We start from the raw sequence: 121,896 nt of genomic DNA, 5'->3' as shown, positions 1-121,896 counted from the left end.
AATATAATATAAGTATAATAAATACAATATTACTTAATATAATATAGCATAATATAATACAGCCTAATATAATATAATATAATATAATATAATATAATATAATATAATATAATATAATATAGCCTAATTTAATATAATATCTAGTGGAGGTTCAAGAGCTCAATTCATAGTTTGATCTGATGGGATGTCCTTTTATTCTTGGTCTGTAGGAGGCGTTGAAAGGCTTGTATGTAAATAACAGCTCACGCCGCGCTGCATCCGCCCTGCATCATCATCATCATCATCGCATCTGGAGCGGAGGAGGAGGCGGGAGCGCGCGCGCGTCACCGAGCGCATCCTTGAGGAGTGCACAGGCACAGAAGAAAACATCCTACAGCTCGGCCACCCATTCAGCTGGAGGAACGGGCTGTAGTAATACATGGACATTAAATAGAAATTTTCTTTTCTTTGCTTTTTATTATTTTTTCTTTTCGGATCGCAGCCAAGTCACTGGAATTTCAGAATGGCTGAGATGACGAATGTTAAACCAACCTATGGTAAGTGAATGAGAGGCCTATTTATATATTTACCGAATGATCCTAAAAGGCTGTATGAGGTAGTGTAAATGTGTTGAAAATCACTAGGTTACTTGTTTTGTTGATGAGACATTCAGTCGTGACTGATTTGTAACTGACTAAGATTCTAGATTGACGAGCACATATTTTGTTTACACTAAATTTTCTGGGTATTTTCTTCCTGCTGTGCTTTATTTTTATGTTAGTTTATATTATAGAATAGTTAATTAGGTTACGGGGTTAAGTTATTTGGTAAAAGATGGGTTTTAATCATGTTGGGTTTACCAGTGAATTGCATAACAAATGCAGCACCGGAAATACGCATGATTCACCTGATAGATGCATGAAGTGTGTAAACCTGTTCATATAGACACACATGAGATTCTTCATTTGAATGTGTCTAAATGTTGAAGTGAATGTTACCCGTCTAGATTAACATGTTTGCCCGGGACCATCTTTTTTCGTTCAGAGGATAATCTACATTTTAACAGATTTAGTTGACGTGATCGAGTCCATAAATACGGATGTTAAGTTGTATTTGAGAACAGCACAGATGGGAGATGATCCCGCGCAGCCCTGATGATGACCATGTCTGTATGACGTCATGTCTGTTCACTGCGCGAGACATCAACTGGAGCAGCATCTCCACCAAACATAATCATATTAATCGTAAAGTTGCTTATTGCATTTCTAAATGGCTAAAACTTAAAGCCTGTTTATGAATTGCATTAAATATATTCTTAATGCGTTTTAACCATTACCTATCCTACATACTGCAATGCATTGTGATGTCTATATCTTTTCATTAATAATTGTGACTAGAGATTGGTTGTAATACATTACTTATCTATTAATGGTTATACCTTTAAAAGTAGTGGCCTATAATGCATTATAACACATGTAATTGGATGTTAATCGTGAATAGCTATTGAAATGTTGCGTTCTAGCTACTATTTATAGTATGAATAAATAGGTATTTTATTATAGCATTGTTGTTACTCTTTTTTAATAAGCCAGAACATAATTTTACCAGGATAGACTGAGGACTGCCACAAATTTTTGAATAGCAACATGATTGCAATTATTATCATCATGGTTTTTCAATGTTATATAACCTTTAATGTCAGATTTTTAGCAATCTTCTGTAGGCTTTAGGAGGATATCATATGCTGGGGCGACACACACCGCTTTGACCTCTTTCCTGGTGAATGAGTGTGATGTAGATTGGGTCATGTATTTTAAGAACACATCCGAGGCGTCTTGGACCAAAACCCACAGTGTGGGAGTTGTCTAAAGACAGAGTCAGGTGCAAGATATGCTACGTAGAAGACTATAACAGGGACCAAACTAGGCAGATAAATATAGATTTTGGATTATTAAAGACACAAAATGAATAAAGCCCAATTACTTCAGGAATTTCGACCAATTTCACTATGGGCTTGGCTGCAGACTGCAACATGACAGAAATAGAAAACAAGCTTTTATTGCTTTACCTGAGTGCTATAATATGACAACAAACCCATTTGTATAACAAAGCAGGCACAAAATGACAAATTATATCCACTCGGTCTCTATTTCTGTCATACTGCACAGTTGAAATATCCACAAAGGGGTGCCAAAAGCGAGTTGTATTTTTAGTTTAAATGATGTTATAAAGTCAACAGGAATTTATTAACCAAACACTCTAATTCAAACCCTAAACCTAACCGTCAGTGGGGAAAAAAAATACAATAATAAATAAGAGTTATTTAGCTAGAAGTTCAGTAGAATGGGGTTGAATTCAGGGCAAATGAACATTCGGAAGGAACAATTCAATTTCTCATTTGATCATGTTGGTTGTGCTGCATTTTCGATTGAAAAGTAAACAAGCAAATTACTTGTCACGTCAGGCCTGTAAAAGACATGGTGTAAGTCTTTGAAAAATGGTGAAGCATGAAACTGGATTTATCAGATTAAAGCTGTATCAATATTAATCAAATGTCAAGTCTTCTCAGATAATATACAATGTCCTCATTGATTGAGCAGAGAATCGATTGACCTTGCAGGGCATAATTTTCATCAGCAAAAAAGGATAAAAAATGTTTTCAGGAAGGAAGGTGACCAGGTCAAGTCTCAGACGTCAATATTATCCCTCTTTTGGATGGCTGATGGAGATTCACGGTCTGGTTTGGATTATTGATGTTGGCAGCATCAGAATACAGAATACAGCATTTCAGTTGCATGAACTTTTCCTTTTTTGTGTTTATGCAGACTGATCTCACTGTGAAATCGGAAACAGTAGGTTGACTTTTCTTTAGCTAAAATCGGTCTGTGCTTACTGAAGTTTGAAACACTGCCCCTAGTGGCCAAAGCCGTAAGTGTTTATTTTTGGTGTATGGGTATGTGTGAGCTCCATTTTCTGGTTGTAATATCCAAGGAGGGGCGCCAAAAGCGAGTTGTGAAGCAAGTTGTTTTCAGCTGTACAGGCTGTAATACAGTGAAGAGGAATGCATAATTTATAAACTGAACCCCCAACCCAAACCCCAAACCTGAACCGAACCATCAGTGTAGTTAAAATGTAATGTTAAAATGCAACCTCCGAATGGTGGTCATCACTGATAATGCAAACAGGTCTTCCACACGTCTGATGCAGCGCACATCAGGTCACACCACAAGGGAAGGTAAACACACTGGAGCAATGCAAAAATGGTGCTTCTTGGCGGGTCTGCGTAATGTGGCCGAGCCTAGGGTACTGGACTCTCGGAAACAACATGTCGACTGTAGAGTGCGAATTACCCCACCATAATTGGGGGGTACTGCTCCTTCACTTCTTCTATGACCATCATGGTCCACTACCATATCAATCCCCACCGTGATCGCCAAGTGCAACATGTGTTGTGCAACACACATACAAGGTCTAAACATGCGACAAACTGATAATCAGTAGGCTACAGAATATCTCATTGTTATTATATATCCAAAAGAGAACTGTTTTGATCAACTCCCAAAAGTTAGAAGTTAAGTGCACTGAAATACCATTCTAATTACTAGTAAAAGTAATACCTTTACAAGAAGCCTATTGCCTATTTCATGAAATATTGATTTGGTTTATTTTTAGATTTCATAAGACCTGGAGGTAAGACTCAACCCTCTCATATACTGTGTAAACAGAAACCAATTTTCCATTATAGTCTATGGTAGTCAGTGTCAAATCAACACAATTACTTGAAGATATGTGAAACCTGAGCCATCTTTAATGTGATTAAGGAGCATACTATGAAAAACCATACTACCACAGAAGAACTACATAGCGGTAACACACAAGAATCCGATAACCTGTTAATGTCAGAACAAGATGGGTCTCATCAACACTACAGTATCCTGCAAATGAGTCACATATACACACATGCACAAACACAGATACTTCCAGACATTGTATTTACATTATATAGCACTATATTTCTAGACCTGTCCAAATCTGACATAAGTATGTTACGTATGAGTATGTGTAAAAGGTGTATATTGTATTGTATATGTATTATGCTTGAAGTGCACTGAAAACTGAAATAGTAAATGGCTATGTAGTCCAACAAACACTGTTGTAATATATGCAGCAAATCAGGCTTGTTTTAAAATACTGACCACAGAGGTCGGGGTTTTGCCTCTTTTGCCTTCCTCCCTGGCACCCAAAATTGCGATAATCAAACACGGTTTTAATGATAATTAAATTTGAAATGATAATACTAACCGTCAGTACATTTTATAGTGGTTTATAGTGAAACCGTAGTCGTCCCATCCCTACAGGTAAGTAGCCGGTAATTCAATGTATGAAGACGTGACATGAGCTATGAAAGAACAAAACACGTTAATAAATGAAGGTTGTAAAATCAACAAGCTAGACGTCAGCTAGCAACTTACAATTATCCATGCACATCAGCAGCAAACCGTTCTCTATCTCCATTACTTCTAGCCACCACGGTGGTTAAAAATGGTACGGTCCACAATAGGGGTGTCTGAAATCGCTTTACATTAAAATGTTCCTACAGTGAAAATAGGAGTTGACTTGTATTGGGGGGTATAGTACTATACCCCCCCTCTTCATTGGGGGGTATAGTACCCCCCAGTACCCCCTGTAATTCGAACTATGGTCGACTGCCTGTATGATCATGTTGGCTTATGTGTGTGTGATGGAAAGCTTTGTTAGGGGCTATCGTGATTGGATTTGTGGAATACAGTTAGTTCAAATTTCCTCGTTAAATTAAGGATGTTAAGTTTTCTGTTTTATAGGTCATAGAAAGCCTCAGTAATGCCCTGGAAGCATTTGAGTCCTTTGTGCACATTTAATTTTATTGTGGAATTAACGCAGTTAAATGAAATAACACTTTTTACATATGTATTGTGATGTTTTTCCAAGTGAAACATAATATCTAATGAGAAGAAATGTTGGATGGGACTTGATTTTTCCATTGGGAATTGATTGGATCATGAAAAAAGAGGTTTCTGAGTGATGACATGCTAGCCTTTATCATTTTGATCTCAGCATACATTATAACACACAACTATCTGCAAAGTACACTTGTTCTCTTTGTGTGTGTGTGTGTGTGTGTGTGTGTGTGTGTGTGTGTGTGTGTGTGGAGACAGAGCATGTTAAGCTGCAGTGAATTGAACAATGGGTTGATTTACAGTATGTGTGCGTCTGCTGTCAGAGTGACAGTCCTCCCTCTGTTCCTGCAGTGAAATCCAAAGCACAGTGACACTCTACAACACGACCACTGCTGGTAAAGCTCATTCCCACTCTACTTGCTCTGAAAATAGAGAGGGAACCACCCTAACATGACAACAAAATAAATCTTTTTAAATGGAGATGCATTTTAAGTAAAAAGCCTTGTACTAAAGTACAGAGAGAAAACAAAGACTGTAGCAGCGCTAAGCATCATTATTCACATCTGTCCACTCTTTTACCAGCACATCATCCATCCTATTTTCTTCACCTCATCATATTCCTCAATGCTTTCTCTTAATTTCTCCTCATCATGAACTCCACCCTGTTCTACAGCTCTTCAGACAAAGGCATCATTTCTCATTCGTAGGCAGCAGTGTGTATTTGTGCAATTGGGGCACATTATGGAGTGTGTCACAACCAGAGGTGTGTGTTTGCTACAGATCATGTATAGTTTTTCTGAAGAATGAGCTGAGTTGTCGTTCATAAATTACAGTTTAGATGACTTGTATGGTTTTCTGAAACATTTAAAAAATAAATCATGCGACTGTGGTTTTAAATGGTTTTATTGTCTGCCAGGGTGAAAATCGAAATGCCACACAATTCGAGGTATCATTCGTGGCCAGTTTTGGGTGGAATCTGATTACAGAGTAATTCGTTTTTGTAACCTAATTACTTTTAGTAGTAAAGTAGTGAATTGAGTGCATACATTATTGATGTATGACACATTTAAAATATTAATTATTACATTCATATGTACGTCTGTCTGTGTTTCTGTGACAACTGAAGTGTGTACAAAAATGAACAAGGAAGAACTATTGACATTATATTAAATTCGTAAAGCGGTTTTAGAAAGTAACTTAAAAGTAATTAGTAATGTGATTATTTTCAATGAAGTTATCAGTAATCAGATTAACTTTTCAAAAACGTAATTAGTATTTTAGTAGAACACTGTTCTTGGTGCAGGAAAAGTTATGTGCCGAAGTTAAATATTCTGTTCAAATCCTTAACGCCAAGGTCAGAAACATACTTTAAGCAAGTGTGTTTAATTTTACATGGAGTGGGTCACCCCCTCATGGATGCTGCCACAATGACAGCACACGCCAACCTGTGCATTGCAATTTCCTACAACTAAGTATGACAATAATAATAACATGTTTACTTTATATAGCGCTTTCAGCCAAAGCTCAAACATAAAAGTACATGTAAACAAAACAAGCAAACCAAACAATAAAACAGCTAACCTAATATACTTAAGATAACAACGTAGCCCAAGCCAACAGTAAAACAGTATAGTCCAGAATGATGATATTGATCAGCAGGAGTGTGATCCACCAGACAGTCCGAACAGAATGAGTGCAAGTAAAAAGATAAAATGTCCAAACAAGAGGGAGTTATGAAACAAACTGCTACTACCTGTCGCGGCGCAGATAACAGATAAATGGCGCAATATCAGCCGGGGCAGAGAGCTCACGCGCCACTGCCCGTTCACAGTCTAGCACGCAACAATGCGCAAAAATACATCTGGATTGGATACAAGAATGTTTATTATAGGGATGTGTGTATCATATGACTTAAAGAAACAAAACAGAAGATAAACAAACATATTCGGTGTAAAGTAGTAGCACTCAGTAAACAAACTTCCAGTATTCAGGACAAAGAGTGTCAGTAGAGAGTCCAAAATCACAGGTACTGCTGGAACAGATGGGATGAGCCAGATAAAATCTTACTTAGTGCACTTTTAAGGGAGCGACAGAGTTGGGTTTAATAGTGTGTCATTAAACTGTTATTATTCTGGTAAGCTGCGATAAATATAGTGACAAAAACAAAAAAACTGTTGCTCCATGACTGTTGCTGTAGACAGCCTTAAAAGAAAAAACTCACCATAGAAGCAGACAGTTTACACTAATATCCGCAGTAGTGCCCCTTGTGGCAACATTTATAATGCAAAGCGTACTTGCTTTGTGATATGAATTGTGGTCAGACACATTTGGGAACACAACAACACACAAAATCAAGCTTGTGTAGGTAGAAACATCTGCATTCACATACTTGCTTATGTTACGACTTTAAATATGTGCAATAATACTTCATATTTCAAAAGTAATTTAGACTCTTCTGTCCCAGTAACTACCACGGAAGATTTCAACTAGAATGACTAGTGACACTAATTTATCATTTACAAAGCAATTACCAGTGTGAGAGCTCAGGGCATCAGCTGGCAACAGTATTTTTTCCTTGCCTTCGTCTCTCAGAGGGGTCGTTTCTAAGCAACGGAAGCAGCTGGCTTTTAACCATGCAGCTAAAAGTGACATAATCGGATTCTGAGTTCCTCGGGGTGTCGTAGTGTCCAGTGGAATCAGGGAGGGGTCCAGTCTTTGTGCTGCATAGAAACAGGGTGGGGTTGAAGGAGGCTGCGGGGTGGTCGATGGCGACAAAGACAGTGAGAGAGTAATTTAGCTAAGAAAAGACAGAAAATATAATGCCAAAAAGTCAAAATCAGGGTCAAATTTTTTTTAAACTGCTGTACATTCCAGACCAACTGCCAGATTCGTATTGAGAGTACAAAGATGCTCAATCAGAAATCGTATGTGCCCCTTTTCTCTATAAGTCTTGCTCCTCTGTCTGTCACACAATATCTTTATATAATCTTTTCTTACGCCTTTGTTCATTCCTCCTTTCACATCTCTTTGTCTCAAATGACTATGTGCTGTTCATTCCTCACAATGTCTGGATGATGTACTGTGGATCTTCACCCATTATGCACAATGAGATTAGGTTATGCCAATGACAGTAATTTTTTATGGTTTAGTTGAAACTGAAATCAACCTGATCTCACAGAATGACATTACTATATCAAATTTTATTTTGGTTTATTTTATTACAAGGCTCGTTGTATTTATCATGGCAGTTTCCTGATGAAATGAACAGTAAAGGCACTACAAAAACTGACTGACTATCAGTTCATAAACACTTATTTTCACCCTATTTCTAACACAGTGCTATCTTATGACATCTATGCATTTTTACTAAAGCACATGAGTTGTAAAGCGAATTTCCATTACATTGCCAACTACAAAAAGCTTGTTTATTTGCAATCAAACTGTTAAGTAGCTCAACTGATAGACCATTACACTTGCGATAGAAAAGACTGGGGTACGAGCCCAGACACATGAGACAAAAGTGTCATTGAAGCACCACAAAATTGAAATTTTTTCTTCAGCAATTCTGTTTTTTAATCTCACATTTGCTTTTATGACACAATTGGTTAGGTTTAAGATTTAGTGAGGATGGTTTTGTTGATATTCAACTCGATGGGACATTAATCATAAAAACCTCATCTGTCAGAGAGTGAGAGAATGACAAAGAGACCCAAGAGCAGAGGAACAGTTCAAAGATTTATTAACAATAAATATTCTATTTAACTGTGCTAGTGAAGACTGAGGATCCCGGCACAGGTTACAGTAGAGGGGAGAAGTTGGTAGATGCATGCACGCCATGGCCGCTCAATGGGAAATCCGCGAATAGGGTGTTCTTGGGCGAGTGTGTGCATTGTGGAAGTCAGGAGCAGATTCGTAGGAGTCCTCCGTTGAAGTGTAGTGAGGTGCAGAAGACAGCACACAGCAGACTGGAAGGCAATCACTCTACCGACATATGGGCAGAGATGAGGAATCCTCCGACAAACAGTAAGGATCCAAGCAACCGAGGGTGTGGGCGGAGATAGGTTCATCCAATTGAACCATAGGAAGCCGCCATTTGGAAGCCAAGTTGATGCCCATGAAGTTCCCTTCGGTTCTCCACCAGGGCTGAGACCGTGTGTACGAAGTGTACGAAGTGTACGATGTCCCAGGGGTTTGTCCAAAGGAGTTGCACTCGAAAAAACTATGATTTTTAAAAAAATCCCAAATGGAACACTTCACATTCTGCATTTAACAGCTGAGAGAAGTGACATTTCAAACCCACACGATGTGTTGCAACTAGCTTAATAGCAATCCTCAGTTCAACTCTTAATCAATGTACATATTCACAGAGTGTGGGAGATGGTAAAGCAATAAACTTACATTTGAAAGGTGTTGTCTTCCCTGAAGTTTCACTAGTTGCTACATTTACCATTAATTCCAATAGTTTTTGTCAGACCTGCATCACTCACTGACAGTTAACTCCGCCCCTTCCACTACGTACAGCAAGCCACGAGCGATGGGTGCATGAAGTGTTCAAATTTTTGTTGTATTTTCAGTGTAAACATACTACTCGCACTATACTCTCACTACAAAATGGCATAGAATAGTGAAGTAGTGTGCAATTTGGGACGCTCCTCTTTTTTCTTAATACTGTGGGACTTCACCCATCTAATGGAGGTTCATAGGTTTACGGTTCCTGAGATGAACTTTAATAATTGGCTTCTTTTATCTCATTATTTCTCAAGAGGTCAAAAGCGTTCATCCTTTAGTCTGATATTATCAGACATTTTCCTCAAGGCTCTGGTATGAGTCACAATTGAGTGATCAATGAGCTGCAGTAATGGGCGAGATCTCTGGTAACGAACCGCACATCTATCACTCAGATAGAGGCCAGCAGTTCATTAGTGATGTTTGACATTAATAGCACTCAAATTTGTTGTCGGTAATTCGGTGTAAAATGCTCTTTGTGTGTGTGTGTGTGTGTGTGTGTGTGTGTGTTTGTACATGTTTGCTTTGGTTGATAACTGAGACTATTCAGACATAATAGGTTTTAAGACGATGAACAAAATTGTAATAGTTTTAATGAAAAAATACATTATTTTGCAGACACTGTGATAAGTACAGGTCTAATATACAATATTGTTCGTTATATGAGGCCACATTATCATCCTAGGCTCAGTTGGCAGCCAGTTTGTTTTCATATACTATCTTTTAAAACTTCTACAATCAAATCTATATGTACAGTACTTATCCTTCTTGAATATAAGGAAAGTGTAATATAAGGATATAAGGAACCAGAATATAAAGAAAGTTGACACATGGTGTAACTGAACACTGCAGTCATTTTGTGAGTTAATATCACATGCCGACAAGTATTTTCAAGAAAAAGGTACTTCAAACATTAAAAACAATGATATTACCATGCTACCATGTCCAAAATGCCATGGTAATATGGTCCTCCAAAGTACTTTAGAGAAAAACATGACAATAGTGTAGTACTGTACAGGACTACAAGTCTATGTAGTTTATTGTAATGGCATGTTTAACAAAACGTGTTATTTCTTGACATATTATTTCATTAAAGTTTCATTTTCAATAGGAAGTGTTTTTGGAGGCTTGGCTGCAAGTCTCGCATCTTCATTGTCACATTTTGTTGCTCAGTGGCTTGTGGTTTGTATCTATGCTCCCATTGGCTGGCATTTTCCTTAAGGAGGCCGTTTTGTTAGACTTCTAGAGTACATCCTGTTCTCATTAGCTCATTGAACCCGGGCCGAACTCTGAATTACAATCAGCTCTGACTGGCATGACGACAGAAAGGGACCTGTTGTTGCCACGGCGACCTGGACACTTCACCACCCCAGGGCCTTGAAGTGCAGACCTAGGCTAGAGGGAAGAAAGAGATGAGAGAAGAGAAGGGCAGGAGAGAGAGGGAAAGAAAGAAGGGTAGACAGGCACAAAACTAAAATATAGAATAACAATTCTACTTTTCAAGTTAAAAGTTTGGACTCGACTCAATTTATGTTCGGTCGTTGATCTGAAGGCTTACGCCGTTAGATAATTATAATTATTTTCATAGACAAATGTAAATTGTGCTGCATATGAATTTTTATACTAAACAATTTATTTTATTATTAACACAGCCTGGTCTCATGAACGTTACGTGACTGGGGCAACAGTTTTGCCAGACGAAATTACGTGCTTTATTACACATTTGAATGCAGTTTCCCAGTGAAATGTCCAGCAGGGGTGCCAAAATCGAGTGAAATACTATCGTATTCAGACGAGGTTTTTAAGGTAAATATTATATGGAGGTTTTAATCTAAAACTTGAACCTAAACCTAACCAATAGTGATCAAAAATCAAATGAGGGGTAGACACAAAACAGACACCCTTACCCTTAACCAACAACTATACCCATAGTGTCCAAAAACAAAAATGAAAAGCAGATTTTCTGAAGCAACCACATCATTTTGTGTAAGTTCAATGACACTTCTGTCTCACGTGTTTGGCTGGTTTCGAACCACGGACTTCAGAGTCAAAAGTCTCAATCTATCAGTTGAGCTAACCTGTGAGCTAATCTTGTTGGAATAAGAGTGTAAATGTAGGTGGATCTTTAATACAAGAATTCAAATGTATAGTTTGTGAAAGGAGTTTGCCCAGAGCGCCATACAAGCTAGAACCACTACTGCATATGTGTGATGTTTCCAAATTGAATGTCCAGTAGCATGTGGCAAAAGTAGCACCTGCCAGCTCCAGTTAAGTGCGTTTCGATCTTTTGTTGACATTTGAAAGTTTCAGTTTTTTTTTTTTAATGGGCCAGATATGTCAGCAATATTAATTACCAGAGTGTATTGAATGGAGCAGAAGTTTGTACATTATGATTTTGCCTGTGGGTCTAACAGTAAATGCTCCACCCACATGAATATTACCAGTGGATTCTCTGATGGCCTGTAATAAAGAATCTATGATTATACATATAACCGCTGTGCTCAGCATCAACCCATTAGGCAGCAAACAGCTGTGAAACATGCAAGCGAAATGGTTGTGGTTAATAATTTATTTTTATTTTTTATTTTTTTAAATATGCATTCTCTTTTGGACATTGTTTGTTTATAAAAAAATCAAATGGTGAGATTGTGCAAAGTGTGATTATTTTCTACTCTACTTTTTTTATAGTTTTATATGCATTCCCCTGGACTGACCTGCAGCACTGCTGCTGTTTATTCTCTGTTTTCTGCCCTGTTTCTCTCAATTCTACATCTATCAGTGTCAGTCTCATTCCTCAGTCACAGGCCACTAGTGACCATGTTTGCTGTTCTGTTTAAACTAAGTTAGAGACCAGATGTTCTTCTCTGGAAACATCATCCACACACTACTCAATACGAATGTGGGTCAGAATGCCTCCACTATGCAGTAATGAGATTATATTAAGTTATGAAGTAATGACTTTGCACACATGCAGCTGATAAAATTACAGTCCTGCAGCAGAAATTATGCTTTTATGGCCTGCATTTTAAAACTATATTTTCTGAAGAAAATGTGAGTGGTATTTGCCCATGCAAAAGTCAATGATTGGGTGTTGTGTGAGTGGTTGCCAGGGCATTGCAATGTGTTTTTTTTTTGTGTGCGTTTTGAGTGTTGTGCATGTTTATGCAGTTGCTAAGGTGTTCTGGGTTGTTCCAAGGTGGTTGCTAGGGTGTTCTAGGGGTGGTTGCTTACTGGTCCAAGTCAAAAGACCCCATTCCTGTTTTATCATCTTCCAAGCAAAAATCATAAGCACTGTGGTGGGTTGGTAATGTTATTCAAGTTTATTAAGATTGAGATTCATGAAATGCAATTCTTCCTACTAGTTCTGAAACAAGGCTCTAGTTGTGTCAATGAAAAAAAGGTGTGAAAAAATTACGCACATTAAAGAGACATTACTAAAAGATTAGCATATTATCTAGCAGAAACATTTCCTGAAGCAATAATTAAAAATACAAATAAAATCAGTCAGGCTCATTTTTTTTATTATTACACAGAATTTCACATTATGAACATATATTAATGAGTCAGAGCAGTACCTTTCCAACAATAGGCCTGTTTTCTAAATAATACAGAATAAGTAAGAAAGAAAATAAATATATTACTTCAGCTGAAATAGACTCACGCAATTATGTATAATAATATGTCATATTTTAATGCAAAATAGCCTGTACTTTCTTTATTTAAAGTGGCTCTTGTTTCCTGTATGCATACGTATGTGATCTGAGATGGCCTTAATAACACAATGAGTACCTGGGTTTTATTAAATGTTTTTTATTTTGGTTCGTTCTGAGCAGAAACTTAATTTTTTCATTCCGCTCCAGCTTTTTGCGGCCTTCTATTACATTTTTATTTACAACGAAATAAAGAACGGTGTGGCAGGACGGAGGGCGGGGCCAGGTCTGCGCTAAGAGTGGGCGTTATAACAGTTGTTGTGTTGCCAGATCTCACAGGAGAATCAAGCGACCTGGTCTGGAAAAACAAGTCAAAAATAAGCAACAAACCTCATCAAAATAAGTGAAAAAAAAATGGCAACCCAATTTTTTCAGTGTGTGCGATTGATTAGCATAGAAATCATAACAAACATAGTATACAATATCCTATCTAAAATAATGTATTTTCAATAAATGTATTATTAATATTAAACATATATCCAAAAAATAAGTTACTTCCAATACTCAAATACTTATTGGCCATCTAAAATCAATCTATAAATTTAGTCACCTTATGCAGGCGGAATTATTTTCATTTTTTTTTTTTTGAACCTTGGTGTACCCACAGATGGACATGCACAGTAAGGTGCACAGTAACACTATTTGGATAGTTTAATTTAAATACAGGTCTGCTTCTTAGTCAAAATACTGCAGCATCAAATCTGTATTAATGCATCATATCTAACAATAATTAAATAAAGACTGATTAAATTAGAAATTGCGAAAATTAGAAATGAACTTTTTACCTCTAATATTTTCCCTTGTATATTTGGTTTAATGAAAAATGTTATCGGAACAAAATAGTAATGTTATTAACTGGTTACAAAAGGGAATTCGTTCCCATTTTTGGTTACGTTCTGGCTTTATTTTCGTTACTTGTACCACTTCTAGTCCCTGTTTTATAGTCATAATACTGTACAGTATTCTATTTTTTAATTCTGCCATTTCAGCCATTTTTATTATCAGATCGATGCAATTTTCTTTCCTATATAATAAGCATCAAAAAGTAATTTCAATATGGCGTGCAAGCTAATGTTTTGGGTGACATTTGCACACACAGGCACACCCAAATCAAAAGCTTTGTTGCCTTGAATATTTTGAATTTATAAGCATGATATATTCTAATTCTCATTTCTTTCTTCTTTTTGTTCTTTCTCATTCAGAGGTGTCCCCAGTCCTTGCCGGGTTTCTTGGCGCAGGGGTCTTGGTCGTGTCTGTGACAGTGGCTGTTTTCCTGTGGACTTGCTGCCAGCGACGCTACCGTCAAATGGCAGGCGCCTACAAGCTGACCAGCGGTCCCTACGACCCACCTGTTGACCCCCCCTACAAGTTCATACACATGCTTAAAGGCATCAGCATTTACCCCGAAACCCTCAACAACAGCAAAAAGATTGTACGGGTGGGCAGTCGCTCAGGATCAGGGTCCTTTATGAGAGAATGGGGTCATGGGTCCAGAAATGGTGATGTTCTCCTTGTAGATCCAGATACCGATGGTGGACTGCTGAAAGGTACTCCGCACCTACAGATGAACCACCTGGTACCTCCTGTAGGACCTCCCAGACTGGAGAGAGCGCTGCCCATCCGGGCGGACTACTGCTGTCTGGAGAGCAGTTCGGCAAGCAGTAGCGAAGCACCTAGTAAAACAGCAACGCCCTACAGTCTCAATTCGCCCTCTCTGGGCACGCTCAGTCTGGCCATTGACTACAACTTCCCCAAGAAAGCACTTGTTGTCACTATTGTTGGAGTGCAGGGGCTCCATGCAGTGGATGAACAGGCGGGCAGCTCTGACCCGTACGTGAAGATGACCATCCTGCCTGAGAAGAAGCACCGGGTGAAGACACGTGTGTTGAGGAAGACCCTGGAGCCTGTTTTTGATGAGACGTTCACTTTCTATGGGATTCCATACAGCTCGCTGCCCGAGCTCACACTGCACTTCCTGGTGCTCAGCTTCGATCGGTTCGCACGGGATGATGTCATCGGGGAGGCGGTCGTGCCGCTGGTGGGCGTGGACCCCAGCACGGGCAAAGCGCACATCACCCAGCAGATCAGCAAGAGGAGCACACAGGTGAGACTGAGTTAAGGACCTCAAGTTCTTGGCTGTGTCTGAAACCAAAAGCCATGCTGCCTTCCTGCCCAATCAGTCAATAACTTCACACACAGTGTTTTAGTATGAAGGAACCTCTTAAGGAAACTGGTATCAGACCAACTTCCAAAACATGTGAAGACTTCCAGACCAAAATGGTGAATTAATTCTAATCTTTATGAAACCACACTTATACAGTAGTGTAGATGGCAATATTATCCTGCTGGAATATGGAAAATATATAATATGTTGCAGAGTGGGGTTCCTCTGATTCTGTAATATTATTGTAAAAATAGTGTCATATTCCTTGGCTGCAATTTGATCATGGGCAGCAATCATTTGACTCAATGATTCTCATGAGATGGCAGCTCATATGGACCTCTCAATATGTTTTATGGTTAGCATTCTTTGGCCAGAACCTGGTAAACCTGATATAAGAAACAAGGTAAATTAAGGAAAAGTATTTGAGCTCTTTTCCCCAGGTTAAGCGTGCTGTGATTGATACAAGTGGTTTTCAAATGGAAGCAATGCCATCAATACCTGTTCAGTGAAGCTCACAACAAACAGCTTGGGGTAATTTTATTTTTGAGGCTTTATAAGTGGCATTTAGGAACAGTGTTGTCCATTTATTCCTGTTATCCAATGAGCTTTGAATTAAGACGATTGAGACAGACCTTTGCAGCTGCATTCAGAGGAAATTGATTAATGGTGCAAGACAAACATCAGTATTTCTATTGTTCTTCATTTTTTATAAGTATCAAACTTCCCTCACAGATATTAAACTAGTCCTGCACTGTTTGTGCTACTGACATGAATGATGCCTCAAATCATGTGAGAGGTGTGCTATTAAATGTTCAGTCTTACAAATTGGGCTTGGTGTACGATAAAACAAGCAAAACAATCGGAAGGACCACTCACCCAATCTATTAGATTTTTTAATATATATATATATATATATATATATATATATATATATATATATATATATATATATTGAATATCGGAGTATAGATATGTTTAGTAGCTGTATACTACCATATTGTTCTACAAACATACTCCCATGGATAGGCTAGTGAAGGCATCTATTGATTCAGGGCCCATTAAGCCATTATTATAGCAGACAAAGAGTGGAGCCATAAAGGCCACTGACTGCATGGGAACACCCAACAGCACAACCATCTGCAAACATTAATAATGATACACACAAACTATAAACATCAGTTCTTTGCTGCATGAAAATTCAGCATTTTTCATGAACTGACACTTCTTTTGTCATATTTGCTTCTTTTAAAGCCTTCCATAGCACTGTTCCACCACTGTTAAGGATGATTGTTTATTGTTAGTTCATGAGACCTAGTGGCCTAATAACCACTTGTGATCTGATTTTGAGGGGAGGGTGTAGTCGGATCCAATATCACTACGCTATAGTGTTAGGGATGTTGATAAAGTGCAAAGAAGTGAAAATAAAGCAGCACACTGTTGCCTACAAAGATACTTCCACATTTTAATTTCCCAGCAAATGTTGTTTCAAGTGGAAAGCGCCATGATATTTTAGTGGGGTTCGTATATTAACTGAGCTTTAGATGTGATTCACACAATCTGTTGATTTCAGTATTTTCCTTTAAAGTAATGCATAACCTGCAAACGATGATTGACAAGTGACTAGGCAGTTCTTTGATGTTGTTCGGGACGCATCAGGACCAATTAGCGCTTACTCTACAAATGCAATGTGGATTAAGTGATACAATCATAAAACGTTTTGGACCCCCGTTTACACCTGTATTTAGTGCTGAGTCTGACCACTTGTGATAGTCTGAAATGGATGTTAATACCACCAGTTGAAAATTGGGCTTTAGTAAACACACGTGGAAATAGAGAAATCAAGGTTCAGTTGTGATGATTGCTTTACAAACATGCCCTGTTCTCAAACACAAGTTGTGCACTGTTAAAAGTTGTTTCATAACTATAGCCTAATCATTCCATCATAGCGCTGATTAATTTGTTTCCATCAAAACAGGAACAATAGCATTATAATCCATATTCATAATCTCATTCTCGCAAACCTTCAGCAACGGCAGCACTTGGAGGCAAATAAGCATTGTTCTTCTTTTTCCGCTTGTGATAAACCCCATGAAAAGGTATACAGTATACCACAAGCGTCCATCATACCTCTCAAGTTCATGCAAGTGTAAACTTAATGCATGTGCTAAAATCAGAAAACTTCCGGTCTTCCTTACTCTTCTATAGAGAGAGTATCTTAAATTGAATCAGCTGGGATTGCTCTGCAAGATAGGAGCATTAGGGTGTTGGCTCGGGTGGTGGACAATCGATTCTGACGAGACAAAGAGAGAGAGAGAGAGAGAGAGGAGGAGGGGGGTTGAGTGTGGCTGATGGAGAAAGAGAGGATTATGGGAGAGATGGAGAGAAGGAAGAAGTAAAGCTCAGGAAACAGATGGAGTGTAGCGAGAGAGAGAGGAGTGATTATGAAGAGTGCGAAACATATTGTGGCAGAGCCATGTTCGTTACGCTCGGAAGGTTACGCGTCTTAAATAATTTTTCTAAGGAAGGAAAAGAACAGGGATGAGCATGGGAGAAGAGTAGACTCGTTAATGATAATGAGGTTTAGCTGAGGCAAATGTGTGAGATAGAGAAAGCAGATATGAGGGATGGTGCTAAGCTGCAGAAGATAAGGGTTATGAAAGAGGGAGGCAGAAAGAAAGAGAGGATGATGTCAGAGTCTGAAATGAGACCAAACTCATTTGTAAATAGACCATTTTTAGATCTGACAACTAATATTCATAGCACACACTTGTCTTTCACTATGGTGTTTTTAATGCAGTTTTCTTTACAGATTTTTTAAAAACAATAGCCACTAGCCTTTAGATTCCTCACAGTATAGCAAAACCACACCTAAGTATTTAGTAATCTAGTTTTTTAGCATTATCGCTTTTAGTGTAGACACAGAGTAGTCTTTTCCTCAGGCAATGCAATTTAAAAGAAAAAATCAACAGACAGAGACAATAAGATTTGTTTGTGCAGTTGCCCAGATACGCAGACACCATTGCCTTGTTGTAATCACAAACACTACTACACATTAGACAGAAGGCTGTTTTATGTTCAAGCTGAGCTCCAAAATGCTTCCTAATACAAGTTGCCATGGTGATAACCAGTGGTGAGACTAGAATCCTTTTTCTCAAAAAGACAGAACAGAAACAAAAACAGCAAGAGAGAGAAAGAAAGACAGAGAGGCAAAGAGTAATGGAGAACAAGGTTGATAGCATATAGCCCTTGAAGAAAGTCAAATCTTTGCATTTGATGTTGAATAAATGCTTAGCAGACTAATTTATCCAAAGTGACTAGTAACAAATGAACAAAAATACAAGTGCCATCATAAAGGTACCCACACTTTTAGCAGATCATCGGTACAAAATTTAAGGAGCAAACCAGAATAGCACAAAACTATAGCAGAAGTAGAAGGTAAAACAGTACAGACAATGAGATCATAAGGAAAAAGAGTGAGAGCAAATGTGAGATGAAAAATGCAATTGCTAAAGCAAAATGTGGCAGGTCGGAGGGCAGGGCTGGGTCGTGATTCTACACACCCGATCCCTTATCAGGCTAATCAAGCCTCCGAGAGGGATAAAGGCTGACTGCGGAGGATGGTGCGGGAGAGAGAGACCGGGTGTGTAGAATCACGACCCGGCCCCACCCTCCGCCCTGCCACACAAACATATCATTTTGTGGCACTTCTATATTGGCTATGCGTTTAGTAAGTGTTTATGAACAGATAATCTGCTGTTTTACTCATGGTGTATGTGAAAGGGAATAAATGTCATTGTTTCAGCACCTCTAGTGTTCATTTCACCAGGAAATTATGTGAAGTTTGATATGGTATCTATGATAACTATGATATGGACAGTGAGGCACATGGAATTAATTTTGCTAAAATGTAGGTATAGTAACAAGATTTTACGAGACCAGGTTGTCCTATTAATGATCTTTAAAGTGCCTTAATTTATGGTAATGAATTAGTTCATATGGAAGAAGTGTGTTTTTAGCCATTTTTTGAAAATTGTGATCTTTGAAATCGTGGAGAGCCTGGAAATGTTAGGAAGCCACTTTGAATGTCATTAGCAGCAAGTGCTGCTCACCTTCTGACCACAGAGGATGGGACGGAACAGTGACTTGTAGTAGTGTTGAGGTAGGAGCATCCTGATCCGAAAACAGTTCTGTACACAAGCATTCAATTTGAAAGCCTTGAATTTGATCTGAGCAGCTACAGGTGGCAAGTGGATAAGGTGGTGAATTTATGGTGGTTCAGTTCCCACAGACAGGCATTTACTTTAGTGTAAGAAGTGTGAAAGGATAGGTGCAGTCTGTTATGAGTTTCCAGTGTAACTGTTTTTCCTAGGTAGTTGTTGCTGAAGAATTCAGTGCTCTCAACGTGTCCGGTTGCGAGGCCAGTAAAGACAGACAAAGGGTGCTTCTTATTTCATAAAATGTGCGTCCTTCCATCCTTTCCTCATTTTCTAAGAGGGTGGAGCAAGGAAACAACGAAAGGAAGCAAGGAATGGAAACGAGGATGCACATTTTAAGAATTGAGACACTCTAATTTCTTCTCTCCCAATCTGAAACCTCTGGTTTTCCAGGCATCCCAAATTACTATTTTTTGGGGGGGTTTGAAGATCTCTCCACATCTCTACTGCTTCTCTCGCACCTTTTGGAGATGCTGCAGGATGCTCCAGATGGATGATAGCATCATCCTCTTATGCCATAGATTTGTGCAGACAGTCATGGAATTATGCCCATAATTTTCTGAGATGTGGCAGGTGGTCCATGCAGGACGAAAGGGAGGCCACAGTGGCCTGCCAATAACCCCTTGGGGAGTAGAAGGACATTTTTAATTTGCTAAGTAACAGAGGGGTACCTGCCAATACTTCTTAATTAAGTCGAACTTGTTAACAAACCTTATCTTACCCAGAAAATTCCTGATGCGAGAATTGCAACAGTGTCCTTACATCCTAGCTATCTGAAACATTTTCGGTTGCCGCATTACATTTGAGATTGTTGTTGACTATGAAGTGAGTAGATAGAAGCTGACTGGCATACTGAGGTTGTCCCTTCACTCTGAAATTTTTTGGCAAATGTTTTACTTTTAGGGGTACAACAGCTTGTCACTGTAAACCCACTTTACCCTCTTCACACCTTAAGGTACTAATGCACACTTTAGGGACAGATAAGACACTTCAAGTACTAATATGGATACTTTAGGGACAGAGGTACAAATATATTCCAAATGACACTGTCCCAATGACACGCTGTTGTACCCCCTAAAGGTAAAATATTTGCAATTTCTTTCTGATAGTCTTGTGGATTTGTCAAAGGCAGTGCTTGTTACCTTTGGCCAAAGTTAACCCCAAAGGCATTTTGCAGAAACAGGTATTCTACACACTTTATTCTGGCTATTTCCCAGGGGTCAGGCACACAAGGAAAGCACAGGATTCCAGTACTTCCTCAGGACAAAATCTTGCAGACTTTCAAACCCTGTCTTGTCCCATGATCAGGGGTCTCTCAATACTCTGACATAGAGTTTCCATTCTCCTGGATTGGCTGTAACATTCATGGGCATTGTGGGCAGTTGGCCTTTGCCACCATGGACACAGGTGATGGCTGATTTTTCCTAATTGGTACTAAACTGGGAAGTTATGGCAAGTTGTGCCAAGATTGCCAAAAGGACTAAGTAGCATTAACGTTCAGGCCATCCTCCTGTATCAGAAGCTTAGAATGCTCAATGGTGTAATCGCTGACAGCATGCATGGCTAATCAGCACCCTGATCTTTAGCCATTCATCTATTTATGACAGTTTTTGGTTGTGTATGCTTATAAACATATGTCCAATTTATTGTGTTTAATCTCCATTTCGTTCCTTTTTTAGTGTGAAAGTCATGGGGAGTTGCTGGTCTCTCTGTCCTACCAGCCCGTTACTCACAGGCTTAATGTGGTGGTTCTTAAGGCCAAACACCTGCCAACTATGGACATCACTGGCTTGTCAGGCAGTAAGTATACAGTACACACAAATAAAAAGATACACCCATCTCTGATCTCACAGTCATTTTCTATCTGCTCAAAACTTCACACAGAACAATGTCAGCATCTTACCACTCAAACTTATGTTTTTATTTATTTTATCCACTTACAGACCCATATGTTAAAGTCAACGTCTTCTACGGCCGCAAGCGCATTGCCAAGAAGAAGACCCATGTGAAGAAATGCACACTTAACCCTGTTTTCAATGAATCATTTATCTACGATGTTCCCGCTGAGCTAATGCCGGACATCTCCGTGGAGTTTCTGGTCATCGATTTTGACCACACCACGAAGAATGAGGTGGTGGGTCGTCTGGTTCTGGGTGGTCAAAGCCCCATTCCATCAGGCGTGACTCACTGGAGGGAAGTTTGTGACAACCCACGGAGGCAGATTGCCAAGTGGCATAACCTTTCAGAGTACTAGCATCTGGTTAACACAAGGGGAAAGCAAAGTGTATCATACCACTTTCTTCCTTTCACCCCCTCTAAAGAAAGAAGCCCATTTAACAATTTCCTTTCCCTATGAGACAAGTGTGTGTGTGGGTGAGTATGCGTGTCAACATTTCAAAGGACCATGGGTCCTACTAAAAATAGGAAAAATGAATATTTGGAAAGTACTCTGATGAACCAATAGCAAGAAAAGACTATGATTGATCATAGCAAAAATAGCAAAAAATAACCACATAAATGGTTTATGGCTCTGATTAGATTCTATGGGAATTGTACCTGTATGAAAGTCATACCAAAGTATCCACAGAGCCTTTTCACCAGTATACCGGCATATGAGAATATACATACAATAGGCTACTTAGCCACATGCTGGAGATAATGAGGCACTTTTATATTTTAGAAAATAGGAGGGATGTATGGCAATGTTTAGATAGAATCTGATGAATAGTCTGATGTAAAGCAGACATCATCAAGGATTTCCTTGAGCATGTTAGCTAATATGCTAATATTTGCCCCCAGAAGACAAAGTTAAAATAAAATATGGCTATTTTCCATATCCAGCTAAAAAGATTTACATTTTGTTTTTGTAGCGATAGCTTAATGAATCTGAAAATAATAATAAAATAAAATTCTGAGATGTTAAATCTCTAGAGGAATTCAAACTTTAAATGTAGGCGAATGCTGCCTTCAAGTCTTCCTGGGAAGTTCGTACTTACAGTACATGGTCAAAAGTAGTAAATATGACGTGATGCACATTCAAGTGATCTAAGTCAGAAAGAATGTACTTGTTTTGCAATTTTTAATATTTCTTTCTCTCATTTTCACTTGACAAAGACAAGAAGTTTTTTAGCACCAATGCAACAAAACAAAAAGAAAAGCCGCACATTGATAAATAAATTATGCTTTATCTATCTACAGTATTTTATCATTCTCGTGTCATCATCACATATAATGATGGAAAATGTAGTTTTGTTTTACACGCCTGTCACATCGTAAACCAGATAATTGAGCCTTATTTTCAGTCAAATTGTTGTTGCTATTCTTCATTAAAGGGTTAGTTTGCCCAACATTTTTAATTCTCTCATCATTTCACATTCACCCTCATACCATCCCAGATGTGTATGACTTTCTTTGTTCTTTAGAACACAAATTAAGATGTTTAGAAGAATATTTCAGCTCTGTAGGTCCATAAAATGAATGGGTGCCATATTTTGAAGCTCCAAAAAGCACATATGGCCATCATAAAAGTAATCTGCCCGACTCAACTGAATTAATTTATGTCTTCTGAAGCAAAACACTAGATGTGTGTGAGAAATAGGTCATGCTTGTGAATGTTTTTTTTGTCAAGATGTACACAATGTATCATAGGACGTAACATTCGTACTCTTCAATTTCTTTTTCCATTCTGAAATTAATTAGTGCCAAATATTTATTTGAAATTTGACATGCAAATAGTATCATGGAAATACAAGAACAAAATGTTGAGCTTTTTAGCCACTCCAACATTTAACTTTGAAATGTTAGCTGCTTCAATACCAAGTTTAGCAGAAAGCCTATCCATTCTGATCCTAGAAATCATCCTGATTTATTATTATTAAATTATATTGCTGACAAAATATGCAGATTCTGACCAATTTGTGCACTTTTGTAGAGTACTGTATTTATTTTTATGATTTGTGTTCAACTGAAAGAATATATTTAAATGTATATCAAAAAACGTCAAATCAATAATAGGACTAATTACTATATCAAATCAGGACTTTGGCATTCGCCATTAACCATTAGTCAAAACTAACCAAAGTAGAGATAATAGACCAACGGTTTTGTGGTGTGTTAATCTCACCTCCTGAGTAGGTACAGTGTTGTGACCATGATGAAGCAGCTCACACTTAGACGAGCCTAGAGTCTGTGTTCACAGACAGTCAGTGTGTATCGATGTGTTCCCAATTACATCATCCTGTGCCCACAATGCCCCTGAGGCAGATTTACATGCCATATTCCCAGTGTGAATGAGTACTTAGCTGGTAAGGCAGAAAGTGGGAGATGAGGAAAAAGGTATTGACTGGCTCATTAGAGGTAATTCATATTTAAAATGTGAAATTAATATAGCAGTAAATTAAGCCCCAGCTTTTCCCCAGTGAAATCTGCAATCAAGCTCATTGTGAATTATGAATACCTCATAATGAGATAAAGCATTGTAATTTCCCTCACTTTATTCCATACACAACAAAATGAAGACATCATTCCAAGTCAAGGCTTGCAGAATTACAGTTAAGATAAAAAAGGGAACTCTTACACGCTACTTACACACATATATTTTAAGCCCTGCATGCATATCGTATCAAACTTCTGCTTCAAAACTGGTGTATTTATTACAGTTTTTAGTGGGGTTTTTTGACAGCAAAAGCCCCTATTGTAAAAAAAACAAAAAACAAAACAAAAAGGCAACCCAAATGAATGCAACCTAAGTGAAATGATACGTGCCTGTTTTTCTTTGTTCACCCACAGCTCGTTGTGTTACTTGGATCTTTTTGGATCTTTTGGGCATAAATCGTTTGTTTTATATCAATACTGTAGACTTAAAAATAAAAGAATATAACCAATTGTAAATGAGTGTTTGTTCCAATGCAATGGTGGGCAGTAGCACTTTCTGCTCTTCTCGTATCTGTTTTATCTGGAATGGAAATGGATTCTTTTTGTGTAAACCTCCTATTTTGGAGAGCTCTATCATTCTTTTTCTCTCTGCCACTGGTCCATAAAGAGAAAGTTCACCCAAAAGTTAAAACGATGTCACCATTTATTCACCCTCATTTCAAACCTGAGCGACTTTCATTCCTTCTTATGTGGAACGCAGATTCCTGCCTAACATCTCCTTTCATGTTCCATGTAAGTCATACGGGTTTGGAACGACATGAGGGTAATGCAATTATGACATCATTTTAATTTTGGGGTGAAATATCCCTTTAACAGTCCCTTTAAGTTGTTTGTTGTTGTGTGTTGTACAAATAAATTAAAAGAAGTCAAAATGAAAGGATAAGACTGATTATAATAAATATAGTCGATATGGTTAAGATGGAGTCAAAATAGTGATTTGGCTTAAATTTAGTTGTCCCTAAAACCACTATACCTAAATGATGAACAAAGCACCACAATTGTAGCGTGATTTCATGTTGCTACCTTGCTTTTCAATATTTGGAAGTACAAGCAAGTTGTCTATGTAATGGAAGTACAGTGTAATAACATGTACTAATATAATAGACATCTTTCCATTATTACTGCTGATTTCACTACATGATATTCAGGGGCATCTAATATAAAGTGTGAGCTGTAATGCTTTTGAGGCCAAGTTATCTGCATACGGCTACCGTGTTTATGCTAAATACAGTATGTTACACTAATGCTGACTTATGTTCAATTTGTTAACACAATGGACGTGCAAATAAAATAAAAAATGTTACACTAGATCAGATGTTCCCCTCTTTTTCTGCTCTGATGTTAAATTGTAAGAAAACCATTGCAAGTTGTAATCTGAGTTCATTATTTTGTGTCGTTCACTCCCTCCTTATTTTTGGCGAATTAATATATGCAAATGATCAGTTGTGGGGGGAATGGATTCAGCAAATACACTGTAAAAGTGGTAACCTCCAGTTGTTATACTTTGTAGTAATTTCTTGCCAGGGCGTTGCAAGGGTTGACAAAGAGATAAGGGGCTTAGCCCCTATAGGGAACCCCCCATTATTTGGAAATGTATTCAAATTTGAATCATGTCATGGATCATGTCATACATCTTGAGCAAGGCACTTAACTCCAGGTTGCTCTGGGGGGATTGTCCCTGTAATAAGTGCACTGTAAGTTACTTTGGATAAAAGCGTCTGCCAAATGCATAAATGTAAATGTAAATCTTGAGCACTCTATCTCCTGTTTTCTGAAAAATGTAGTTATTTTCTGCATGTCTTCACATCTGAAAATATGATTTATAACATAGTTTAAGACGTTAGCCTACACGTAGCATACTCCAAGCAATGTACTACAAGGCTACAAGCATGTTAACTTGGGCAACTTAACTTAATGTGGTTTATTATCTAGGTGCAACAAGATTGCCAACTAATCTCTGATTTATAGCTCAAGATGGAAGAGGTACATATTCTTATAGTAACTGATGTTATCAGAGAGCTGCCTGCTGGCTATATCAAATAATAATCAAGCATAGAAATTAGACATAAGATCTCAATACTGCAGAGCAATGGATACTACCTGGTTTTCATGCGCATTATCTCATCAGTTCTTCAGTGAAACGATGGTTTGTTGAAATTCCTGAAGTTCCTATTTTTTTTATAAAAACTGATAATTGCAAGGATTCAAACCTGTGAATGGAAACAAGCCTCAGCAGTCTCTATAAAAGTATTTTTGAAATCCTCATCCAATAATATTAAATGACTGTGATTGGCCTATCCTAGCCAGCGCTCAAAATAGTAACGAGACGGCTGTCTACGTGCTGTTACGCAGACAATAATTTACACTTGATTAATTACACTGACAAACATTAATAACCTCTGAAATAAAAACGGACCTTTCTGCCACCATTTACTCACCCACATCGTTCAAAAGCAGTATGACTTTTTTCAAGATTGAGGGATATGAGGATAATGTTTGTGGCTGTCCAAGCTCCGAAGTCACACATAAAGGCACCTTAAAGTCGTCCAAAACACTCATGCCATGTGGCACTTTTCTACTGCACGTTACGGTTCGACTCGCCTCAACTCTACTCACTTTATTTTTCTGAGCTTGCATTTCCATTGCCATTAGTGCCACCTCAACGTGGCTGATCGTCATAGTTGCGCCGCCTCTACTGCCGTGACATCATCTTAAACACGACACAAAACAATAAACAATAACAGGACCGCTAGCTGTTAGCTACTAGCTCATTGCCCTGCTGAAAAATCCAGCTAAAACCAGCCTAATCTGGTTGGCTGGTCTTAGCTGAGTAGTTTTAGTTGGTCTCCCAGCCTGGCTTAGCTGGTTTTAGCTGGTCTCCCAGCCTGGCTTAGCTGGTCAAGCTGGTCTCCCAGCCTGGACAAGTTGGTGGTCAGCTGGTCTCCCAGCCTGGCTTAGCTGGTCTCCAAGCCTGGCTTAGCTGGTTTTAGCTGGTCTCCCAGCCTGGCTTAGCTGGTCTCCCAGCCTGGTTTAGCTGGTTTTAGATGGTCTCCCAGCCTGGCTTAGCTGATCTCCCAGCCTGGACAAGTTGGTGGTCAGCTGGTTTTAGCTGGTCTCCCAGCCTGGACAAGTTGGTGGTCAGCTGGTTTTAGCTGGTCTCCCAGCCTGGCTTAGTTGATCAAGCTGGTTTCGCAGCCTGGACAATTTGGTGGTCAGTTGGTTTTAGCTGGTCTCTCAGCCTGGCCAAGCTGATGAACATCTTACTTAATTACGAATTAATTAGATTCCACGTTCCATATACAGATAAGGTTAAATAGCAGGGTAGTTTAGCAGCATAGTTAGGCTGGCTAGATGGTACAGCCTAAATTATTATAGTTGTTAATAAAATAATATATCGGAACAGTATTAAACAAAATTATTCAAGAAGTAACTCAAATAAATTATAGCATAAATCTGTAGCATGCCAGGACTTGATTTAGATTCAAATATCGTTTGAACATAACATTCATCATAGTTGTCTGACCAAATATAGTCAGCTTTTTTATTTTTAATAAGTGTTTCAGTTGTGAATAGATTTGTTCACAAATTACAAGATAAACAATGTCTCTATACAATGACCAATTTAATGTCATATGTAATAACAAAAATAGATAAACTGTACAATATCAAGACACAAAACACATGATACACATAATCTGATACAGGCTTATTTTACTTTAAGTCCCATTCAGAAATTACACAAACATAAAACTGATTGTGTCATTGAAGACTGTTTGAGGACATTTAGTATGTACAGTATACCATTTTGTTTGTCTTCTTTTTTTAGAAAACTTTGTTCTATTAGGTTACATAAACTCAAAAAAAAACAAGAACAACTGACAGTTCTACACCACAGCACTACACCAAAACATCTGCATTGTGGCACACCTACATTTACATTCCCCCCACACCCTAGACACCCCCTGACCCAAACCTTCCACAACCATACACCCACCTGCCCACAAACCCATTCATGTCACCACACTTTCCTCACACCCCCACAACCATCCACACCCCTCCCATCAACTACCCCTCAACCCAACCCATTCTTTCCACACTTGTATTCCACATCTTGTATACCCATACAGCCTCCATACCCCCATACCGGTGGGGTACAGATGGGTATAAGTGTGGAAAGAATGGGTTGGGGGGTAGTTGATGGGAGGGGTGTGTAGGGGTGTGGATGGTTGTGGGGGTGTGAGGAAGTGAGGAAAGTGTGGTGACATGAATGGGTTTGTGGGCGGGTGAGTGTATGATTGTCACCTCACACCCTCACTTTCTACACCGTTTTAATCTCGCTCAATTGAGTTTGGAAAGTTACAAATAAAGATATTGTCTGAAGATGCTATATCGAAACATTTTTGCTTGATGCTGCTTACTGAAACCAAATGGAGAGGGAACTGACTGTCTGTAATTAGTTTAATATGTGGCACAAAACCAGAGGTTTGAGTAAGTGAAAAGTGGGGCTTTGAATGAAATCTCTTGAAAAACAGAGCAATCTCTGTTCCCTCTTCCACTGAAAATGAGATGATGCTCTGTATTTCGCCCTGACATCCATTTGTCAATCTAATGTAACACTCCCTTCTTGTCTTAGCACGGCTATAGCCCCTGCTGGTGTAAATCAGACCTTTATGTACCCTCCTATTGTGCATCAGTACAGTTTCCGGCACTTGTCTCTCTGCTGAGATGAAGGCATTTATCTCCTCGCCTGTGAGATGTTTAGTTGTACCACTATCCAAGACTGTGGTTTCCTGCCACCTCAGACATTTCTGCACTCTTGAATACTCGCTACATTCTCGACAGAAGTTTAAAACACGATCACTGATTGAATGTTTTGTTGCGAAACATGCCATGGCTTTATGCAACAGAAACTTGTTAACGATCTGAATCGCAACACTTTTGGTTCCATGGACCAACTTCAACAGGCTGCCATTTGAGCTTTCAAACACAAAAGCAGAGTGTGCCCACAGTTTCACTGACTTTGCAAGGTGGCTGAGGAGATGTACATTGAAAGTCATGACTGTCTCTCCATAAAGTAACTGAAATTTAACAACAAATTCAAGAAGCAGGATGTCTGCTTTGTTGACTTCATAGGTGATGGACTCTTGTAAAAGGAAAAAGACAGCTGAGACCAGCAGACTGAGATGCTTCAAGTACCGAGAATCAAGCATGCCCTCAAGACACGGTAAACAATAAAAAAGCAACCAAGCTCTCCATTCTGATGCCTTCCAGTATCTGAACTCCTCAATTGGCCTAGGCAAACGGGTAATGACATGTCGAGGCTGGATGTTTTTGATGCAATTTTCTATTACCCGTAAAGTGTCTGGTCTACCAATGTAATAGGGCTGGTCACTACTCTGAAGCAAAAGCTCTGTGATCTGTCTGGTTACACATGGAGGACAGCATGCATATAATCAGGTACGAAGCCCCATACAATGTCAAAGTATGGCATGTTTATAAGTTGTGAAGGACCTTTAACACCTCTGACAGGCCTACCTTCAACTAAAGGTACTTCCATATCTTTTAGCTTAGACTTTGAATCTCTATCATGTCCTGAGGCTATCACCGTGTACTTAACCTGTCTTTCAATTAAAACGCCGGGATGAAGACAGAAGCCACACCCATAATAACCATTAAACTGAGTAGTGTTCTGCATTGTAGGTCTTGCTTTGGAGTCTACACAGCAGCAGATGCCAACAACTTTGCTATTCACTTGAACACTGTTTTTTCTCCACAACACACCTTTAGAACTGAGCGACTTTGCCTGTTCTGTAAATGGTTTAAGGAAGACTTGAATAGATGGCTCATGAGTTCCAAACCACAGACCAGCCAGGATTACATGCTTAAATCTCATTTTGGGGGGCAGTTCATTCAAGTGTAGCTGTATAGGCCATATAGAGAATTTTGAAGATTTGTATACAGGGGACCCATCAGAATTAAAATTGTAAGGATCTGAAAGAATTCCACCAGGCTGTGACAATTTTTCATACATGACTCCATCATAGATATCTGAGATGGCATTCTCAATCCTGTTTGGCCTGTCAAATCGATAGCTGAGATGCTCCTGAATTTCTGGATTTTCCAGAAGGTTCTGAATCTGTGGTGCAACTGGTACATCGATAAAGAAGCTACCATTATTTAAAGAAGAGATCTCAACTGCTTCATTACAGGATGGACACTGTGTAATGTTCTGGTCAGTAACTAGTTTTTGTGTTCCAATGTGAGATTTGCAGCCTCTACAGTAAAGATGAAACTCAACTATCTCTGAGTTGTTCTTGAATACCTTATTAAACATATGCTTGGACCTTGGGACTACATCATTACCAAAAAGGAAATTAATGAGTTTCAGCAAGTCGTCCAGTTGACAGCCAGTAATATTATGTACAGCAGCATGACTCATTATCAGCAGAAGAGCCTCTGCCTTTGTGATGGAGCCTGTTGATTTGAGAACTGTGTCCATCCCTGTGCCTGTGCCAATTTTGTGAAGTGGATCATCTGTTGGAGTTTCAGCCTCACTTTCACGATCCGTCCCATCTGTATCTTCAGAAGATGTGCAAAAATTGTTCTCATCCAATTCATCCCAAGCAAACAAATCTGATACAGCATCACCCTAGAGAATTTCAAAAATATATTTTAGTAAGATACAGGACAAAGAACAGTGTTTTAATATTTAATGATTGTTAAAACTGCACTATGGAAGATTTTTTGGTTGAAAAAAAAAAAAAAATAGTTGAGCAAGCTCATGAAAAATAAACTATTTTCTTGCCTTACTACTGAGGTGAGAAACTTCACTTGCATCACTATTTGATTAGATTACAATTCTGAGGTAAGCGATTATCGATGCATCATTATACATCTTTTCCTCCAATTCTTTTATTACTAATTATTAATATATTAATGACAATATGGTTATTTTTGTTATTTTATCTGTTATTAAAAATAAAAAACCTGCCTCCTCCTTCCTACAATGTCTAACCTTGTTACAGTTATGTAATATTTCTGATCAGTGTTCTATCGGACTGATGTTATATGCTCATTGTCTCCAAATTATGACCAGAGACGGAAATTAAGAAAAAAAAAAGGATTTAAAAAAAAAAAAGAACCAATGTAGAAGAATGGATATTATGCGCAAACAGCGGGAAACTCTGTATATTTGTGCAGTGTGCGCATGTCAAAAAATGTATTCCGATTTGAAGCTTGTGACATATAAACGCACAACAACCCAATCACGTGTCTAGCGTTCATGTAAACACTAGATTCAGATTCATCAAGCGGAATGAATTCAGTCTGATTGAAACACAAGTTGTACATGTAAACGTAGCCAATGTCATGTACAAAATGCACATTAGTAAGAGCAAAATCCTAAATATTTTTGGAAGAATATTTCACTCAAAATGTAGGATGACTACTATTTGGTTTAAATAGTTGCATTATGCTTAACCTCAGGTTATAGTTATTCTAAACCCAGACTTATAGGTGAAAACCCTCCACAGAAGTGTTTATGTGGGCTCCCACTGGTGGGAAAAAATACCTCTGAGTCTGAAGTAGACCTGTGAGAGGGGGCCTCTCCTGTGTCCACTGAGGTCTGGTCAACAGTGGAGCTGTTTACCCTTAAAGGTTCTCTCACCTGTGAAACCACACAAAATACATTCATATTCTGGAATAAATTCTAGACTAGTTCCAACTGAATCAACATGTGCATTACATAAAGGTATAATCCATGACCAGGTAAGGATTAATCTATTAGACTTAAGTTTTTGTGACATATTATGGTGACATATTATGCCCCCTTTCAAAAGATATAATATGCAGATTAAGGGCCGGTAATAAAAAAAAGTCAGCTCAAATAACATGCCGACATGACATTTCTTTGGTAGACTTCTGTTTGCAATAGCCCTACTGTGCTGAAAATAGCCATACAAAAACAAAACAAATATGCTGTATATTACATTTTTATTAATTATTGGGGTTGTTACTCTATATAGCATATACCACTGAACCTGAAGAGAATTTACTTACCTCCAATGAGGACTCGTCTGAACAGGTCTGATCTGCAAGCAAAACGGCATTGTTTCTGCCTGTAATGCCTTCTACCTAAATAAAAAGTAATGGACAATATGCAAAATCTACATTCATAATGTTCAATGTTTCTTTCAATGTTTTGATGGCTGATCATTTGGCTAAATGTATATGGCTAACTGTATAACAGCTTGCTGTCAGCATACTAATAAAAGGACCACTTTTTTCCCTACTGAAGCTATCTCTGAATGTAAAGTCAACTCATCTAGGAGCAAAGAAGCTTCAGAAGGGTACCACACCATGTCAGAATGGTAGGTGATATAAGGTGATAATTAATAGCAACATATAGCTACCTCTAAAGCAGCCTTCTTCTCAAGCCTTTGACTGGTTGTGACTGGTTTTGAGGTTTAAAAAAAAAAAAAAAACTTTTACAAATTTTTTGTAATTTTATTTAATAGCAATTCGATTGTAATAAAGATGAACTAATCCTCCCTCTCTCTCTCTGGACAATAAGCGTTGTGCCTATGTTTTTAGGTTTGGTAGTTTCTCGATTGAGGGTGGAGTATGCATACTACAAGTCGGTGGAATCTCTACAAAAGTTTATAGAATTATGGGGAATAAATGAAGTATTATGTACATTGTATGACAATTAATTGGTTTTGAGGTTTAAAAAAAAAAAAAAAAAAACTTTTACAAATTTTTTGTAATTTTATTTAATAGCAATTCGATTGTAATAAAGATGAACTAATCCTCCCTCTCCTCTCTCTCTCTCTCCTCTCTCTCTCTGCATGTTGGGAGGTTGTGGGTGAGAGTGGTGCTGAGCGAGTGAAGCTGTGAAAGTTTTCTTTTCCTCCCTTTTTTTCTTCTCTATTTTTGGATGGTTCGGTATTAGTTTATTTTGTGGGAAAAGTGGGAGTCGGTTAAGAGGAGGATGGCGTTCCACGTGTCTTGGTAGTTGAACAGGACAGTGAATGTGACTAGTGCTGATCAGTGTGTGTGTGATGCGGAGGAGAGTCGAACAGTAGAGGAGGATCTGTCAGATGAGTCTGCTTCTGTGCAGGACATGGACTCCTGTTCACAGAATGGGTTTGAGGAGAACTCTCAAGATCCCCATAAGGATCTCTCTTTATATACCTTAGAGGAAATTGATCAGTTTCTAGATAATACTTTTGGAAAGCAGGTTGATGTTAAAGAATTCTTTCCTGATGTAGAGAAGTTTGTTAAGTCAGTTACTTTTCTTCAGAAGACTGTGGGGGTTGATCTCCTTAGTGAAAAGAAGCGGTTCCGTCTAAAGAAGCACTTGACTACAGTTAGAAAGTATAGAAAAATAGAGAAAAAGAGAACGTCAAAAGTAATGTTGTAATTTTTCTTTTTTCATGCATCACATGGTGTCTTTTTCTTTCTTTTTTTTTTGCTTGTCTTCCAGTATTTTCTATGGAGGTATTGAGGGTTGGCTCACTTACCATTAATGGTGGAAGGGATGAACGTAAGCGTGCTCTGGTTTCTGAAACAATAGAGCAAAAAAAAATTAAATGTTGTTTTCCTTCAAGAAAAGCATAGCAATATTGCTAATGAAGTTGAGTGGGGTTTATGGTGGAAAGGGCAATACGTACTTAGTCATAAAACAAATGTGAGTGCTGGGGTGGCAATCTTATTCTCTCCAGCTTTAAGAGTTAATGTTTTAAAAACAGAGGAACCTGTAAATGGAAGACAAGTAGTAGTAAAGGCAGATGTTGATGGAGTTATTTTTTATTTTATAAATGCATATGCACCTAATCTGGGACATGAACGAGTAATTTTTTTCAGTCTGTTAAGAAATGCTTTAATGTTGTGTGATGATGGTAATATAATCATGGGAGGTGATTGGAATTGCACTGAGAATTTTACTATTGATCGTACAAATGAAGAACCTCATCTTCAGTCTTCATCTCAATTATCAAAAATAATTCGAGAAATAGATCTTTTAGATATGTGGCGGATTAAACACCCTCAAGTGAGACAATATACTTGGATTAAAATGACAGATAACCGAGTCAGTGCTGCTCGAGTGGATAGGCTTTATATGTCTAATCACCTTAGTAGTAGGAGTATTGATTGTTTTATCATTCCAGTAGGGTTCACAGATCATCATTTAGTTTCTCTTACTATAAGTATGTCAAAGTGTATAAAAAAGTCTTCTTATTGGCATTTTAATATTAAATTGCTTCAAGATCTTAATTTTTGTAAACATTTTGAGACTTTTTGGCAACAGTGGAAATTGTGTAAAGGCACTTTTGAAAATTTAAAACAGTGGTGGGAAATAGGGAAAACCAACATTAAAATGTTTTGTTTACAACACACTGCTAATTCCACTATTAAATTAAGAGAAATTATTCAGTCAATTGAAAAGGACATATCAAAGATGGAGGTGGATTTAATTAATAGATATGATCCTAATCTGTTTAACAACCTGCAAGAGAAAAAAAGGGAACTGGGGTTGTATATGAATGAGAGGGTGAAGGGAGCTCTTGTAAGGTCTCGGTTTGTCTCTGTTAATGACATGGATGCTCCTAGTGTTTATTTTTTTAATTTGGAGCACAAAGTGGCACAACAGAAACAGATGTCATGTCTTCGCCTTCCTGATGGGAGGGTGACCAGTAATATTACGGAGATGAGGAATCATGCAGTGACTTTTTATTCCAGTCTGTATACTACTGAACAATGTGATATTGATTGTGCCGAACAGCTAATTCAAGACTTGCCTCAAATAGACACAGACTCTAAGACTGCCATGGACACTGAACTATCTCTTCAAGAACTCACTACTGCAGTTGGTCAGCTTGGTATTAGAAGATCTCCCGGTATTGATGGGTTGCCGTCTGAATTTTATAAGCGTTTTTGGAATTGTATTGGGAAGATTTATATGAGGTTTTCTGTGAATGTAACAAAGATGGTTGTTTGCCTATATCTTGTCAATGTGCTGTGTTATCTTTATTACCAAAAAAAGGGAGATTTATCGCTTTTAAAAAATTGGAGACCTGTTGCATTATTAACCACGGATTATAACATTTTGTCTAAGTGTCTTGCTAATAGACTTAAAAAATACATCAACTTAATTGTAAAAAAAGATCAAACTTATTGTATCCCAGAGAGAACAATAATGGATAATTTGTTTTTAATTCGGGATATTTTAGATATTTGTAAAGGTTTTGAAATGAAAGTTGGTTTATTGTCTTTAGATCAAGAGAAAGCCTTTGATCGGGTTGATCATGGTTATCTTTTTAATGTTTTAAAAGCTTTTGGTATTGGTGAATATTTTTTGAATTTGGTAAAATTGATGTATTCTGGTGCCGCTTGCATTGTTAAGGTGGGAGGTGGGCTAAGCCGGCCAATCCCAGTTTCAAGGGGTATCAGACAAGGTTGTCCTTTATCAGGGCAACTATATAGCATTGCTATTGAGCCTCTTTTTAATTTACGTAAAACTTTGTCTGGTTTTATTGTTCCTGGTTTATCTCAGAGTTCAAGTATTACTGTAAGTGCTTATGCTGATGATGTGACAGTGTTTGTGAATCATGAAAAAGACATTAAGGCCCTGGTTTACGCACTCAATGTGTATGAAAAGGCTTCATCGGCGAAAGTGAACTGGGACAAAAGTGAGGCTTTTTGGGCAGGGCAGTTTTCTGTTGAAAATCTTCCACAGTTACCAGGAGGTCTTACGTGGAAAAGAGAGGGGTTAAAGATTTTAGGTATTTATTTTGGGAGAGATGAGTCTCAAAAGTTAAATTGGGAGGGTTTAGAGGAGAGAGTGTGTACCCGATTGTCTCGCTGGAAATGGTTGCTACCCCAGTTGTCCTACAGGGGAAGAGTTTTGGTCGTTAATAATTTAGTGGCTTCTACTCTTTGGCATAAACTGTGTGTACTGCAGCCGCCTATAGGATTAATTCAGAGTATTCAGAGGAGGTTGGTGACCTTTTTCTGGTCAGGACAACACTGGATCCGATCAGCTGTTTTGTATCTTCCAGTATCAGAAGGCGGACAGGGATTGGTGGATATAAAGTCCAGGATAATGACTTTTCGGCTACAAACAGCCCAAAAACTCTTGTACAATGAAAACTCTGCCTGGATGGACACTGCAACAGCTCTTTTGAGGAGGGCAGGAGGAATGATCTTTGACAAACATTTGTTTTTAATGCAACTAAAAGAGAAAGAAATGGTGGATCTCCCCCCCTTTTATAGGTCTGTGCTGGAGGCCTGGAAGGTCTTTATTGTATCAAGATCACCTAATACACCTGCTGGTCATTGGTTGTTAAAGGAACCATTGTTTTTCAACTCCTTTTTAACTTCAAGACTGTTGTCATCTGAAAATGTGGGAGCACGACTGTTAGTGGCTGGGTGCAATAAGCTGGGACATATCATGAGAAGTAATTTGCAAGACTTGAGCCAAAGAAGTTGTGTGAAATCGATCCGGTTTTTACAACAGTGCATTGCAGAGATTTTTAAGGAACTGAGTACAGATTACCAAGTTTTTTTGAAAGATCCAGATGTCCTAAATGAATGGGTTGAAGGGTATGGTCAATGTTTTCCCTCAATCACTGTAAGCGCAGCTGTGGAAGACTGGGTAGAAGATGAAAGCCGTTTACTGACTCTGAAAACACCAGTTCTGGACAGTTTTGATTCGGCTGGAAAGAAATCTCTGTATTTGATATGTATGAAAGTCTCTAACTTGCAATTTTTGAATGGAGTTGCTTCAACAAGATGGACACAGTTTTTTGGATCTGTTTTTTCTCCTAAAGGCAGCTGGCGTACCCTGTCCAAATGTCCGATTGACAAGCGGACCGGTAACCTCCAGTGGAGGATTGTACATGGGGCAATAGCTACAAACAGACATGTGGTACACCTCAATCCTAGTGTTGGGAGTTTTGTCCTTTTTGTTCCGAGACAGAGTCAATTTTTCATCACTTTGTGCAGTGTTCACGATTGGGTAATCTTTTTGATTTTTTAAGCAATTGTTTTTTGTCCCTGGGGAAGTTTTTTCTTTTCAATTGTTCATTTTCGGGCCAAAATATTCTGTTCAAAAAAAGAATGTGTCGGTTTTAATTAATTTTTTATCTGGCACTGCAAAATTGGCTATTTGGAAGACAAGGAAAAACAGAATGTTGGGGCAAAGGACAATAAGCGTTGTGCCTATGTTTTTAGGTTTGGTAGTTTCTCGATTGAGGGTGGAGTATGCATACTACAAGTCGGTGGAATCTCTACAAAAGTTTATAGAATTATGGGGAATAAATGAAGTATTATGTACATTGTATGACAATTAATTGGTTTTGAGGTTTTAAAAAAAAATAAAATAATTGTTTACAAATTTTTTGTAATTTTATTTAATAGCAATTCGATTGTAATAAAGATGAACTAATCCTCCCTCTCTCTCTCTCTCTCTGTGTGTGTACTGTACATGTTTTTCTATCCCGGTGGGGACTTGAATGCACACAGACTCACGGGGACTCGTGTCACTGTGGGGACCTACATTGTCGTACACAAGCTTATAAGTCATACAGAATTTTCATACAAAAAAATACAAGAGTTTTTTTTGAAAATGTACAAATGCAGAAAGTTGTGTGATATTGGTAAGTTTAGGGGTCGGGTTAGTGTGTGTGTGTTGTTGGGTAGGTTTAGGGGTCGGGTTAGTGCAGTGGTTCTCAATCCTGGTCCTGGGGACCCACAGCTCTGCACATTTTATATGTCTCCTTTATCTGACACACCCAGTTCAGTTCATAGAGGTCTTCCTTAACGAGATGATGATCTGAATCATGTGTGTTATATGAGGGAGACATACAAACTGTGCAGAGCTGTGGTCCCTCACGTCTATGGAGAGTCCCTACAAATAGCGAACCAGACTGAATGTGTGTGATATATATATATATATATATATATATATTGCGATTCTGAAACGGGATTGGCTGATTTTTAACCGTGCGCGAGCTAACTTAACGTTACCTGAGGGCATATAAGATGACTGCGGTCAAGTGGGCCGCGCGTTGAAAATACACGGTCAAGCCAGCCGCAAATTTTTTAGTATGCGCGTCTAATCGTGTACTTACGGTATGGGTGCTGGAAGCGGTCCACATTGTTTTTAAGACTCTATTTTCTGCTATTTTACATTTTATTAGGACACAAATAATACATTTTCATAATTTTTTTTAAAAGCATGACTGTTTTATTATTATTTTAAAGTGTGTAGGCCTATGAGTTACATTCATTATTACATAATATATTCATGTTCATAGTAATGTCAATTAACATTAATAATTTTTACATTTTTATTGTTAATTTTAATGTTTTTTAGAAACTATTTTCTGCTATTTTCCATCTCATTAGGACACAAATAATACAGTTTTATGATTTTTTAAAAAAAAAAACATTACTTTTTTTTATTATTATTTTAATATTTGTAGGCCTATATGTGACACAATTTATTCATGTTCATATTAATGTTAATTATCATACATCATAATTTTTTTTACGTTTTTATTGTTAATTTGAATGTTTATATATATATATATATATATATATATATATATATATATATATATATATACATTATTGTACTTTATTTATTAACTTTAATGAAATGTAATATTAATGTTAATTATCATACATTTACATTGCATTTTTATTGTTGATTTTAATGTTTTTATATATAAAGTATACATTAATTATTATACATAATGTATTAATGTTTATTTATTTATTTTCTTACATTTTTTATGTTAATGTAAATGGCAAATATTTGGCAAATAAATACAACAGGCTTTTGGTGGCTTTTAATCTGTCAATTATAATTGAATTGCATATATATAAGCTATATTCCAACACTCATAAAAAGTGTTCCTTCATAGGTTTGCCCATTCTTTCAATTGATTCCTGTTCAGAGTGACCCTGACTATTACTGTAATTAGTTTCAAGTCATTTTACTGTATAGTTTTGGAGAAAAGTAAAGGCAAACTCAACCCCATCCATCAAAGTGCATTATAGCACTTACACCATGTCCTATATTCCAACACTCATAAAAAGTGTTCCTTCATAGGTTTGCCCATTCTTTCATTTGATTACTGTTCATAGTGACTCTGACTATTACTGTAATTAGTTTCAAGTAATTTTACTGTATAGTATTGGAGAAAAGTAAAGGCAAACACCCCAAACACTTTCTAGCATTTACACCATGTCCCATTTTCAAACACTCATAAAAAGTGTTCCTTGATAGGTTTGCTCATTCTTTCAATATATTCCTGTTCAGAGTGACTCTTAATATTACTGTAATTATTTTCAAGTTATTTTACTGTATAGTTTTGGAGAAAAGAAAAGACCAATTCACCCCCAACATCAAAGTGATTCTTTCAATGGATTCCTGTTCAGAGTGACCCTGACTATTACTGTATCAATTTTCATTTCATTTTACCATTGTTAAACACTAAATTATTTTCATTTTTGAAGGCATTGTTGTGCAAACATACCATGCTTATTTTGTATTTCATAATTAACTTACAGTATTTAATGTACAGTAGTGGACAAAATTACATGGAAATACATCATATATACGTCTTCTAGCATTTTACGTATTATTGTCATTTTAATTTAGTGAAAACCTTGTTTTTAACTATAAGAAATGATTATGTTCATCCGTTTGAGAAGTAATTTTTTTTTGTCAATGGTTACTACCTCACCTTTAGTTTCTTATGTCTATGTTTTATATCCTTATGTCTATGTTTCTTTTGTTGTTGTTTTTTTTCTTTGTTTATGATGATTAAGTCTGCAAAACTGTTTTTTTTTTTTTTGACCTTAATCTGCAGTCTATTGAATCTGCTCAACTGGAATTTGTCATTTCCCCTCCTCCTTGACAGAATCATTACAAACATATGGTATTGAGATGAATTTAAAATGATCTTTCTAAATGAAAATCCATATACAGCAAGTGTCACATCATAGAGATAAGGAGAAAGAGTTGATAACACAAAGAAAAATGTAACTTATGCAGTGTCATGTCCTTATGATCACATTGATCACAATATGATCACATTTTTATTAATTATTTGCTTTTCTTATTTCAGAAAACAACTATGTCCATCTTGCAACACCACTTTCGGCATGCTGTTGTACTCATGTACAACCCATCAGACTTCAAGTGTTTACTGTGGCTTTGGCACCTGCGGGCATTGACTGGCTGCTGCACACTAATGCACACACCTAAAATAATCTTCTCATATCAGGTTTTTGTTTTATTACTTAAAATTACATTTTTACATTTGTATCTATTGTGAAATGTCATAGCACAGGATACATAATACCTATCACACCATATTTCTGTAATTCTGTTTATAAAACTCTTGTTTAAATTTCATTAGGTTGTAGCCTACTGCAGTCTTCTGATAACCATTCGATACTGTGCTTGTTAGGTGTCATTGAGTATTAAAGGTGCCTATAAATAAAATGTATGATTATTATCATTAATATATTACAGGATAAGCTGCAGGAGAGGCTGTGGCAGGCTGACTTTTATGAGTGTTTGAACATGGTGTAAGTGCTAGAATGCACTTTGATGATTGGGGTGAGTTTGCCTTTACTTTTCTCCAAAACTATACAGTAAAATGACTTGAAAATAATTACAGTAATAGCCAAGGTCACTCTGAACAGGAATCAATTAAAAGAATGAGCAAACCTATGAAGGAACACTTTTTATGAGTGTTTGAAAATGGGACATGGTGTAAATGCTAGAAAGCACTTTGATGATTGGGGTGTTTGTCTTTACTTTTCTCCAAAACTATACAGTAAAATGACTAGACAATAATTACAGTAATATTCAGAGTCGCTCTGAACAGGAAAATATTGAAAGAATGAGCAAACCTATGAAGGAACACTTTTTATGAGTGTTTGAAAATGGGACATGGTGTAAATGCTAGAAAGTGTTTGGGGTGTTTGCCTTTACTTTTCTCTAAAACTATACAGTAAAATGACTTGAAAATAATTACAGTAATAGTCAGGGTCACTCTGAACAGGAATCAATAAAAAGAATGAGCAAACCTATGAAGGAACACTTTTTATGAGTGTTTGAAAATGGGACATGGTGTAAGTGATAGAATGCACTTTGATGATTGGGGTGAGTTTGCCTTTACTTTTCTCCAAAACTGCACAGTAAAATTACCTGAAAATAATTACAGAAATAGTCAGTGTCACTCTGAACAGGAATCAAATGAAAGAATGGGCAAACCTATGAAGGAACACTTTTTATGAGTGTTTGAAAATGGGATATGGTGTTAAGTGATAGAATGCACTTTGATGATTGGGGTGAGTTTGCCTTTACTTTTCTCCAAAACTGCACAGTAAAATTACCTGAAAATAATTACAGTAATAGTCAGGGTCACTCTGAACAGGAATCAAAAGAAAGAATGGGCAAACCTATGAAGGAACACTTTTTATGAGTGTTGGAATATAGGACATGGTGTAAGTGCTATAATGCACTTTGATGGATGGGGTTGAGTTTGCCTTTACTTTGCTCCAAAACTATACAGTAAAATGACTTGAAAATAAATACAGTAATAGTCAGGGTCACTCTGAACAGGAATCACATAAAAGAATGAGCAAACCTATGAAGGAACACTTTTTATGAGTGTTTGAATAAGGGACATGATGTAAGTGCTAGAAGTTGAAGTAAAATGGCAAAACTCCCATTATATAAAATGTATATGTGTGTGTTTGTGTGTGTGTGTGTGTTTTGAGTAGCCTATCATATTTCATACTTGTATACATACATATATATGAATGTATATTTCATAGATTGTATAAAGGTGTTTATAGCTTATATATATGCAATTCAATTATAATTGACAGATTAAAAGCCACCAAAAGCCTGTTGTATTTATTTGCCATTTATTTGCCAAATATTTGCCATTTACATTAACATAAAAAATGTAAGAAAATAAATAAATAAACATTAATACATTATGTATAATAATTAATGTATACTTTATATATAAAAACATTAAAATCAACAATAAAAATGCAATATAAATGTATGATAATTAACATTAATATTACATTTCATTAAAGTTAATAAATAAAGTACAATAATGTATAATACATACATTCATTATATATATATATATATATATATATATATATATATATATATATATATATATATATATATATATATAAAAACATTCAAATTAACAATAAAAACGTAAAAAAATTTATGATGTATGATAATTAACATTAATATGAACATGAATAAATTGTGTAATTAATGAATCACATATAGGCCTACAAACATTAAAATAATAATAAAAAAAGTAATGTTTTTTTTAAAAAAATCATAAAACTGTATTATTTGTGTCCTAATGAGATGGAAAATAGCAGAAAATAGTTTCTAAAAAACATTAAAATTAACAATAAAAATGTAAAAATTATTAATGTTAATTGACATTACTATGAACATGAATATATTATGTAATAATGAATGTAACTCATAGGCCTACACACTTTAAAATAATAATAAAACAGTCATGCTTTTAAAAAAAATTATGAAAATGTATTATTTGTGTCCTAATAAAATGTAAAATAGCGGAAAATAGAGTCTTAAAAACAATGTCGACCGCTTCCAGCACCCATACCGTAAGTACACGAGTAGACGCGCATACTAAAAAAATGTGCGGCTGGCTTGACCGTGCATTTTCAACGCGCGGCCCACTTGACCGCAGTTATAAGATGTGCTCTTACACCAACGGTTTTTTCAAAACATCGACATTTTACCTCAGACATGTTTGCCTATGTGCGGTATTCGGATGGACACAAACATATCGTTCCCATAGAGGACATAAAAAAATTTGACCCTAAAAATTATAAACAGGATATTTTATATCTTGTTCGCTGGGAAAATACATTTTATCAAGCCCAGGTACTTCTCATAAAAGGTAAGGTTAACGTTTAGATAAAGTAAATTTAGCTTAATTATGTCAATTGAAATGTCTGTTTGAGCTAATGCTGACTAAGATAAAAAATGTAAATGTTACTTACATTAATTGTGGTTCAATTAACCACCTCCAGACACCCGTAAATAGATGGAGGCGGAATTGGCCAAACCATCCAAACGGATCAGAACCGCAAAAATCCTAACCTTAAACCAGGTTGACGAAGAGGACGAGACGGCAACTACAAAAGAAAAAGGAGAACTGAAGAAGAAAAACGTATGTTTTAAAAGCTAACTTTGATTTCTAAACCTGAGAACATGACTTAGGCCTACCTGATGGATGGACGAACTTGTCCTCCCGTTCATTGTTTAGTAACGTTACCTTCCGGTTCGCAAAAAAAAAATGAACTCGAAATGATTCATGAAGAGTCATGTCGCAAATCGGTTCTTTCGAACGCTTCAATTAATCGGGATCATATAGTACGCACATCAGTTTGTTTTTAATTAATATATTTTTAATGCTAATTGTATTTATAAATTATTTGTAATATTCTAAATAATTTTAATACATTCATCATAATTTTTTATATTATAATTGTAACACGCATTCTAAATCTTCCTCGCATTTGCTAAAGTTATAAGTTATTAAAGTATTAAAACCCATTATAATCCAATATCTTCACCCAATTTGATGTCTTATGTTTTTAACCCTATAATGCTCTAGTAGCTACTATACCATGCATAGCATGGGGCATAAAGCATTATGGTAAAAAGTATTTAATGACTATATATAATCCACTGTGTATTATAAGACATTATCTTTTTTAAATGAACTGAAAGCAAATGGTGGCTAAGTCCATCTGTCCGTTACATCCAAATATAATATAGCAGTATTTTGGCTGAACCTTTAAATATTTGACAGTGTAACCTTTTGCAGAATGCTGGTGATTTATTACCAATTTTGTACATGCAACATCATTGTTACATTTTTATTGATAATAATAATAATAATGATGATGCCTTGCAGAAAACGCTAAAGACAGTTGAGGCTTCTGAAAAAAGAAAAAACCTTTTGAAAATTCTTGAAGAAAGAAAGGCAAAGAAGAGAGAGGCCCCCCTTTTTGAGACAGACCCAAAGAAAAAGAGAGAGGAGAGTTCTGACAGTGAAGATGGAGGAGTTGTACCTCAAAAAATATATGAGGATTTGCAAAGAAAATACCACTACATAAAGAAACAAAAACATGGCTTGGAAGAAGATCTTGAAGAATGCAAACAAAAGTAAGAGTTTATGAATAATAAATGTTTTATATTTATTTACAAACATAGCCTATAATAAGAGATTCTTAATAATGAAAGTTTAGTGATCAATTTCAGAATCTTAGAATATGAGAATCTGATGAGAAAAACTTAAATTTCTTCTGTTTCTTGTTCTAACATTAAAGATGTGCTGAATTAGGAAAAGAGAAGGATGATCTTGTTGCAGAGCTGGCTACATACAGAAGCCTCAACATTACACTGCAGCACAACATAAACCAAGTGCTACAAAGAGCCTTCTCGGAAACAAGTATTTTTCTAAATCATCTAAAGCACATTCAGAATATTTAGACATGTATTCAGAGATTAATTTGTTCACATTTTCTGTTGCAATTTATGCTAAAATGCTTTAAAATCATATATATATATCTATCTATCTAATGTAAAGTTACAAAAACTTCATATAAATAAATAAGATGATTTAACAAAAATAAGGTCATACCACTTACTCAATAGTACCTCATGTTGAAAACATGACTGCTGCCTCAATTTTTAGGTTGAAAGGATGAATAATTTTTAAAGTGTATTATATTTAACTAGAATATGACTTCACCTTTTATTTGAAGGCCTTAATACATTTGCCCCTACAGGTCCATCTTTTCTTAATGGAACATCCACACCTGTTGAGAGCACACCTGACAGAAGACCAGATGAGCTGCCAGAGTTCAGAGAGCAACAACCCAACTCTGAATCACCTCTGAGTCTTTATGAAATAAAGGATGGAAAGGTACATTAGTGTCAAGCCTTTTTACACAGCTTTGGTTTTCAATACATGCACACATCAAAAAGTTGAATGAAAATTGAAGCAATTTCTAATCAGACACACCTGCGACACACCACTGCACATTGCAGTACGCTAAATCATTATTAGAATATCATAATAAAAAAGCTGGATGACTAAATGCTAAATAGCATGCAAATAAATTTAAAGCATGTGGAAAAAATGCTGTATTACTGTTACTACAAATAAAGCTCTTTCTGATTACGCGATGTTAGCCACTTAGTGTCAGTTGTCTCAGAGGCATGGTAAAAACATGATACTCGTTGTAATTCAAGAAAACAAGAGTTTCAAACAATAGCCTAAGACTAATCATGATATGACATCACTGACATGCGACGCAATGACAAGGGACGTTACACTTAAAAGTGCTGATTTCTCTGGATTTAAAAATTGCTGGAAACATTTGGGATAAAGTCAACAAAATATATAACAATCATTTTTTTACATTATTAGCTAACTGTGATTTGTATATGTACATTTCTGAAATACAGTACATAACTTGGACACAGTTATGATAACAGATCACTCTAAATTGAAATGTGGACTCATGCATTTTCTGTAAAGCAGATTTGAAACTATGTGTATTGTGAAAAGCGCTATACAAATAAATGTCAATTGAATTGAATTACACTGGTTTAGTTTTTTTTTTGGATATTTTCATGTAAAATCTTAAAATCTTATTGTGCCTTTAATTTGAAATCAAAGCTATAGCTAACACTGTCTGTAAAAGACAGACTTCCAATCTGTCAAACTGTTATGTTGATGAAATATATATTTAAAAAAATAGATTTAAGAAAACATGGGTGGTGATGATGAAAAAAGATCCAGCACATTTAGATGGTACAACCTTTTGAACTATCCCACACAGCCTAATTTTTGATTCACTTGCAATTAAATATGGCATCTATCCAAGGCTACGGTTGCTTTCAGATCCTACAGATGCTGAAAGGTTCCTCACAACTTATGAAGATCTCACTGAAATGACTAGAGACCTTTGTAGGAAAAAATTAAAGCTTCTTATTTTTAATATTGAGATCTTTAAAAAAAATGCAGCTCTTATGTGGTAGCCAAAGTACTTAAAGGAATGGCCCAACATTTATAGCTACCTACTGGAATATATTCTGTATAAGTTTCTTTCTTCTGTGGTATAGATAAGATATTGTTGAATGTTGTTGTTTTTTTTTTTTGTTTTTTTCATACAATTCAAGCTCATTTATGTTTTGTCTTAAAGATCCACATAGGAAACCATGTTTGGATCAGAGAAGAGGTGTGGAAGAAGATTAATTTATCATCAAAAGATTCTCTCTCTGTCAAAGAGATGGCTGTGGCACTGTGGGGACAAACACTTTAAAAAGCAGAAGTGTGTCAGGAAAGGAGTGTCCCACGAATAAACACTCTGCAAAGCCTCCCCTGACACCCTCCAAGCTGCAAGTTTTGAGAGGTAATCCATTCATTCATTCATTCATTCATTCATGTACTTTATGTAACTATAGCCAATTTTGTTAAAATGTTAAAATATGTGACACTATAGTTTGCCTATCTAAGTTTTTACTAGTAAGTGACAAAATTAATAATCTAAATTATTTCTCTTTCAAGTCTGCTTCAGTGACTGGCTCAAACAAAAAGAACCTGAGAAAAGCGGGAGAAGCAAGTGGGGTATTACATATCCCAAAAAATTCAAGATATCATAAAAAAAGAAAGGAAAAATGAAAATGTGTAATATGTCTATAATTCTGTTATTGTTCACCTTTACGGTTACATCTGTATATAATTTTTAGCAATTTAATTTCTATTAATACATTTTTATACATAACTGTTAGAATATCAATAGGTGGTTTTAACGGGTTGCAATATCAAATAAAATCAATTTGTTTGAATGGTTGCTTGTGTTCCTGAAGATTATTTAAAGTTTAAAGTGTACTTGGAATTGTTTACATTATTTGTCACAACACCCAGTGGCAGGAAAACAAAATTGTAGAAGACAGAGTCAGCCAGCTAAGACCAGCACTGACCAGCTAAAACCAGCTAAGACCAGCCTGGCCAGCTAAAGCCAACACTGACCAGCTAAGACCAGCCTGGCCAGCTAAGACCAGCTAAAGCCAACACTGACCAGCTAAAACCAGCCTGACCAGCTAAGACCAGCTAAAGCCAACACTGACCAGCTAAGACCAACACTGACCAGCTAAGACCAGCCTGACCAGCTAAAGCCAACACTGACCAGCTAAAACCAGCCTGGCCAGCTAAGACCAGCCTGACCAGCTAAGACCAGCTAAAGCCAACACTGACCAGCTAAAACCAGCCTGGCCAGCTAAGACCAGCCTGACCAGCTAAGACCAGCTAAAGCCAACACTGACCAGCTAAAACCAGCCTGGCCAGCTAAGACCAGCTAAAGCCAACACTGACCAGCTAAAACCAGCCTGACCAGCTAAGACCAGCCTGACCAACTAAGACCAGCTAAGACCAGCTAAAACCAACACTGACCAGCTAAGCCCAGCCTGACCAGCTAAAAAAAAAGTGTTCAAAACCCCTCTAAAACCAGCCTGATAAACCAGCTATGACCAGGCTGGGAGACCAGCCAAAACCAGCCTGACCATCTTAGGCTGGATTTTTCAGCAATTGTGCTGCATAAAGCAGTTGTTGCATGGTGATTTTACACAAGTGTAACAGTTAAATTGGTCTGGTTGTTTTAGAAGCTTCCAATAGCTGCTCAGCTAAATAAAGTGAAGCTTTCAAGCAGAGTTAACGTAACAAAACATACCATCCTCCATCGTGGATCAACGCCAGTCCATGGCACTCTCTCTCCCATTGCTTGCTGGTTTAGATAGCGTCCATTTGGTCGAACCACTTCCACTTTTCCTAGATGGCTCTGTAGTCACTTTTAAGTTTTTTTTTTTTTTTACTTTTCCCTACACTGTTGGTAGGTCCGGTGGTAGCAGTGTGCGGCAAACAGCTGATACACTTCCAGAGAGACTTTTTCGTTTTGCTCATCACTAACGAGTAGACCGTCTGCACCTCGTTTATTGACCACGCTGTGGTTTTGCGCACAATCGTTTATTTTTTCACAATTTGAAAGTCGTGTGAACAAATGACACTGTTATCGCTGTTGCTAACTTTAAAACTAGCGAGTTGATGTCGCTTGTCGGAAATCCAGTGACGATTTGCGGGATTTTGACATCACATTTAGTATCAGCTCTGCTCGCTTGGAACCTCCACCGAGGTGGCACTAAAAAAACGATCAGGTACAAGGTACTATCCACAGTGGAAATCTCCAAAAAAGTGAGCAGAGTCGAGTCAAATTGAGTCGTACCGTGCAGTGGAAAAGCCCCATTAGATTTGTATTATTCGGAAGCCATATGTTAGTGTTGTGTGAGGAACAGACCGAAATTGAAGTGATAATTTAGCTCTTCACCCATTTGAAACTGGCAAGTGCACACCTGACATCATGCTTTGTTGGGGCTGTGGAGAGCTGCGTGCGCAGGTGGAAGTTTAAAGGGTAACTAAACCCCTGCTCAGAGTCTGTCTCCACCCACTAGCAATATTTGAAAAATGCTCGAAAAGTGGGCAGACCCCAGCGGGGATAGAGGGGACGAACCGAGGGCGGGCGTGCACCTGAGACCCGTAGTGACAGATTAATTGACAGCTGCTGTCAGACTCTAAAATGGAGTGACACAAGTAGCTTTGCCACGGAGCGGTCTTTTGAAGTCGAGGACCTTTCTCCCCCACCTTCACCTGAAGTGGAGGAGGGTGAATTGTCTGTGGACACAGGGCCGGAGCCATATCAATTCGAGCCGCTGGCTCAAACTGCGGTTTTAACTCCCTGTTGAGCATCCGAGTGCGCATTCACCTTCACTCGCGTGCAGGAAAAACAAATGAAACGCTGTTCAGTGATGTTTATCCTTTTAGCAGGATTTTTATTTAGCAAGCTTCACTTGAACATAACATCAGTTAGCTGTTCTCTCAACTTAGAAGTATGTGACGTAAAGCGTAACGTCATCATGTACAAAACCGTATACCTCCAAATAAAACTATACAGGTAGTCAATACCGTAATACAATGTATAAGGGTGCAATACATTTAACACTCCCGCATCGTGAACGCGCGTTTGTCGGCCCCAGAGGATTAACTTTAGCCTAACCATAAATTGTTATTCAAATATATATCACTCACCTCAAGACGCCGCTGCGGTGGTGGAGTCCATGCAGGAGGAGCAGCGTTTGGCACTGCGTCGCTTTTCAGCGCGAGCAGTTTGGAGAAGCCCATTTCCACCTCCATTGCGTTGGAGAAGCAATCCCGCGTAAAATGCAGTTTGCACACTCCTACAGCTCTAGGCGGGAACTCGCGGTTTTCCAGAACAAGGACGTGCAACCCCTGGCGCCTAATTTCCAAGTCTATATGGAAAGCAATACAGTCCAGCAGTGCTGTTGCAACCAGCAACATTACACCTACGTACCATCCTGACCACTGTACTAAATACAGATAATCTACGCTAACTTGAAGCTATCCTAACTGGCGCTAATACTATGCTACTAACTAACTATGCTTCTAACAATACTACACTAACAAATATGCTAATTAACTACCTAGGCTACACGAAATAATCTAAATAACTATATAAATGCTATGCTAAATAGATGCTAAAATACTCTATCCTGATCGTTTTCAATAGTCGCAATTCCAGCTCCTGACTCGCTACAGTGGTTTTGACGAAACGAGATGGTTTTTATACTGCCATGGGCGTGGTAGCTCGTACCAAGGGCGTGGTGAGCTGGAACCTGCTTATGTCAGCTGTCACCGCTTACTTCGCGAAGTACCGCAAACAGCCAATAGGAAAATTCAACTGCAGTAGCCACTGTTCAACCTGAAGAGGGCAGCACTCAGACGTTTTTACACCATATATTGTAGAATTAAAACACTTTATACACAAATGTCAAAACAATTACTTGAATCAATGACCAGTACTAATAAAGCCCCATTCTTACAGATCATTAACTAAAAAAAGTTGGTTTAGGGTTTAGTTACCATTTAAACAAGGCAGGCTTAAAGACAGAGGATAGGAAAATGTGCATATTGCTTCTTGTGTTTGTTGTCACTATTTTTGTGTGAACGAGAGGGGTCAGTCTTACAATACTTGATCGGTATGAACCTTGAAACCATAAGGTTAAATAGTTCTGAGAAAATATTTTAAATATTTAAACTTAGTCCTACTTTAAACTTAGGCCTACTTTATTTGATATATATTCCCTGCACAGTGAAATGCATACTAGTGTATTTAGAAATGCTTTTGTACATGTACATGATCACTCACTGTCGGTGAATGTGATCCTGCGGAGTTTAGGACCCGTTTGAGCGCTTCTCCAGTCGTCCATGACGAGCTCCGTGTGTTTACAGTGAGAAGTGCAAGGCAGGAATTTTCTAACATCAAATATTCAAACATTATTTGCATCTATACAAAAGTTCCAATGGAGTCAGAGATCCTGTGACACAGGTAAGACACCAAACAACTCGATCAGCTCCATAGATTTATTCACACTGTGTACAGCAAAACTATTGTTACATTGACGGCTGCTATGTTTCAAGAGTTGTTTCTGTTCTTTTTAAGTCTCTGGTCTTCGTTTATAATGAAACATTTTTGAATCACGGAACAACGCTCGTAAACATTGTAAAGCGCGTTAGAAACTTGTGCAGGGTATTTCTTGATCCCTAAAAGTGTAAAAATGAACTTTATAAACATGACAAATGTTTTATTGAACAATCCTCATTGCGAGTCTGTTAAATATCACAAATAATAAACTATGGTTTCTTAGCATTACAGTCGATCTTTTCATCCTAAATTCGTCATTGAGCTATTCGTTTTAAAATACGTTTCTCGTGATCAAACAAAGTTATTAACTGCGGCAACATTTTAACACGGCTGAAGGGGCATTTGTGGCACTCAATATTTTAAGGAGTTTTAATGATCGACCATGCTAGCTATAGTTTTTGCCAACAAACCACAGCTAGCCTACTATAATTTGCTAACTTAAGTAAAACTGTGGTAACTTGGCATTAACCTGCACTGTCATTAAAAATAAACTATTTAAAATCACAGATTCTGAAAGCATCTTTTTAAAGCTCCCATGTTAATGTAGTGCAGTTTTACAGTTGTAGCCATGACAGTGGTAACTATGGTATTTTTGTCCTGGTCAAGAAAACTGCATGAATAAACTATCTGTCCTTACTGAAGTCATTGTTTTGTCAGAACATGTTAATGTAGCACAAACAGGGCCTGAACCGAGTTGGGCTAGTAATAGTTGCCTAGGTGTTACTGGATTACAATTACTAAGCAACTGATTTTGATATAATTTATACCCTTATTTCATATTCCTACAAAAATTGTTTTGGGAATTACTTGGGCCGAACTATGACAGTTTCACACAAGAAATTGTTGACCTGGGATTATTTTGAACTCTGGGTTATGTAATCCTGGGTTGTGAAATGTTGATTGACCCAGGGTTAAAAGTGGCCTTAACACGGGTTAAGGAAGATATTGGTTGCATTTTAAAGGAACATTCAATGCAAGCTAAGCACATTCGACAGCATTTGTGGCATAATGTTGATAACCACAAAAATGTATTTGGACTTGTCCCTCCTTTTCTTAAAAAAATTCATACAAATCTGGGTTACATTAAAGCACTTACAATGGAAGTGAAACGTTAAAACACACACTGTTTCAAAAGTATTGCTACAAGATGTAAACATATGTGTGTAAACATAATTTTTGTGTCAATACAATCACTTACCTATTCTGTGTAGATTTACATACAGTTTAACTACTTCATTACCATGATGACATAACTACGTAAACCCTACACAACCAGGAAAACATGTTTTGACAGAAGAATTAATGTAAGTGCTTTTATAAATTCTGAGTTTCACATTTCTGCATTTTAAACCTTAAAAAAATTGACCACATTCACTAACATTTTAAGTGCATTGCTGCGACTTCGATTTTTTATTTTTTAAAGAAAAGAAGGAATGAGTGTAAATATTTTTTTGGTTGTAATCAACATTATGCCACAAATGAGGTCGATTGAGCTTAACTTTTATTGAACCCAGAATATTCCTTTAATTATGGCAAATTAAGACATACATAAAATTGCTTAAACTACATAAGCACTTATTTTATACAATTTCTACTTTTTGAAAACAGAACATTTTTATATCCTTTGTCAAGGCTGTAGTTAGGATTTGGAAGGGTACTTAAAGGAATAGTTCACCCAAAAATAAAAATTCTCTTATCATTTACTCACTCTCATGCCATCCCAGATGTGTATAACTTTCTTCTGAACACAAATTAAGATTTTTAGAAGAATATCTCAACTCTGTAGGTCCTCACAATGCAAGTGAATGGGTGCCAAAAATTTGAAGCTCCAAAATCCACATAAGGGCAACATAAAACCACTCCAGTGGTTTATTCCATGTCTTCTGAAGCGATATGATATCTGTGGGTGACGAACAGATCAATATTTAAGTCCTTTTCCTTCACTTTCTCTTTCTCCTATTTTTGGTGATTCACATTCTTTGTGCATATCACCCTCTTATGGGCATGGAGGAGAATTTATAACCTAAAATGACTTAAATATTGATCTGTTTCTCACCCACACATATCATATAGTGTCTGAACACATGGATTTAACCACTGGAGTCGTATTGATTACTTTCATGCCTACTTTATGTGGATTTTGGTGCTTTAAAAGTTTGGCACCCATTCACTTGCATTGTATGGACCTACAGATCTGAAATATTTTACTAAAAATCTTCTTCAGGAGAAAGTCATAAACAGCTGGGATGACATGAGGGTGATTAAATGATGAGAGAATTTTCATTTTTGTGGAACTGCCCCTTTAATACTTCTGTTAATCAGAAAACTGGGGTTTGTTATTAGGCAATACTGCTAGACTCAATATGGCCAAATATCACCGATTTATCGGCCTGGCCAATAAACAAGAAGTATATACAGTACCTACAGGCAGAGCTCCAAACCTTACTCCAAAAAGTAAAGACAGACTAAAACCTAACCCTAACCTTGTGTGGAAGTGTTCCACATTTTGAAGTTAACCCAGCCCCCTTCTGGAGTAGCCCCACCCTCTTTTGAAGATCCCACCCCCATTTAGAAATCTCCAGCCTGCAGCTATACCTACAGTACATGTGATTAACCAGTCCATTACTAAAAGATGTTATAACCCAGGGTTAAAGGTGAAAGTTCACCCCAAAATGAAAATTGTCTCATTATTTAATCACCCTCATGATTCCAGGTGTGTATGACTTTCTTTCTTCACCAGAACACATTTGAAGAAAATATAGAAAATAACTTGGTTATTAGGTCCTTAAAATGCAAGTGAATGGAGATTTCTCTTTTGAAGCTCCAAAAATCACTGACAGTCAGTATAAACATCATCCATACAACACCAGCGGTTATATTAATGTCTCCTAAAGTGACATGATCACTTTCAGTGCGAAAAAGATAAACATTTAAGTACTTTTTAATTCTAAATCATCGCTTCCGTTAATCTTCACAAGAGGATGGAGTTCAAGCGGTCTTTCGTGTGACGTATTTGTGTTGCCAAGATACAGACGTAATCTCACATTCTCCACTCGGTTGAGACATCCAGGATAAGCACACAAACGCACCATTGCAAGTAAAGAAACATATAAATACAGATCTAAATCAAAACCAACCAAGCTACTGTACAGCGTTCCTCTTTCTCACTTGAAAACAGCGGTGCTCTTCTGGCTGTGACGCATGTGCGTCAGTTCACACGTGTCTCACATGCCAATGCGATTACTTCACACCCACGTACCGCTGCTCACCGAAAGCATGATTTAGAGTTAAAGAAGTACTTACACTGGCGGCCAAAAGTTTGGAATAATGTACAGATTATGGTCTTATGCAAAGAAATTGGTACTTTTATTCACCAAAATGGCATTCAACTGATCACAATGTATAGTCAGGACATTAATAATGTGAAAAATTACTATTACAATTTGAAAAAAATGATCAGAAATTCTTAAACTACTTCAAAGTGTTCTCGTCAAAAAATCCTCCACCTGCAGCAATGACAGCTTTACAGATCCTTGACATTCTAGCTGTCAGTTTGTCCAGATACTCCGGTGACATTTCACCCCACACTTCCTGTAGCACTTGCCATAGATGTGACTGTCTTGTTGAGCACTTCTCACACAAGCATCTAGCTGATCCCACAAAAGCTCAATGGGATTAAGATCCATAACACTCTTTTCCAATTATCTGTTCTCCAATATCTGTGTTTCTTTGCCCCCTCTAAACTTTTGTTTTCTGTTTCAAAAGTGTCTTTTTCTTTGCAATTCTTCTCATAAGTCCTGAGTCTTCTCTTTATTGTTGTACATGGAACTGGTGTTGAGCGTGTAGAATTCAATGAAGCTGTCAGCTGAGGACATGTGAGGTGTCTATTTCTCAAACTAGAGACTCTGATGTACTTATCCTCTTGTTTAGTTGTACATCTGAACTTCCACATCTCTTTCTGCCCTTGTTAGAGCCAGTTGTTCTTTGTCTTTGAAGAATGTAGTGCACACCTTTGCATGAACTCTTCCAATTTCAAGTTTTCTTTTTTTTTGGCATTTTATAGCCTTCATTCCTCAAAACAATGATCGACTGATGAGTTTCTAGAGAAAGCAGCTTTAATTTTCTTGACCTAATATTGACCTTAAGACATGCCAGTCTATTGCTTACTGACAACTCAAAAACAAACACAAAGACAATGTTAAGCTTTTAATGAACTAAATAGCTTTCAACTGTGTTTGATATAATGGCAAGTGATTTTCTAGCACCAAATGATCAATTTATCATGATTACTCAAGGATAAGGTGTTGGAGTGATAGCTGCTGGCAGAGTGTGAATTACCCCACCATAATTGGAGGGTACTGCTCCTTCACTTCTTCTATGACCATCATGGTCCACTACCATATCAATCCCCACCGTGATCGCCAAGTGCAACATGTGTTGTGCAACACACATACAAGGTCTAAACATGCGACAAACTGATAATCAGTAGGCTACAGAATATCTCATTGTTATTATATATCCAAAAGAGAACTGTTTTGATCAACTCCCAAAAGTTAGAAGTTAAGTGCACTGAAATACCATTCTAATTACTAGTAACAGTAATACCTTTACAAGAAGCCTATTGCCTATTTCATGAAATATTGATTTGGTTTATTTTTAGATTTCATAAGACCTGGAGGTAAGACTCAACCCTCTCATATACTGTGTAAACAGAAACCAATTTTCCATTATAGTCTATGGTAGTCAGTGTCAAATCAACACAATTACTTGAAGATATGTGAAACCTGAGCCATCTTTAATGTGATTAAGGAGCATACTATGAAAAACCATACTACCACAGAAGAACTACATAGCGGTAACACACAAGAATCCGATAACCTGTTAATGTCAGAACAAGATGGGTATCATCAACACTACAGTATCCTACAAATGAGTCACATATACACACATGCACAAACACAGATACTTCCAGACATTGTATTTACATTATATAGCACTATATTTCTAGACCTGTCCAAATCTGACATAAGTATGTTACGTATGAGTATGTGTAAAAGGTGTATATTGTATTGTATATGTATTATGCTTGAAGTGCACTGAAAACTGAAATAGTAAATGGCTATGTAGTCCAACAAACACTGTTGTAATATGTGCAGCAAATCAGGCTTGTTTTAAAATACTGACCACAGAGGTCGGGGTTTTGCTTCTTTTGCCTTCCTCCCTGTATAGAAAATATCCTCCCAAAATTGCAATAATCAAACACGGTTTTAATGATAATTAAATTTGAAAGGATAATACTAACCGTCAGTACATTTTATAGTGGTTTATAGTGAAACCGGTAATCGTCCCATCCCTACAGGTAAGTAGCCGGTAATTCAATGTATGAAGACGTGACATGAGCTATGAAAGAACAAAACACGTTAATAAATGAAGGTTGTAAAATCAACAAGCTAGACGTCAGCTAGCAACTTACAATTATCCATGCACGTCAGCAGCAAACCGTTCTCTATCTCCATTACTTCTAGCCACCACGGTGGTTAAAAATGGTACGGTCCACAATAGGGGTGTCTTAAATCGCTTAACATTAAAATGTTCCTACAGTGAAAATAGGAGTTGACTTGTATTGTAACCATAAATATATTTTTTCACAATATCAGAAAAATTATCTGACCCCCCCAAAACTGATATTTCTGTCCCTTTGAGGGTACTATACCCCCCAATGAAGACCCAGTACCCCCTGTAATTCGAACTATGGCTGCTGGAAATGGGAGTCAAATGTCTAGATCTGATCGAAAATTACTTTTTTCAAATAGTGATGAAGCTGTTTTTTTAACATCAGTAATGTCCTGACTATACTTTGTGATCAGTTGAATGCCACTTTGGTGAAATAAAGTACCAATTTGCATCCGAAACAGCAAAATCTGAACATTATTCCAAATTTTGGCCTCCAGTGTAAATACTTGTCTTTTTCTACACCAAAAGCAATCTTATCACTTTAGAAGACATTAAGATAACCGCTGGTTTCATATGGATGAAGTTTATGCCGACTGTCAGTGAATTTTGGAGCTTCAAGAGAGAAATCTCTTAAGGACCAACAGAGGTAAAATATTTTTCTATTTTTCTTCTAATGTGTTCTGCAGAAGACAAAGTCATACAAATCTGGGAGTAAATAATGAGAGAATTTTTATTTTTGGGTGAACTATCCCTGTAACTAGGATACAAGCCTAATAAAGTGATGTCACGCTGTCAGGATGTATGACTAAAATATTGATTTATAGGCCTTTTGATATTTTATATGACAATAAATATCTGAACTATTATCTTACAAATAATTAGCAGTTGATTCAGTATGCACTGTGGCACAATTTCAGTTTAAGCTGCTCGATACTGAAAAAAGCTACTCAGCACAGCAGTGCTGTTTCAGGGACTAGAATTATTTCCATTGTTGCAAAATGTTTAGAAAATCACATTGATGGGCTGCACAGAAGTAACTAACATAGCATCCGTGACACTGACAATGGAAAGTCAATTAGACAGTTGTACACAGGCAGATAATCTGTTATTGACCGTGGTTAATGTTACACCCAGTGGATGCCTCACTTTGTCACATGAATAGCTTGACAAAATGACACTTCCTCTTCTCCATCAGATTGAAGCTCTGGTGTCAAATGCAGTCTCGACAAGTGCTCTTTATGGGTGTAGTCGCATGTTGCAATGTGACAGCAAAAAGCATGTGCAGTAATGAGTCTGCACGCATGCAACTGCTTAACTTTGGAATCTGATGCTGCATCTCTTTCATTGTTTATTGCAGTCTGACATCTTTGTATGTTGCATTTCAGTTATTTGGATGGAGTCCTCGTGGGGCACTGGCGGTCATTCCCGCGAGTACAAATTGGTGATGTTAGGAGAGGGGGGTGTGGGCAAAAGCGGTGAGTAATATACTCATGTATTCTCTCTCTGTCTCTCTCTCTCTCTCTCTGCCCCTTGTTTGTAATTCCCTCTTTCAGTTTTTCTCTTTCTTTCAACCTTTGTTCCATTGCACTCCCTTAATTAATAAGAACATGTCTGAGATATGTTTCATCCCAAAATCTCCTATTCCAGCTTAATATTCAGAGACAACTATGAGTTAAGACTGTGACTTTGTGGTGTTATCAAAGCAGTTCTCAAAGAATAATATTACTGAGCAACATTGAGCATGCTTAAATACACAGTCATACACTGATCATGCTTATTAAGCCAAAAAATTTAATGTAGCAGTCAGCTGAGGACATGTGAGGCGTCTATTTCTGAAACTAGAGACTCTGATGTACTTATCCTCTTGTTTAGTTGCACATCTGAACTTCCACATCTCCTTCTGTCCTTGTTAGAGCCAGTTGTCCTTTGTCTTTGAAGACTGTAGTGCACACCTTTGCATGAACTCTTCCAATTTCAAGCATTTTATAGCCTTCATTCCTCAAAACAATGATTGACAGACGAGTTTATAGAGAAAGCTGTTTCTTTTGAACCATTTATATTTACCTAATATTTACCTTAAGGCCTGCTAGTCTATTGCATGTTACTGTTTTTTTACATCCGTAATGTCCTGACTATACATTGTGATCAGTTGAATGACACTTTTGTGAATTAAAGTACAAATTTCCTTCGGAAACAGCAAAATCTGTACATTATTCCAAACTTTTGGCCGCCATTTTGTGTGTGTGTGTGTGTGTGTGTGTGTGTATATATACTAGGGATGCCCCCTGATTGTCGACCAAATGTTAGTCGATGAGAGGAGTTTTGGTCGACCAAGTTTTGATTAGTCGGTTGGTCGCAGGAAAAAATAGAATCAGCAGGAAACCGACGAGCTCTGTTGGATGCTAGGTGGTACTATGGGATAATTTTACTTATGCAGGGTTAGGGTTAAGCCTACAAAGCAAGGCACCTTGATTTCAAACTTTGAACTTTTTATTTTTTATTTATTTGAACAAAACATTCAAATGAAACTGGAACAAAATAAGTGCATTTAAAATGTGTGTTGTTGAACTATTTGAAAGATGGCTTTACAACAGTTGACAGCTTCTCTCTGGCAGAGAAGTTACTTTATCTGTGCAGGGCTGAGGGATTAGTGAATATTCTTGCTTTAGTGATTTGGCATTGAAAAATTATAAATGTATTTAAAAAAACTTATATCAAATACATTTCTAAATTAAAATTGCACTCCAAAAAAGCAAATAAATAAACAACAAAGTGATAAAAGAAAGAACAATAAAACTGATGTGTGTATATATATATATAAGTAAAAATAATAATTATTATGATTATAATAATCACTGAAATGTAAATCATGGTTCGAGGTGAATGTGTTTTTGTATTATTTTATATATTTTGTATAATTTAACAGGCTGCAGAGTTGCGTTCACAGTGAAATGCTCCGTGGAAATAAAACTCGAAGAACCTCCTGAGCTGAGACGTCTGAGGACATTTACAGCACTCATAGACGATACTGTTTTTGCCAAATAAATACAAATCAGAAGGCAGAAACAAAGAGTAAGAGCCTTTCACATGTGCGTGTTCCACGAGACTGCACGCCTTTGTATCAGCGTCATACACGCATATAGACGGCTTTATTGTCATTTGTTCTTAATAATATAATAAAGTGTTTCATCAAGCACGTATCTTTGTGTCTACAAGCAAATTATTGTAATATTAATTTGATAATAATAGTCTAATAATAATGATAATTTAATAGATTCATGGGAAAATTAGCCAAATATCATCATGACATGGACAAAGGCATCAGCTGTTGGTGATCACTCTGACCATCATTGATCTGAGATCATCATCTGTTTGCTCAACCCAAATCTATAAATTAACACAATGTTCAGAAAGTCTCTTGCTGGTTTTTCTGACACATTCAGAATTATTACTGTGTTGCTGCGGCTCGCTTTGTGTGCACGCTTGTAAAATTTGAATTTTAAAGGCTCATTATTACGGTTTAGTATTTCTCTTTAATGTAGAACAGTGTTAGCAATATTACTGACAACATTCCTTCTCAGCCCTGGAACTCAAACCATTTTCTGATGCCCCCCAAAAATATATAAGTAATTAAATTAATATCATAAATGTGGGACTAGTCGACTAATGGTTTAAATTAATGACTACTAGTTGACTAGGAAAATATTTGGTCGGGGGAAGCCCTAATATATACAGTGTTGTGAAAAAGTATTTGCCCCCCATCCTGATTTCTTCTTTTTTGTGTATATCTCATACTAACTTGTTTCAAAAATTCTAATAAAATCTAACATAAAACAAAAGCAATCTGAGTAAACACAATACAGTTTTTAAATGCTAATGTTATTTATCGAAGCAAAAAAGTTATCCAATACCAACTGGGCCTTTTGTGAAAAAACATTTGCCCCTTACTAAATCCCCAAATCTGTAAAACTGCATTCATAATGGGGTTCTGCTGGACTAGACACACCCAGGTCTGATTACTGCCAAACTTGTTCAATCAAATCAACACCTAAATATAACTTTCAGCATCATGAAGTTGGCTAAAAGGTCTCACCCAGTAGCACACTATGCCAAGGTCGAAAGAAATTCCAGAAGTGATGAAGAAAAAGGTATTTGAAATGCATCTGTCTGGGAAGTGTTGCAAAGCTATTTCAAAGGCTCTGTGACTCCAAAGAACCACAGTCAAAGCCATTATCGCCAAATGGCACAGTAGAAAACCTTCCCAGACCTTCCAAAATTCATTCAAGAGCACAGCAATGACTCATCCAGGAAGTCACAAAAAAGCCAAGGACAACATCCAAGGAACTGCAGGCCTCTCTCGCATCAATAAAGATCACTGACTCCATTATCAGAAAGACACTGGCCAAAAATGCCATCTAGTGGCGAGGCAAAAACCACTGCTAACCAAGATGAAAATTATGGCTCATCAGAATTTTGCCAAAACACACCTTGGTGATCCTCAAAGCTTTTGGGAGAATGTTCTGAGGACTGATGAGTCAAAAGCGGAACTGTTTGGAAGACAGAGGTCCCATTAAATCTGGCATAAATCACACACAGAATTCCACAAAAAGAACATGATACCTACGGTCAAGCATGGTGATGGTAGTGTGATGGTGTGGGGATGCTTTGCTGTTTCAGGACCAGTTATCGGAAGCATTTGGTTGCAGTAGTTTTGCTAAATGTGGCAAAACCAGCTATTAAGTTTAAGAGGGCAGTTAGTTTTTCACATGGGTGATATAGGTGTTTGATAACTTTTTTGGTTCAATAAAAAAATATATATTTGAAAACTGTATTTTGTGTTTACTCAGGTTGCCTTTGTTTTATGTTATATCTCATTTGAAGATCTAAAACAATTTAGTATGAAAATTACACACAGAAGAAATCAGGGAGGCAAATAATTTTTCCCAGAGCTGTGATATATATATATATATATATATATATATATATATATATATATATATATATATATATATATATATATATATATATATATATATATCAAATGACAATTTGTAAATAAACAGTGTTGGGTGTATCTGTAATCTATTTGCTTTTAAATAAAAAAGTAGTGTAACATTGGAATTTAAATTCTTGTAATCAGATTACAGTTACTAAGTTAATTACTTTAATTTTTAGTATATTTCTTTGGTTATACACACTTATAAAATGTAAGTTCTTTGTTTAAAATTACATTTAAAACAAAATACATTCATGTCTATATTTCCCGGAATTTCAGTTTCATCATACCACGGTGGTGGAATGACCTTCCCAACTCAATCCAGGAAGCTAACTCACTCTCTATCTTCGAAAAAAGGCTAAAAACACATCTTTTCCAAAAGCACTTAACTGGTCACTAAAAAAAAATATATTTTTTAAATTTACATTTCTTGTTGCATTTAAATCTGTTTTGTATACTATTTTGATGATAGTGAAACTTTGTAGTATGGCACTTTTTGTACCACTGTCTCCTTAAGATGATTCGCTGATGTTTTCCTCTTTTGTAAGTCGCTTTGGATAAAAGCGTCTGCCAAATGAATAAATGTAAATGTATATTTTTGTGACAACTGAAGGGACACAAATGGTGAAGAACGAGGATATATAAACACTATTTTGACAATAACCTTTCATGGGGGGCCTGGGTAGCTCAGCGAGTATTGACGCTACCCCTGGAGTCTTGAGGTCAAATCCAGGGTGTGCTTAATGACTCCATTCAGGTCTCCTAAGCAACCAAATTGGCACGGCTGCTAGGTAAGAAAGTCACATGGGGTGACCTCCTTGTGGTCGCGATTAGTGGTCTTCGCTCTCAATAAGGCACGTGGTAAGTTGGCGTGGATCGCGGAGAGTAGTATGAGCTTCCACATGCTGTGAGTCTCCGTGGTGTCATGCACAACGGTCTCAGAAGCAACTGAGATTTGTCCTCTGCCACCTGGATTGAGGTGAGTAACCTCGCCACCATGAGGACCTACTAAGTAGTGGAAATTGGGCATTCCAAATTGGGAGAAAAGGGGGATAAAATGTCAAATAAAATAACTTTTCACTGAAAATTGTCATAGAAAGTAATTTTTAAGAAATTAGTAATGTGATTACTCTTCCATTTTTTAAGCATTAAAATAATCTGATTAAATTTGTACATAACTAAATAGCATGTTAAGTGGATTACTTAAAGAAACATACCCAACATTGCAAATAAACTATTTGCATATCATGTTAGTATTTATTTAATTCATGCTGATTTAAATCTGAAGTATGTAATATCTATGACATTGAATGGAATTGCAAAAATAAAGTTTTCAAGACAGTTTTCTGTATACTCCCCTCATCTGCTGTTGGTCAAACAAACAGATTGTCCTGCCCCCAACTCATGCCATTGGTTTAGTAACGTTGTTGGGGCTGGTCTAAGCAGGTCGCTCAAAACAAACAGAGGAATTTTTTAGCAGACACAGACTCTAAAATGTATCTATGAATAGCTTAATTATAGCTGTCTCTACATATTAAACTGGGATAAGAGAAAAATTCACATACTTCAGCTATAAATAAAAAAAAATTACAGTAATGCAATAATATTGTATGATGAGTAATAAAAAAGTGTTTTAAAAATTAATAATCAATTAATTAATCCTGAAAATTATGTCTCAATGCATCTTAATGGTCTTAATAAAGATTTCATGTTCTTTTATGGAAAATAACCTGGACCTGGTCATGAGATTCTCCCAGTCATTTTTCCCCCGCTCCCTCTCATTTCATCAGGTAGATTTTGTCCATTCGCTTTCACTCCAGCTCATTATTGTGGTCAGACAGTGGGCTGGATTCATAGTCTTACATGTACAGTCACAAGCAGGCAGACAATAAAAATGTGGGTGTTGGCTTAGTGCTTCAGTCTCGTTGTTATGAAGGAGCAGGAGCCTAGCAACTTCCTTTCCCCTCCTGGAGTCTGTTGCCAAGGAGATGAGCAGAGGTCACCTGGTGAGGATGTCTCACTGTATGAGAGTGCACCGCAGAAGGTTCTTTAGGGTGACTGATATTCTTTCTTTATTGCTGTCTCCATGGTAACAGAGCAGAGAAGACATACAGAGCAAATACATGCAGACAGCAGGGTGTGTTTGCTCAACTTGAAAGGCTTGCTGCTGGGAGAATGCCAGGGAATTATATAGTGGGGAGATGTTTACACTCCTCTGTTTGAATTTCATAATGCCAGATTTATGTAAGAACTCTGCTGGTTTTTATCTTTCTCTCATAGCCATCATCATGCAGTTTATAAGTCACAGATTCCCAGAAGATCATGACCCTACTATTGGTAAGGAAACAAGTAACATTAAGAACATGCATTTTTACCCCATAAGTATTCTAGTTTACCAATGTATTATGATGTTTTTGGCCCCACTAGATTACATGACCGTTGTATTTTAGAAAAAGAGAGATGTGTCATATGGGCCAGTGACGTGAGGTTTATTTTGTCCAGAACTATTAAGTTATTCAACAATACATTAAAAACATAATCCACACACAACAATTACTTGAGTACATGTACTATGATGAACATGTTTTAAATTTCAGTTTTTTTTTCTTGGGCGTAAAGTCAAAAAGTGGTGTGACTATCCAGAGACAGTAAAAATAATAATAATAAAACTCTCAAATGAAGCTAAAAGACATGTTGGCATTAGTAGTTTGGAAAAATCTTTTATTATTTTTTCTAAAATATTTTTCATATTTGAAAAGCTTTTGTCCACCATATGAAAGTCAGTTGGTGTAACCAACATGTAGGTTGCCTACAAGAAATGACCCCTTTCTACCACTGTAACTTTTTTTGAAAATATCAGGTATTTTAAAATATTTATGAAAAGGTACATTTTGTTATGGTCAAATGCAGTAAACCTAAGAAAACATAATATTTGTGACTCAAAATTTAATGATATTTGTAAAATGACATTATTTACTCACCCTCATGAAATCCCAGGTGTGTATGACTTTCTTTCTTCACCAGAACACATTTAAAGAAAAATATCTCCTTAAAATGCAAGTGAATGGTGACCTGATTTTGAAGCTCCAAAAATCACAGACAGTCAGCACAAACGTCATCCATACGCCTCCTGCGGTTAAATTAATGTCTTGTAAAGTGATACAATCACTTTTGTTGTGAAAAAAGAGAAATGTTGATGTACTATTATGTATTTTTTTTACTTTTTAACTATAATCCAACGTGAAACATGAGTAAATGAAATGAGAATTTTTGGGTGAACACATTTTTTAACAATTATTTCTCATTTTAATCATTTCGGACAACCTTATTTATGTCCCATAACTTTACATTATTTAATGTATTTTCATTGCAGTATTTGCAGTACAGCTCTAGTGCTAGATTGACATTTCTTAAGTATTCTGGTTTAGGGTTTTTTAAGTTTATAAACTTCGTTAATTAATGCAGCCTAAAAAGCTTAAAGTACAGACTCCTTTCAAAACTGTTTTAGAGTAAAAAGTGCTTGTAAACTATGTACCTTTTAAGTTATTTAGATTAATTAAGTGGCAAGTTCTTTTTGAGTTACATTGTTAGAGTTTCTAACTGATTTGCATTCTGAATTGTAATTGTCCTCTTTCATGCATTTATTGGCATAGTGAGCTCTAATTGATTTTTTTCTTTCTTGCATCTACAATATTTAAATATCTATAACTGATGTTACACTCAAAGACAGCATTGTGTTATGTGTTGAATCTTCCACAGAGCCGACAGAAAACAAAACTTGTGCTGAGTGTCATGGCATCGAGACAGTGGCTCTGATGCAGCATTTCATTTGTGCATAACCAAAGCTTCTAACCTAGATGTACCTAAAACACTATTCTGTTGCTTCCTTGTTATTTCTTAAAGAAATATTTAGTTTTTAGCCTCTCAGCAGTGTTGTGCTCTGCTTTTTTGCCTCACATGCTCTCAATGTTTTGAGCATTTGTCAAACCACCCAGTCTTTACTACATATAGCCCCTAGAGCTGCCACTTCCCATATTAGTTCTTTTTTCTGTTGTCTTCTGCATTTAAGTTGTCTAATGTTACTGTGATAATCTCATCGACCTCTGTGTAGGCTGTTTGTTCATGCATGTTTCTACTGTTCTTAGAGGATGCCTATAAAACGCAGATCCGCATAGACGATGAGCCAGCAAACTTGGACATCTTGGACACAGCAGGACAGGTAGGCGGGAGATGAGGAATGATAAACACAACTCGAGGAAAATAAAGCAAACGTCAGAGCAGTGCTTTTAGACAGTGAAGTGCAAAAATCCATCTGCGTGCAAAAAACGACAAAAAAAACGTTTATTTAGCAGAATGTTAGATGGACCACTGAGACCCACTGTAGCAGAATAGCAACACAAGTTTAAAGCAATTAAATAAAACCCTTTTCACTTAATATGGTTAAAAAATATAACAAGTTTGGCCAGAAAATATTTTCAATTTGAATCTCCCAGCATGAAATTCACACAACAGTGCCCACTGACACCATTGCTGATGGATTATGATCAAAATTAGCGATCTTTTATTCATTTATTTTTTATACCCAATGGCTGCCTTAAAAAGTGTTTAAGGGGAAAGATTAACACATCAATATCAATGCTTGGGTCTCTGAGGGCTAACCCCTTGACCTCTCTGGGCCAAATATGCATGATAATTTTAAGGAAACATACATGTGACTGCGTGTTTATTTTGTTGTCCAGATACAGTGGTTTGAATGATTATCAAATCACAAAGTGAAATATAGACAAACATCTCATGTTTTCAGTTACTGATTCTGTAAGCCTCAAATAGCCACAAACTCTATATAAACTCTTACCTTAGGCTGTTTTTCTTCAAAATGATTCATGTTTTACATGTCTGTGAGCTTGCTTTTATAAGTAATCCAATGTTATATCTCAGATTTCCAGAAGAAAATGCAGGCCAGCAGAAAAAGCATGATAAACGATGAACTATTGATAATCAAATATTATAAAGATATACAGTGCATTCATAAAGTATTCAGACCCCTTCATATTTTTCCACATTTTGTTGTTGCAACCTTATGCTAAAATACTTTAAATGATTGTTTTTACACCGATCTACACTCCTTACCTCATAATGACAAGGCAAAAAACTTTGAAAAAACTTAAATATCACATTGACAAGTATTCAGACCCTTTCTATACTTTGATTGGAGTCCACCTGTGGTAAATTCAGTTGATTGAACATGATTTGGAAAGGCACACACCTGTCTATATAAGGTCTCACAGCTGAAAATGCATATCAGAGCAAAAACCAAGCCATGAGGTCAAAGAACTGCCTGCAGAGCTCAGAGACAGCATTGTGCCGAGGCACAGATCTGGGAAAGGTTACAAATTCGGCTATCGGGAGAAGGGCCTTTGTAAGAATGGTGACCAAGAACCCAATTGTTGAGCTCCAGAGATCATGTGTGAAGATGGTAGAAACTTGCATAAGGACAACCATTACTGCAGCACTCCTCTGATCTGGGAGTTGTGGCAGAGTGGCCAGAGGGAAGCCTCTCCTCAGTGCAAGGCACATAAAAAAAGCACCTAAAGCACTCTCAGACTGTGAGAAACAAGATTCTCTGGTTTTGCCTCAATTCCAAGTGTCATATCTGGAGGAAACCAGGCACCGCTCATCACCTGAGCAATAACATCCCAGTGGTGAAGCATGGTGGTGGTAGCATCATGCTGTGGGGGTGTTTTTTCAGCTGCTGAAACTGACGGTCTGGTCAAGGTTGAAGGAAAGTTGAATGCAGCAAAATACAGAGATATCCTCAATGAAAACCTGGTCCAGAGTGCCCAGGACCTCAGACTGGGTCGAAGGTTCACCTTCCAAAAGGACAATGACACTAAGCACACTGCCAAGACAACTCAAGAGGGGCTTAGGGACAACTCTGTGAATGTCCTTGAGTGGCCCAGCTAGAGTCCAGACTTCAACCCAATCAAACATCTCTGGAAAGACCTGAAAATGGCTGTCCACTTACGGTTTCAATCCAACCTAATAAAGTGTGAGAGGATCTGCAGAGAAGATTGACAGAAAATCCCCAAATCCAGGTGTGCAAAGCTTGTCGCATAATACCCAAAAAGACTTAAGGCTGTAACAGCTGCCAAACATGCTTCAACAAAGTACTGAATTAAGGGTCTGAATAATTGTCAATATGATATTTCATTTTTTTCTTTTTAATACATTTGCAAAGTTATGAAAAATCTGGGTTTTGCTTTGCCATTATGAGGTATGGAGTGTAGATTGATGTGGACGTAACAAAATATGAAAATAATGAAGGGGTCTGAATACTTTATGAATGCACTGTATACACTCCAAAGCTATTCTATGTTTACTAGACGCTAAAGGCAGAGAAAATCCCTCTGAAAAATTTCTCTATCAGCTATTAAGAGAATTGGTCAACGCTTTGAAACAACAAGTAATGTTGCCAGAAAGAAAGGATCTGGAAGACCCAAATCCTCTTCATACAGGGAGGAACTCTTTTGAGAAGAACAATAACCAGGAGGTTATGTTATGCAGGTTTTGTGTCTAGATGATGTTAAAAAGCAATTGCTGTCTCAGATAAAGTTCAAGGACAGAATGAAGTTTTTGGCAGAATATGGAAAGTGTGATTCAGAGTGGTTCAGCAGAGTTGTGTGGATGCTCCAGAGAGGATCATCCACACAACTTTGAAGAGAGGTCTTCAAAGATCTGGCGAGGAATAACAGTACAGGAGAATATTGCAGAAAAGCTTGCTTCCCACAATTGAACAGTTGTTTTCTAAAGAGTAACAAGACAATGCTCCTGCCCACACTGTCCATCAGGCTTGTGTTTTGGCCTGGTCAGAGTCTAGATTTGAACCCTATAGAAAATATTTGGTCTCACATTAAACTCAGACTAACCAGGACACATTTTCAATTACTCATCAATTCTAGTCATCATCGATTCTTCTTTCTGTTAAAAGCTGTCCGCAAGTTTACCCACAAGGGTTAAACATTTAAAGAAATCAAAGGTTCTCTGCTTTACACTGGTTCAATCCCGGATTTCGGCACCAGTGTAAAGCGGTTCAATGGAAAGGAGGATGCGAGAACCAGCATGGCGATATAAACAATATTTTAATGATTAACTTAAACAAAAGACAAACACACACACATATGACGGACATCTCTCTCTCGTCGCACCACCGTCTGCAGTCGGCCTTTATCCCTCTCTGAGGCTTAATTAGCCTGATAAGGGACTGGGTGTGTATAATCACGACCTGGCCCCGCCCTCCGCCCTGTCACACCATCCCATATTAATTAACTTCATCTATTTGTTCAATTCTTGCTAATTTCCTGACCAATGATTTGTGGTTAAGATCACACTCATGGGCAAAATAAATAAATAATTCCTGAAAATTATGTCAAGCCTTTAGACATTTAGCCAATTAGCTTCTAATAGGATGTGTACTGAATTGGAGGTGTACCTGTGGATGCATTTTAAGGCCTACCTTTAAGCTCTGGTTCATCCTTGGGAGTAATTTCCAAACACCTGAAGATACCATATTCATCTGTACAAACAATAGCATGCAAGTATAAACACCATGGGACCACGCAGCCATCATACCACTCAGGAAGGTGACGCATTCTGTCTCCTAGAGATGAACATATTTTGGTGCGAGTAGTGCAAATCAATCCTAGAACAACAGCAGAGGACCTTGTGAATTTGCTGGATGAAACATGAAGTATCTATATCCACAGTAAAACAAGTCCTATATCAACATAACCTGAAAGGATGCTCAGCAAGGAAGAAACCAATCCTCCAAATCCGATATAAAATTTGTGGTTAGAACTGAAAAAGCGTGTGCGAGCAAGGAGGCCTACAAACCTGACTCTGTTACATCAGTTCTGTCTGAAGGAATGGGACAAATATTCCAGCAACTTATTGTGAGAAGCTTCTGGAAGGCTCCCCAAAACATTTGACCCAAGTTAAATGATATAAAGGCAATGCTTCAAAATACTAACAAAGTGTATGTAAACTTCTGACCCACTGGGAATGTGATGAAAGAAATAAAAGCTGAAATAAATAATTCTCTCTACTATTATTCTGACATTTCACATTCTTAAAATAAAGTAGTGATACTAACTGACCTAAGACAGGGAATGTTTTCTACGATTAAATGTCAAGAATTGTGAAAAACTGAGTTTAAATGTATTTGGCTTAGGTGTATGTAAACTTCTGACAACAACTGTATGTTCATCATAAGATTGTAAGCATATACAATATTGATTGAATTGTTTAAATCTTTCTTTGAAATCCGGTGGGGGTTTCTGTAAAATCAGACCAGTTTATTGCAGTCAGTCCTCTGTATGTTTGTAAGGTGAGCTTTTATGTTTAGAAGGCACCAGACCATGGTAGGAATCAAAGCAAAACCCTAGCAACCACCATCATAACTTTAGTTATTCATGCATGAGTTTGTTTGATTTATTAAATAGGTCTGCTGTATTTGTTGTGATCCAGGCGGAGTTCACAGCGATGCGTGATCAGTACATGCGGGCAGGCGAAGGTTTCATCATCTCATACTCCATCACAGACCGCCGCAGTTTCCAGGAGGCACGGCATTTTAAGCAGCTGATCTACCATGTGCGACATACTGTGGACACGCCTGTCGTACTGGTGGGAAACAAGTCTGACCTGGCCCATCTCAGACAGGTGACACACGTTACCATCCATCTATTGAGTGCCTTTCACAGCATTCATTGTATTACTTTATTAATCCATGATGCATTCATCAACACAAAATAAATATTATAGGCAAGATTTTGACAGATGTGCCATGAAAAGTTATCCTTTACAGTTAAAGGATTTATTAAACAATTAAAGACCACTGTAAAATCACTGTAACTCAAGGCCTCAAGTGGCTTATTGCTTTATTTCATCCGTCATATTTACGTCTACAACAGCAATTTGATGAACGACACCAATGTTAAAAAAATAGTTACTGGCAAATTTATTAATATAAAAAAAAGACTAAACAATTTTAAGCAATTTGCTGCATTCATTTCAATGGTTTACAACGTGGCTTTTCCAATCTGAATTTAGAGTCGGATCTATCATTTTATAAATAGACATTTACATTACAGAAATAAAAAAGCAAATAATGAATGCATTATTTTCCACAAAGTTTATGCTTTGAAGAAAAGAAACATCAGTGTTTTTAATGAGCGTTCATACAAATTTTCCTACATTTAACCCTGAACCCGAACCTATACCAAACCATGCTTTTAATTTGGTACGAGATGTGGGAAGCGTATTACAGATTATTGACATATATATCGGTCATTTGTATTGCATAAATAAATATAGAATGTGTAACCAAGATCCACTTGAAACATTTCTCTCTTTTTTTTTTTCTTCAATTAACTTTATTTATATTGATTCATAAATAACTCGAAACAGTTCTTGATTTTCAAAGTGTAGTATTCTCACCAGAACTAACTTTTGAGAGGATTTAAGTGTGAAATGTCAATTACGCATGGTATTGGGTTCCACTTATTTCCGTTTGTAAAGGGGTTCAATAGGAAGGAGGAGGCGAGAACCGGTTTGACAATATAAATCATATTTTAATGAATAACTTAAACCAAAAGACAAACACACACATGACGGACATGTCCGTAAACTATCTCTCTCTCATCGCACCACCGTCTGTCATCGGCCTTTATCCCTCTCGGAGGCTTAATTAGACTGATAAGGGAACGGGTGTGTATAATCACAACCCTGCCCTCCGCCCTGCCACATTCCTCCCTCGTTCTCTCAGGCTGGGGAGCCCCCGACCTGACGTACACCCCCCCCCCCCCCCTTTCCGTGGGGGAGGGCGTGCTCCTCCGCAGTCGGCCTTTATCCCTCTTGGAGGCTTAATTTGCCTGATAAGGGACCGGGTGTGTATAATCACAACCCGGCCCCGCCCTCCACCCTGCCACACCGTTCATATGCATACAAACATAGGAAATAAATTACACAAGCAAATGCATTTTTTTTCTCTCTTTGATGTGTACCAAATTTCAAGAGTTTCTTTTTAACCTTAAAAATATTTCTCACTTTCAGGTGTCTGTGGAGGAGGGCAAACAGTTGGCGAGAGAGTTCCAGTGCCCTTTTTTTGAGACCTCCGCTGCGTTCCGTTACTATATTGATGAGGTGTTTGCCGCACTGGTGCGTCAGATTCGTCAGCGCGAGGCCGAGTTGGTGCGGGGGAGTGAGAGGAAAACTCGACGGAGCCATTCTTTCTGGAGTCGCCTGAAAGCTCCCTTCCACAGGAAACAGCAGTCTGAGCACTGAGAGAGCCACAGAGAAAATCATGAAGGGGCAACATGGCTCTCTTGCCTGCAGCTGTATTAGTTCCACCCCTCTTAGGTGGAGTGAGGACTCTTTTCATAGTTTATATTTGACTGGTTGCAATGAAGCACTCCTAATCATTTCAGATGGAAATTAGACTACAAACCTCGACGTGCAGGGCACACATATGAGATGTCGGCTGATTTACTGATTTTAGTGCTTAGAAAAGAAATATTAAACTTGTCAGTAGTCTTTTTAAATTTTTTGGGAAGCATTATATATGTGAAGGTGAAATTCAGGGGAATTATTGTCACCTCGCATTTGAACTGGTGCAATGAGGCGCAGAAGGATAGATATTGTAAATGGAAAACTGTAATGGAAAGTCTGAAGTGAAAAGAAAGGTAAGGTCATGTCTGATACCAGGTCAAAGATGTGCTGAGAAGAAATGATAGGTGGAATGAGCTTGAATAGAGAGCATGTTGGCCGAGTAAAGAGAGAGAACAAAGTGTGTGCAAAGGTGAATTGTGGGTAAATGGGCTAAAGGGTCAAGGTTCATTAACTTAATTTGTCAGTATAAGTACTGTAAACCATTCCTTTAACCTGACTGTATTTAAAAAAAAAATGTTTTATCTAGTAGCATTTGAAATACCATGGCTATAGTTGAAAGTATGGCACAAATTCTATTTGAGTTGAACTCGATAGCTTCTTTTGAAAACTGAGTGAATCTCAGATTATATGTCTGGTCATATTTCACCCCAAATTTCAAAGAATTTAAAAGAACAAAAAATGAATTCAATATATATATATATATATATATATATAAGAAAATGAGAAGGAGAGTGAGATTTATTTACATTATGATAATGAGAACAGAGGGTAAATATAATCTAATATAATTTCTTGTTTATTATCTTTCTTTTGATTTTGGGGTGAAATATGACCTGGAAATATTCTTGACAGGTTTCTTTAGAAGAGGTTGCAAAGTACTTTGCATGAATGACTTTGTGTAAACTTTTACCACACAATCAGATTGAGCGACTTGAGTGGGAAACAGAATTGTATCTGTTTCACACCATGCGTGTGAAACACCATTTTCTTTAGGAAATATTAGACAGATCTCTTCAATGTGGTTTTATGAAGGTGTCTCCATATGTAGATTTCCTCTTACACATGCTGTGCACTTACTATACGTCAAATTTGAATGTTTATATTGGCATTTTGTCCAAAATCATGTTATTAGTTTTCTTTTGATTATTAGATTTTATTTTTTACTTTTAACCAGAATGAAGTTACTATATTTTCCTTTATTTATTGTCATCAAAGATACTCAAATAAAATTAATTTGACCAATCTGTCTCATGGTTGGATGGTGATGATGATGATGATGATTATTATTATTATTAATGTAGTTATTAAACATCAGTGCTATTTAGTCTTCTTCATTTGGAGTTCCTGGCGACCCCTTATGGCTGTAATATTTGTGTCAGCTACTGAGCATTTAATCCAGTACAGTTTTATTTTTATTACGTTTGGAAAACAAATTATGTTACAAAATAAATAGACATTTAACATGTTTTGTGAGTGTGTGTGTGTGTGTATCTAAGGCACACAAACCTTATTTCACTGTTATTCAGCGACAAAAAGCTTGACGCGATCGCAGTTTAACCAACGCGAACCATTTGTCCCTCTTCAGCTGCCGTTGACGGACGGAAGTGTCAGAACGACAAAAACACAACTACAACATAACGGAACAAGAATGCGAAATAACTAGAGCGCGCGTCTGCAGATAGGTGCATATATTCACTGAAAACTCAAAGGATCTTCACTGTCAGCCTGTCTTATCTCCACCTGAAGGTGTAAATATCAGTAAAAACTCATCTGAAGGACTCGCAGGCCCAATTTATGCTGTATTATGGAGTCGTGGGTGAGATTCAGCGCGCAGAGTCAAGCCAAAGAGCGCGTGTTCAGGTACAGCACAAACACGAAATACTGCTTTATTGCAAGCGTGGGGCATTTCTAATGTTGCTTTTACAACTTCTAAACAACAATTACCGACAATATTAAGTGTTTTGGTAATTACCATTTTTTTGGGACAAGGTACAATAGTGTTTATATGCTGGTGGTGACATACATTACATTCTTTGAAGCACATTTGCCGTGTTTGATACATGTTACCATCAAATCAGTAAGTATCATGATATATCAAAGTATTACTATCTCTTACTAGTAATGTACCATTGTACTGCCTCCAGTGTTGCTTGTAACCTGATTGCAAAGTAAATGGGTAAAATAATTGCTTGTTTAGTTTAAAAGTAGTGTATTAAAGTATTATGTAAAGAAGTGAGTGTATGAGTTCTGTGCAACAATTAAATATAGGAAATATAAACATTATTTGACATTTGTCGAGCCATCTGTAAAAAGTGTTTTAGAAAATAACCAAGTAATTAGTTAGTGTGATTACTTTTTTAATGATGTAATCAGTAAGATAATTTAATAACTTTTTAGTGAATTAATGGTGGATTAACATTTGATTAATTTACCTAAAGTTGACTGCAACATTACTTTCTGTAAGGCATCTTTATTGTTGATAATTTTATTTAAAACAGAATTGGCATTAACAGAGTTTCACAAGTTCACGGGAATGGGAAATAGATTTTTCTTCATTCATTTGTAGATGCTTTTATCCAAAGTTGTTAACAATTGACAACAATACTGTTAATATTGTGCTGACAAGCTGAATTTTTATGCATTCACGGGTAATAAGGGTTCTAACCATAAAATCAAAAGTGTTAATTTTCAGTGGATTATGGTGATTGTGTTTGAACAGGGCTGCCCAGTACGCCTGCACACTGCTGGGATACACGCTGCAGAAAGGAGGCGCAAGAGCAGAACTGCTGCACACGTTCAAACAGCTGGAAGCTCACATGAGCCTGACCAGAAAATGTATGTTTAAATATTAATTTTAGAAATGTGTTATATGTCTTGTATAATGGAAAAGTCATCTTTCTTGCAGCTATTTACTGCATACTGATGAGATCTTGTAGTAGTCATTTGATACAGTCATATCTGTTGTAAATCCCACTTTTTCAGTTCTCCTATTCTGTCTCCAATGAACTGTTTATCTATGTATGCCTCAATAGTAGCAATATCCCTCACTGTTTTATTGACCGTATTTACATGCACATTAAAATGTAGAATAATATTCTCATATTCTGATTATGTATGCCTCAAATCCTATTACTATAACTTGATTAAGACAATATTCCAATTTCTAGAAGTCTTAATATGACAGCTGGCATATTCCTGTGTTAATCTGAATTCTGTGTCATGTAAACATATTATTTGGAATATAAGTTGTCATAAATGACAACAGGAAGCATCTCAAGTTCTTCCACAAGAGATATACTGATTACATGTATACAGGAATATTCCAAGTAAAGGTCTTTTTCTGAATAAAACCAGGATATTAATTGTGTATGGAATATGTGCATGTGCAATTGTGTTCACTGATACAATGTCTCCATCTGTTTTGTCTCAGTGATGCGTTTAGGGAACTCTGCAGAGGCACTGGAGGCAGCTAAACGCACTGTACATCTGTCAGACTGTGTGCTACGTCTTTGCATCACAGTGGCCCATTTAAACAGAGCAATGTATTTTGCATGTGACAATGTACTATGCGCTGGCAAAACGGGATTGCTCCCTGAACTTGACCAAAACAAATGGAGCCAGAGGTCATTTAGGTAAGTTGCAGCTTAAATTTCTTTATTCAAAAGTGACTGGTTATTGAGTGTGTTTTACAAGCATGTAAAACGCACAACGCATTTGACCTCTATAATGTCAATATGTTATTTTGATAAGTTATGAAGTTTTTTTTTTTTTTTTTTTTACTTTCTTTGGAATAACTGATGAATCATGCACCATCAAAACCAGGACTGTATATTAAAGGAATAGTTTACAAAAAATTAAAAATGTCTCATTTACTCACCCTCATGCCATCCCAGATGCGTATGACTTTCTTTCTTTTTCCGAACACATACAAATATTTTTAGAAGAATATTTCGGCTCTGTTGGTCCTCACAATGCAAGTGAATGGTGACCAGAAATTTGAAGGTCCAAAAGGCAGTATAAAATTAATCCATAAGACGCCAGTGGTTAAATTCATATCTTCTATAGCAATATGATTTTTGATTGGGTAAGTAACAGATATATATTTAAGTCCCTTTTAACTTTACATCTCCAGTTTCACTATTCTAGTGTGGAAGTGATTTTCACTTTCACATTCAGCCATCTACTGAATGGGGCTGGTAAAAGGTGGATATTGATAGTCAACATAAGTACAAAAAATTGCTTTGTTTCTCGCCCACCTATCATATTGCTTCAGAAGACATGGATTTAACCTCTGGAGTCTTATGGATTACTTTTATGCCTCCTTTGTCATTTTTGGACCTTCAAATTTCTGGTTATCATTTACTTTGTGAGGTCCTACAGTGCAGAAATATTCTTCTAAAAATCTTAATTTGTGTTCTGCAGAAGAGAGAAAGTCATACACATCTGGAATGACATTAGGGTGAGTATATGATGTGAATTTTCATTTTTTGGTGAACTATCCCTTTCAGAAAGGAAACCATTTTGATTTCACCTTGAATTCAATATTTTGAGAAACTTGTGAAACTTTAAAAGTATATATAAAACTACAAAACATGTGAAATTTTATATCTAATGTGAATTTTTAGTTTGTTCGATCTACGGCTGTCAGGGGAATGTTTAGGAAATTTGTATTTTATAAAACGTTACTTTTGTAATTCTGTTTTCTTTCTATACTCTTATCACTGTAAACCTTTTGTTCTGTTTGGTCATTTTATTTCCAATTTGCATTTTTTGGTTTGAATAAAAATGGTATTCTTTATTAGAGAGGTATAGAACTTTGTGACTTTTCCTCTTTGTACAATCTAAACACAAAAAAATCCAGAATAGATTCAATTAAGTTTAGGTAGTTTAAAAGAAAAAAAGAATAATGAAGCTCTTTTTATTCCAAATCTTCTTTTTGTAACACCATGGTCAGGTTTGGCTGTACATTAAGCACTACATGTGGTGTTTTTTCAAAAAACTGACAATTCAGACAAAAATAATAGCTGAAATTTGACAAATAATTGTTTTTATAATGTCTAAAATAGTGCTGTCAGTCAACTTAAATTGTTTAATTGTGATTAATCCCATACATTTTCGTAGTTAATCACAATTAATAGCAGGTTATGAAAATGCTGAAATTTGACAATACATTTATATCTTTCTCTGTCAAAAGGCATTTATTTCCTTGGGGAAAAAAATAGAAAATATTACTTATTATTAATATTATTATAGCTTTATTAACATTTTCCAAACAAAACCTTTCACTGTATGAAGATAGATATGCTCTAAAATTGCATTGTACTTTGTAGCAAAAAAAGCAATTCAAGGAACTCTAAACATTTCCCAAAATTTAAGTGGAAGGTTTAATAATTGAAAGAACTAGTCCCAATATGTTTCCTAATGTGTTCAATGCAATGGGTATAAAATCTCTTAAACCCTCATCCTCCACAGTATTAATCAGCAGACAGGCTATCCACTTTGGATATGGAATTCACGTCAGGGCATCAAGTGCCACTTTGAACTCCACATGAAAAGCACTACAGGCAGTGGCCGTGTCCAGAATGGAATACTACTCTTAATGCTGCTTTCATATCTAAAGGTAGACTGCTATTGCGAAAAGACCAATGTCTTGTTCTGCTTTTAGCACTGGCACTGCCAATGTAGTAATGCTTCATTCAAATTGTCCAGTAAACATTAGCTGACGCTTAGAAAGCTCAGTGGCAACGGGTCCAAAGTTGAAATTATATGAACTTTGAGCAGAGCGTAGATGGACCCTTCACGGGAGATCTCAACAAGCTGCGCATCGGTCCCTCATCAGTGCCATACAGTAGCCTATATTGTGTGTTTGGCTAGTAGATGATAGTTGATTTCATGTGCTCCTGTGGTAATATTCCAACTTACAAAATTTTTGAAGTACTTTATTTTTGTCTCAATCCCATTTGGGTTTGTTTTGTAAGAGGTCCATTCTCCATCACTTGATCATTGGCACAGTGTGTTTTTGGTGTGTACATCAGTGCAATGTCCGCACCGGACACATCGCAAATGATGCTCCTGTTTCCAACCAGTGTTTAGAACTCTAAGTGGAGCTGAATATAATGCCAGAATATAATGTGAAAATTGGTAAATGTGTATGTTTACGAAAATATAATGCGTTAAACATTTTAGGTTAATCGCGTGCATTAACATTAATTTTGATGGCTCTAGTCTAAATGTATGACATCTTATGATAATATCTACAAATTAAGTTAAAACATGACAGCAAAAAGAGCAATACTGTGGCCACCTATAGGTCATTCATGTCATTGCTATGAAATTGTACATTTTTTTGTTTGTTTGTTTTTTTTCCAGTTCAATTTAGCTTTTTACTGAGGAGAAAGTCACAAAAATGTACTTTTTTTTTATTTAAAAATGAATGGTGTCATTTGAGATAATTGAGGTCTAAAGACAATAAAGTCCTCCCATAAATGCTAAAAAACTAAATAATAACTATGTAAGTTAGTTAAGTGGTATAAGACGCAAGGTTAATAACCTAATTTCCTCTTCAAATGAACAGATACTACTTGTTTGCACTCATCCTCAACCTAACCCGAGACGTGTATGAAATCCATCTGCAAATGGAGAGAGAGTCCCGCAGTACTTCATCTAAAAGCTTTATATCCAGTCCGTCCCCTCTCACTCCGACTACAGAGAACGGAGAGTTCCCCCTGACCCCCTCTCCATCTTCAGCCCTGTCTCCACTGCCACCCCTACCTCTGCTATCAGCCAGGCTCAAAAAGCACTTCCACCTCCTGGTCACTGTGCTGCGCAACAACCCTCCGCTGCTCTTGGATGTCCTGAAGAATATGTGCGATGTTTTCATTCCGCTGGACAGATTGGGACTGTACCCAACAGGGCCGGGCTTTGTAGGGGCCTGTGGTCTCGCCTCCTCCATCCTGTCCATTCTCACTATAGTTCACCCCTGGCTCAAACTCAAGCCATGAATGACATGATTAAAACTACACATCCTCTCTGTGTATATCTAACAAGAGCCTCTCTGAGGGTGTGTAGATAGTGTAAAGGAGAATATTTGCTGCTACATTCCAGTTTAATTGCACATTCAGCAAAACCTTCTCTTAATGGGTGGAATAAACTTTATGACATTAAAAAAAAACTAAGTCAGTTATACTTTAACCCTAGTGTTTGTTGTGAAATCCAACACAGAGTAAAAGTTTTGCTGACCTGAAATCATGATTTTCTCACCCTCACATTGTTTTACACCTGTATGAACACTAAAAGAGATGTTCGCAGAATGCTAGGAACTGGGAAAGAGAAATAGTTCCTCTTGCATTACTGCATATAATGGTTTAGTTTTCAGTATGATTGATATATATGGGTTCTCTTGAGTCTTTTAGTATCAGTCATCTCCGGAGGCTGAATAGCTTAGAGGGATAGTTCACATAAAAATTTAAAGGGCAAATCTTAAAAATTGTCCCGATCAAATATCAGCCCACAATCGAGTAGAAGAAATTATATATTGTATAATGAAAATGAAGCCTGTTTTAGGACCATCATGGTTATAATTATTGTATTACTTTATACATTGTGTATGTATTTATATATATATATATATATATATATATATATATATATATTACACACACACTGGCTGCCAAACGTTTGGAATAATGTACAGATTTTGCCGTTTCGGAAGGGAATTGGTAATTTTATTCACCAAGTGGCATTCAACTGATCACAAAGTATAGCCAGAACATTACTGATGTAAAAAAAACAGCTTCATCACTATTTGAAAAAAGTAATTTTTTTTTTATCAAATCTAGACACCCCATTTTCAGCAGCCTTCAACATCTTATCCTTGAGTAATCATGCTAAATTGGTCATTTGGTTCTAGAAAATCACTTGCCATTATATCAAACACTGCAGAAATCTATTTGGTTTGTTAAATTAAGTTTAACGTTGTCTTTGTGTTTGTGCCAGATAGGCTGGTTTGACTGTTTCTGTAACTGTTGATCTCCTGGGATTTTCACACACAACAGTCTCTAGAATTTACTCAGAATGGTGCCAAAAACAAAAAATGTCCAGTGAGTGACAGGTCTGTGGATAGAAATGTCTTGTTGATGAGAGAGATCAACAGAGAATGGCCAGACTGGTTTGAACTGACAATTCTATGGTAATTTAGATAACCACTCTGTACAATTTTGGTGAGAAGAATAATATGTCTGAATGCTATTCTGAGATGCGGGCTTTGGGGGCACGAGGGGGACATTCACAATATTAGGCAGGTGGTTTTAATGTTGTGGCTGATCGGTGTATATGAATTACAGAAACATAACCCAGATATTTCTTGACAGATTTCATGTTATTCACTTTAAAGTGTTGCATTTTATTGAGCTTAAAATGTAATTGACAAATTCTGAGTGTCATAAACTTTGCTAAGCAGATGCTATTGTGTAAGTGCACTGATCAATTCAGTAACAGTTGCCATTTAATGTTCAAGGATCTTTTTAAATCTCTGTGTTGAAAGCTGTTTCTTATATTGCTGAATTTGATTGTCTTAATGAATTTTCAAAACTAATTTCAACACAGGTACTTCACTTGTGCGGTGACTTAAATTATCCTTAAATAAAAGGCCTTTAGCTTAATGATTTAATGAGTTATCAACTGAAAGCGTTTTGAAATGCCATTGAAGAGGGGTTTCTCTTCCTGAATGGTAATGCTATGCATCACATTGTGAAAAGCTGAAGAAGCTACTTTGATGCAACAATAAATACAAATTAATTGCATGAATTGTTTAACATTTTTGGTCACTGCATTAGCAAATTCAGGCAACCATACAACTAAACTTAGCATACTTCCAGTTGTGTTATTTCATAGATCTGATGATGCCATTACTTTTTTGAAAAGGGAAATTTTGACCGGAATACAGGCTTAATTGCATATTAAATATATGCTGTTACATTGCCAAGTACTAAGTACGTAAGTTATTACACGGACTGTAACATGGACACAGTTAAATAGTGTTACCTACTTTTGCAAGTAGCTACTCCTCAACTAACCATTCTTCACTGAGTATCTAGTATAAAACTGCCTTGTATCTGCTCATGTTCTTTGACTCATGTTGTCTTTAATGAAATCAATTAAATTTAAATGGAATTCCTCAAAAAAAAAAAAAAAAATATTCTGTAAATCTTTTTATATATATGTTTACGTATGGACCTAACATGACATTCCTTTATGACACATTTGGGTCTTAAAATGGAATTTAGAACAAAACAACTTTTTTTTCTGTTACTCTCAGTATACATCCTAAGAATTAAATCATCCAGAGCTGACTCCTATTCCATGAATATTCAGAATGAAAGAGACGTTATAGATTTTGAGTTCAATGTATAATTGAAAGAAAGGAAGAAAAACAAACCTCTCACTTCATGATACTTTCACAAAGATTTATTTGTTTTAAAACTTACTTCAGAGCACATGAAGTGGCCCTATACATGCAACTGCTCACATCTGTGATGTATAAAAGTCATTACATCCATTTGAGCTACATCAAACATCAGATTTCATCACATTCAAAAGCATAAAACAAAATCTGTTTGTGATGGTGACGTTTGGATAGACCACATCATTTACTTTCTGGTGTTTAACCATGTTATTTCTTTAATTAAATGGTTTTTCTCTGTTAAATTTCAATATCCAATTTATAGAGACAATGGTAACGATAATAAACACCAACAAAAATGCTATGCCAACACCAACACTGATATGGTTAAGGATGCGTGCCATTCTGGAGTTTTTCTCTGCCATTTTTTGCTGTCCCAACATGTTTGCATCTCGAGTCTGTGAGAATAGACAGAAACAAATAAAAATGGAAGCAACATATTCATCACCTCTGTTTCAAGGACTTCTCATTTTTAAGTCATAGAAGCCAATAGACAATGTTTGCCAGGACACCGTGGTTACACCCCTATTCTTTTTGAGAAAACCACAGAGTCAGACCAACTGTTTCAGTGGAAATCCAAATGAAAAGCTCAACAATCTGCACATTTTAAATGGCTGTTAAATATTTGATATGCTTCATATGATAATCTGCACATTCTCTTATATGAATGAGGCAAGAAAGCTGCATAAACATATACTTACAGAGATTGAGTAAATGAGAGCAGCAAGATTCAGAGGAGAACAGCAGCACATCATGCTAAAGAGAGTGTAGCACAGGTAATCTGGCAGTGGTTCGGCCAGTGGTGTGATGGTCACAGATACAGTTGGCTGCTCATTGACCGCAGTCTGGTCAGAGGATTGCCCTAGGGCTCCGTTTAGTAGCTGCCCCATCTCCACTTTCTCAGATAAATTGCAGCCCGCTGAAGGACCATTCAGAGATTTGCCAAAAGCCATTCTTCAGTTTAATTCAATGAATTCAGTTGTTCTTCCTCCCCTGAAAGAGTGACAATTGACCTTGATAGATTTTCCTCTTTTGCGTTTGCTCTACAGGGATGATGATGCTCCTTGGACTCTGGGTACTGTAGGAGGAATCTGTTGTATTTAAGCTTTTCTCTCATTAGCATTTTTATTGTAAGAGTTGATTGGTTGGAATCAAATGGGTGGTGGGCTGTAAGCTTTATGGGAGGAGTGAAATAAAGTAAATAGTTACTTCATTAATAATTGTATAAATTATTCTTTTGCTTTAACCTTCCTCATCCTCTTTCCACAGGCTTAAAATACATGCCCCACATCGAATGGATAAAAGGTTTTCTTGTGGTTTGGGATAATGTCCAATTCAACCATGCAGTACTGATGCGTGTGCTTTTAAAATCATCCACGTTTAGTGGTGGTATCCAAAGTTTTCCAGACCAACCGCTGAGCACTGAGATAATGACACTTCACTGTGTTCTGGTCCTGGTCTCCATAAGAAGCAATGCAAAAACTATTGAATGAGCGATGTAGATGGAGAATAATAAAAATTTTAAGTGCTAGTTGGAGTAAAAATGAGTTCAGGTTCCAATTGTGCAGGTTTTTGCTGTAATAACAACTCAAATTAGTTAATGATATCAACATAACTAACCTCATGCCATCACTTCATGTCATCAAACTTTCAGCAATCAAGTCGTGCTCTTGGCATGGTCTATGGGGGCTAGAATTTCCCTGAAACTTCTGACGCCCCCTAGACCAATGGTGTAACACGAGCATGGGGAAATGATCAAAGATGAGATAAAAATACCCCCCAAAGATCACATCCTAGTTCCACCCCTGGCCCTCAGTATTTTCAGGGATCTCTTCTTCTCCAAGAAATAGAGGCCTGCAGAGACTGAGACCAGTGGTGTTGTTGGGGCCATATATGCACATACAGCATATGCCATATGCTTACTTTTTCCCAGGGCTTTTTGCATGTAGCGACTTGTAAGGATCAATATTTGTGTATACCCTTAGAAATCCTCACTTGTTTTGGTGCTTCAGAGGTCCATAATCTACTGTGGTGTGAGCTTCCCCTTTAACTGTATCCCAAAAATGTTTGTAAAACTGGCGATTCTTTGTATAATTGGTGCATTACAACTTGAATTCTACCAATTCCTGACAGCTAATAACTGCACAAGTTAAGCCTGAAATTAATTTTTACTCCAAATAACACTTAAATGGTTATTGGTCTCCTATGTATCGCTCGTTTTGCGGTTTTTACTTGGCGTCTGGATATCAGAAATAGGAAAAGAGGCAGTTAGAATCAACGTGGCGCCGTCCAGTGGTTGCTCAGGAAAACTATGGATAACGGAATATTTCCTAAGTGCATTTTTTTATCTTAACTACAGTTCTGTAATATGAATTTGTGAAAAATCCTAATGTGGCAGGGCGGAGGGCAGGGCCGGGTTGTGATTATACACACCCGGTCCCTTATCAGGCTAATTAAGCCTCCGAGAGGGATAAAGGCTGATGGCAGACGGTGGTGCGACGAGAGAGAGATAGTTTACGGACATGTCCGTCATGTGTGTGTTTGTCTTTTGTTTAAGTTTATAATTAAAATATAATTTATATTGCCAAGCTGGTTCTCACCTCCTCCGTTCCATTGAACTATGATACACCTAACTTAACTGATCAGATCTTACATTAAGACTTAAGATAGGAAGTTTTCTGTAATACGCCCCCTGAAACACAAACACATTTTTCGTGAGTAGTGTGAGATATCAGCTGTTGCTTTACAAGGACGCCATACTTGACAGAAGCGGCTGGGGCTGTTCACGCTGAACCTGTTTTTGTGTCCATCCATGCTGTTTTTCAGTGTAAACAAGCTCTAAATGGACCTCTATTATTCTGTTGTTGTGATGACTTTACTTTTATTCTAAAATGTGAAAAAAATAAAAATAAAGAATGATTGAGTGACCTTAAACTTTTGAACGGTAGTGTATATCAACAGTAAATCGAGTCCTATATCAACATATCCTGAAAGGCTGTTCAGCAAGCAAGAAGCCGATCCTCCAAAACCACCATAAAGCCAGACTACAGTTTGCAAGTGCTCATGGGAACAAAGATCTTACTTTTTGGAGAAACGTCCTCTGATATGATGAAACAAAAATTGAACTGTTTGGCCATAATGACCATCATTATGTTTGGAGGAAAAAGAGTGAGGCTTGCAAGCTGAAGAACAACATCCCAACCGTGAATCATGGGGGTGGCAGCATCATGTTGTGGGGGTGCTTTGCTGCAGGAGGGACTGGTGCACTTCACAAAATAGATGCCATCATGAGGAAAGAATATTATGTGGATATATTGAAGCAACATCTCAAGACATCAGCCAGGAAGATAAAGCTCAGTCGTAAATGGGTCTTCCAAATGGACAATGACCCCAAGTATACCTCTAAAGGTGTGTCAAAATGGCTTAAGGACAACAAAATCAAGATATTGGAGTGGCCAGCACAAAGCCCTGACTTCAATCCGATAGTACATTTGTGGGCAGAACTGAAAAAGTGTGTGCGAGCAAGGAGGCCTACAAACCTGACTCTGTTACATCAGTTCTGTCTGGAGGAACGGGCCAAAAAAAATTCCACTGACTGGCTGCTTTTCCTTCCATGTTATATATTTTATTTAAGGGTTGATAGTAATCTTTGATGTGGATTATAATGCATATATTTTGCTAAATTAAAGTAGGAGTAATTTTGAATAGCTGTGCTAATTGTATTGCGAGCACTGACATTATTTTAGAGAAATGTGTACGATCGGTATAGCAAAGCTGTAAACCCCAAAAGATCATAATTTTTCTCAGCAGTTTCAGGCCTGCAGGTTTTTAGTAAAGACTGGATTTAATGGAAGTTTTAATGACCTCCCAAAAGCTGTACTATTTCCACAATTTTCCACCACAGAGTGTTTTTGCAGTGTCCTTTGAGTATAACAGCAGTTTCCTCATGGAGTGAGGCTTTGGTATTTGCAATTATGAACAATTTGTTCTCTTTAATTGAAAGTAATTTCTCTTTTAAAAAGTGCAAGTGCTGTTTTTTTCATCAGCAAAATAAAGTATTGACAAGCCTTTAACCAAAGTATGATGTTGTGGTTGTGTATATCCTATAATTTCTCATCAGCATTAGATTATTATTTTGCATGTCATTGTATTATTGATTTTGTGGTTTTTGGTCCACACACACTTGTACTATATAATGCATGTAATTTGCCCTTTGTTTTTATTGCAGGGCACTCTATACAGTATGTATTGGTGAGTAACCTGCTATTGGCAATGTATTGCTGCAAACTCACCAATAATCTATAATGTACTGGGTGTGTGTTGCACATGTAGAATCACATATGTGGGTGAAATTGGACCTACCATTAGTCTTTTTGGTCATACCCTCTTTTCATTTGCACTGCTTGTGTCTTGTGTATGTTACTTGGTCAGCCTCACTGCTCTCCATTCTGCACAACAACATGTTTTTGCACAACTGCTCTTTCCCTAATTGAAGTGTGTCATTATAAAGCTTGTAACCATGAGATTAAATTGTGGTTTAACATTTTCTCTGACTTCCCTTCATTATTTATTCATTGTCCATTTCCATGCCTAATGATCTTAACTGCTTGTTCATGTCCATTTGCAAATGTAACATGAGACTTTTATAATGGACATCACATCGGACATCACATCAACATTTGTGGCTGGCTCTGGATTTCCTTTACAGTCGTTTGTGTTCTGTTGAGTTCTGCTCTCATAGCCTTTTCTCGGAAGAGAAGTTGGTGGTTCGATTCCAGGCCCACACGACTCCAGGCCTATATGTCGAAGTGTCCTTGGGCAAGACACTGAACCCCAAGTTGTGGGAGCGGTAGTGTATGGAGTGGTGGTGGTGTAGTGGTCTAAGCACATAACTGGTAATCTGGTCATCAGAAGTACACTGGTTCGAACCCCACAGCCACCACCATTGTGTCCTTGAGCAAGGCACTTAACTCCAGGTTGCTCCGGGGGGATTGTCCCTGTAATAAGTGCACTGTAAGTCGCTTTGGATAAAAGCATCTTACATTTACAAATGCATAAATGTAAATGTAGCGGTTAAATCGATTCCCGCTCATGGCCAACACCAGTGACGATTATCTGAACCGGTCCCGGGCCTCCCCTAGGTCGACTCAGCCTAAAAAATTAGTACCTGGTGTGGTAAAAACATTGCCACTGGGAAGACAAAGGCGGTCGCGCGTGGTGCTGGCCACCCACCCCCTCGTGTACCGTTCCGGCCTTCATAGGTCGGAACGGTACATACTTGCCCCTACACTCTAAATAAGTGCAGACCATTTACGATCTAACTTGTGAAGATGATACAGTACAGAAAAGCATAGCAACAGCAAGAAACAATGTGAAATGAAAAGTAAAAATTAATATATAAAATTCATACTAATAAAATAATATGATAGAAATTTAGAACCAGTATAGTTGCAGAACAACACAGATGTTTGTTTGCTCTCTTAAAGTAGCAAACACACTCAACACAAATTACATCCTCGGATCCTTCAACCTGATTACGATTACGTTTTCTTAAATGGTAGTCAAGTTATGCACAAAGATAAGCTTCATCATATGGTGCCCACATTCACATTCTGAGCACTATTTAAAGATAAGCTTGAGATGAAGTATAATTTGTCAGTAGTAGTACTACCCTCATGTCATCCTAAACCCATATTGCTGTGTTTGAAACCCACTGCTTCCAATTTACTGCACAAATTAACAGGTTGTTTTTTGAATGAGGCACAGGCAGATACCAGAGTCAAAACTGTGAGAACTTATGCGACATGGAGACAATACAAAACACTCTCTTTGAGTTGTGCTATGCAACAATCTTCAGTGTAAAACATTGTAGACACAAACTGTCATTCAAGTAAATACAACAGATTGCAACATTTTGAGCTATATAGTTCATGAAAAAGAGAGGGAGCAGGCAACACAGCTGAATATAGTGATTTTTTCAGTTGTTAAAATTCCCAATTTTCCCATGCTGGCTAATAAACAAAAGAAGAGTCAAACTTTCACTCATTGGTATATCTATTCACTAATAATGGTAGAAATGGCAAATCGTTACTTTTTTAAATTAAACTTACTCTTTACTATCTTTTTAGATACAGTGGCAAGAAAAAGTATGTGAACCCTTTGAATTACATGTAGCTGTATTTCTGCATTAATTGGTCATCAAATGTGATCTCATCAAAGTCAAACACAATGTGCTTAAGCTAAAAACACACAAACAATTATAACCTTGTCTTTACTGAACACATCCCATTAATCATTCAAAGTGCTGTGGAAGAAGTAAGTGAATCCTTGGATTTAATAACTGATCAACCCTCATTTGGTAGCAGTAACATCAATTAAGGTTGTCCGGAAGGTGTGCAGTAGACCTACACAACATTCAGAAGGAATTTTGAAGCATTCTTCCTTACATAACTGATTCAGCTAAGCCGTATTCTTAGGATGTCTGGTGTGAACGGCTCTCTTGAGGTCACTACACAGCATCTCTTTTGGGTTCAGGTCTGGGCTCTAACTGGGACACTCCAAAAGGTGGATTTTCATTTTTTGAAGCCATTCTGTAGTGGATTTACTTTGATGTTTATGGTCATTGTCCTGCTGCATCACCCAACTTTTACTGAGCTTCAGCTGGTGAACATCCACCCTGACATATTCCTGTAGGATATCTTGATACATTTGGGAATTAATTTTCCCTTAATGATTGCAAGCGGTCCAGGCCCTGAAGCAGCAAAGCAGCCCCAAATCGTGATGCTCCCTCCACCGTACTTCACCATTGAGATGATTTCATGCTGGTATGCGGTGCCCTTTTTTCGCCATACGTAGTGCTGAATGTTTTTCCCAAGCAAGTGAAGCATAGTTTCATGAGTCCACAAAACATTTTCCCATGTGCATGGTCCATGTAGCAGATGCTTCTTGTAAATATCAAAATCAAAATGTTTGAGTGCTTTTCAAAAGTCAAAGTAGCTTTAACCCACACCTCAAATCGCATTGCATTAGATGCCAGGTTTACCAACTCCTGTCTCTAATTAGCTTTTGTTGACATCGAACCTATGGGGTTCACATACTTTTTCTTTCCACTGTATAGTATACATATCCAGACTGACAAAGACAAAATAATGCCTTCAGGCTTTTGTCAGTTAGATAAAGCTCTTGACTTGGTTTGGAATGAAGGTCTGGCAAACACAATTTTAAACAAAGTTGTTCGGAGGGGGGTGGGCCGGTGCCGGGCTAGAATGTCGCACCCCCGGTCCCCAATCAGCCTGATGGGGCGCGTGAGGGATAAAGGCGGCTGGTGACGATGGTTCGAGAGAGAGAGAGAGAATTACGGGCATGTCCGTCATGTGTGTTTATGTTTGTGTGTTTTGGTTTAAGTTTTCATTAAATTATTATTTATATTGACCCCCGTTACAAACATTTACAGATAATATAACATTGGTGTAATGTGCGGTCTGGTCATGCACTGATGCACATATGTGTGTGTGGTAAGAACTGTATGTGCCCGCCACCCATGCTCATTTGTACAACACTTATACAAAATACAATTGTTTATAGTTAGTTCATGTTAGTTCATAATGCATTAATGTTAACATATACATGTTTTTTAATGAAAACATTTTTGTATTGTATGTTGAAATTAACATTAACCTAAATTAATTAATGGTGTAAAGGTATTGTTCATTGTTAGTTCATTAACTTATAGTAAAGTGTTACCATTTAATAGTGCTGGGTATTGATACTTCACGATTTTATTCTATTCCGATTTACAAGCTCTGAATTCGATTCCACAATTCGAATTCCCTCCACTAAAACACTTATTTTGAGTAAAAAGACCAAAAGACACCAGACATGAAATATGTACCCAAAATAGACCTACAAAATATAGGCTATATAATTGAATGTATCTGCAGATGTTAGCCAGCTACAGTCCCAGTATTAGATCAAAATCACTGAGGGTTTCTCTGAAAATATTGGGGGTGCTCTGTAGAAAGTGGAGATGTATCGTAATTACACACTTTTAATATGCTACTAAAACAACGTATAGAACAGTTTTTTATGTACAAAACATCTATTGCTTCATTTTTTTTATTTTTTACATGCTCTGTAGATTAGGACATACATTGATGCAAGGATTTTGTGTGTTTGCTGGTATTCAAGGAAATCTGCTTGCCAATTTACTGTATTAGTCTTACATATTCAAATGAGCAGGGGTGTGCAATTGTTTTGGTGCAGGGGACACATCAGCAGTTAGAACATGGAAAAGAGAAGATTAAAGTTTCTTCATAGTTGTATCTTTTAAGCCCAGACATGCACTCAATGAGTGATGCACAATTTTCTGAAGTCTATACTGATGGGACCATTCTGCGATTGCTTGAAGTTTTGTTGCTATACTTTCTATCATGTGTTAGTAAAATTGAATAAAGCTGAATACAATTATTCATTGATTATTTTACACTACTTCAATGCAATGTTAATTTAGTATTCAATTTAACAGTCTTCAGGTTTAATGGTAAAATACAATTTTTGGGAAAGAGATTCTAAAAGCTTATTTTAATGTTGGCCACAAAGTGGACCCATTTACTTTATATACTAAGAACATTATTAATGATTACATGCTCATGGGTCTTGTCAATGTTTGGCATCCAATTCAGCACACCACTGAATAAAACAGGCTGCATGACACTGATAAATGAGTACTGCCAGTGTAACATTCACATACAGGTGTACGGGACTTCAGCATTTTACAAATAACGCAAAGAACAAACAAATTTCTCTCTCACTTGGTTTTGCTCGTGTGTCCCCTCCATGTGCGAATGATGTGAAAATCTATTGGAATATTGTTAAAGTTCATCACTGAAAATGTTTACTCCTAGACTTTGCTCTAAATGGCACATGCATTGGACCTACCATTAGTCTTTTTGGTCATACCCTCTTTTCATTTGCACTGCTTGTGTCTTGTGTATGTTACTTGGTCAGCCTCACTGCTCTCCATTCTGCACAACAACATGTTTTTGCACAACTGCTCTTTCCCTAATTGAAGTGTGTCATTATAAAGCTTGTAACCATGAGATTAAATTGTGGTTTAACATTTTCTTTGACTTCCCTTCATTATTTATTCATTGTCCATTTCCATGCCTAATGATCTTAACTGCTTGTTCATGTCCATTTGCAAATGTAACATGGGACTTTTATAATGGACATCACATCGGACATCACATCAACATTTGTGGCTGGCTCTGGATTTCCTTTACAGTCGTTTGTGTTCTGTTGAGTTCTGCTCTCATAGCCTTTTCTCGGAAGAGAAGTTGGCGGTTCGATTCCAGGCCCACACGACTCCAGGCCTATATGTCGAAGTGTCCTTGGGCAAGACACTGAACCCCAAGTTGTGGGAGCGGTAGTGTATGGAGTGGTGGTGGTGTAGTGGTCTAAGCACATAACTGGTAATCTGGTCATCAGAAGTACACTGGTTCGAACCCCACAGCCACCACCATTGTGTCCTTGAGCAAGGCACTTAACTCCAGGTTGCTCCGGGGGGATTGTCCCTGTAATAAATGCACTGTAAGTCGCTTTGGATAAAACTGGTAATCATTTACAGATTTACACAAACACATTTTACAAACACAGATTTACACAAACATTTACAGATAATATAACATTGGTGTAATGTGCGGTCTGGTCATGCACTGATGCACATATGTGTGTGGTAAGAACTGTATGTGCCCGCCACCCATGCTCATTTGTACAACACTTATACAAAATACAATTGTTTATAGTTAGTTCATGTTAGTTCATAATGCATTAATGTTAACATATACATGTTTTTTAATGAAAACATTTTTGTATTGTATGTTGAAATTAACATTAACCTAAATTAATTAATGGTGTAAAGGTATTGTTCATTGTTAGTTCATTAACTTATAGTAAAGTGTTACCATTTAATAGTGCTGGGTATTGATACTTCACGATTTTATTCTATTCCGATTTACAAGCTCTGAATTCGATTCCACAATTCGAATTCCCTCCACGAAAACACTTATTTTGAGTAAAAAGACCAAAAGACACCAGACATGAAATATGTACCCAAAATAGACCTACAAAATATAGGCTATATAATTGAATGTATCTGCAGATGTTAGCCAGCTACAGTCCCAGTATTAGATCAAAATCACTGAGGGTTTCTCTGAAAATATTGGGGGTGCTCTGTAGAAAGTGGAGATGTATCGTAATTACACACTTTTAATATGCTACTAAAACAACGTATAGAACAGTTTTTTATGTACAAAACATCTATTGCTTCATTTTTTTTTTACATGCTCTGTAGATTAGGACATACATTGATGCAAGGATTTTGTGTGTTTGCTGGTATTCAAGGAAATCTGCTTGCCAATTTACTGTATTAATCTTACATATTCAAATGAGCAGGGGTGTGCAATTGTTTTGGTGCAGGGGACACATCAGCAGTTAGAACATGGAAAAGAGAAGATTAAAGTTTCTTCATAGCTGTATCTTTTAAGCCCAGACATGCACTCAATGAGTGATGCACAATTTTCTGAAGTCTATACTGATGGGACCATTCTGCGATTGCTTGAAGTTTTGTTGCTATACTTTCTATCATGTGTTAGTAAAATTGAATAAAGCTGAATACAATTATTCATTGATTATTTTACACTACTTCAATGCAATGTTAATTTAGTATTCAATTTAACAGTCTTCAGGTTTAATGGTAAAATACAATTTTTGGGAAAGAGATTCTAAAAGCTTATTTTAATGTTGGCCACAAAGTGGACCCATTTACTTTATATACTAAGAACATTATTAATGATTACATGCTCATGGGTCTTGTCAATGTTTGGCATCCCATTCAGCACACCACTGAATAAAACAGGCTGCATGACACTGATAAATGAGTACTGCCAGAGTAACATTCACATACAGGTGTACGGGACTTCAGCATTTTACAAATAACGCAAAGAACAAACAAATTTCTCTCTCACTTGGTTTTGCTCGTGTGTCCCCTCCATGTGCGAATGATGTGAAAATCTATTGGAATATTGTTAAAGTTCATCACTGAAAATGTTTACTCCTAGACTTTGCTCTAAATGGCACATGCAGCCTCACAAATGGACACAGAGTGACTGCACCACATCTTTTCTTTGAGCAGAAGTATTTATTTAAATTTTTCTGAAGAGGAGAAAGCACACACTTGCATGCATGGTTGCCAGATTGCATAAATTATGCATGGGTGAAATATTTCCAATTTGAGTCTCCGATTGGTGTGTTGCATCTGTTATCTGGCAACCCTGAGCATACTAAAAGCTTGTGGATGTGGGATAGGTGCAGCTCTCATTTGAATGGGGAAAGATCGAAATCTCAAAAACAGTTGGTCAAGATTACGATCAAAGAATATATTTCAAATCAGCAACAAAGCTGGACAATAATGAAATCATAAATTGTGATTCTTTACCTCACTATGCTAAAAAACTAAATTTTCACGGCTTGTGTAGCTAATGCGCATACGTGTCCTCGAGCTGATTGAAAGGTGATGTCTGTATCTAATAGGTAATTGGCTCTTTTACCTGTAAGGCGGCACTTCCTTTCTACATCCTTGACTGCTGGGCATTCCAATTTTTTCCATTAATTTAAAAAAAGTTGCCAATCTCTGCTAATCTCTGACAACACTCAAAGCGATTTTCTAAAAAAATCTGTATTTTGTCTTTATTGCCATCATGGCTGTGGTTGGGAAAGGCAATAACATTATTATGGCCTATTATGGCAACCCCCTTTTACTCCTTTTCAAACATGGGCCAAAATTCAGCTGGGGTCTTCTGATTAAATCTCATCCTGAGTATGATCACTGGATAATTCAAAAGTTCATCCTCACAAATATTAATACAAATACACAGCATTGGACATTACACACTTTCAAAAAGTAGCTAACATGTCACACTCACACAAGAATGGGAGTTAATCCCATAGTTGAAGGGGTGGCTGAAGCCAAATGTGGGCAATGACACAAAGGGTTACTATCTTTACTGCAAGACTGTATCAAACTTCTGTGTCAAGTTGTTTGACATTAAAAAGCATGTGTCAACTCAGAAGGACACTGAAATGTCCAAGCCAAATAATGATCTAAGCAATCTACATTGCCATTTTCTTCAAAAAACACTGACTCTTTCAAACAGGCAGAGGCAACAATGGCAATGGCTATCGCAGAGCATTGAATCATTCTTTCATGTGACCACATTGGTCAGGCATGCAAGGCTGCTGTTCCAGATTCCAGTGCAACCCAGCATTTTCATATGCACCATACCAAGTGTACTGAAATGATCAATTGGTGTGTTAGCACCATATTTTCTAAAAAGACTGGTGGCTGACATTGGTGACAGCACCGATGTAAGTGTCTGAATGTACCTTGGGATCGTAATTCGGTATTTTAGTGAGGACAAGGGAAATGGGGTGGCCACTTACCTTGAACTTGTTGAGCTGAAGGGAGGAGATGCTAGAACAATAGCCAGAGCAGTTTTATCTTTTCTTGGGAATTGTGGCCTCAAGAGGGAGAATCTGCTTGGCATTGGCACAGATAATGTAATGACAGGAGTGTACAATGGTGTGTACAAAATTCTGAGGGAGGAGGGTGACTTAAAACACCTGGTCCTCATCCGCTGTGTGTGTCACTCACTACTGTTAGCTCTTCCTCCAAAAACACACTTCCACGTAGTGTGGCATTCCTTGTTAGAGAAACCTATAATTGGTTCTCTATTTCACCAAAGCGAGGAGAAGCATACAAGGCTGACTTTGAGACAATAAACTGTGGGGAGAGGCATTTACTGATAACTAAGGTCTGTGCCACACACTGGCTTTCCATAAAGCTTGTTGTCCAGAATCTTAGATCAGTGGGAGGAGCTAAAATTGCATTTCAGCCTCACCATAGCAAGTGAGCACTGCTACATAGCAGATGTTCTACATTCCATGTACAGTGACCCACAGAACCTCCTGTACCTCAATTTTCTAAAATCTATAATTAGTGAGGTGCAGTCTGCTGTTAAGGCTTTTGAGGGGGAACAGTAAGATTCACTCAAGCTGCTTGACTGTTTAATGAGGCTTATAAAGTCTGTCTGCAGCAGGGTCATTAACCCAATGGCAAAAATCTATGTGCTCAAAGAGCCAATAGATGGACACATCTCTCCCAAGCCATACCTTGGCTATACATTTGAGTCCAAGGCAGCACAGCTGGACCTCTATCCTGAGGAGGAGGATTGCAGTTTATTCGAAGGAGATGTTTGCGCTACACCATCTCCTTAGCTAATGAACTCCCAGATAATGTAGAGATATTGCAGCACTTGTCTTTGTTCAGTGTGGGAGAGACACTAAAGCACAGCAAGAGCCCGCTAGACATGACAAAACTTGCGAACCTTTTAGGATATTGCCCAGACACGATAGATACAATTATTAATCAGTAGATGTCTATCCATCTACAGAAATGGGAGGAAACAACAAACACCATTGCATTCTGGGCTGAGTTGAAGAAACACCGGGATTCAGCAGGTTTAAGCCCATATGAAGACTTGGCTTCTGGCATTATGAGGACTTTCCATAGACATAATGATTGTTATATTGTACAAACTATAGATTCTATCCCCTAAACCTAACACAACCCCTAAAACTAACCCTCAAAGAAAACTTTCTGCATTTTTACATTTTCAATAAAACATTTAATATGTTTTTTAAGCTATTTAAATTATGGGGACACTAGAAATGTCCTCATAAACCACATTTATAGCATAATACCCTTGTAATTACCAGTTTGTAACCTAAAAAATTGTCCTTTTAAACCACATAAACATGTCCACACACACACACACAAACACACACACACACACACACACACACACACACACACACACACACACACACTCCTGTGTAAGTCTCTCTCTCTCTCTCTCACAAACTGGTGTCCCTGGCTACTCTTTATCCATCTCCGGGCTGATTGGGCTGATTCAGTGCCGTCCATCGTTATGGCCCGGCCACGCCCTCCTCCTCGTCACACACTGGCTGTGTCTCATTTGGAAGGCTGTGTCCTCCGGAGGTCGCATTTGTCGGCCACATACGTCATCAAGGCTGTCTCATTTCAGAAAAGCGAGTAGGACACTTCGAATGTAGCCTTCGAATGCGACCTTCTTTCATTGGAATTTGGAGGATGCATGAGGTGTAGAGCCCTGCATTTCAGCCCGAGCCCGACGGGCCCCGACTTATTTATGCCCATAGGGCCGGGCTTCGGGACAATTTTCACATCATAGTTCACACACACGGGCCGGGCATCGGGCCTGTTTTATGAACCTCAATTTTTATATTTTAGACATTTATTTATTAAAAGAATCTATGAGAAGTTGATGGTAAAACAAACATAGAAAGACATTTTATAATCACACTGACACAGTCTGCGCGCGCACACACACACACACACACACACACACACACACACACACGTACACAGGTTTCCCACAGACCCACGATTCACCTCACGTGCAATGGAGAACATAAAGAGAAAAATCGCCAATGGCGAACTTAAAACTGCTGTGCCTGCACCTGTTGCTGCGGGCCATGCAGCAAAGAGAGCGCTGGCCGAATTTGAGGAAGAGTGGGAAAACATTGTGGAGCACGAAGAGGATAACAATGAAGTACAACATTACCTGCACCTCAATCCCAACATGGAAGGTGATGGAAGAGATGTGCTGCGCTGGTGGAAACAACACGAGACCATGCTACCGCGACTGTCGAGACTGGCTCGCACTGTGTTTAGTGTCCCCGCCAGCAGTAGTAGCAGCGAGCGTGCCTTCAGCGCAGCTGGAATAGTTGTGGAAGAAAGGAGGACTGGATTGAAATCTTCCACTGTGGATGCTGTGCTTTTTCTCCACGATGCTCTGTAAGAGACTGTTGTTCTGGCTGTAGCCATGTTAAGACTTGTTTTCCGTTTGATTGGACTTCATTTTCATTAGTCAAACTATTGGAAATAAGAATGACCATGTTCTGTGGTGAAGCCTTGATTTTTGAGGTAAGGTAAGATAACCTACATATTTTTTATTTGTTTATATTGTATAGCCCGTTCTTTCGTTTTTCCGCACACTGTTGCGAGCAGCAGAGCAGCCTGCCTCAGCTTGTCAAAATGCATTTTAAGAGTGGTGGTGATAATAAATATTTAAAATACATTGTGTGATATACTTGAAGTGTTTTATATCTATGGATTTTATTGTTGTTTGCAAGTCAAGTAGTGATTTGAGAGGCTAAATTGATCAAACGTGATCAACTCACTGTCGGCAGCTGGTCGCTTGGTTGTTACTTTAAAAAACAAAAACTTTAATTTAACAAACAAAAAAATACTCCAATTTTTTTTCTAAATGAACTTAGTAAAGAAACGAAAACTACTTTGGCATTAAAAACAAAACTGAACAATTTTAATGGCTGCAACAGTAGTATAGGTTGTGTAATGAGAAAAAAAAAAAACGGGCTCCAGTCGGACTCGGGCCGAGAATTCTGATAAGCTGCCGGACAAGGGTCGGGCTAGGGCCTGAGCATCTCGGGCCGGGGCTGGGCTAGGGCCAAGATTTGAGGCCCGTGCAGGGCTCTAATGAGGTGTATTCTTTGTGAGAACTCACAACCCACAATTCTTTGCTTCTTTGCTTCTCTTTTCAAAAACAATAACGCCAATTTGCCCATAAATATGATGTTCAAACGCAAGGAGTGTTAATTCCCAAGTTGAAGTACCTCCGTAGATGGGTGCAGAGTATATAATATGTATAATTATATTAATATTTAATTAAAATAAAGTATTAGACTAAAAGTACACCTGTAAAATCTATTTTCTTTTCTCTTTACATCATTATAACTCTCCTAAAATGTACCTCATACATTCCCTTCCAGAGGGACTTTGTTACCGTCTCACTTAAAGCGCTCCTTGTGAAAGAGTGACTGTCATAGCAATCATGTTACGTTATGTTTCCGTCTCGTACGTAGTGCCTTCGAAACGTGACACAGCTACAGTCTCGTGACAACTCACAATAATTTGTACGAAGTGCCAAAATCATTAAATCGTACTACTAGGCTTGTACGAAAAGGTACGATTTTTATTCCCATTTTCCTAATATTTTATTACTCATTCCATACTTATGTCAATATCCTGCATTACGCCTCCCTCATCTTGTTTCAAACCTCCATGTTCATTTCTTCCGTTGTACACAAAATACATTTTCCTATTAAAATCATGTTTATGTTCTAGGGTTTGTGTAAGAGGTTAAGGTCTACTCAAACCAAGTCCATCTTTTCGGGTTGCTGCAGCTGCTCAATCCAGCGCATTGGTGGCGCTAGTCAACTGATAAACTTGTACAATTATTACAACTTCTCATGAGACCAGGTTGTATTGATTTCTTTTAAGAGTTTTCAAGAGTAAAACCACCAGGTTAGGAAGGGGACAATGATGGTGATCAACATCATAAGCAACTGGATTTGCCTCATCATTTCTGTTGTTTCCTTTTACACCACCCACAGTCACACACAGAACACACTTTCTCTACCTCTTCACATTCTCTCTCTTACTCTTTCTCAAACTTCCTATTTTACAGTCTATCTCATTTTCTCTTTTGATCAAATCATTATGTGGATAAGGGAATCAGATTTGACTCTCAAATGTATATCTATTTTACCACAACAAAAACGATTCTTTTGTTGGGCTCCTAAAATGTCTTGTAGCTATAGTTTTTACTTAAATGTCTTTGTTGACATTTTAAGGTCAATAAAAATCTGCTGAAGACTGACATCAACAAAGATCTGGACACACACAGTGCTGCAGACAGTAATATTACTGTAAGCCCACACCGCTTTAGAAAGAGATAGAGAGGATGAGTAATGTTTGGCTGACCCCAGCCGTGCATGTCTCTTATATAGCTGTGTTTAATGAAACAGTGCCATGCTGTTAGTTATACAGTTTTAATAGATAACCGATTGTCTATAAACTTCTTACATAACAAGCTCAATTTGAGCAAAAATAGTCTATAATACTATAGTCAATTTATGTTTTTCTAATTATGCTCTAAAATATTCAATCAGCTGCTCTTTGTTTGTTCATGTCCATTTGCAAATGTAACTTGGGACTTTTAAAATGGACCTCACATCAACATTTGTGGCTGGCTCTGGATTTCCTTTACAGTCGTTTGTGTTCTGTTGAGTTCTGCTCTCATAGCCTTTTCTCGGAAGAGAAGTTGGCGGTTCGATTCCAGGCCCACAGGACTCCAGGCCCATATGTCAAAGTATCCTTGGGCAAGACACTGAACCCCAAGTTGCTCCCAATGGCAGGCTAGTGCCTTGCATGGTAGCTCTGCCATCATTGGTGTATGAGTGTGTGTGTGTGTGTGTGTGTGTGTGTGTGGCGTGTATTTATCACTTTGTGGGGACCAAATGTCCCCATAAGGATAGTAAAACCCGAAATTTTTGACCTTGTGGGGACATTTTGTCGGTCCCCATGAGGAAAACAGCTTATAAATCATACTAAATTATGTTTTTTGAAAATGTAAAAATGCAGAAGGTTTTCTGTGAGGGTTAGGTTTAGGGGTAGGGTTAGGTTTAGGGGATAGAATATAAAGTTTGTACAGTATAAAAACCATTATGTCTATGGAAAGTCCCCATAAAACATGGAAACACAACATGTGTGTGTGTGTGTGTGTGTGTGTGTGTGTGTGTGTGTGTGTGTGTGTGTGAATGGGTGATTGGGACACAGTGTAAAGCGCTTTGGTAACCTCTAAGGTTAAAAAAAGTGCTAAATAAGTGCAGACCATTTACGATCTAACTTGTGAAGATGATACAGTACAGAAAAGCATAGCAACTGCAAGAAACAATGTGAAATGAAAAGTAAAAATTTATATATAAAATTCATACTAATAAAATAATATGATAGAAATTTGGAACCAGCATAGTTGCAGAACAACACAGATGTTTGTTTGCTCTCTTGAAGTAGCAAACACACTCAACACAAATTACATCCTCGGATCCTTCAACCTGATTACGAAGAGCCTTTTCACTAAAGTAAAGGTTTTCTTAAATGGTAGTCAAGTTATGCACAAAGATAAGCCGTCGAAACTGTCGAAATGGGCCCAGAGCAATGTACAGTCAGGGGGCCCAGATTACCTTGCTACAGCCCTGTTTATGCACACAATACTATCTGATCTACATGGTGATTAGGATCAACCCTCATATCCTGTGCCTGCAAATGAGCCGGATACATGCTGCAGGGGAGGACATGAGTCCTGGATGACATTCTGTCATCTCCTTACAGAAGGTAAAAGCAGAATGCTGTCGCATTATCACGATGGTGCATTGTGCAAAGCCACATAAAGGGGAAATGAGGTGAAGTGGGATTACTTGTAAACAACTCGGTCATAATCTTTCAGAGAGCATGCTTTTAAAAAAGTGTCTAAAAAGAATAAAAATGAAAATGAAAAGGTCCCTGCCCAAACTTTACATTTACAAAGTCTCTGAAATGATGGCAAAAAGTTTTTTTCTTGTGCTTTCCACTAATTCCCTTATAGTAAGATGCTTGCATGAGCTATGATTATTTTTCTTAATGTTGTGCAACCCCACGTCCACATGTGTAAAATTTTAATGAATTAAAACCGACTGCATATTGTTCACAAGACTGTTTCATTTAAGGTTTAAACTTATGCCGCATCGCATCACATGACACAACAGTGTGACGTCGATTTCCATGAAGCACTTCTATGGGTGCAGCGCCAACAAAAGTGCCTTTTGTAAGAAAGCTCTTTACTTTTTTTTATTAAAACCTGTTTGTTTGTGCTGATGAATATGAAGTCCACATAGTTGGAAAATGGGACCTTATTTCCTCAAAAGTTTAAAAACCTTTAAGTTATTTTGAATAATTTTGCTTCAGTTAAATATATATTTTGTCGTATTTTTGTGGCAGCGGGGGTGGGGTTGAGCATCAGCCCGAGAGAGAGAGAAAGCGGTAAGGGTGCATACACCTGAGCCAGATTATGATTAACACCTGTTTCTAGTTGCAGTGAGTTGGGGAGAGCGGTATAAAAGGACCACACCACCGACATGAATGGGGAGAGAGATCCAGAGTAGTCCTGCTGAGTAGTTGATGTCTTATTGTGATGCTAAAGAGTTATTGTGAAGCTGTAGGCTACACAGACCTGAGACTGAAGTTCCCTGTGTCCTCTTATTGTTACACTGGTGCCGAAACAAGGAAGTACGCTCCATGGAGTCCTCGCCGGCCTGCACCACTCCCACCAACAGGCCCTGCTTGAGCTCCATCAGGACCAGGATCGCCACTTCTATGAGATCCTCAGGGCTCTAGCAGAGGACTGGCAGGCAATCCGAAGACTCCTCAGCCAGGTCTGATAGCGCTCTATAAGTGCAGGTCTGCACTTATAGAGCGCTTTTTTATTAACCTTAGAGGTTACCAAAGCGCTTTACACTGTGTCCCAATCACCCATCCACACTCACATTCACACACCAATGGCGGCAGAGCTGCCATGCAAGGCTAGCCTGCCGTTGGGAGCAACTCGGGGTTCAGTGTCTTGCCCAAGGACACTTCGGCATGTGGAGCAGTGTGGGCCGGGATTCGAACCACCAACCCTGCAATTGAATGATGGTAGCCGACCCGTTCTACCATCTGAGCCACAGCTGCCCCACTCCGGACAACACTAGTCCCTTCACTAGTGAAGATGGGCACAGAAGATGACTCTAAAGCCTTCCTCGACCTGTTCGAGCAGACCGCCGAAGTCTGCCATTGGCCGCTTGCTCAGTGGTCGGCCCGACTTATCCCTTTGTTGTCCGGGGAGGCCCAGCTCAAAGTTCAACAACTGCTGGCAGCTAGTCTCTTGGCCTACTACGTCTTGAAGAAAACCATCCTGCAGTGGGTTGGCCGGAGCCCAGAACAACACGTGACGTCGAGGGAATTATTGACCCAGTGGTGCTGGAAAAGCTGATACTCCGGCTTCCAGAAAAGGCAGCGGAATGGGTCCAGTGCCATCGCCCGGCGTCGCTGGAGGAAGTGGTCCAGCTGGCGGAGGACCATATGGCAGCATGCCCGAGGGCGAAAGAGCCCTATCCCTCTCTATCCTCCCCATGCGCTTCCTCCCATCTCTTCCCACTCCCCCTCCCCTCTCACTCTGTCCTCTTTCCAGGCCCTGGTCCTGCACCACCGCTGAAGCCGGTTCCTACCTTACTCCGGTTTATCCCTTTCCCAGCGACTTCAGTGCCTTCCCGCTCTGCCCCTCAGGCGGATGCACCCATCCCCTCAAGTGCGGGCATAGTGGCTGAGCCGGCCAGCTGGTATTGCGGGTTTTAAAATCAATTCTAAATTTAACAGGAAGCCAGTGCAATGAAATCAAGACCGATGTGATGTGCTCAAATTTATGTTTCCCCTTAAGGAGTCTAACCGCAGTGTTTTGAACAAGCTGAAGGCGTTATATAGATGAATGAGTGGCACCAATGTAAAGTGAGTTACAGCAATCCAGGCGAGAAGTAACAAAAGCATGGATCACTGTTTCAAACTTGCTTGAAGACAAGAATGGCTTAACCTTAGATAACAAACAAAGATGATAAAACATGATTTTACCACAGCGCTTATCTGCTTATCAAATTTAAGTTTGTTGTCAAACAGAACACCCAAGTTCCTAGCACACACAGTCCTATAAGTTGAGAGAGAGTCCAGGTCAAAATTACATGCACTGTGGTTATTCGAGCCAAACAGGATGATTTCAGTTTTACTCTCATTCAGCTTTAAAAAGTTATTTGTAAGACATAATTTGAGTTCATCTAAACAGTCTAATATGGGCTGTAAGGCATGTTTGTTGTCATGCTTTAAAGGGAGATACATTTGGATGTCGTCAGCATAGAGATGAAAGGCCAATCCGTATCTGTTAAAAATGGAGCCCAGAGGAAGCATATACAGAGAAAACAATACAGGGCCAAGAATTGAGCCCTGTGAAACACCACAACTTTGATGAAAATCAGAAGTAGAATGATGTCCAAGACAGACAACAAACCTCCTATTAGTAAGGTATGAACGAAACCACTGCAACACTGAGCCCAGAAGGCCCAAACATGACTCCAGTTGAGACAGAAGGATATTGTGATCGACCAAATCAAAGGCGGTCCTAAGATCTAACAGGACCAGAGCCATAGATTTCCCAGAATCAGTGGTTAGGAAGATGTCATTTGAAACTCGTAAGAGAGCAGATTCGGTACTGTGATGAACTTTAAAACCTGATTGGAATATTTCATGAGTTATCAGAGATAAAAGACTGTAGTTGAATTAATACCACTTTCTCCAAGATTTTGAAACAAAAGGCCAGTTGAAGATAAGGCAAAAGTTGATCAGGGAAGTGGGGTCCGGATTTGGTTTTGTAAAATAAGGCGACACCGTAGCATGTTTAAAGCAATCGGGTACACTTCTGGTGTGGAGATATTTGTTGATGACTCACAAAAGTCCAGGGCTGACAACATCAATGATTTGTTTAAGGAAGCGTGGGGGAATAACATCCTGAGGGCGCATTTAAATATTCAACAATTTCATTAAGAGAATGCAGATTAATGTGCTCAAAAGCAGACCATGTAGTGGAGCATAGAGGAACATCAGACAAGGTGTACACAGAAGGAAACATCTGAGATCTTATACCAGTGATCTTATCAAAATACCTTGCAAAGACAGATGTCTCAGGGAAGAGATTTATAGTGGGGTTGAGAACAGAGTCTATTGTGGAAAAAAGAATTTTAGGTCTGCAACTATTTTTTGGAATTAGCTCTGAAAGATATTTGCACTTACAGTAGCACCCTCTGAAAATAAAAAGAGAATCTCTCAGGATTTCATATGAGACCTGTAATCTGTCCTTTTTCCATTTACGTTCTGCTCTTCTACAAGACTGTCTGAGGGAACGAGTAGTATCATTATGCCAAGGTACTGGATTAGGCTTATGTTTTTTGCCTTTAATGGGACAATAGAGTTCAAAATATTGGTGCAAATAGAGTTGAAAAAGCTTAGATGATCATCTGCATCTAAGTGGTGCAATGAAGATTCCATGTCTTGTGAAGTGCATACTTCTAAATAAGCTGTAGAAAACTCTTCACTTGAACGGGAAGAGAAGGTGCGGGTCCAATGAGCCAGGGGTGGATTTCTGTAGGTATTTCCAGAGAGAGGTATAGAAAACAACATAGGCATATGATCCGAAAAACTTGTTTTGCTAATTTCAATGTCCGAGACCGATAGATCATGAGATAAAATCAGATCCAGAGTGTGGCCCTGAGAATGCGTTGGGCCAGATACCCACTGAACAAAGTCAATCAGGTTTAAAAACTCTTTTGATAGTGGCTTAGAGTCACAGCATATATGAATGTTAAAAACCCACAAAATTAAAATCCTATCATGAATGGTGACAATTTTCCTGACAAACTTCTTATTTAGAAAATTCTTATTTTGTTGAGGTGGACGATACACCACTACAAACACAATAGGATTAACCAACACAATTAAAACAGTTGCACTTCGAAGCTCAAGTAGGCACAAGCAGGTAACAAGTTGTGAAATGTGCGACGCTCTGTCAGGGGAGGCCGAGCTGGGGCCATCTTCGTCAGCTCCACGTCAGGATGATGTGGGGGCTGCAGTTCCTCCCATCCTCCCTTTGGGTGAAACCCTCACGTACGCCTTCGACCAAGTGAGAGTGATCGATGGTCAACAACTCCGGCTGAATATCGTACTTTCATATCCTTATTTCGCAATTATAAACGAGCGGTTGTATAGAGTGATGAAGGATGCTCAAACAAAGGCAGCTACAACCCAGCTCTTAATACAGCGGAGCCGATGGGAAATGGTGTTCCAGGCGGCTCATTATAATCCGAAGGCGGGTCACTTGGGGGAAAGAAAAACACTGAACCGACTAATAGCCCATTTGGGAGGAGGGACCTTCAAACAGTAAGAATGAAATCCAATACATTCTTGATCTTAGAGCAAAACTCCACACCTTGGGTCAACTAACACAGGACAAAGCCGAATGTATAACAGGCGAACTCGGCTGCGGGAATTTCCACGGGGAGATAAGGTATTCGTATTACTCCCCACATCGTGCTCCAAATGACTCGCCAAGTGACAAGGACCTTTGAGGTCACACGATGAGTGGGAGATCTCGATTATGAGGTAAAGCGAACTGATAAGAGTTCTTAAATATATTTGCAGATGTGTTTTCCCCTCTACCAGGTCGGACAAACCTCATCCAGCACCACATCGAGACTGAGCCGGGGATGGTGGTACGTAGCCATCCCTACCTATTGCCTGAGCACAAAAAGAAAATTGTCCTGGAAGTTTTGGATGCAAAGCTCGATATGGGGGTAATAGAGGAATCACATAGTGATTGGTCCAGCCCAGTTGTTCTAGTTCCTAAGAGCGTCGAGTCTGTAGGGTTCTGTGTGGATTATAGAAAAGTCAATGCTGTGTCTAAATTTGATGCCTCACATTGATGAGTTGCTCAATCGGTTAAGTACTGCTCATTTTTATTCGACATTGGATTTGACAAAGGACTATTGGCAGATCCCCTTGACACCAATTTCCTGTGAAAAAACACTATACATACAGTATAGTATTCAGTATACATAGCCATTTTCGTGCCCAATGTTGCAACAAATTTTAATCAAATGGTTCCAAGGTGATTTTAGTGCATATATAAATCAGTTTATAGGTTGACTTCCATGAAAAGTATAAACACCTGTGAATCTGTGGTGCATTTAGAACATTGCTCAGTATGATTAAGCATCCTGCATCAGCCTGACATAGGAAGATTGGCTCAAATAATGGTGTGAGTTTGCAGTGGGACTATCTGTTTATTTGACCATTGCAAGACAGGGAGGAGTGCTTGGGGAAACCTGTTTGAGAACAATTATAAATTGAGCAATTCCTTTTGCCGATAATGGTGCTGATATCACACACTTCAGTTCTATGTGTCAAAGTACTTTTTGTGGCAACTACATTTGAGTTCAGTGCCCCCTTGAAAATGAGATGGTAAATCTCAAGGGGTTATTCCTAATAAAATAATTTCCAACAGTGCAGGATGATGTGTTTACAGTCAAATTAGATCAATCTTTTAGGATGTTTTCCTTACCAATGCTTTTATTACAATAACATTTATTTCACTGTAGTCCCTAGACTACATCACAATCACTATGCAAAATATTTTCTTTCTTTCATTTCCCACAATGTAAAATGAGCTGTGACTGAAACATTAAAATACTAACAATACTGTTCTTGGCAGTGGGTATAAGAGAGCAGCATTGCGGTATGAGCCTTCCAAATGGCCTCTTGTCCCTGTCTGGGCCTTTGTCTGCAACAGAGATCCCTCAGGGACTGTGGAGAGGAGTGATGACCAATGATATGCCCAATCCTGTTTGTCCTCCTGTCACTGGAGAGTAAAAATACTGCAGCTACGTGCTGCAAACCAAGCCTGCTTCTCCAGTGCAACATGTCCCAGGATCCTCTGGGAGGGTCAGTGTATGCCATGTGTATGCACTTCACAGGGGCAGGGCAGAAAATTGGACACGAACATCATGGATACAGAGAAAGCTAAATAAATCTGCAAGACAATAAATCAATATAGTGTTTAACATGTTCAAGAAAATGTTTGAGTAAAGTTTAGCAAATAATCAATAAAGGTACAACATACAAATAAACATTAAATGCAATATTAAATTAATACAATCAAAAGTGAAATATTAAAGTTGCATTACCCGCACAAAATTCAAATAAATAATCAAACAGTACTGCATGTAAACACACTTAGTGCAAACAAATCTATCTGTAAACCAAAAGAAATTGGCAGACTTCACAACAGCATAAAATGAATCAAAACCATTTGTTTAGAACAGCCAATGTCAATGCTAACGTTTTTAATGACTTAACATATTACCATGTAGTTCATTCATTCAGATTACTCACCAGTTCCTCTATACAAACATACCCTGATGGCAGCGACAGCTTCCCTACAGCCATTAAGTTGTTCTAAAAAGTTACAATGATATGCTTAACCAAAAAGCATGAATCGAGCATAAGAGTGAATAGTTTGTAAAACACAAACCTATCCACAGCTGTCGATCGGCTTCCCCACACTTCTGAATGAGGAAGACGCCGCGCTCCGATTAAACACTCGTGCTCCAAAGCGCGATTGGCTAAGCACAGTCACATGACTGGAGTTACGTAAGGTCGCAGGGCACGTACTCATGCGCAGGTATATTAAAAGGAACAGGGACAGCCAAACCAATATACAAACATTGAATATATATATGGACAAATTTTAACCTGGGTTACACAAGAATAGCACCTATTGCATTTTCATAACACATTTTACATAAACTCTTGTGGTCAGTGGAGTGTTCTGGGTGTCCGGCTGGCATCTGTAGCTCTGTCCATAATGTTGAGTGTTCGTCCAGGTCTGTGTGGGGTGAAGAGTGATCTGCTGTTGGATATGAAAGCTCACTTTGCCTACTTGAGGTCTGAGGCTCACTGCTATAGAGTAGAGACTTAGAGATAAAGCAGGAGAGGAGAGATGTGGAGATAACACAGAGAGTGTCAATGATACGCTGACTGCTGTTTCCACTGAGCTGTAACCCAGACACTGTGTAGCTGCTTAATGGCTGCTAATTTAACCCAAACTGTCAGCTAAGAGACATTTTTCTTGTTCACCGAATATCAGAACTCATAGCTCACTTCATGATACTAACAAAGTGCTAATTTTATTTATGCACATTGTGTTTAGAGCAAGGATAAAGATTCAATGCATTATGGATAGAAAAAAAATTATTTGAAATCAGACATGGGGATTTGTGACTTGGTGACTTGACTTGACAAAAAATAAAATACTTGAGACTTGACTGGGACTTGGAAGTTAAAGACTCGGGACTTGACTTGACTTGAGACACGAAGACTTGAATGACTTGAGTGTTAATCACATCATGTTTCAGTTTGAATATAAATTATTTAAAAAAATAAAGTTGATCCAGCTGGAGCGCAGGCTGAGAATAGTTTTGTCATGACTGGATCACGACACTATAGGCTATCATCAGCCATGCCCTCTCGTACCTTACGCACACCACGCCCACTTAGATCAGATAACACATCAACATGTCAGCCGGAGGGGTAACGTTACCGAGGGTCATCGCTTTCGGCTTCAAAAATTATTATCAAGATGGCAAAAGACGAACAGCGCTTTGCAAGACATGCAACGTTAAGATCGCGGACAGCCAGACGACAACCTCCAATTTCATCTGCCATTTGAAGAGCCATTCTGCCCAGTAAGTGCTTGTCAATTTGTTAATTTTATCTGGTTAGTTGGTAGTTAGCTAATGTAATAATAGCAGGGTTCCCACGGGTCCTTGAAATCCTTGAAAGTTTGTGAATCTGAAAAATAAAATTCAAGGCCCTGGAAAGTTCTTGAAAATAAACATACATAGATACAGGTCCTTGAAAGTGCTTGAATTTATTTTGTACAAGAAGTTTTCTGGGAAAAAAAAAATCTGTCCATTAATTTTTTATTTCGCCAACACTTCGTGGCTTATGCTGCATACTAGCCTGCTTGATTTACGTTAGTTATGCGCATTTACGTTAAGTGTTTCCCACGCAAGGTACTTTGTTTTGTACGTTGCCATGACGTTCACGCGCGCTGGTACCTCAACGTTTCCCACTCACAGACATTGCAAAAATAGGCTTATGGATATACTCTGTGTGAGTGAGTGAGTTTGGGTGTGGGAGTGTGAGAGCGCAAGAGTGAGTGTGTGTGTGTGAGCGCGAGAGTGAGTGAGTGAGTGTGGGTGTGGGAGTGTGGGAGAGAGAGTGTGTGGGAGTGTGGGTGTGGGTGTGGGTGTGTGTGTGAGAGAGAGTGTGTGAGAGAGAGAGTGTGTGTGTGAGAGAGAGAGTGTGAGAGAGAGAGAGAGGAGAAATGTAACAAAGTTTAATGTATGTAACTGTGTTTGAGAGAGAGAGAGGGAGGTGTTCAGAGAGGAGTCTGTTGGATGTTAAGCTGTTATTTGTTTTATGGACTCAAGGTTGAAAATTTAAAACATTTCAAACACTGTTGGCAGAAGTGAAAAATAAATAATTTTATGAAGTTACAATTTTGTTTGATTCCATGATGTATTTTACTGAACATGAGTATTGTAATTTACTGACAGTTACTTATATCTTGTCTTTTCACTTTATTATGATCAGATTCTGCAGGTAAAATTACAATAATAAGGTGACTTGACTTGGACTTGACTTGACATAGCCTGTGACTTGACTTGACTTGACTTGCCCAAGAAAAAAATACTTGGGACTTACTTGAGACTTGAAGGTTAAGACTTGAGACTTACTTGAGACTTGCACATGTGTGACTTGGTCCCATCTCTGTTTGAAATATTTCTTATATATATCTCTATTTTGGGGCCTTTATTTTCAACCAAAGTAATCAACCAAATTAGGATGATTTCCAAAGTGTTTGGGGAAACTTGTGGAAAGCAGTCAATATAATAGCAAAAATGAAGCACCATCAAAAATGCTAAATCAAAATAACCAACAGATGTAAAATCCAGGTATGTATACATTTATGCGATATAAAAATATTGGTTTAATTTGGCCACTGATTAAGGCAGAGCTGCATGAGGCAACGGACTCCAACACAGAAACTCACAATAAATCTCATTCTCTTTGCCTCGTTCCTTGTTCCAAACCCATTTCTTTCTAATACGCTTAAGTCAGCTCCACACTGTTCTCCCTCACTACCCCTGACTGCACAGATACTTTGGTATGGCCGGGCGGAGAGCCCTAAAATGGACCAACAGCGAAGAGGTTTGAGCTGGGCCATTTGGATCTGGGCTATACACACACCCAGTTCTGCACAAATGAAAGATCTCATGCAATCTGAGAATGTGCTGTTGTCTGCTGTTCTCTATGTTACACAGGGACACTGAAAAAGCCATTATTGTCTCATTTTCCAGAGCTCAGCTCATAGAAAACAAGGACGGCAGCCACTGGACACCCGGGAGCAGTAATGAAAACTATGAAAAGCCGAGATGCAGGTCAAGAGGCTGGTGGCTCTAATGAGTATATGTAATTACATTGTAAAGATCTGCTCAGCTGAGGGTGGTCCAGCTATGTTGGCCATTTAGAGGCTCCCCACAGAAGACAATGTATGGCTAATTAAATTAAACAACATGAGAAAACTATCTTGAAAGCCTGAGCTCCTGACATATTAGCATATTACGAATATTCAGAATTATTAGCTACTTTTCAAAGTTACTTTGAAGGAATACCACACACTTAGACAGTTTAGGATATTGTGTTGCATGAAGCATGCTTTTAAGAAAATGGCATTTTCACAATGCAAGTTAAACATTCTGACAAGTACATAATTTAGTTCAGTTAAGTTCACCTGTCCTTTCTCTTCATTGTTTGTACAGATGCAAGTTGTAATATTACATTAATGTTATGGATGTACAGTTGCAGTGTGTTTTAAGTAAAACAGTTTGATTATCGTCATGATATGTCTTTTGCATCTTGTCTTTGTTAACATTGTCAAAATCAAAAAACCCTCTGTCGGTGAACATTTACATCAGTAATATTATTGATGACGCTGGGCAAGTTATATTTTTACAAAGATTGCAAAGTTTCTATAAATATTTTTTCCAATGGACTAACATGCACTGATGAATTATGCACAATAGACCAGGAAAGTGTATTACACAGCCAGATGTGGCAGATAGGCAGATGTTTGTAGTGTCAATAATAACAGTCCAACATTCTTTCCTAAAACTGCTCATTTCCTCTGCCACCACAGTGCCAGCATGCATGCACGCACAATACAGTGCACTAACATCATGCACCAATATATTTAGCAAGGGCGTATGTTTGATTTTGACATTGGTGGGGACGTTAAAGCAGTCCGCACAGCCCCCATGGAAGCTGAGGATTTTTGCATTTATGATGACTTTTGACTGCAATTTCATGTCATACTTAAAGCCTTTATTTATAGATATGGTAGCCAACAGACTCAAACTCAAAAACTCAAGGGAGGTTTTTTTTTTATGTCAGTATGTTCCTGAGACAATAATTACACAATTTTGATTATGTAAACCAACAACATTACAATTTAGCTTTCTGTGCTTCATGATAGAATATCTAAACAAGCATACAATCATAACTGAAAAAACGTTGTTCAGGGATTGACATTAAGGTTTTTAGTCGATACTGACTACAAGAATATGTTAATGAATTAATTTGGTAATGTTACAAGTTAAAGGTGACTAATGATGACAAGGAGGCAGTTTAACAGAGACTTAACTTTTACTTTACTCTGTCCATAGTGCAATTGTCAACATCAGCATCAGAGTACATATACATAATGTATGGAGAGCACTTACAGGCATAACCTGGTATTGTAGACCACGTAACCAATAATCAAGTACCTTAATCGCAGAACACTAGGAAGTTCTTTACTCAAATGTGACAGCTGAATTGAACCTTGAAGGCACATTTAAAGTACTCCAACCTTTTGAAACCAGTGATCTGTAAATATGTATTTACATCTAAACATATAAAATACTGTTAACTATATCCACACCCTCAATACACACAGCTCAGAGTCCATTGTCTTGTCCCTTGCCATTTGAAGAAGTCAAACACATACCTGTGCCAGTCTTTATACTTATGGTTCATTGACAAATAAGGTAGTCCAATGAATTAAAATAAGAAATCTTTTAAAAATCTAGAGAAGTACACATGTGTCAAGTTGTCGGAAATATAATCTTTGTGTCTAATTTGGTTTCATGCATTTCTCAAAAATGTACTTATTGACTTTTTTTACAAATATATTTGTAACTTTCAAATTGTCATATGGTGCAACCATTTAGTAAAAAATATAATAATAATTTCTTTGGACCATGAATACATGAGAGTATAAACAAATTCATCATTCATTTCCCAAAGGTTTTCAAATATCAGTATGAAGTTAAACTCAGAAATTGAAAATATGTTCATCATGGAATAGGTGTATTAAAGTAAATGGTTTGTGTGCATTGCATTTTTCAATGTATATTTAATGTAATATATCTGGACGAAAATTAGCATCACTTCATCATTGACACCCATGACCCATGGCCATAATATGCACCTATTACCCTCTGTTATTGTATTTTATGTTATGATCATGAAATTGTTTTTTTTTTTTTCTAGATTACTCGCCCACTGTAACAGACACACATATTTTCTACTCCAATAACTAGTAAAGGAAGTTTGGGCTGTTTCTATGAAGGATATATATATATATATATATATATATATATATATATATATATATATATATATATATATATATATATATATATAATAAAATATAGTATAGTATATAATATAAATATAATATTAATAAATATAAAAACTCTTCTCTTTTGAAAACATGCATTACCCTTAGTGGCACAAGTTTCTTGTGAACACAAGGAAGGACAAGTCAAACTCCGACATACCTTTTTGCCAGTGACCTGTGACCCTGCCTCTCCACCTGCCTCTCTTTCTGCTCTGTCTGAGCTACTACCTGGCAGGACTGCTTCTGCCACCTGACAACAACATGTGCCTATTCAAAGCTCTCATTTCAAACACATTGAAGAACCATACAGTACATCATCAGCTTAACAGTTTTCATAATACTGAATCTCACTACTAACATATCACCACGTCATTGTTCGACCTCACCTGTGACCCTGCCTCATTTCCTGCTCTGTCTGAGCTACTACCTGGCAGGACTGCTTCTGTCACCTAACCTGACAAAATAACAAATTGATCCATGCCATATGAACAGTGAGAAAAAACATTTATGGCTTGTGAAGCATTATTATTACCATTATTGTTGACTCTACACATTCGCAACTGAGAAAATATTTTAAGTGACTTTGACGTGTTGTAAAGTAACTCCTAATGTCCACCTTTCTTTTTTTGGCTTTCATCCTGACTCAGCATATCACCAAATTAGACTTAATTGACACACACACACACACACACACACACACACACACACACACACACACACACACACACACACACACACACACACACAAACTAACTCATTCCGTGATTTGCCCTGCCTATGACGTGATTTGTCCCATATTTTTGTGCACAGACCTGATGGTATTAATGATGATGCACATCTAGCTCACACGTTAGCAATAAATGGTAAAGCCAATCCTACTAGGGATGTGGGTTAGGGAGGCGGGACTCATAGTAGAGAACGACATCTGTTAACCTTTTGTTTACCACAAATTGTGACACTGCCTTTCTGGCCAGGGCACTCTTGTAAAAGTTATTTTTCATCTCAATGAGAATTGTCCTGGTTAAATAAAGGTTAAATAAAATAAATAAATACATAAAAACCACAAGACACTGACAGACAACAGTGGTTATATATTTTAATTGTTTGATCAAAATTATTGCTAGGGACAATTCAGTAGTTGCTGAATATTGGTAGGGACATGTCCCTAGCGTCCCTACTAAATTCTACGCCCTTGCATTAGCTGATCAACTTACAGTGTAAGGCTCGTCGCATGCCATTGTCAGTTTATGTTGCGTCTCCTCAACCTGGCAACCCACATGAGCTTTGAGTCTGTCCAATATTTTGAATTTGGACTTCAGTACCCATTTTCAACTTTTTTCAATTTTGGATCAAATGTTAAATGAATGATACAGTAAAATAAGTAGTGATTGCTGTTTTAAAGAAGTGTGTTTTCAAAATAAGGAAAACGGTTGTTTTAGTGACTTATGAATTTCAATAAACAAAAAGAAATGAAATTGTGTATGTACTCACCTGTACTGAGTGAAATGTAGAAGACTTTTAAAACATTAAAGAGGATTAAATGGCTTACTATGGCTGTTTATATTAGTTGTAATTGTGTATTCAAATAAAAAGTCACTAAATTCTCTCTTTGTTTGTATCTCTCTCTCTCTCTCTCTCTTTCCGTCAATAACACATCTTTTAGAGGTTTGTAACTCTTTAATTTGAGTCACTACTTTGCAGGACATCCTCATCCCACTTCACACATAACCAGTGTTTTACAAAGTGTTTAAAGCACATACACTTCATACAAGTAGGCTACTAACTTGTAGCCCCCCCCCCCCAGGGATGTGTGCTCTCCCCACTACTCTTCTCCCTGTATACAAATGACTGCACCGCCAAGGACCCCTCTGTCAAACTCCTGAAATTTGCAGACGACACTATTGTCATCGCCCTCATCCAACGATGAGTCTGTATACAGAAGGGAATTTGAACGGCTGGCTCACCGGTGTAGTCAAAACAACCTGGAGCTGAACACACTCAAAACAGTGTAGATGATTGAGGACTTGGGAACACCCCAATATTGACCCCGTTCACCATTCTAAACAGCACTGTGGCAGCAATGGAGTCATTCAGGTTCCTGGGCACTACCATCTCACAGGACCTGAAGTGAGAGACCCACATAGAGGTTGTACTTCCTTCGCCAGCTGAGGATTTTCAACCTGCCACCAGTGCTGCTGAAACAGTTGTACTCAGCAGTCATTAAGTCTGTCCTCTGCACTTCAATAACTGTCTGGTTTGGTGCAGCTACGAAATCAGATATCAGAAGACTACAAAGGACAGTTCGGACTACTGAGAGGATTATTGGTTGCCCTCTGCCCTCCCTTCAAGAACTGTGAGGAAAAAGGGCTGCAAAAGTCACTCTTGACCCCACTCACCCTGCCCACTACCTTTTTGAACTGTTGCCTTCTGGCCGGCGCTACAGAGCACTGAGCACCAGAACCGTCAGGCACAAGAACAGATTTTTTTCCATCAGGCTATTCATCTCATGAGCAGTTAAAACTGCCCCATTGAGCAATAATTATGTGTAATACACAGTTTAGTCTATTTATATTTATCCAACATATCCTACCTCTTCTGCCATTACATTACCTTTCTTCTGTATATAACAGATTTGTATTTAGATTTGCACTACGTATGTTTATGCGTGTGTCTGTGTGTATATATGTATACATATATGTGTATATGTGTGTATATATATATATTGTCTTATTGTGTATTCTATATATACTTTATTTTCTATTCATATTTTTTATTTTATTAAATGTTATTATTTTTGATTATTATCTCTGTCTTGTTATAAGGTTATTTTTCTCCATTAATCAACATCTTATGGAGTTTTGTGTTCCTTGCCACAGTCGCTTTCAGTTTGCTCACTGAGGTTATTAATAAAATTATTATTTAATTAGTTATTTTTAAACACGATTAACAATCATATTTTATCTAATTACACAATGATGATTCAACGACATTATAGACATTACAGTTTTATCATCTGTTAATACCTGATCTTCTGTAAAGCTGCTTTGTAATGATGTGTGTTGTGAAAGGCGCTATACAAATACAATTGACTTGACTTGTTGTATTGTTGTATACTGGAAGCTTCTGCCACCAAGACAAATTCCTTGTGTGTAATCATACTTGGCAATAAAGCTGATTCTGATGAACCTTATACTGGAGAAATATTTATTTAAAACATGTAGAAAAGACCAACTGATGTATAATTCTATTCTAACAGGGTAATGAAATAAGAAAGTACATTTTTCATCTTCTTTGTCCGTTTTTGGTCTTTGTAATTTTCACCTACTGTTGCAAACAAGACATAGACTTTAATTTTAAAATTGTTATACATGTACAACTTCATTAGAATGAAAAGTTACCATACAACAATACAATGAAATATCTCAAATTAATGACAGCTATTTCTTAATCTCACTCTTTAAAATCTTCAATTTAGACATTGAAACAACAATAAACACAGAAAATGTGATTTTAGCACACCCGTGAAAACTTTGAATTAGTGACTAATCACTATTCTATTCATATTATTTCAAATGGTAGAGACATTAGCTTTTTAAATTGGGTAGAAAATTTCATTTTAGCGTAGAAGCAACAAACATAAGCCTATCGAGTATGTATTCCCTAGTTTGTGACGAAAACAGTAAAATAATAATAGTTCCAATAATGTTATAACTAATAGTATTTTAAGGTAGGCAATGGTTCTTTTACCACTGCAACTGTAATGGTCACACTTAATAAAATAGCACATGTAGATGTAGAACTCAACCAAAGACATGAAATATTTATTTATTTATCACTTTATTTATAACATAATTGTTTAATCTAACATAACATCCCACTGAACCATTTTCTTAGCCTTCTGATACAGTCATTATACCAGAGGGGTTTATGAAAACAGAGAATAGTAGCTAGGAGACTTCCCTCTGTAACACAGAACAGCTACGAAATAAATAACAGAAATGTGAACTTTTGTAAAAAAGTATAGTTTTCCTTAATTCAAAACTCATCTGTAAATATCACAAATAGGCTTCTAACTTAACTAAAATGTATTTACAAGATTATATGTGAATTTGTCACTGGTTAGTGTGCTGTATTTGGTATTGACCTTTACAGTCCTAAGGATTTAGAGTTTAATCATTGACTCCAACTGAGTCCATTACACTCTCTGGAGGGCAAGATTTATAGTTAAATCAACATTAACACAATGATCTACAGTGATTTACAATGGATTTTAGTTTTCTAACGAGGTGAAATTGTAGGACTTTGAATAACTTTCTCTTTCCTCATTGGTCCAATGTTTTAAATGGTTTTTGCTAAGTTATTGCTAAATGATCTGCAGAACTTAGTAAGGTCTTGAACAGGAACATGCAGCCACTGTAATAGTTCTATCACAGTATTTGAGGAATCATTAATGAGTGCTTAACATATAAGCAAAACTTTTCCTTTTCAAGTGTCATTATTTTGATACAAAAAGTGTCTTCCACTTTTGTGGAAGTTGAAGTAAAAATCTTGGTGAGTGTGTGTCAGAATTCCTGTAACAGTCCCATGAGCCAATGTAAGTAGTAGACTGGACCACCAACTGAGCAAAGATGACATATACCTCCAACCTGGGAGGTATATGCCTAACCCTAACCCTGGATGAAATGTAGAATAGAAAAATAACACTGATAGGAAACAGTGGCAGTGCTCGGCTGGCTTAGAACCCCCTGGAACTACACATTTTGAAGTCTGCATGGGCACTCAGTTCCAGGATCGCCTTGTCGATGGCAACAGAAAAAGAAAAATATAAGTCAGTTTCATGCTTAATAACCCTGTAAAAGCAATTAATTTCTGGTAAAACATCTACTGGCCATCTGGTCAGGGCTTTGTGTCCCAATTTGATTTGATATGGGACGCATCATTTAATCTTTAAAAACTGATCCCATGTTTTACAGGACAGGTGATAACCCTATCAGAGAGGTATGTCATGAAGTTCATGGCCAACCAGCACAAAAACAGAGTGCAACAATCTGGCTTGGTAAATGAAAATCCCATTTATTTTCTCCATAAGAAATTCCTAATTGATTATGACAACAGCTTATGAACCCTTTAAAACAGACCTACTGTGAGCTCCAAGGTTGTTAATAAATGGTATGTGCTTCTGATGAAGCTATCAGTCTGTGTTATTTCAAATTCATTTAAAAAATGTGTTCATTAGCAGAATTTCTGGTGAATAACTAAACTAGGCCCTATCTGTGATCCAGCAGAGAAAAATCCACCAATCAGAGAATCACAGCCAACAAAGAGCACCAAACAAGCTCCACAGTGACCATGCACTTCCATGATGCACTGTGAATGATGCAATTGAGTCTGCCTCCATACACTATCAATCTACATACTGTATATTTGAATATATCTGAATACTTTGCAATACAATTTTAATATACTGTTTCCATACTAATAATCATCAACTTTAAATCATTAGTTAAAATGATTTGTTGATGAAATTAACATGAAAGGTCTTGTACCTTTGTCTTTTGGTCATATTGTTAAATATACATATTTGCTTCTTCAAATCAATGTTTGTAATTTTGTAATTTCACATCAGTGCTGGTTGGTTCATGGCTCAGAATTGTTTTATGAAGTACTTAATGAAATCCCTATGGAAACAAAATATGGAAAAGATAATGGAAATAATGGAAAATGGGCAGGCACTGTTGTGCTCTATCACACAAAGCACTTAAAAAACACACCCAGAAATGGTTAAAACAAAACTGTGGACCGTTCTGAAGTGCCCAGCAATGAATCCATTAGTTGGAAGAAGGACACCCAAATTAAAATCTAAGAGAATTGAAGTAGATTACAACAGAAAATTGAGCCAAACTGACAGCAGGAAGTGCTTAGTTACAGTTATTTTGTCCAAAGGTCTTAAATATAAGGTGCCAAAAAAAATGTCCTTGTCTATTTTAGGGTTTCTGTGTGTAATAAGATTGAGTTTAGCTTCTTTTTGGTTTGGTCCATCACTAACCACATACATATATGTGCATACCAAAAGATGTTCTGTATGATTTTTTTTTTGTAGTTTGAGTGAATTAAAGGATATTTGATCATTTCAGCATAAGACAGACACATAAGCACTCGCATCCACATGTCCCAAAGCCTTTGCAAGCTGCCACAGTCTCTTTTAGCTGGTACAAAATCTTATCAAGGTAAATTTTCATTCTTGCCAAGTAAGGTTGTATATGACAGTGATATAAGGAGGTGCATTGGTGTTTTGAGGGAGAAATCTGTACAATTGTTCTTGACTAACAACAAAATATATGCCACCTCCTTATCTCTCCTCGCAGCAAGTTGACATTTACTGCACATTCTCATTTGTTTATTCACTTGGAAGGAATAATGCACACATCCTTTCTAGATCTGGATCAGACTAGATTTTTCTGTCCTCACCATTACGTAAGACATGTATTGTATAGTGAAGCACAATATCTGGAAATAAAGCCTCATTCTAATGCAGTGGCTGGTCAAGAGCCATCACCCAAATTACTTTCCCATTACAACCCTCTAATTAAATTAGCTGCTTAAATCAATTATCATCCAACTGCACATCTTTTCTGCATCCTGTCTTTGTGGTTATATGAGCATGACCCTGTTTCTTTAGCCCATCTTCCTTGAAATCACTGACTACAATCTTAACTTATTGTGTAATGGCTACAAGGACCATTCTGAAGTGCATTTGCACTTCCCTCTGAAGTTCATGCAATCTTGTTTTATTCACTTTGTAACATCTGTATGATAAACATCAGTGTGAATCTTCCACAATAAATGGTGACGAAATTGTAACTTTACATAAGCACTAGCTTTTAAGGCCCAGCAGATGTTGTACTTCCTTCGCCAGCTGAGGGAGTTCAACCTGCCATAGAAGCTGCTGATTCAGTTCTATCAGGAAGACTCGCAGACTTGAGTGAAATTTAAGATGAAATGTATTTGATTAATATAAAACAGAAATGTAATGTCTCTCGTTGGCATAAGCCCCGTCTGGCGGTCGGAAGGCGTTGTACTGTGTCATATCCTGCCGGAGATAGGAGGCAGGAGTGAGAAGCCTACCCCCGTATAGGATGGGATTCAACCAGTGGTGGTGGGGTGGTGGAGGTTGCCGTGTTAGCACACTGAAACAGCAATGGGATAGATTGTGAGCAGACTTATGAAGCAATGGCTTACATGTGATCAGCTAGGAGTTGCCTAGCTAATGGTGTGCTGATGTACAGTTTCTAGTCTTCCCACTAGAACTACTCTGCGCTTACATTTCTGTTCAGCGGTCATTAAGTCAGTCCTCTGCAATTCAATAACTGTCTGGTTTGGTTCAACTACAAAATTGGATACTAGAAGACTACAAAGGACAGTTCGAACTGCTGAGAGGATTATTGGTTGCCCCCTGTGCTCCCTTCAAGAACTGTACACTTCCAGAATGAGGAAAAAGGCTGGAAACTCTGGACCCCACTCACCCAGCCCACTACCTTTTTGAACGGTTGCTTTCTAGGCGACGCTACAGAGCACTGAGCACCAGAACCATCAGAAACAAGAACAGTTTTTTCCCCCCATCCATTTCATGAACAGTTAAAATTGCACCATTGAGCAATAATTATGTGCAATACACTGTCTAGTCTTTTTATATTTATCCAACATATCCTACCTCTTGTGCCATTACATTCTCTTGCTTCTATGTGTAACAGATTTGTATTTGTACATAAGTGTATGTATATATATATATATATATATATATATATATATATATATATATATATATATATATATATATATATATATATATATATATATATATATATATAATTTATTTAGTCTTATTGTGTATTTCTATATATACTTCTATTCTCTATTCCCTTTTTATTATTATTCTATATTTTTAGTATTATCTCTGTCTTGTTGTTGTATGGGTTTTGCACTGGAAGCTTCTGTCACCAAGACAAATTCCTTGTATGTGTAATCATACTTGGTAATAAAGCTGATTCTGTTTCTTTTGGTCTTGATTGGTGCTCTCTTCACACTTGAGGAGTCTTTGAGATGTGGCGACTCAGTGTATCACAACCATACGTGCAGGATCTCGAACACAGCGTTCAGAGTCTGTCTGTTTCAACAATCCCTCTTGTCCCTGACTCACCTCACACAGCTCCACTTACCAGACCAAAAAGGCTTGAAGGCACTCTTTATCTTTGAAAATGAAACCAGGAAAAGTAGCAAAAGGACATAGAGCAAGAGAGTGATAGAGAACAAGAGGCACAGACATGATCTCTGACATGTTCAGGCCCGGATTGGCTAATAGGGCGCACCGGGGTGGGCCGGTCTGTTTTTTTTGGCCGTGAGGGCCGGTGTTGTCATGGCACTGGGTTGAAATATGGATACTGTCCCTAGGCTGCCTGCACTCACAACAGCCCACTCTTTTTTATTTTTTATTTTACCTCAGCCCCACTCTTTTTATTTATTATTTTTTTCGCAGCCCACTCACAGATTGCAGCCTGCAGGTTAATGACACTGGAGGGAGAGGAGAAGATGGCACATAAGGAGGGAGACATGTCCTTCCTTGTTATATGGGTTTTGCCATCACAAACAGAAGGGATATTTAATTTTATGAATTTAAAGGCCAAATCTGAACACAGGCTGAGCTTCATCTCAGGACCAATCATTTTACATAGTCATCAAGTCAGGGGGTCAGAACTGTGCCTCTATAATCAAACATACACACAAATGACAAAAAGTCAATATGAGAAATTAAATACTAAATGTCACTGAATAAAAAGAGCACTTCCATGATATTGATGGGTCACACTCAGAAAACGGTGTCATTTGTGAACTATATCTGCTAATTCTTTATTCCATTTGGATGCAAGTTGTTCCAACTTGATATTGCTGATCTCTGACCAAAAATGTGTGTTTTACATTTCATTGATGCTTTTTATTTGTTGAACCTCTTGAGACAAATTAAACATTCTAGAGCAAATAGTTTCCCAAAAATATATGTAGTTTATTATCTGTCCAGGAGTGTTAGTTTTTCATGTTGAAAATGTTTAGATGTTAAAGACATTACAGCCGATTTTCTATAAAGTTGAATAAACAGTCCTGATTAAAAGTAATGGCCAACATCATCAAATCACTCCCAAACATGTTAAAATAAACATTTGTATTATAAAATTCTGAATCTATGTACAGATTATCATTGTCCCATATCTGCCAAACATGTTTAGTGGTCCAAACATCATCTGTATCCTGAAACTGAAACTTTGGTCAGATTTTAGGAGAGAATACACTACAGGATGCACCAGCATTTCGGTGAAATCAAAGTTGAGGATTTATGCACGAGTTTCCAAGTTGGAAGTCTGACTTCAAGTGTTGTCCCTTTGCTATTTTTTTCAAGTTGGAAATTGTAAATTCACAGCTTCCAACAGAATGATACACAGCTTGAGTCACCATGACTTACAACTGGTAGAAATAATTGAATTTTGAGTAGTTATTGTATAATACAAAATCATTTTTAAAATAAAACATACATTCTAATTTGACATATTTGGTTTTCATTAGAATGTGAGTCAGTGGCACGTCCCCATTCATCAACATTGCACTTTAATGAATTAGATCGACTTTCTAAAAAATGAAACGAAATAAAAATAGCTAATGTTTTTAATGTTTTAAATTTTCTTTTATTAGTTCTTAGCGCAACGCACAATAATGCTGACTATAAATAATATGGTGTGGTTTCATGATATTTGTGAGCTAATGCAGTTATTAAAAATCAAATCTCTGAAGATTTGGGGGAAGCATTCCTATATTGTGGTCCATATGGTAGTTACAGCACTACCTGGTACTTGTGGAAAAATATGATTTCTTGAAGTTCAGCAGTAAATGTTTCAAATTAGATTGTAAAAATGCAAGAGTTTCCTGAGAATGGGCATCTAATTTCTGCATCAGCTGTGAAAGCATAATGAAATATGGCAGAAAATCATGCCCTATGTCCATCATGAATATTCATAAACGTGACTGTAAAAATGAATGTAGGAGGAATTCAGGCTGGTGTGCCACTGAGGCACATCTGTGTCAGTAATGTCATTACACACTGACGAGGGTTATTGTGATGTGCATGGCAACAGCATCCATGGTCTCAGTCAACTCCCCTGCAAAGCACCCACTTGGCTGTTGGGGGGCACTGTCAGAAAGAGCCAACTATCCTTTTCTCTTTCTGTATCGTTTTCCTTCCACTGGCACTGTCTGAAATACAGAAGTATGAGACAATTGGGTTTTATAGTCATGCTCTTATTCACTTTAATGTATCTTTAAGTAATTAATGTACAAACAAACAGGCAAAAAATATTCACTCAATAAAATTGGTGTAAACTGTATGTACATATGGGGCAATGCATTTTGTATGGCCGAAGTCTGGTTTAATAGACATCCACATTCACGTCTTAGTGTCCAACAATTGCGG

At 37.6% G+C, this 121,896-nt stretch overlaps 4 protein-coding genes and 1 long non-coding RNA gene across 9 annotated transcripts in view; 3 read left to right on the top strand and 2 right to left on the bottom strand.

The window, feature by feature from the left end:
- The first annotated feature begins 319 nt into the window (after positions 1-319).
- Positions 320-25,273, top strand: syt11a (synaptotagmin XIa). The gene is made up of 4 exons (XM_052135692.1): positions 320-536; positions 14,335-15,236; positions 21,190-21,310; positions 21,454-25,273. The coding sequence occupies exons 1-4, from the start codon at positions 503-505 to the stop codon at positions 21,762-21,764; spliced, it is 1,368 nt and encodes a 455-aa protein (XP_051991652.1). The 5' UTR covers positions 320-502; the 3' UTR covers positions 21,765-25,273.
- A 4,096-nt stretch (positions 25,274-29,369) lies between these two features.
- Positions 29,370-44,893, bottom strand: LOC127650343 (uncharacterized). Of its 3 annotated transcripts, XM_052135698.1 has the most exons (6): positions 44,806-44,893; positions 33,466-33,506; positions 33,236-33,306; positions 32,003-32,077; positions 31,515-31,610; positions 29,370-30,593 (listed from the first exon to the last, which is right to left on the bottom strand). In XM_052135698.1, exon 6 carries the CDS (start codon positions 30,441-30,443, stop codon positions 29,370-29,372), a length of 1,074 nt encoding a protein of 357 aa, XP_051991658.1. In that variant the 5' UTR covers positions 30,444-30,593; positions 31,515-31,610; positions 32,003-32,077; positions 33,236-33,306; positions 33,466-33,506; positions 44,806-44,893. The 3 variants fall into 3 exon arrangements, with proteins under 3 accessions (XP_051991658.1, XP_051991659.1, XP_051991657.1); XM_052135699.1 differs by lacking the exon at positions 44,806-44,893 and having other exon boundaries at positions 33,466-33,557; XM_052135697.1 differs by lacking the exons at positions 33,236-33,306; positions 33,466-33,506; positions 44,806-44,893 and having other exon boundaries at positions 32,003-32,529.
- A 5,505-nt stretch (positions 44,894-50,398) lies between these two features.
- rit1 (Ras-like without CAAX 1) lies at positions 50,399-72,928 on the top strand. Of its 3 annotated transcripts, XM_052135709.1 has the most exons (6): positions 50,399-50,518; positions 57,454-57,543; positions 63,345-63,401; positions 65,210-65,283; positions 69,588-69,779; positions 71,172-72,924. In XM_052135709.1, exons 2-6 carry the CDS (start codon positions 57,462-57,464, stop codon positions 71,400-71,402), a joined length of 636 nt encoding a protein of 211 aa, XP_051991669.1. In that variant the 5' UTR covers positions 50,399-50,518; positions 57,454-57,461; the 3' UTR covers positions 71,403-72,924. The 3 variants fall into 3 exon arrangements, with proteins under 3 accessions (XP_051991669.1, XP_051991670.1, XP_051991671.1); XM_052135710.1 differs by lacking the exon at positions 63,345-63,401 and having other exon boundaries at positions 71,172-72,928; XM_052135711.1 differs by lacking the exon at positions 57,454-57,543 and having other exon boundaries at positions 50,425-50,518; positions 71,172-72,925.
- Positions 72,929-73,112: 184 nt separating this feature from the next.
- LOC127650347 (peroxisomal membrane protein 11B-like) lies at positions 73,113-81,408 on the top strand. Its single transcript, XM_052135706.1, has 4 exons — positions 73,113-73,367; positions 74,227-74,342; positions 74,938-75,139; positions 78,082-81,408. Exons 1-4 carry the CDS (start codon positions 73,312-73,314, stop codon positions 78,506-78,508), a joined length of 801 nt encoding a protein of 266 aa, XP_051991666.1. The 5' UTR covers positions 73,113-73,311; the 3' UTR covers positions 78,509-81,408.
- Positions 81,409-120,460: 39,052 nt separating this feature from the next.
- LOC127650356 (uncharacterized) overlaps positions 120,461-121,896 on the bottom strand; it is a 2,324-nt gene continuing 888 nt past the window's right edge. Inside the window, exon 3 of the long non-coding RNA XR_007971432.1 lies at positions 120,461-121,679. This is a non-coding gene — a long non-coding RNA (uncharacterized LOC127650356). The remainder of the gene's footprint in view (positions 121,680-121,896) is intronic.

Source organism: Xyrauchen texanus, chromosome 10, assembly GCF_025860055.1.
Source record: "Xyrauchen texanus isolate HMW12.3.18 chromosome 10, RBS_HiC_50CHRs, whole genome shotgun sequence".
In the NCBI taxonomy this organism is placed as follows: Eukaryota; Metazoa; Chordata; class Actinopteri; order Cypriniformes; family Catostomidae; genus Xyrauchen; species Xyrauchen texanus.
Note: the sequence above shows the minus strand (reverse complement) of the source record. Positions and strands in the feature narration are given on the sequence as shown.

Bases quoted from the DNA above. Each gene is read 5' to 3' on its own strand.
- LOC127650343 (XM_052135698.1), bottom strand. From the start codon at position 30,443: ATGGACACAGTTCTCAAATCAACAGGCTCCATCACAAAGGCAGAGGCT.
- syt11a (XM_052135692.1), top strand. From the start codon at position 503: ATGGCTGAGATGACGAATGTTAAACCAACCTATG. The intron at 15,237-21,189 runs GTGAGACTGAGT...TTCCTTTTTTAG, and splicing joins TCAGCAAGAGGAGCACACAG to TGTGAAAGTCATGGGGAGTT. The intron at 21,311-21,453 runs GTAAGTATACAG...ATCCACTTACAG, and splicing joins CATCACTGGCTTGTCAGGCA to ACCCATATGTTAAAGTCAAC.
- LOC127650347 (XM_052135706.1), top strand. From the start codon at position 73,312: ATGGAGTCGTGGGTGAGATTCAGCGCGCAGAGTCAAGCCAAAGAGCGC. The intron at 74,343-74,937 runs GTATGTTTAAAT...GTTTTGTCTCAG, and splicing joins CATGAGCCTGACCAGAAAAT to TGATGCGTTTAGGGAACTCT. The intron at 75,140-78,081 runs GTAAGTTGCAGC...TCAAATGAACAG, and splicing joins TGGAGCCAGAGGTCATTTAG to ATACTACTTGTTTGCACTCA.
- rit1 (XM_052135709.1), top strand. From the start codon at position 57,462: ATGGAGTCCTCGTGGGGCACTGGCGGTCATTCCCGCGAGTACAAATTG. The intron at 65,284-69,587 runs GTAGGCGGGAGA...GTTGTGATCCAG, and splicing joins TCTTGGACACAGCAGGACAG to GCGGAGTTCACAGCGATGCG. The intron at 69,780-71,171 runs GTGACACACGTT...TCTCACTTTCAG, and splicing joins ACCTGGCCCATCTCAGACAG to GTGTCTGTGGAGGAGGGCAA.